The 108,800-nt window shown below is 34.0% G+C and overlaps 5 protein-coding genes and 1 long non-coding RNA gene across 15 annotated transcripts; 3 read left to right on the top strand and 3 right to left on the bottom strand.

Annotated features, from left to right (window-relative positions):
* Window positions 1-3,992: 3,992 nt before the first annotated feature.
* Fbp2 (Fat body protein 2) lies at window positions 3,993-7,289 on the bottom strand. The gene is made up of 4 exons (XM_073982839.1): window positions 7,137-7,289; window positions 6,843-7,070; window positions 4,434-4,607; window positions 3,993-4,361 (listed from the first exon to the last, which is right to left on the bottom strand). The coding sequence occupies exons 1-4, from the start codon at window positions 7,230-7,232 to the stop codon at window positions 4,080-4,082; spliced, it is 780 nt and encodes a 259-aa protein (XP_073838940.1). The 5' UTR covers window positions 7,233-7,289; the 3' UTR covers window positions 3,993-4,079.
* Window positions 7,290-38,125: 30,836 nt separating this feature from the next.
* tral (LSM14 family protein trailer hitch) lies at window positions 38,126-62,826 on the bottom strand. 6 transcript variants are annotated; one of them, XM_073987343.1, is made up of 8 exons: window positions 62,082-62,703; window positions 49,228-49,668; window positions 48,624-49,001; window positions 47,520-47,983; window positions 47,287-47,451; window positions 42,758-43,017; window positions 42,322-42,695; window positions 38,126-38,585 (listed from the first exon to the last, which is right to left on the bottom strand). In XM_073987343.1, the coding sequence occupies exons 1-8, from the start codon at window positions 62,200-62,202 to the stop codon at window positions 38,578-38,580; spliced, it is 2,211 nt and encodes a 736-aa protein (XP_073843444.1). In that variant the 5' UTR covers window positions 62,203-62,703; the 3' UTR covers window positions 38,126-38,577. The 6 variants fall into 6 exon arrangements, with proteins under 6 accessions (XP_073843444.1, XP_073843445.1, XP_073843450.1 ...); XM_073987344.1 differs by having other exon boundaries at window positions 42,758-42,987; XM_073987349.1 differs by lacking the exon at window positions 48,624-49,001 and having other exon boundaries at window positions 42,758-42,987; window positions 62,082-62,826.
* An 8,541-nt stretch (window positions 62,827-71,367) lies between these two features.
* Window positions 71,368-74,438, top strand: Art7 (arginine methyltransferase 7). 5 transcript variants are annotated; one of them, XM_073987354.1, is made up of 4 exons: window positions 71,368-71,382; window positions 71,854-73,578; window positions 73,752-73,903; window positions 73,962-74,438. In XM_073987354.1, exons 2-4 carry the CDS (start codon window positions 71,857-71,859, stop codon window positions 74,212-74,214), a joined length of 2,127 nt encoding a protein of 708 aa, XP_073843455.1. In that variant the 5' UTR covers window positions 71,368-71,382; window positions 71,854-71,856; the 3' UTR covers window positions 74,215-74,438. The 5 variants fall into 5 exon arrangements, with proteins under 5 accessions (XP_073843455.1, XP_073843451.1, XP_073843452.1 ...); XM_073987350.1 differs by lacking the exon at window positions 71,368-71,382 and adding an exon at window positions 71,549-71,673 and having other exon boundaries at window positions 71,781-73,578; XM_073987351.1 differs by lacking the exon at window positions 71,368-71,382 and adding an exon at window positions 71,550-71,673.
* Window positions 74,294-85,449, bottom strand: sti (citron rho-interacting kinase sticky). The gene is made up of 7 exons (XM_073987318.1): window positions 84,984-85,449; window positions 84,094-84,240; window positions 83,786-84,030; window positions 83,381-83,731; window positions 81,934-83,319; window positions 77,269-77,931; window positions 74,294-77,210 (listed from the first exon to the last, which is right to left on the bottom strand). The coding sequence occupies exons 1-7, from the start codon at window positions 85,042-85,044 to the stop codon at window positions 74,454-74,456; spliced, it is 5,610 nt and encodes a 1,869-aa protein (XP_073843419.1). The 5' UTR covers window positions 85,045-85,449; the 3' UTR covers window positions 74,294-74,453.
* LOC141404087 (uncharacterized) lies at window positions 77,910-78,657 on the top strand. The gene is made up of 2 exons (XR_012412944.1): window positions 77,910-77,954; window positions 78,020-78,657. It is a non-coding gene; the product is annotated as an uncharacterized lncRNA (long non-coding RNA).
* Window positions 85,450-101,650: 16,201 nt separating the features above from the next.
* Cyt-c1 (Cytochrome c1) lies at window positions 101,651-103,714 on the top strand. The gene is made up of 6 exons (XM_073987359.1): window positions 101,651-101,863; window positions 102,258-102,305; window positions 102,479-102,627; window positions 102,715-102,847; window positions 102,908-103,201; window positions 103,262-103,714. Exons 1-6 carry the CDS (start codon window positions 101,792-101,794, stop codon window positions 103,487-103,489), a joined length of 924 nt encoding a protein of 307 aa, XP_073843460.1. The 5' UTR covers window positions 101,651-101,791; the 3' UTR covers window positions 103,490-103,714.
* The last annotated feature ends 5,086 nt before the right edge of the window (window positions 103,715-108,800 follow it).

Raw genomic sequence — 108,800 nt, 5'->3', positions numbered from 1 at the left:
GGCTAATACTATGTTTACATTTACGAAATCCACTCGATTTCATCTGTCAATTCCTTTGCGTATACGTCAAATGAAAACTCATCTGAAATCGATTGGATTTCATTTGACGTTTGAGCAATGAAATTGACAGATGAAATCGAGTGGATTTCGTAAATGTAAACATATTGTAAGCCGTTGAAACTTTGTTGCTTATCCTGCAAACATTTGGAAGATTGTTGGACGATTCTTTAATCAGATTATTCTTTTTCGTTTCTTTCCGACGATCTTTTAGCGAATTTTTATATAAAATTCACCCACGCGAATTATTTGCCATTCGTAGACGATTCTCAAAAATTATTGTTTATAATCAATCGCTACGACGAATCTTCTGCTATGCTTCTGGGCGATCTTTCCGCGAATTTGTATTATGTTCCGCTATTCTTCCGAAACCCGATCACGCGATTGTTACTAAAATTTTTGATTTGGTTGCTTATAATTCTCATATACTCATTCTACATACACGCAGAGAAAAAATATTTTTTAACTGGTGGTGGGCAAAATTTTATTTTGTCTGGCACCAAATAATTTTTGTGGCGCACATATTATTTTATAGGCGATAATGTATATTGCCAATTTTGATTCTGTTCACCATATAAAACAACAACAAATCACAAAATCTCGATATATGGTAATATTTTCATAATTATCTGATGTTCAATCCAACCACAATCTGCTTAACTTTCTCAGTTTTACATATGAAGTGTCAAAAACAACAGCTGTTCATTGCTAAAAGCTAATGTTCTCTCATTAGTTGTTCTGTCGCTGAGTAAGAAGGTTGTAATTTTTTTTTTCATTTTCTTTAAAATGAATGGTATAAAATTAGTAAAAACATCATTCCAAACAAGGATTGAAATAGTTCGAGTATTTGTTGGCGGTATTAATGACTACAATTTATTTGTGAATGAAGATATGAAAATGTGTAGAAAGAAAAATCAAAAAGTGACAAAAAGATATCAGTGCCTGAGTTGTGTTTTATTTTCTTTCACTTCTTAAATAAAAGAATCTCCGAATGTTTCGTGCAAATTTTGTGCATTACTTCATTTTGTCTATTAATAATTAATAGAAATCGAATGCAAGTGATCGAAATAACAAGAAAAAGAATGTATGTATAACATAAACATCTGTTGTTGTTGTTTCATAATGTTCTCCAACATGAACATGTCGTCGATATACATACATAAGTGTTGAACAAACGAAGAGACAACAGAGAGAACTGTATAGTGTTTTTTAATGTTATAAAGTATGAGTGTATTTTATATTATACTTATTTATTCCATTATATCCAAAGTGTTCTTAAATAAATAAAACTTTTAAAATATATAGAAAAATCTTTTAATGGGCAGTTAATCACAAAGGTACAGTATAATTCCAATAAAAATACTACTTATTACAGGCAAACACAACATGTTACGGCGGCTACCACATCATTTCAAAATATTTCAAAAATTGTATTATTAAAATATGATAGAGGTTACCATATATCTATAATATATATTTTTGTTTTAAAATATGGTGGCATGATTCATATTTTTTTTCTGAGTGTAACTTTGGTATAACCCTGCGTTTACACATGACAGGACAGTTGTATTGATTGTCAAAAACCCAAAACTTGCCTCTGTGACGTAGGCGTCCAGACAACTGAAAAACAGTTGTAAAAAAATGAATGAAAATCGTCAATTTCTTTTTGTTTTCCGTTCACATATTTTGCTCTTGTTCATGTTCTTTTGTTTTCAACACATTTCAATTATTATCTCACTTATTTTTACAAAAAGGCCAAAAATTTGTCTTCCCTACTGTCTGTGAAAAAATTATGGACAGCTGGGAGACAGCCGACAAATGTATGTATGTGTTAGTAAATCAGGGTTGTATTTGCAGACTGTCTGTCTTGTGTAAACGCCTAGTAAATGACACATTTAATATTAAGAGCATGGTACAATAATTCATAGGTAGGCCAGGTATGAGAATCGCCAAAAAAATACAACCCTGTCGCTATGGCTTAAAACGTCAAAATTGTTTTGATGAATGATAACGGATGAGTACACAAAGAAGAAGAAGAAGAACGAAATGTTGAAATGAAAACAAAACAGAGTTGAATTTTTTGATCAATAATAAATATCAACTCTGCATGTCAACACGGTTTTGACAGATTAAGCCATAACAAAAAAAATTGTAATCAGCTGTTAGCTGTGGCCTACCTAAGAATTATTGTACCATGATTAAGAGTATTGACAAACACAACACATGTCTGGGTTTTGCCAAGTGATATTAAGAAAGTGCCCCATAACCAGTATAAACCACTAAACAACATAAGGAATAATTAAAAATTATAACAAATCAGAAAAGATAACAAAAAGGCATGGTAGAACAAGAAAAGGTAGCAGCAATACCCAGCTGACTGAACTGGGTTGTAGTGTTAGTGTCAAATTTCATATGACATTTTATACATTCATTTCTATTTCGATGTACATTAGGGACATATTTTTTTGAGAAAAAAAAATATCATTCGGAAAAAACCATTTCCCAGAAAGACTTCTTCATATCAATGATATGTCACCTCCTCCAAGTTCAAACGATAAGCCGCGCAGTAAATCACCGCTTGTAGAGACGATACAACGTTTGTTAATATGTGAGGTATATTCAACCAAATGTGAAAAATTATTAGTTTTTTAAATTCCAATAATTTATAGACATTTCCTTGTTTTGTTTACAAATACAACTGGCAGTAACGTTACAAACAAAAACAAATTCCTTTGTGGTTGTTGTTCGAGTTGTATTTGTTGTAGTATTAACTTTACCTTGTATTTGTTCTACCATGACAAAAAGGGTAAAAACCAAAGACAACAAATGAAAGAAACAAAAAACAAAGAAGAATGAAAAATAAATTTCATTTAATTTTTTCTTTATGTTTTCTTCTTCTTAAGATCTTCCATATGATTGTCAGCGAATCTTGGTCGCGATTCACATTGCATAAACACTTACCTTAGGTTGGTGATACGCGGAAGATTTGTAGGCGATATCGCCTGCGACAAATTAATCGCCCACGAGAATCGCGAATTATTCTTAGGCGATAGAAAATGTTTGCAGGGTATTCTCTTTTCTGATATGTGTTGATCATGTGTGCTGCAAAATATGAGTATGCGTGTGCGATGCTTTTTTATTAGAGCAACAATATCAAATAGCATCAGCATCGCTAGCAATATTTTTGTGACATTTGTTGCTACGTGTTGCCGTTGTTCATTGTTGCTAAACATATTTCGGAGAAATTTTAGCAGGCAAAGCTGCAAATATTCGGTGTTTTTGCTAATATGGCGTTAGCATTTTAAACGCTGAATATAATGATCTAAAAATTTTCGCTAATAGGAAAACTATAAGCCAACATTTGGTTGCAACGGAATATCTTCACTATTGGGTAAAATTTTGACGAAAAAGACGAAGAACAAAAACATTTTTTTTCCAATAAAACCATAAAAAAAGAAAATTAGAATAATATGATTTACATATGTATATTTTTTTTTCTTCATATTTTTCTTCGTATTTTTGCAAATAACATGCATATTATAGCTCCAAGCTGCACGACTTAGGCATCATTTTATTTCTCACAGTGTATGGATGCTGTTGTAATTTTTTTCATATGTGTTATTTGTAAGTACAAGCGCTATTATTTTAAAAAATATGTTTGTATATACGTTAAGTTTTGTAAGAAATTCGATTTTTCGCGAATCCGTTGTGACTTTTCATAAGTATTTTTCTATCATCGCAAAGGGTAACAATTTTGCAAACAGTAATAGGATATAGCACCTTATTATATTAAGCAGCGATTTTTTAGAATTTTTTTCTAATTATTAAAATTATAATGCCTATATTTTTTGCGCGCAACGATCAACGACCAAAAATCATTGATGTAGTATCAAACATATTTTTTAATTTTTTGAAATGGAAAAGACAATTTGAGATGTTTTTCGTGATATACATATGTATGTATTTATTACCAACTATAAGGGAGCATTATAATCACATGATTAGAACGGCTCTACAATTATTCATATTCTCCAGTGAACTGCTGGTATTACCTCCTTTACACCGCCCACACTGCAAATGTACATACCACCATTTTTCCAATCATCCATTAAGTTTACAATATTCACAGCACAATCCTCCGGAGTTTGCATTTTAGCCTCCATAACTGTGTTCCAGATTTCGTCAGTATGCGGCACCCACTTCGTCCAATTCATGTCGCGTTTATTCATCATCAATTCCGTTGAAGTCATACCGGGGCAAATACACACAAAAGCGACACCAGTTCGGCTAAATAAATGTTCGTCCTGTATGTAAAAACGCATGTAAAATCATTGGAGCAAATTCTCACATTACTCAAACCGTCCATCATCACTTACCGCCATCGACCTGGTGAAGCCCACAACGCCATGTTTCGCTGCAGAATAAACACTGAAAGCTGGCCCGGGCTCCAAACCATAAACCGATGCAATGTTAACCACTATTCCACCATTACCATATTGAGATTTATCCATCCAAGGCATCATCGTGAGCGTGGTATTGATCAGGCCAGTCTTTAAATTAATTGGAATAAAATACATTTCGGAAGAAACGTTATTGCAAAGGATCATATCACAAAGCATATTTAGAATATCGTTACCTAACATTTTGTTACAGTATAATCTCGATAATCCGGACACCACATGTTTCGGCGGTTACCGAGTAATAACAAAAACATATAATTTTGTACTTTTAAATCATTAATAATGGACTTTTACAAGTAATAACCTGATATTTAAGGAAAACAAATCCATATTATGGGTTGCGACCATTTTAAGACCGGAAACAACTTCCCTGGCTACCAAGTTTACCTCTTATATTCCTCCAACATAATTTAGGTGAATTTTGATGATTACTTAAATCATCTAAAACTTCTCTACAACTGGTGTATATTTATGCATACTTTTTTTTAAATATGAACGTTGTAGCCCATGTACATGCATATATTGATTTTTCTGTTCCACGGGACATGAGCCTCTTAGGACTCGCGACAGAACTTCAGAATTCAAATACACTATTCTCAATATGGGGTATATTTCTATGAACATCACCCAATGACTTCATCTCGTCGACGAAATCAAACAGGAACATTGTTTTATATAAATTTTGTTTTTCAAAATAGTCACGCTTAATCCCATAGTCGTTGTTTTAATATTTTATTAAAACAACTTTAATTTATTAGTGGGAAAAAATTGGCGATGTTTACCAAGGGGTAAGGCAGGGAATACTATAGTTTCAGATCTCGCCACAGATCTTCATCAGTTCCCTTATTTTTTGTTTTTCAACAAGAAACTTTTTATACCCAAGTGTCAATTGCTAGCTCAAATAGATACGTGCGCAAAGAAACACTCTGATCGAGAATTTCTTTGGCACTACCTAAACTCTAGCAACTTCACTTGCAAACAAAACCAAATCTTTCCCACTGCTATGCGTTCGTTGATTCTCGACGAAAAAACACATAACTAATTTGTTGGTATTGCATACTACAGCAATAAACAACATTTTGACGGTGCCCGGTCTCACACTTAGGAGGATTTTTTCCCACTAATAAATTAAAGTTGTTTTTATAAAATATTAAAACAACGACTATGGGATTAAGCCTGACTATTTTGAAAAACAAAATAGAAGTCGTCATCCCAAACAAAAAACACCAACCCTCCTAGTTTTATATAAATGTTATAGCTTACGAATAAGATAAACTGTAATTTAAATCTATTGGTTGCATAATTATGAGAATGCAATACAACAATCCTTAGTTACCGGTGATTTTAAATGTCAAATAATGAAAATAAAAGGGGTCATACTAATTAGTTTTAAATTTATTGAAATTCCTATATAAGAACTCTACTCGCTTCTTCGTTTAGCTATAAATCCCAAAGAAAACTAACCTATTACTCCCAACGCTTTAAACGATTTAAACACTTCAAGGTAAAATATCCTTGGAATACATTACATGTCCCCAAGGTACTTTCTCACTAATAGGAGGGCTAATGAACAAATTCCTTTAGAAGAAAGGACCGCTCAACATCGATTTTTCAGGGAAACAGGCAGCTTGACAGTGGATATCAAGTAAGTCGAGATTTGGACTGAAAACTTTGAAACTTTACACACCAATTGCTATTGTTAAGAACGAAAACGTCGCCGAGTCTACAATGTAAACAATTCTAGTGTCCGGATTACCGCGTTATCCGGATTATCGAGACTATACGGTACATATAAATGTCATTGTGTATGTATTTAAGTCTTTCCTGTTATGTACTTGCCACAATTACCAATTGTGCCATTTATACTTTACTTACATTAGAGATGCACAAAACAGTACTCTAGCGTAAATTTCATTTCGTTTCATATATTGTCACATATATTGTTTTGTGCATCCCTAACTTACATATAATACATATTAGTTTTTGTGATCCAATAATACTTTTAAATATTTATTGATTTGACTTTTTACTATCCTATCACCTTTAAGCATAGTACACACGGTCCAACAAAACTGACAGTCAACGTACTTTTACGGCAATTTTCTGGCAAATAAAAACTTTTTGTTAGCTAAAAATGATTGAAATACAACATTTAAGGTATAATTTAGTGATTAGGAAAGTAATTATTCAGCTAGACTTTGATATTAAAGAAATAGACCTCGATGACTGTCAGTTCTGTTGGACCGTGTGTTCTATGCTTAACGTACAATGCACATCCCAGAAGGGAAAATTGATTTTTTTGGTATTACCATAAAATAAACTTACCAAATTTACAGCAATTGTGGTCTCAATATCCTTGTCGGCCAAAACACCAACTCCATTGACTAGAACATCAACATGTCCAACTATAGCGACAATATTCTTGACAGCGCGTTCAATACTTGCATGATCAACAATATTGATTTGAACGAAATAAACATTTATGTCTGAATTCAGAGCTTGCAATTTCTTGAGCATCTCCACATTTTCCATTCGACTACAAACAACCAAATTCTACAAAACGCATTATCACATCATAACCTCACCACTTTATTTAGAACTGCACATTTGATAACTTACTTTCAAGGGCTTCTTCATTAGTCTTTGGCACACCTGAAAGCCAATGCCACTGAAGGCACCAACGTAAACAACGCTTTTGTCAGACCAGTCGAACATTTGTGGGTATTTTGGTAAATGAATTTCAGTCAAGTAATGCTGTCTTTTATAGTCGTTTTTGAAATCTTATCATTCAAATTACAATACTTATTGTCAAGCAAAACTGTGTACATTCAATGTAGACACAGTACCAGATAAGGATGAAATGACTGACTTGACTGACCCTCAGCATCATATCCCATTTCAATTTGAAATGTGTGCATGCATATTAGATTGTGGTGTTAACGACATTTATTGATAAAATATCAACAATTTTAGCAATATTGAGAATACATTCATATACATACAGTTTTTTTCATATGAGAACAATAGCTTTCACTCATCACGATATTAAAGACCTTAGCGTAGAGGAATGGCGATAAGACCAAAGGTCTAATTATTATACGGAAAGGGATCTAAAGCGTTCGCCCATATTTATGAATAACATGTTGCTATATTTGATCCCTATGTATCTAGGATCACTCATTGAAGTCGCTGGACTTCAAATCCATTGAATACTTGCAGAAAAAAATTACAGAATGTTAAGCAGAGGCCTATTTTATGCCAAAATTACCCGAAATCGGGAAAATATCACCAGATTTCACCAAAACACTCGTTGATTTATTGTTTAGAGGCTCGAATGTGACGACAATAAGTTCAAAACCCATGGTACAGAGGCAAGTGTTGTTGTACAACAAACGTAACAACAACCACATAGAAATTTGTTGTACGTAATACTATTGTCACTGGTATTTGTAAACAAAACATGAAAATTGTCAATAAATTATTTTTATTTCAAAAATTAACATTTTTAGATTTGGTTACATAAATTTGAAAATCTTGATTGAAAATTCGATTTATCTTCAATTCTAATGTTTCTAACCCATTCCTCTAAATGGGTAATTGCATGCGGGAAAAGTTTTGTTTTTGAAATCAAGAAGCATATCGTCTGCTCCGTCGGAAAAGGTCGTAAGTCCCTCTCAATAAATTTTTCAGGAGGAAGAAAAAACATTCCAGCGCTTTCTGTATTAAAGATTTTATTATGGTGGTAAAGGCAGAATTCTTCGTTTATTTATTCCACTTCAATACCTGTACTTTGTTTGATAAAATTCCGTCGCGTTTGGGAGATAATTGGATGTCTTTGGACTTACGACCTTTTCCTTGTACAGTTTTGTTTTTTTGTAGGGACTTACGACCTTTTCCTACAATTTACGGACGTTTTTAAAATAAAATAATTATACTTCACAAAACAATGTGGAAAGGGTATTATACGTTTGTTTTGTCCAATATTCGTGTAACATCGCGAAGTATTCGTCGTAGACCTCCCCCCTTTCCATTTTTTCATATCTTGACGAGATAAAGCGATCTAGCTATGTGCGTCCGTCCATCCATTAACAATTGTAAAAAACTCCAGGCCTCAATTTTGGACCGATCGTCACGAAATTTTGTGGAGAGGTCGGGTTCCGACCAGAAGTGACCCCATTAGATGTTGGTTATGATCGAAAGGTGTGAAATGCACCAAATCCTCAATTTTTTCCCGACTTTGTAGCTGTCCTGTAGCTGTCGCAGTAATATTCCGATCGGAGCGACATTTTAAGAATGATTTGAGTTTAAGACAAAGATTAAGCTTGCAATTTAACATGGTGATGAGATAATTATTAGCGGGTTTAATGGACCAAAACTTTTGGGTGAAATCTTATATATAAAAGACAATGTGTGAATGTTTGTATGTTCCGCATAGACTCAAAAACGTCTGAACCCATTTTTTTTTTTTTTTTGAAAATTTCATTTAATAATATAAACATTGCACTTACCCATCCGTTAGAAGGAATTACTTTATTGAATTCAGAATACAAACTAATCTCGTTATGTGAATAAATGTCCCTAGAGAAACCACAAATTACCAGTTGATAAAGTTAAGTAAGATATACGACAGTAAAAACAGTAAAAATTTTGATTTTTTTTACAAATTTTTCAATATATGAGGTATTTGAACACATGCAGCATCCAAATTTGTATCAATGAAAGGCCAGAAGTCCATCTTTCATAATCAGTTCGCTTATAGGGGAAAATAGATTTCAAATGTAAATTTTCGTTGCAATATAGAATTTATCACATTTTTGTTCAAAAGTTTGGTCCACAGGCTCCGCCAAATATCATCCGATTATCATCCAAAGGTGTAGGCTAGTTCTTTACATTGTACCCCAACCATGGATGACGTTAAATATTATATCTGAACTACATTAGATGTAGTATTCTTTTAAAGTATACATTTTCCTGTGGACTTACGACCTTTTCGTACTCAAATTTGTTCGTTTTGTGGACTTACGACCTTTTCCGACAAGGGCAAAACATATACAAAAACGCGACATACTACCATTTTCTTTGTATCATACGACGTGTTTTGACTTGTACTATCATCCTGTAACAAAAACGCGATTTCCAAAAAAGTGGACTTACGACCTTTTCCGACGGAGCAGACGATATGTTTATTAGGGCTTTATTTTTTAATTTTACAAAATAACACAAACCACCTTCTCTCAATGGCGAAAAAAATTTCGCATCGAAACAATTTAAGTATTGTCTATTCTGAACGGAATCAAATATTGCAAACATTATCTTAAATTGACACTAGGCTGATAATGCATCATACATAAACATCGATGTAAACGTATTCGATAGCAAAGTCGGTCAATATATGCCATACATTTTTGGTGCAGAAGATTTCCAACTGCTGGGAACTCCAAATACCAAACCTGGACCTACATATGTATGTCCACAATTTTTGGGTGGGGAAGTTCCTCGATCATTGTAAACTCCAAGTGCTACATTACAGCCAATTCGGACCAAAAATGTAGATAAAAACATAAAAATACATGGAATTGGGTGGTACCACTATATGGGAGCTACAGGAAAAATGGACCCATAATGGTTTTGGTTTCACATTCATGTATTGGCATTCAAATCTGAAAAGTGTGCAAAGTTTTAGTTCAATTGGTTAACAATGAGTTACTAGATTTGAACTAAACAGACAACAATGAAGGTTAAATAAAACACTGTAATAGCTCATTTAGACTAGCCATAAATCTTCGACTGGATTTAATAAATCCAGCACAAATCTCTTTGCATTTAGACATACATTTTGGGGGACTTAAATGACAGTCAGCTGATTTTTGTTCATAGCACAATTACCAAGGTAGATGCATCAGCCCATCTCATCGAATTTGAAACGTCAAAAGAATTTTTTGTAAATTGAATTCGTCTCAAAAACATACGTCAAATTACAAATTTATTATTTAATACCGAAAATGTTAGCACATTATGCTACTAATGCTAACTAAAGAGCAAATAAAGAATTATTTTATCGCAGTTTGCCCATCTAAAATAAATAAACAAATTATTTTATCGTTTAGACATCGTAATTATTAGCCTTGGTTGATTAAAATCAACTTTGTACAGCAAAACAAATTTAATTTTTCCGCCTTGTTTACAAATTTTTACATTTTAAATTATTTTTAGTGTAAAAATTCGCCGATGCATCTACCGTGTTTCTTGTGCCAGCTTGCAACTTTTTGTATTTTCTAGCAACATGTTGCAAAAAACAGAGTTGTATACGGGGATTTAAGCCAGATTTAAAACAAATCCACTCAATAGGAGGATTTATTTTTGTATGGGAAATCTGGTAGATTTTGGCTGGATTTAGCAAATAAAACCTGATAATGTGCTAAATACGGCTAATGAAGTCATATCTAAATGGGCTAAAAAAAATTACACAAATATGTTGATAATATGCAAGATCGAAATGTGAAGATCGATACTTGGCGGTGCTAAAATCCCTCACGAAATTGTTCCGAAAAAACCTCTTTATATATGGTGGCATACTATGTGGGGCAGTTCGTTTGGACTCCAAGAATCTTCCATTCGCTCTCAAAAAATAGATATCCCTAATGTACATAGTGAATAGAAATAAGAATACAAAATGTCTTTTGGAATTCTATTTGTAAATTATTATACTATGTTCCAAGGCGAATTAACAACTATGTTCAAAACCTAAAATATGTCTTTATTTTAATGAGAAGGGTAAAGTTCACTGTATGTACATACGTACAGTGACTGTCACTGAAAATGATGCAAACTGAAATAAAAAATGTTAAATGTTAACGTTGATAACTTGGAAACGAGTTGAGATTGAAAATGATGCACCACAATAATCGAATAATAATTTCCAAAATTTTCGCATTTTATACAATTTTAGTAAACAGAATGGTCCCGTTGGGGTTTGCTAGATCCTCTATCGGGACCCTCCCATTGGCGAATTGGGGATGTTCGGTTTGATTCTACAACAAACAGGACACCGGGGAAATAAAATACCTGGGGGTGACCAAAATCTAGCCTGAGGGACGGGTAGAGGTTGAGTCAACTGGTATGGCCGTCTGTGGATAGCGGGTGGCGCGGCAAGAACTGCATAAGCGGCACACGAACAGCGAAATGCGGACGTCGGACTTGGAGCAAGCGGTTCGCCCTATAAACGTTTTTAACAAGAGGCGGGAAGTATCCTCCAAATTGGCAGCCCCAATACCATCCTAGGACTCAGTAGGCCAATCACCCACTAGTCCGAATCAAAACACGATTAACAAAACTTCTACAACAAATAATGAAAATAAACAAACCCCGAACTCGTTGACGACTATTGGCTCACGGAAAGGGATACGAGTAGGACAATGGAACGTCAGGACACTTAAAGAGACATCTAGACTCGCCCAGCTAGAGTCGCAACTAATTAAATATAACCTAACCATATTAGGTATAAGTGAAATGAGATGGCCAAAAAGCGGAACGATCACAACAATGAACGGAAACATTGTTTTGTATGGCGGAAGGGAGAATAAACATGAAAATGGGGTGGGATTTCTAATAGCAAAGCAGTATACTAAAGCACTTCAAGACTGGAAGCCAATCTCCGACCGCATAATAACGGCTCGGTTCCACACTAAATTAAAGAAATGCATTACCATTGTTCAATGCTATGCTCCAACAGAGGAATCTGAAGACTATAAAAGATGGATTTTACGACCAGGTCACAGCCACATTACACAACATCCCAAAAAGGGATATAACATTGTTAACGGGCGACCTGAACGCCAAAATTGGTAACGATAACGCCGGGCTAACACAAATTATGGGAACTCACGCCATTGGCTCAAAAAATTCTAACGGAGAACGGTTTGTTGAGCTCTGCCAAACATTCAACCTGGTAATTGGAGGGTCAATCTTTCCCCACAAAATCATCCATAAATATACATGGACCTCACCTAATGGAACAACAAGAAACCAGATCGATCATATATGCATCAGTGGAAAGTGGAAAAGGAGTTTAGAGGACGTGCGTTCCAAAAGAGGAGCAGATATCGACAGCGACCATGAGCTAGTGGTAGCTACAATAAAACTACAACTCGAAAATATCCACAGAAAAAGAAGGCAAGCGACAAAAAAAGGCTTGATGTAGCAGGGCTACGAAACGTAGAAACAAAACATGAGGTCGGACAAAGATTAAATACACAATTGCCCTTAAATAATAAAACATGGGACGAAACCTGCAGTCAACTATATGAACTAGGAGAAAACTCCATAGGATACACCCAAACAAAGAAGCGTAAACCGTGGATATCAAACGAAACATGGAAACTGATAGAAAAGAGAAACCTGCTCAAACCGCAACAAATAGACAACCCTGTCATAAAAGATCAATATAAAAATGTTGCAAAGAAGGTCAAAATATCAGCACGAAACGATAAGAGGGCATACTTCGACAACCTAACAAACGAAACAGAGGCAGCAGCAGGAGCCAACAATATGAAAGAGTTACATCAAATAATCAAACAATTATCAAACCAAAGGAAACCCCACAACCATTTAATCAAAGACAATAATGGTCAACTTCTTACCACATCCCAAGAGCAAACTGAAAGATGGAAACAACATTTCGAGAATATAATGGGTCGATTGCGTATTGCGAGGCGAGTCGTGTTCCGTTGCCAAATGGAATTTTTCGATTCCGTACGGCAATATTCGCCTGACGCCGTCAAATTTTGTCGCCGTAATGTTCATTTTCCGGCGACAACAAATTAGCTGTCGCCGTACATTTTTGCTAACGAATAAAAACGAAAAATTGAAACGTTAAGGCCCCCACTCATTTATCAGTCTGTGCCGTCAGTCCGATGAACCCTTTCTGTATGTGTGACTGACAAGTGTGTAGCACGAACCATCAGTCAAGTCTAAAAATCTTGAATTTCTCCTCCAAAAATGAATGAATTCTACATCTTTTGTGTTCCAACACCAATATTATTTTCTTTTTTCAAATTTATTTATTGACAATTTGAAAATAAACACAATTCACCCAGACTGATGGGGGTTCATTTTGAAATCAAAACTATTTTGATTTTCATCAGTCTTGGAAAACTCACACATACATTCTCAAAATTTCAAAAATTTACACATACTCAATGAACGGAAACAAACAAAACGATTCCCGTACCAATCACACAAAGCCACAAACTTTTCAGCTTCTCTGAATCGTTTCATTCTCACAACCAAAACAAAAACACAAACTTTTCAATGTAAAAAGATGGAAACCGTACGATTGCGGAAATGTAACTTCGGTAATGCTTTGCCGAGTTGTTTCATTCACCACCGAAACAAGAAGTATTTTTGGGAAACGTTTGCCATGCGTATTGTCAATGACACACTCAGCCACACACACATGTCATTGCTTAACAACCCTATAAGATCATCAGCATACCACAGTGAATTTTATCAACCACCAATCAGCATACCACAGTGAATTTTATCAACCACCAAACGTTTTTGATTTATTCACATGTGTTTAGTACTATTCCGTTTTCTATTTGCTCTTGTGGAGTTGAGTACTTTTCGCTTTTCGTTTTGTTCGCACTCACGAATATAAACAAAACAAAACTAAACAGCGAGCTCGGCCAACGAGGGTTATGTTTCGTTTTGTATTGTTCCTATGGAAAATACTAAACGAAACGATTGGAAATGTTATTTAAAGTATTTTTACGTACTCTGCACATACTACCATAAATGCTGGCAGTCAGACTGACTAATGAGTGGGGGCCTTAAGTTACATTTTCATTTATTTTAAGTGAATTTATTTAATACAGGGTGTTTTTTTAAGCTAGATAGAACTTTAAATTGTAAAAAGTAACACAAAAAATTAAATTTTGATGAAACTTTTTTTTTTATTTGTTTCAGTATACTCTGACAAATCATCATGAATAGACTCACGCTTGAACAACGCTACGAAATTATCCAAATTTACTTTGAAAATCAGTCGTCGATTCGCGCAACTTATAGACGACTTCGTCATTTGTATGGCGTACATAATCGTTTGGCTTAACTGGTACATTTTTGGTTTAACGGGTTTGTTAATAAGCAAAATTGCCGCATATGGAGTGAGACCAATCCTCAAGAGACCCTACAGACTCCATTACATCCAGAAAAATGCACCGTATGGTGCGGTTTTCACGCTGGTGGCATCATCGGACCTTATTTCTTCAAAAATGAGGCCGGATCTCGCGTTTCGGTCAATGGAGATCGTTACCGCACCATGATCAATGATTTTTTGTTTGAAAATATGGATGACATTGATGCGGAGGAGATGTGGTTTCAACAGGATGGCGCTACGTGCCATACGGCGAACGCAACCATCGACTTATTGAAATCAAAATTTGGCGATAAGTTGATTTCGAGAAGTAGACCTGTCAATTGGCCTCCAAGGTCGTGCGATTTGACACCTCTCGATTATTTCCTGTGGGGCTACGTGAAGTCACTGGTTTATGCTGATAAACCAGCAACAATTGATGCCTTGGAAGCCAGCATTGTTCGTGTTATTTGTGACATACGGCCAGCAGTGCTCGAAAAAGTGGCCAAAAATTGGACGTCCAGAATGCACTTCGTCAAGAACAGCCTCGGTGCCCATATGCCCGAAATCATTTTCAAATGTTAATGTCACGTATTGATCTTTCGAATAAAAAAAAATGTTGATTACAATTTAATTTTTTGTGTTATTTTTTTACAATATCAAGTTCTATCGAGCTTAAAAAACACCCGTTATTATATACGTTTTTGGTGTTTTAGTACTTATAATGGTGAAAATTACTACAAGACAGCAATTTGAAATGCTGGTTGAAAAATGGAAGCCCACCCAAACGTAGCTCGTGGAGTCAGACTTTTTGGCGAAACTAAAGTCACTTTTGATGAGGTGTGGAAGGATGTTGCGAAGCAATTAAATAGTTGTGGTCCACCAACGCGTACACCAGATGAAACCTAACAAACAATTAACACTTTACAATATTTTTCAGAATTGGTAAAATATTACTTGCCAACAAAACTTTTATACTAAAATATCCTTTTCTATTCAGATATAAATGGCGAACATTTATATCTGAATAGCCATCCCGAGGTTAAAGTCATTGCCGTGGGATTTTTGAAAGCTTCCTACTGCAAAAAACCTTAAAGCAGCACACACTTTAAGGAGTGGTTGTATTGCTGTTGATCTGTAGGTTTTTTAAAGTAATTTTTTAATGCCTCTACAATATAAATAACAGCGTCTTTTGGAAGCTGAAAATAGGCTTTAAAGCTAAAAAATTAACAATTATTTTGATGAATGTTGGAAACCAAACAAACTCACGATACTGAGGACAATTCTAAAGGATTAGATTTATCTCTTAAGTGTCGTCTGATAGATGCTACGTTAACTATATCTTCTTCACTATCTTAAAAAAATATTACCACTGAGCTTATCATATTAGAAAACTATAACTTTTGTGTACAACTTGTTCTGATATTTTTTCTAATTTATTGAAATCAATACAAAAATCGCTCCGCTACATCACCGATAACTTGTTATCGACGATTATTTTCTATCGCTTTACGTAGTGCATTTTTTAAATTTTGTCACAGAGACGATAGACGACGAGACATGACTCGCCTCGCAATACGGAATCGACCCATAAGTAACGATACTGAGGATTCAACACATCAAGCCATATTCGAAAGATCCGCGGTCGACCAAAGAATTAATGTTTTCGTTCCAGACGCAGAGGAAACAAAAGCTGCAATTCTAAAACTAAAGAGAAATAAGTCCCCTGGAGAGGGCGGCATACCCGCAGAGCTTCTTCAGACCAACTCGACAGCAGCTGCAGAAATACTGCTACCATACATTCAACAAGCATGGATAGACGAGGAATTGCCTGAATCTTGGACAAAAGGAACAATCATAAAACTTCCAAAGAAAAACGATCTGACAGATTGCAATAATTGGCGGGGCATAACCCTCCTCAATACCATATACAAAATTCTTGCAACAATAATAAATGACAGGCTAAAGATCGTGGAAAGGGGACTAAGAGATGAGAAAGCTGGATTTAGACCCCACAGGAGATGTCTGGATCAGACGAACACCATCCGGATAATCATTGAGCAATCGATAGAGTGGAGAACCCCGCTATACTTAGTCTTTATCGACTTTAAAAAAGCCTTCGATTCCATAAAAAGAACAGCGATATGGGATGCACTTCGGGCGAAAGGTGTTCCATTAAAAATAATACATATAATAAAAGCTATGTACCACAATGCTCCAAGTCCGACACAATGGGATGGCGAGCGTACCTTTCTACTCCATGACCGGCGTGAAACAAGGCTGCCCATTGTCACCACTGTTGTTTGCGGTGGTACTAGACGAGATCATGCTAATTCTAAGCAAGAAAAAAAGAGGAATAACTTGGAACTTTCAACAACATCTAGAGGACCTCGACTATGCAGACGGCATATGTATGTCTATTATCCCACAAATTCAATGATATGCAAAGCAAATTAAATGACCTGGTGAAACTTGCGAAAATGGTTGAACTGGAAATCAATGAAGAAAAAACATATACAATGCGCCTAAATCATATAACCGACAACAACCTCACTGTCAATAATCACCCGATTTCCTATACTAACAAGTTGTTACCTGGGAAGCGTAATGTCAGTAGACAATGGCGTGGAAGAAGACGTTACAAATAAAAAAGCACGATCAGCATTCGGTCGCCTCAATAAAACATGGAGAGCAACGAGTATATCAACAAAAACAAAAATGAGACTATTCAATGCATGCGTAAAAAGCACACTCCTCTATGGAAGCGAAAGACTGCAAACGTTTATTAACAATTGTCTACGAATAATACACAGAATATGTTGGCCAAGAAAAATCAAAAACGAAGAACTACTCCTATTAGCCAATGAGGAGTAAGCAAATAAAAAGACGGAAATGGAAGTGGATAGGACACACACTTCGTAAATCACAAGAAAGTATTGCAAGAGCAGCATTCGAATGGAACCCACAAGGCACAAGAAGACCGGGAAGACCAAAGAACACATGGCGACGAACAGTGCTTGCCGAATTGAATAAGATCAACAAATCATATAATAAAAGTAATATGTAATGATAGAATAAGTTGGAAAAACATTGTAGAAGTCCTATGTTCCCATGAGGAGTAAATAAAGGGAAAAAAATCAGATTGGTGGAATAATAGGTTCCCTGTCGTTTTCAGTAGTTTTGTCATTGATTCCGATAGAAAAAAATATGTTCCTGACGTAATTTTGGCGTGATTGTTTAAAGTCCCTTTGTAGGCAATTTAGGTAGAAATGTCTAGTTTTTGAAGTTATTTTCCATAAAATGACTATGAAATATCATTAAGTGTTATGTTCAGAGTACGTACAAGGAATCTAATGTTATATAGAAATTCCTGTATTAGCCAGCCTTCCCTATAATAAACTAGTCCTTAACGGCGTTGCCCTGATAATGGTAAAAGTCAGGACATCGAATAAAATTGTTTGCACCAAGGCAAATCTATATAAGGTATATGCATGAATTACAACAACTAACAAATTTACAAAAACAACATTGTTGTTATTGAAAATTAATTGTCAAAAAAAAATAGGTGTGTTCGTTTACTCAACAATTTGTACAAATTTGTACAAGTTCAGTAACTTCTTGCAATCGACTAAGGTATTTTGCATTGTACTGTAGAGTAAACGAACAACATTCAGTAACAATTTGTACAAATTTTGAGTAAACGAACACACATAATATTTAATAATAGGGCCGTTCCAAAAATTTTTCTCAGGAAAAACATAAATACATTTTGAAAATCCTCTAAAATGGAACAAATTTTAATGACATTTTAAATATAAAGCATTCAGAACTGTCGTAGGTCATTTTTATTACAAGTTTAGGATGAAAAACAGTATTTTATGGTAGCAAATTTCGATGTTTCAAATTTCATGAGTAGACCCTATTACATTTTGAAAACTAAATTTACAAAAAAAGGAAAAATACAGCTGATTGTCACTACTAACTTATATAAATATGCCTTGGTTTGAACTTTTCATTCGAAATAGTTTTTAGAAACATTGTTAACAATGTCCCAATCAAGGCTTACAGAAGGTCGGCCATTCAGAGTTCTGTTAACAACTTTTGACAACAAGCATAATAGATTTTACATTATTGTGATTTGAGTTTCTTTGTATTTTAAATCACAATAATGTTTTGGACAACAAACATAACAATCAGCTGGGCTTATTGTCTGACTGTATAGACTGTGGTCCCAATCATGTCTGCTTTTATAAAAACAAAAATTTCCACACCCTTTGTTGCTTTTCAAGCCCAAACAATGCTACTCCCTTCGACGAATTTCATAGAACCACTTCAATTTTTTTGGTGCGGGTTATTGCAAGGACTATCGTATTTTTGCGGATGAAAATCAGTGTATTTTGCTTAAAATCGATATTTTACTTGTGGAAGAAGCCGACGTACACCTGCGTCTAAATCAATGGTAGGCACCCAGCAATCGAAAATCGGAGAAAACATCCGAGTTCGGACTGAATTCGGTACGAAAGTCGGAAGAAACACCAGAGTTGGGATGCGTTCTCTGACCGAAAATCGGAAGTTTTTGCAGACTTTCGGAGCCAATTTGGTCCGAATTCTGATGAACAATCGTATGAATTTCTGATTTATTAACCGACGTTCGGACAGATATCGGTCCTAATTCGGAAGTAAAATCTTGTGAAATTCGGAAGTTTTGGACGACTTTCGGACCGAATTCGTTCCGAAGTCTGATGAACTATCGTATGAATTTCTGATTTATTTCCCAGCATTCGAATAGAATTGCTTTTTTATTTTTTTAGAAATGCTAAAATAACACGGTTAAATCATGAGAAATTAAAATCGTTGCATTTAAATGTTTATTCATCTACTATAAACATTAACGATTTTAATATCATCTTAGGCTGTTAAATGTTCGTGCGTATTAATTTGTACAAATTGTTAAGCCCATAGACAAATAAAAGAATAGACAGAGAAATTCTAGTGTGCTTGTTTTTTGTAGGGGTCGCTCTTACAACCAATATGCTGTGTGTTCACTCAATTGCATTTTGTTTTTGGGTAAATTGCAAGATTTTTTTTATTTTTTTATATGAGGGTGTAGATCCGGCCAAATACTACCCACATTTGTCTTTTACCATCAAAAATAGTTTAAAAATGTATAGTTCTTGCCATTTTAAAAATTGAGTATCTCGTAAACTGACTCAATTCTCATTCAGCCCAATCATAAACATCATCTCACCGTGAGTTTTCTCACTCTCGCCTCCTCCCTTATTATAAACATCATAAGGGAGAACAAAACTCACGTTCGTGAGAAAATTAGCTATCATAGACAAATTAATGTAGAGACAAAGAATGACTCTCACCATTTATCTGCGGCGAATTTTAAACAAGAGATGTCGTTTACGCATGTTTGTGGTTTGGGTGAAAGCTACTTGTTTCACTCAAACGAAAACTCCTAAAAATATTAACATTTACGAAATATATGCCTATCAAAAAGAGTGGCATAGTTAATTTCATATGTAAAGTACATTTTAAAGTGGCGAAGTTTTCAAACAGAGACCCTAATTGGTAGAAAAACAAATAAATTGTTTTCAAAGTTGAGTCATTTGACTAGCCCCAGTCTGGCTTGAGTCAGATGACTAGCCCCAAATCGTTTCGTGCGACATCTGGTAGGAAATGAAAAATGAGAGCGTTCGATGTCTCTACATTAATTTGTCTATGGTCGTATCCAAAATTGCAAACTGATGTGTCGTAACGTCTAATTGGTATTATGTATGTATGGGTGCAAAAAAGCAAACATTTTAATTTTTAAAGAATTCTTTTGGTAAAAAAATTAATAGAGCTGTTAGTAGATCATTTTTAAACTATTAATTCTGAAGAACAACTAACCCTACAGTTTTTACATTAAAAATAAGTATTCGGCGTAGACGTTTTTGTTGTTGTTGGCGTAGTCATTGTCGTAGGGATATTTTTTGGTACCACGTAACATTTACGACAACGAGAATTTTTTTTTCATACAAAATTAAAAAATATATTTTTTTATTTACTATTTGTTGTAAGTCAAGCTTAATCTCATATTTGTTGTTTTCAAATGTAAAAACAACAACTTTAAAGTGGGATGTAGTTAAAATTGATTACTTTCGGGGATGGCAGAGAAGACTAGTTTCGTCCAACGCCACTTGGACTCATCAGTTCTCATAGTTCTTTGTATTGAAACAAAGAACCCTTCTCCAATTTTATGACGGCTCGAGCTCAAGAATAAGTGTGACTGATGAATTCGTTTAAATGCGAATTCAACCGAAACACCTAAAAACTCTCGTAGCCGCATATGTAAACCAAATTAACTACTCCCACTGTCATGTGTCTCCACATTGCAGAGAATGCACATAACTATTTTGATAGTTGTCGAAAAATAACAACAACCAATCGTCCACCGTGCTTTGTGTCTATTTTTAGATTCACTTTGGCAGTTTTTTTGAGATGTGTGTTTTGACTTGACTTACAACAAATAGTAAGTAAAACACACATCTCAAAAAAACTGCCAAAGTGAATCTATATTTTTTTAATTGTAAAACAATTCGTTTGAAATCATCTCTTGAACAAAAACTAAGAAATTTGCATTGCATGAATCGTTATATGAGGACTCTAACAGATTTTGAATAGAAAGTTTGTCATCTGATAAAAACACGAAATTTATCTTATGCAAATGAATAAAAGTAGTAAAGTTTGTATTTATTATAGTTATTTTCCAATATATTTTAATAATCATTGCCAAAAAAATCTTTTAAAATTGATTTGTTTCTATTTTTATATGCTGTCGTTTACAAAATCGGTCACGACTCTTTCCTCGTATTTCAACGCCATACGTAATACCCATTTGTCGTATTACGCCATACGTAATACCGATTTGTCGTATCAAAAAATAAATGTTATCAGGTATGTGATGAATTTCGAATCGAGTTGCAATGAAAACGATTTGCCCAAAACGAGTGAATTGTTTTTAGATGTGATGGCATCCGCATCGAATTTCAATTCCACGTTGGTTCAATTTCATTAAATTCCCACAAACAAAAAACGGACTGGTAATCCCTAAGCAGTTGAAAGAAGAAAAATAGAAATAAAAAACACTTTTTTTAGTCTTGGCGGTGCCAAAAGCCCAAAAAATTTAATAACAAACAAAATAAATTTGTGTTCTTGTTTAAATTGGCCTATATGGAAGTTTAGTGTCGAAATTCTTGTCCAATTACATGAGGAGAACTTTACAAACAGTGCAAACAACATATTAAGCGGATGTCTTCACTAACCTAGAGGATGGATAGAAACATGTTCAAAGTAGATTTTTTGATCCGTATTTTTTTATCGAAATATCAAATATTTTCTTAACAAAATATACTATATAAGGCAAATAAATGTAAATTTATCTATTCTATATCCGTGTTTAAATTTCAAGCTTCTTTTTCTAAAAAAATATCAAAATTCATTACATCGTTTATAAATCGACAACAAAAATATGACCCATGGTTTAATAAGAAAGGTTAGCCAAAGCTTTATGTCAATTTAAATTTTTTTCATTCGAGTATTCCTAAAACTTCAAAACAATATACACAAACTGTGTATGTGTGTTTGGTGTTTGAATAATATGTCAAACAATTTTAAAAACAATCGAATTCAATGATTTTTAAAATTATTTTTGGAACATTTGTATGGAAATAATTCGTCAGGTTATCATTGAAACAAACATTTTATCATATCCACAACTTGATTATGCGGAGAAACATTGGTCCTTCATTCATTTTTCTCGATTTTTATAAAATGCTCAAAATTAGTGTTGTAAACAAACCCACTTGTTGCTTAATTTTGAAGTTTTAGGAATTCATGAAAAACAAGGGTTCTATAGATTTTTTTCATTTAAATCTACCTCTTTACTTACACCATGATATGACCGTTTTCAAAACGAGAAAAATAAACGATTATCGAATTGCATCACACGTCTTTTTGATAAATTTTTCCATAGAACAAAATGGAATATGAAACCGATATCGAAAACAAGTGAGAAAATGCTATAGTCGGTACGGGGCCGACTATGTGATACCCTACACCACTACCTCTGTGCATTATCTTTTCACTCGAAAACATTTCTTTTAGGGAGATACGAAAGTTTTCACCTATCTGGCTTTTAAACCAAATGACTTAAGACGAACTGAACCAAAATAATTAATATTTAATTTTATATTTGACTACTATCGACATCACCAACATCAATATGCCTCTATCTCTGTGAGAAAATTTCGTGATGATCCGATCAAAATTCCGACCTGTAGTGTGATTGCAGAAAAAGTGGAAAAAAGGGATGTATTACAGACTATTGCGATAACTCTATTATTTTACCACCTACGCCAACCTACTTTGCATAATTTAAAAGATGGGATTTTCTACTTTCTCAGTCAGGCTTTGCTTTTAGAAGGTCCACAACCAAAGGTGTGACATCCGTCATTATTATTAAAATCGCAAAAATTTAAAGTTGGGTTTTATTTGCGACTATTGTGATATCTTGTTTGTTTGATCACCTACGGGAACCAACTTTACATCATTAGGAAGGTGATATATTCTATTTTCATTGTCAGGTTTTGCTTTTGGTATACCCCATACAGAAGCTGAGATATTCGCTTTGGAAAAAACGTTGTCTTTTTATCCAAATAAGTTTTTTGCCCATTACGGCCCCTATATATTATGCGACCATCACCAAAATCAATAGGCGTTTTCATCTCTGAGAACCCCCATTAACCCTCAAAATTTCGTGACGATCCGATCAAAATTGCGACCTGTAGCGTGATTTCCAAAAAAAATTGAAAAATGGGATGTATTACCCACTATTGCGATATCTCCGTTATTTGGTAACCTACGCCGACCTACTTTGCATCATTGTAAAGATAGGATCTTCTACTTTTATTGTCAGGCTTTGCCTTTGGAAAGTCCCCAACCAAAACTGTGATATTCGTCATTATAATTAAAATCGCAAAAATGAAAAGTTGGGTTTTATTTACGACTATTGTGATATCTTCGTTGTTTGATCAGCTAAGAGAACCTACTTTACATCATTAGAAAGGTGATATTTTCTACTTTCATTGTCAGGTTCTGCTTTTGGTATATCCCTTATAGAAGCTGAGATATTCGCTTTGGAAAAAAACGTTGTCTTTTTATCCATATAAGTTTTTTGCCCATTCCGGCCCTAAATATTATCCGACCATCACCAAAATCAATAGGCTTCTTCCTCTGTGAGACCCCCATTAACCCTCACAATTTCGTGACTATCCGATCAAAATTGCGACCTGTAACGTGATTTTCAAATAAATGGATAAATGGGATGTATTACCGACTTTTGCGATATATCCATTATTTGGTCACCTACGCCGACCTAGTTTGCATCATTGTAAAGATGGAATCTTCTACTTTCATGGACAGGCTTTGCTTTTGGAAAGTCCCCAACCAAAGCTGTGATATTCGTCATTATAATTAAAATCGCAAAACTGAAAATTTGGGTTTTATTTGCGACTATTGTCATATCTTCGTTGTTTGATCAGCTACGAGAACCTACTTTACATCATTAGAAAGGTGATATTTTCTTCTTTCATTGTAAGATCGTACTTTTGGTATACCCCATACAAAAGCTGAGATATTCGCTTTGGAAGAAAACGTTGTCTTTTTATCCACATAAGTTTTTTGCCCATTCCGACCCCTAAATATTATTCGACCATCACCAAAATCAATAGGCTTCTTCCCCTCCGGGACCCCCATCAATATCCAAAATTTCGTGACGATCCGATCAAAATTGCGACCTGTAGCGTGATTACAAGGTTTAGATGGACAGACGGACAGACGGACGGACTGACGGACGGACACACATAGCCAGATCGACTCAGCTCGTCGAGACATTCATTTTGGTATATATAAGTATGGGTCTACGACCATTATTTCGATGCGTTACAAACATTTTGGCCAAAACCAACTTATAATACCCTCCCCACATAGTGGTGTAGGGTATAACAATTCGAGATCGAAAAATGTACATGCATCACAACTACAATCGTTTTCGACTCGTTTTGAAATCGAAGTCGATTTTCATCACATACCTGTATATTTAAAACAAGAAATACGTTCTGGAAATTACGAATGTATTTCTTTCGATTTTTTAAGGATATAACATGCTATTAAGCCTTTACCTAATTAACTGCGTGTTGCGTGTGCGTTCAAAAATACAAAAACAAAATACATGTATTTGTTTTTGTTTTCAATTTGAAATACATGTATTTTGTTTTTGTATTTTTGAACGCACACGCAACACGCAGTTAATTAGGTAAAGGCTTAAAAGTCAAAAATTGTCGTTGTATATCATTTTTCATCACATACAGGGGCCTAATTACGTGATTCGATATCGAATTGTTTCGACCCGAGTACTCAAAGTTGGGATGACAACATTCGTTATCGAGTAAAATTATCGAGAAATTGAGCACAAATTTGCGAGTAATTTCTCGTAGCCAAATGGCCTATCGTAAACAAACGAAATGAAAGATTTCTTATTGTATTTTTGTTTAAAATGTAAAAAATTGTTGTTTATTGACGGTTTATAGAGGAAAAATGATATTAGTAAATAATTGTGAGCATTCTTTACACAAAATAACAAGAGAAATTGGGAAAAGTCCTTTTCAGTCGTTTTGAGAAATTGTGATAAAATTAGAATTAAAATAAATACATATGCATGCTATCATTAACCAAAAATTAGTGTTTGCAGTCGTTAAAATACAAGTTGAAAAAATATGAATTTCTACAAAACAAAAAATTATTTAATATTAATAGCCTTCACTTTATAGGTGAAGAACTTTTAATAAAGTGCTTTTAAACAGTTCATCCCCCGTTGTTTACCAAAGGAAATACTCTCTCAGAGAGCCTTAGTCAAAACACCCACCAAATTCTCTCATTTATTTTGAGAGAGAATAATTAAGGTAGATGTATTAGCAAACTGTAACAAGAATGTCAAAACAATTTTGCAAACATTACTAATTTTCATATTTTCTTAGCACAACTTCATTCCGAAATTATTATTCTATGTATAGTTCAAAAAATTCCACAAATATTTACATTTTTCATCCATAATTTTGTTTTTTAGTTTTTGCTTTGAAATAAACACATTTTTTTGACATCTACCTTCATAACATTCCTGAAGAACACATATGCTCTGTTCCAGAACTAAAAAGTTTTTACAATTTTTACCACTTTTACACATTTTGCGTTCCCGTACACAAAATTTATATGAAAATCGTTTACGACTTTTACAACTTTTACGACTTTTACCACTTTATAAAGTACGGGAACAGGCCAATAGTTCGATTACCGGTTACTCTCGAAACATTCGATCAACGATTTCGATCGAGTCTTATCATGCCGTTTTTTTCTCGTGTCGAAAACTTATTCACGAGTAAATTCACGATCGAATCGAATCACATAATTAGGCCCCAGGTATGTGATGAAAATCGATTTCGAGCTCAAAACGAGTCAAAATCGACTGTAGGTGTGATGCATGTACATTTTCCGACATCGAATTGTTTTCGATATCGGTTTCATATTCCATTGTGTTCTATGGAAAAATTGATCAAAAAGACGTGTGATGCAATTCGATAATCGTTTATTTTTCTCGGTTTGAAAACGGTCATATTTTTGTGGTCGATTTATAAACGATGTAATGAATTTTGATATTTTTTTAGGAAAAAAAAGCTTGAAATTTAAACACGGATATAGAATAGATAAATTTACATTTATTTGCTTATATTTAGTATATTTTGTTAAGAAAATATTTGAAATTTCGATAAAAAAAACACGGATCAAAAAATCTACTTTGAAAATGTTTCTTTCCTCTAGATTTGTGAAGACATCCGCTTAATATGTTGTTTGCAATGTTTGTAAAGTTCTCCTCATAAACTTCCATATAGGTAGGCCAATTTAAACAAGAACACAAATTTATGTTATTTGCTATTACATTTTTTCGGCTTTTGCCATCGCCAAGACTAAAAAAGTGTTTTTTTCTTTCTATTTTTCTTCTTTTAACTCCAGAATAGGGATCAACAGTCCGTTTTTTGTTGGTGGGAATTTAATGGAATTGAAACAACGTGGAATTGAAATTCGATTCGGATCACATCACATCCAAAACCAATTCACTCGTTTTGGGCAAATCGTTTTCATTGCAAATCGATTCGAAATTCATCACATACCTGATAAAAAATGTAACTTACGATTACGACAACGTCTACGTCACTTGAACGTCTACGACTACGCCAACCGTAATAAGGGTGAATAAATGTTATATTTAAAACGAAAAATCCGTTCTGGGAATTACGAATGTATTTCTTTCGATTTTTTAGGGATATAACATCAAAAAAAGTCAAAAATTGTCGTTGTGTATCATTTTGCACCACATAAAAAATGAAACTTACGATTACGCCAACCGTAATAAGGGTGAATGTTATAAAAGCGATAGCTGATAGCCTTAGTTGCCAATGCTACCTTCTTATTAACTTTGTATTTACTACTAGTTTATGTAAATAAAATAAATAAAAAACGATAAGTTAAGTTCAGTGGAATTATTTTTTGATGATTAAGAAAATGTACAGGACATGACATCTATTAGAAGAAATTTGAAGGACAAGTCGATTCTATCACATTTGCCATCTGTACTGTAAGTTGAAGCTCATGTTGGAAAGATCTATGTATATAATCAGTAAATTATTTTAGGTTTAAGGCGTATTTTCGATTACCAAAGGATGCCGTAGTTTACATTGTGGAAACGTCAAAGGATGACTTCAAAGTAAGTTACAGATCAACAGCAATTAAAAGTGCCCGCTGCGTTGAGATTTTTTGCGGATGGAAGTTTCCTAAAGTCCCATGGCAATGATTACAAACATTGCATGGCTCAATCTACATTGTCGAACGTATTGAAGGAAGTTGTTCACTTGATAGAAGACAAATTGAATCGTTTCGAAGTTGACGGGGGAGGAAAAAAGACAAAACAAAAATCAGTTTTATTCAAAAACCAAATTCTCTGGTGTAGTCGGCGGTATAGATGGAACCCATGTGCACATTGGATTTGCACTCAATTTATATTTAAAACTGTTGTTTTGTTGTTACTTTCACCATATTTTTGATACACAAAATTAATTAATCATGCAAATAATCAATTATTAAGACCATGTTTTTTCCTTTCAATTTTACTTCTCGTTTCTTCGAAAATATTCACTGCAACGGAAAATAACTGGTTGCTGAAAAATAGACTGTTCGTCAACTGAGATTCGCAACTTCAGTTGAAGGTTGCCATACATAAACAGCCCAATCATAAACATCATCTCACCGTGAGTTTTCTCACTCTCGCCTCCTCCCTTATTATAAACATCATAAGGGAGAACAAAACTCACGTTCGTGAGAAAAGTAGCTTCATAAATGCCAAAAAAGTGAGAATGTGAAGCAATTTTCTCTCACTACAGAAATCAAGGTGAGTTGAACAAAAAAAAATGTAAATATGGTAATTTTTTATAGAAAAAAAAAATCGACGAAAACGAATATTTTGCATTTGTAATGATAATTAACTGCATTTATTTGTGTTTTACGTTGATAATAACTAATAAAAAACAATTAGAAATTCTTTGTTCATGTTCATCCGTGTTTTAATGAATCAAGGAAGGCTTCATTTATGGGCCGATTCCGTACAAAATGAACGGCGACAGCTAATTTGTTGTCGCCGGAAAATGAACATTACGGCGACAAAATTTGACGGCGTCAGGCGAATATTGCCGTACGGAATCTAAAAATTGCATTTGGCAACGCGACACGACTCGCTGTACGGAATCGGCCCATTAAGTTTGGCGTAATTTGGAGGCGGAGTTGAAGTTGGCCAATATTTTTCAGATATGGGACGCGGTTTGGAATCATTGGATCGAAAACTAAAGTTCTGGCGTGTTTCATTCGCACACATTCTTCTTTCGACATACAGAAGCTGGCTGTTAATGTACATACAGTATCGGCCAAAACTAAAGCACCCCCTCAGTAAATTTTTTTGAAATGATAATTTTTTTATGAAAACTAAATTATAAATTTATTTTTTATTTTTCTTTTTATTTATTTATCGGGCATGTTCTGCCATTCACCTCTGCACCTCACGTGTATCGAATACACCTAAAGCTGTTCTGCAACACACTTTACACCTAATTGGGGTGTATTCCTCACACTGTAATTTTGATGGCGAGAGCTGAGTGAATCCTTATTTTTTAAAGAAACTAATTGCAAATTCCTACAAAAAACTGCCTAGGACTAAAATTTAATGTGTTTTCTATGAATATTTAAAAAAAATATATAATTTTCTTAACACAATATGATTTAAAAATATATTTTTCTTAAAGTACCAAATTCAACATGTACGCGCTCTTGTAGAAGTTCGTTTCTTTGTTTACCCTGTTTCGTAAACAATCAAACGAACAAAGCGTACATACCCACACACGCATGTGTATTCATTGATGCGCCAACGCAGACTGATATGTTTTTCATTGTAAATGATAAAGTTTGAAAGCTGTAATAAAGCTTTCCAAAGTTCTTTCGTGAAATATGAACAGCCCAATTATGAACGGCATCTCACCGTGAGTTTTCTCTTTCTCGCCTCCTCCCCTATTATAAACATCATATCGCCGTGAGTGCTGTTCAGCCCAATTATGAACGGCATCTCACCGTGAGTTTTCTCTTTCTCGCCTCCTCCCCTATTATAAACATCATATCGCCGTGAGTGCTGTTATGTTCTCACTCTTCCCTTATTATAAACAACAAGAGGGTAAGCAAAACTCACGTTCGTGAAAAAATTAGCTATTACAAATGTAAAAAAAGTGAGAAAAAGAGGCAAATTTGTGCTGAAATTTCTCACTACCGAAATCAAAGTGAGTTGAACAAAAAAATTTAAGTGTGGTCATTTATTTTAAAAAATACGAATATTTTGTATCTGTAATGATAATTAATTGTATTTTAGGTTGAAAGCAACAAAAAATAATTAGAAATTTTTTATGTTTTGAGGTTATTGTTGACCTTTGGACGCTTTTTTCTTTGGTTTTAATTTTGGCTTGAGGTCAACTTAAGAATTAAAATTTTTTTGTTTTTATTCTTATAAAAAGAAAGAAGTATCATTGTTATTATAAATTTCTACCATATTGTTTATAGTTGCATAAAACAAATGTTCTTGTTTTTGAAAGCCAATCCCTGAGGATGACCATCAAAGATGGTTGAAATATTGGAAATGGAATAGATTCTACCTTATTGTGATAAGAGTTTCTTTATATTTTTAATCGCAATATGTTTTCGACAAAAACAAATATTAGGACATTTACCGCTAACATTTTTTCAGAGTTCTTTACGAATTCGGTCTGAATCTCTGAATTCTTTCAGAATTTGGTACAAAATTGGGTCTAACTTTAGTTCCAAGAATGGGATGTAACTATCCACTGAAGTTAAATGACTAGGTTTGGCATCGCACCTTTAAAAGACGAAGAGTGCTATGCATGGTGCTATCAACATTTGCCCTATAAGAATTTAGACGACTGCAATATCCCGAGTATAGTTGAGCAAAAACTACTCTGGTTTGTGGTGGACTTTATTCACACTATATTTGTTTACATTAGAAACTGCGACTATGTGAAAGCTATACAAACCTACTTGAAATGCTTGTTGAGCAAGGGGATCTCTCCTGTATCGTTGGGCTTTCCTCTCTAGAAAGTGAAGATCATTCTTGATGGACCTAGTGTGTCGGGCGAACCTACTAGATGGTGATTGGGATGGCTCTCACGGTAACGCCCAAGCAAGTACTGTAACTAAAGCGTTCCCAGTTTTCAGGTATGGACAGATCAAAAAGGTGCATACTTTATAAAGCGGTTCACAAATATACAAGGACCCAATCTGGAGCAACCCATGTCTGCGATTGTTGTTCCTAGAGAGAGTAATGTACACGATTTGGAACTTTTGGGGTCGCAGTCTTGGAAAAAATGGGTGCTGGTGCTAAAAAGATGACATGTCCAATCACTTGCCCTCAAGCTTGAATAGAATCAAATATTTTGATGGAATATAAGTCCAGACCGTTGCCCCAAAAAGATCCAAACCATTTTGAGATCTTAATCACGTCATCGTCGATAACCCAGTGGAATGGTATCTACACCAAGCAATTTCCTGGAATAGTATTTTAAGTACCGGTTGTTATATGCCATGAACAAAAAAAAAAATTGGAATTACAATTGAAATTGTATTTAAAATTCATTAAATTGGTTTAAGTGTTGAAGAAAGCATTAGGAATTATACTTAGCATTCATAGAATTGGTTCTTATACTGGAGAAAATATCGGATGTTTCACGAATTGTATTTACAATTCTTGGAATTGGCTAAATGCTGAACCTCATTTGAACCAATCATTGATCTCCTGTGATGTCCTAACATCGCTGGTACAGCTTCCACTCCATTTCCTTGGTATTCCTCAGAACTTGCCATTTCTGTTATCACCCAAAATGCAACATTAAACATTTACTTATTGTAGCCATTTAATGACGTTTTTAAACGACATTTTTTCACTTTTTACGATTTTCCAATAAATTTCACGAATTCTTCAGTGTAAATAAACAATTTTCACATATCTGTCAAAACAAAAGAACAGCTGTTACAGATGTTGCCATGTTGTTTCAATGTTGTATTTTCTTTTACCAATATTCATGTTCTTTTACAGTGGATTTTTAATAACCGACATTTTTCTTGCTAGAAATGTTTATTAATTTGAAAATTTATGTACTATTTATGCAAAAAATAAGAATTTAATAATCCCAAAGTTATTTGTGCAAAAAATGACGGTATGGTAACACAAATTATTATTTCAAGGGTTCACAAGTCGCGCCATTATTTTCCATTTTCCGACTTGTCAACCCTTGTTCACTTTTTGTGCTCCTCCCTGCCCAATCGTAATAGCTCGAGCAGGTGAAAGTGAACTGCAACTCACTTGTGAGTAGCTCCCTACGTGAAGATTCATAATCGCTATGGTTATGTTCTCACTCTTCCCTTATTATAAACAACAAGAGGGTAAGCAAAACTCACGTTCGTGAAAAAATTAGCTATTACAAATGTAACAAGTAAGAAAAGCGTTAAGTTCGGTCGGGCCGAACTTTTTATACCCTCCACCACAAATTTCAGCCATTTCGGTGGATTAATGTGGCCACAACCTTCAAAGTACCGAAATTCGGAAGGTACCGTTCTATGGGGGCTATATGATGGCGTGGACCTATACCTACAAATTTCTGGGGGAAAGTTGTATACGCCTAAAGAAGACTAAATACCAAATTTCAGCCATATCGGTGTGATAATGAGGCTAAAACGTTCAAGATATGGAAAATCGGGAGATATTGTATTATGGGGGCTACATCAACACGTGGACCTATATAAACATTTTATGGTAGAAATATTTCTTAGCCTCTGGAAACACAAAATACAAAGTTACAACCGATTCTTTGGTCAAATGGGTCTAATACATTCAAAATATATTAAAATGACGCGTACTTTATAAGGGGTCTTATGTGGGGACTATACCAAAACGTGGACCTATATAACCCAACTTTGGTAGGAATATTTTCTGGCCTCTGAAGACACAAAATACCAAATTACAACCAATTCTGTGGTCAAATGGGTCTAATACATTCAAAATATATTAAAATGACGCGTACTTTATATGGGGCCCTATATGGGGGCTATACCAAAACGTGGACCTATATAACCCAACTTTGGTAGGAACATTTTTTGGCCTCTGGAGACACAAAGTACCAAATTACAACCAATTCGGTGGTAAAATGGGCCAAATATCTTAAAAATTCCTTAAAACGACGACGCGTCACGCGTCATTTTGTATGGGGGCTATACGAAAGCGTGGACCTACATAGCCCGCTTTCAATACCAAAAGTCCTACGTAAATATAACATATTTTCCCAAAATTTCATCAACCTACGTCAATCCGTTCGGACGCTAGAGTGATTTCCACAGACGGACAGACGGACAGACGGACGGACATGGCTATATCGATGTAGAATTGCACGCTGATCAAGAATATATATACTTTGTGGGGTCTACAATGATTATTTCGAGTAGTTACAAACGTAGTGACAAACTTAATATACCCCCATCCTATGGTGGAGGGTATAAAAAAAGTGAGAAAAAGAGGCAAATTTGTACTGAAATTTCTCACTACCGAAATCAAAGTGAGTTGAACAAAAAAATTTAAGTGTGGTCATTTATTTTAAAAAATACGAATATTTTGTATCTGTAATGATAATTAATTGTATTTTAGGTTGAAAGCAACAAAAAATAATTAGAAATTTTTTATGTTTTGAGGTTATTGTTGACCTTTGGACGCTTTTTTCTTTGGTTTTAATTTTGGCTTGAGGTCAACTTAAGAATTAAATTTTTTTGTTTTTATTCTTATAAAAAGAAAGAAATATCATTGTTATTATAAATTTCTACCATATTGTTTATAGTTGCATAAAACAAATGTTCTTGTTTTTGAAAGCCAATCCCTGAGGATGACCATCAAAGATGGTTGAAATATTGGAAATGGAATAGATTCTACCTTATTGTGATAAGAGTTTCTTTATATTTTTAATCGCAATATGTTTTCGACAAAAACAAATATTAGGACATTTACCGCTAACATTTTTTCGGAGTTCTTTACGAATTCGGTCTGAATCTCTGAATTCTTTCAGAATTTGGTACAAAATTGGGTCTAACTTCAGTTCCAAGAATGGGATGTAACTATCCACTGAAGTTAAATGACTAGGTTTGGCATCGCACCTTTAAAAGACGAAGAGTGCTATGCATGGTGCTATCAACATTTGCCCTATAAGAATTTAGACGACTGCAATATCCCGAGTATAGTTGAGCAAAAACTACTCTGGTTTGTGGTGGACTTTATTCACACTATATTTGTTTACATTAGAAACTGCGACTATGTGAAAGCTATACAAACCTACTTGAAATGCTTGTTGAGCAAGGGGTTCTCTCCTGTATCGTTGGGCTTTCCTCTCTAGAAAGTGAAGATCATTCTTGATGGACCTAGTGTGTCGGGCCAACCTGCTAGATGGTGACTGGGATGGCTCTCACGGTAACGCCCAAGCAAGTACTGTAACTAAAGCGTTCCCCGTTTTCAGGTATGGACAGATCAAAAAGGTGCATACTGTATAAAGCGGTTCACAAATATACAAGGACCCAATCTGGAGCAACCCATGTCTGCGATTGTTGTTCCTAGAGAGATTTGGAACTTTTGGGGTCGCAGTCTTGGAAAAAATGGGTGCTGGTGCTAAAAAGATGACATGTCCAATCACTTGCCCTCAAGCTTGAATAGAATCAAATATTTTGATGGAATATAAGTCCAGACCGTTGCCCCAAAAAGATCCAAACCATTTTGAGATCTTAATCACGTCATCGTCGATAACCCAGTGGAATGGTATCTACACCAAGCAATTTCCTGGAATAGTATTTTAAGTACCGGTTGTTATATGCCATGAACAAAAAAAATTGGAATTACAATTGAAATTTATTGAAATTGTATTTAAAATTCATTAAATTGGTTTAAGTGTTGAAGAAAGCATTAGGAATTATACTTAGCATTCATAGAATTGGTTCTTATACTGGAGAAAATATCGGATGTTTCACGAATTGTATTTACAATTCTTGGAATTGGCTAAATGCTGAACCTCATTTGAACCAATCATTGATCTCCTGTGATGTCCTAACATCGCTGGTTCCTCAGAACTTGCCATTTCTGTTATCACCCAAAATGCAACATTAAACATTTACTTATTGTAGCCATTTAATGACGTTTTTAAACGACATTTGTTCACTTTTTTACGATTTTCCAATAAATTTCACGAATTCTTCAGTGTAAATAAACAATTTTCACATATCTGTCAAAACAAAAGAACAGCTGTTACAGATGTTGCCATGTTGTTTCAATGTTGTATTTTCTTTTACCAATATTCATGTTCTTTTACAGTGGATTTTTAATAACCGACATATTTCTTGCTAGAAATGTTTATTAATTTGAAAATTTATTTACTTTTTATGCAAAAAATAAGAATTTAATAATCCCAAAGTTATTTGTGCAAAAAATGACGGTATGGTAACACAAATTATTATTTCAAGGGTTCACAAGTCGCGCCATTATTTTCCATTTTCCGACTTGTCAACCCTTGTTCACTTTTTGTGCTCCTCCCTGCCCAATCGTAATAGCTCGAGCAGGTGAAAGTGAACTGCAACTCACTTGTGAGTAGCTCCCTACGTGAAGATTCATAATCGCTATGGAAAGCTCTTTTCACGTGAAACACAGAACATCAATTGCTTTCACAGGTGAAGTGCATGTGTGATGTGAAATGGATACACCGTGAACATGCCCGTATATCTTTATAATTGAAAAATACAAAAATAAGGAGATCAGAATTTAATAAACAAAAGTTAAAATTCAAAAAAACATTTTAGGTCGCAAATATAAGCGGACAAAACTAAAGCACCCCCCCATTTGAGGTACAGCAAAAACTATTGAAATCAATATTTCGTTGCTTATCCTCTATTCTGGATGACACAATCACATCTTTTAGGCATTTAGGAGTCAAAATATGAAGGATTAAATTCATAAAGTAAAATATAAAAATATTATAAATAAAAACATGACAAAAAGAAAGATAACATTATGAAATTGGTTTAAATGTTTAAGAAAGGAATTTAATAAAATTGGTCCTAATGCTGGAGAAAAGATCGGATGTTTCACGTATTGTCTTTATTTACAATTATTGAAATTCCTTCAAATGCTGAAGATGGGATCTTTCACAACTTGATTTGAACCAATGCAAAAGTTCCAGTGAAATATTGGCATCGGATTGGACTAAGTCCCAATTTACATTAGGCGAGTTTACTTGCGGCAATTGTCAGTTTGTAGGTGAGAGAGGGTGCTGAGAGGCAAAGGGTTACCATATGCCTCACCTCTCTTTCCTACAAAATGACAATTGCCGCAAGTAAACTCGCCCAATGTAAATTGGGACTAATTCCACAAAATTTTACTTTTTCTTTGTATTCCTCAGCGTTTGTCGAGCGTAAATAAAAAAATTTTACATACATATCTGTCAAAACAAAAAAACAGCTGTTATAGATGTTGTCACATATCAAACATTTAATATTTTGATCAATTACCAAGTATTTTTAAAGTGGATTGTTGATAAAAAGTATTTTTCGTTTTATAAATATTTATTTAATTTAAAATAAAGTAGTGTTTTATAAAAAAAAATTGCGAATTTAGTTATTGCAAAATTATTTGTAAATAAAATAACGATATGGCAACACAAAATATATTTTAAAGGGTTCACAAAATGCGGCACGATTTTAAATTTTCCAACTTGTGAACCCTTCTTCACTTTTTTCGCTCCTCCCTTGTCATTTGTGATAGGTCGAGAAGTGAGATGTGAGCTGCAACTTACTCGTGAGAAGCTCCCTACGTGAGTATTCATTATCGCTATGAAAGTAATTTTGACAATTGGCAACTCCACTCAACGATAATTGCTATCGATAATCGACCCCTACAATTCCACTTGAGAAACGAAAAGTGGTTTCATTCCGAAAAAAATTCATTTTTCCGTTTCTGAAGAAGCTAAATACGGAATAAATGCCACTTTCGATCGGAATTGGTTTCTGTGACATGCCTGATAGTTTGCTTCCGGCTTCGGATCTCGCAGACAAAAAAAATACAAAAAAACAACGGAATATTTATATTTTGAAATGTGCATTTACAATTTAATTATTATTTATTAACTCATATTTAAATTTAATATACAGAATTTTTTGTAATATGTAAAAAAGATCATCATTATTAAACATTTAATGTTGTTTTTTTTTTCTTGTTTGCTTAGTTTTTGGTAACGTACATTATTTTTTAACACTGTTTTTAGTACATATCCTTTATGAGTTCCATTTTATAATGTTATGCAAATCGGATTAGGGAAATTTCTAACACACATCTTCTACCCACTTAATTTATTCTTTTACATTTTTGGAGTTTTACGTTGTAGTTTCGAAATTAATATATCCGATTTAATTTGATTTCTGTCTCTTTCCTCGGCTATTAGAAACTTATTTAGTAAATGAATCGATTTTTATTGCCAGACATTTTATGATTGAGTCGAGAGTGAGCTTCTTATATATTAATTCTAAGACCATGAAATAATAATGAATATATAATTTAGGAATTTGATTATGAAATATAAATATACACGTCTATTGACAACATTGTAGATATATGTGTGTAGTATCCAATTACACGTTTTGTGATTTGACATTGTTGCAGGTCCACATCAGATGGATCTGATGTATGTTGTGGTATATTATCGATCCTTTTATGCTCATTGTAGATTTGTATGTGCACCAGATTACCTTGCAATAAAATTGAGACCATGGTCAGACCCGTCCAATCAATCCTCCATTTAAATACACACAACGTATGTACATATGCATGTAGGTAGGAAATGTAACTTTGCAGTTATACAAAACATTGATTTTAAGGAATCCTTAGAATTCTCATTATGTTGGGAGTTTTCGCTGGGATTGACATTTAAATAAATTTGTTATTCAGTACATTTGATTCCTTGTGGTTGTTGTTTTAAATGAGGTCCGAAGGGGTGTTAGGAAAGCAATATTTCGCCGTTGCGGCATGCAAACTTATAAACTAAATTATATTTAAACAAAATAAACATAACAAAAAAAGAAAAGATTTCAAATGATATGAAATCAGTGCTCACTCCCATTCCTTCTTTAATAGATGATTAGGTTCGAAATCAAAAATACAACACATGCTAGATCTATTTTAAATAATAATTCGTGAGGCTTTTATAAACTTTTTTATTTGATCTTTACCTTAAATAAATATCGTTTTTTCTTTTTTGCTAACAAATTACATTGGGGGTTTCTTCTATAATAAATATAAGTATGTATACTCAAGGTTGTTGAATTTATTAACTGTTTGCTCCAATAAATGCTATTCCACCTTGCCGAAACAAAAGTCACGATTTTTATCTCTAAAAATCATTGCAGAAACTATCAACTCTTAGTGCTCCCCTACTTTTTTTCTTAGTTTACAAAAATATGTGTTGTTGACGTGTGTTTTATTGTTTTTATATCATTCTTTTCTTGTTTACTTTTCTCGGGTTTTTAATGTATGTATGTATAGTATGTAAGCGCCTTTTATTTATTATAATTATTTTCGTAATATTTTCTCATTTAGTAGTTCTACAATATATTTATATTCTCAGTTACATTATATATCTCTTCTTTGTTTCTTTTAAAAAAATTCTTGGAAAATTTCATTCATTTTTATGATGCTCTCTTTTTGTTGTTATTGTTTCTTGTATTTCTAAAACTAGACTTTTAACATATTTAAAAGGTTTTTGTATTGTATGTAACCGTATGTATGATTCAAATGTGTGCCGCCTTGCTAAACCCATATATTCCAATGATTGTTTAAAAATTTATATTCAAGTTATAACATATTACTTGGTAGGCTTAATTTCCTTTACATATATAAAGTAGCAATGTTAAAAAGTTAGTTTATCCTTACTTTTTTTCTTGTTTTTCTTTACTTCTTTTAATTTACATATAAATTCTTATGTTATTTTGTTTTTGTTTCGTAGATGGGAGAAGGACGTCAGCAGTTTAAAAATACCTTTGATACATTTAAAGTATTTTTCTCTTTCGTGTATATGGGCTTATTATAAAAACGAATTCCTTATGATGTGTTCTTTATTTAGCGTGGGATCTCATCAAATTGTCCACAAAACATTATTGACCTGAAAGTTGAGAATGGACGAAACTCTAATTAAGTAAAAAGAATGTATTCAAAAAAACAGTTTGTCAACTAGTCTATTGAATATGGAGGAAAAAATATCGGTTAAAATTATCGGTGGACACCGATTAGGGGAAAATGGTGGTGAAATTTCAAAAATAAAAAATTAGAGATGTAATGTCAATCACCATTTACTTGTATGGAAATGTAACGTAAGCTCCTGTTGTTTAATAAATTTTTACATGAAGTGCCGAAACAGTAGTGGCCAAACTAATTACAGAAATATGTCGTCACCCGAAATGGCCAAGACGTAACTCAAAAAATCAAAATGTGGGTTTTCATGCTTGCCGAAAAATGATGATCATACTTCAGAAATGTCATTTCGAATACTGAGATAACATTGAAGATGATTCGTACACGGCTGATAATGTCCAAAATGTTCACTGCTGTCACAAGATCGATATCTTATAAAACAGTTTTCATCTTTGTGTTTATTTCAGCTTTAGTCCATATTTTGTTGTATTCAAGTATTTGAATAACAACAAAATGTTTTACAGTGGATATGAAATTGATTAGTTGCGGGCGAAGGGTAGGGAATACTATAGTTTCAGTTGTCACCAAACAACTTCATCAGTTCCCTTTTCCGCCGACTCTGTATCGATAAACAGGTCAATAAGCCCATCCAGCAAATTAAACAAAATGAGAAATTTGCTATATGGCCCTAAAACTGATTACCCTACAATTTGAGTCGAACTAAAGAATTTTATATCCACCACTGTTTTTATGTCGTCTTTGCTTTGCAAAGAATACGAACATAGGAGTGTTGCTTCAATAAGTGGGGGTAAAACAACGAGAAAGTTTTTGTTTTTGCATTACGCATTGATCAACAAGGCCGTGCTGATGCCTATTATTGTTGTTGGCGTTTTTTATTGTTGGACTGCAGAATTTTACATCTTTGTGTTTATTTCAGCTTTAGTCCATATTTTGTTGTATTCCAGTATTTGAATAACAACAAAATGTTTTACAGTGGATATGAAATTGATTAGTTGCGGGCGGAGGGTAGGGAATACTATAGTTTCAGTTGTCACCAAACAACTTCATCAGTTCCCTTTTCCGCCGACTCTGTATCGATAAACAGGTCAATAAGCCATCCCGCAAATTAAACAAAATGAGAAATTTGCTATATGGCCCTAAAACGCCAACAACAATAATAGGCATCAGCACGGCCTTGTTGATCAATGCGTAATGCAAAAACAACAACTTTCTCGTTGTTTTACCCCCGCTTATTGAAGCAACACTCCTATGTTCGTATTCTTTGCAAAGCAAAGACGACATAAAAACAGTGGTGGATATAAAATTCTTTAGTTCGACTCAAATTGTAGGGTAATCAGTTTTAGGGCCATATAGCAAATTTCTCATTTTGTTTAATTTGCTGGATGGGCTTATTGACCTGTTTATCGATACAGAGTCGGCGGAAAAGGGAACTGATGAAGTTGTTTGGTGACAACTGAAACTATAGTATTCCCTACCCTCCGCCCGCAACTAATCAATTTCATATCCACTGTAAAACATTTTGTTGTTATTCAAATACTTGAATACAACAAAATATGGACTAAAGCTGAAATAAACACAAAGATGTAAAATTCTGCAGTCCAACAATAAAAAACGCCAACAACAGTTTTCATTTTATAACGGTTTTTGTTTCTCCTTTAAACTTATGATTTTTTGAGTAACGTCTTTGGGCATTTCAGGTGGCAATGTAGTTTTTATATTTACCCCCTGTTTTTTGTAAAAAAAAATGTTGTTCTCACACGAATTGTCAAATTTTGTAGATCAATTTTCTCGCCTTAGCGCAAATGTGGAACGCTGATTTTTGAATGAGGAATTCTTAACTGTATATAGAACGTCTCAACGAAGAATTAGGTCTGTATGTCATCTAGGGGCTGAGCTATGGATAGCCAAATTATTACGAATATAGACGAACGAACAAAAAATAGTTACAAAAACAGGGGGTTAGCACTGTTTAATGAAATAAATTTGTTATACTGGGAAGTCGCACCTGCTCATGAAAAGGGTAGTAACCAATATTTTATATTTTTCAGTAGAGGCAAAAACAATGCTAATGTTAAAGGTACAGTATAATCTCGATAATCCGGACACAACATGTTTCGGCGGTGTCCGGATTATCGAATTGTCCGGATTACCGAGTAATAAAAAAAACATATAATTTTGTACGTTTAAATCATTAATAATGGACTATTATTATATAATAACCTGACATATAAGGTAAACAAATTCATATTAAGCAAATATTATGGGTTTCCACCATTTTAAGACCGGAAGCAGCTTCCAAATTTACGTCTTATATTTCTCCAGAGTAATTTAGGTGACATTTGCTTATTACGTTTTTCATCTAAAACTTCCCTATAACTGGTGTATATTTATGCATTTATACATACGTTGATTGAATTCCCTTGTCCATGGGTCATGATCCTCTTATGGCTCGCGATAGAAGTTCAGAATTCAAATGCACTCATCTCGTTATGGGGAATATTTATTGATTTTTATGAACATGTCAAATAACTTCATCTCGTCAACAAAATCAAACAGAAACATTGTTTTATATAAATGTTATAGCTTACGAATATGAGAAAATATAATTTTAATATATTGGTTGCATAATTACGAGAATGCAATACAACAATCTTTAGTTACCGGTGGTTTTCAATGTCAAAGAAAGAAAATAAAAGGGGCCATACTACTTTGTTTTAAATTTATTGAAATTTCTATATAAGGACTCTACTCGTTTCCTCCTTTAGCTCTAAATCCCAATGAAAACTAACCTATTAACCACAACGCTTTAAATTATTTAAACATTTCTAGGTAAAATACCCTAGGAATATATAACATGCCCCAAGGGTCTTCCTCACTAATAGGAAGGCTAATGAAATATTTCCTTTAGAGGAACGGATCACTCAACATCGATTTTTCAGGGAACCAGGCTACCCAACTTTAGGTTTTAAATGCTATTGCTTATCATAGCCAGTAACCAATGGTTGAAAAATAGGAAAATTATTTGACAGATTCAGATAGTTAATTCCATATTGACTGTATAACTGAGTTGTCAGTGGATATCTATAGTAAGTCGAGATTTTGACTGAAAACTTTAAAAAAAAATTAAATGTTCTAATTTATACACCAATTGCTATTATCAAGAACGAAAACATCAATGAAATAAAAACGAATCTAATGCTCAAGATAGGAAAAAATATGAGATGTCCGGATTATCGAGATAAGAAAAATATGTGATGTCCGGATTACCGAGTCTACAGTGTAAAAAATTCTAGTGTCCGGATTAACGCGTGTCCGGATTATCGAGACTATACTGTATTTATATTATACAAAAAACTATGCCATAAATATATCATGTTCGATAAACTACAGCACGCACTTGATTTCTTTTATTTAGTTAAGTATTTGGTTATAGTTTTTCTAACCAATTTTCGAGTTACCATCATTTTTTAAAAAAATTATGCCCGTTTAAGTGAAAAAATGGGCGGCGATTGATAACATAAAGAGGGAACAATTGGAAATACTACTCTTTTGTTGAAAAATTACAATATAATGCCTGAAACACCAGGACTCAACCAGAAATATGTACATACATTTTGTTGATACATAGTAGTTACTCTGAAGACATGAACAGATGCGATATGTTTAATGTCTAAAACTCTATTTACCTGCGCCAACTGCAGCCATTTGTGGTTGGTTTTTAGCATCTGCTAATCCTGAGGACACAGTTTTTGATGTTGACGCAGTATTAGTATTGGCAACGGATGATGAGCTTGGTGTCGATGGTTGTTGTGCTTGGTTTTTCAGGTTAGCTGCTGTATCATTATTAGCTGCAGGGTTATTTGTGTTGCTATTGGGAGCATTCATATTGCCATTGGCATTTGCGTTATTGGCATCTCGGTTATGCATCTTGTTGCGATTATTGCTGCGATTGCGGTAATTGTTGTTACCACGATAGCCGCGGTTATAACCACCGCCGCCGCCACCGCCATTATAGTTTCCAGCGTTACGGCTGTAATAACTATTACCTCGTCCACGATATCTGCAATAAAACAAAAACACAATATGTAATTATATATGATCTAACGCAGTGAGTTTACGTACCCCCCACGTCTTGTAGAAGAAACTCCAAATGTCTCGCTGTTCAATTTGCGTTCCTGACGCCAATCATAGTTTTTATTCTTAGCACGATCTTGGGCTGTTTCACAAGAAATATTATCGAAAAATGACTTAGTCTTGTCATAACCCACAGTAATCTCTTCCTCTTCGGGCTCATGTTCACCTGCACCCGTCTCATTGCCAGAATCATCTTTCTTGTCAGTTTCACCATTCATCTGCGAAGTAGTAGGAGTAGGCGAAGAACACTTTTAGAATTTTTTAGTGTCATAATTTTTATATTTGTTGTTGCAGTTATTATTATCATCGCCACAAAGTACATTTTAAAGTTTCGATTATGTGAGTGGAGTGGATTGGATTAGGTAGTGCAGGTGTAGTGATACAGAAACATTTTCAATTGAAGGCAAGAAAGGTTTGTTTTTGTTGGTGTTTCAGTGTTCATTTTACACAGGTTGGTGTTACATAAGGATTGTGGTGTATTCATATTGGTATTTATGGGATCATCCGAGCACAATAATGATTAGATCATAAATTTCGTTAGGGGGATAATGTAATTGCCAATTCATGTATGTAGAGGGACAGTTTTATCAGGATTACATTGGAAAAGGATTTGAAATATGAAAAAAATAAATAAATAAAAATATTACATATTAAAGAAAAATACATTAAAAAAATCACTTGATATCTTAAAAAAAAACTTATAACTTTATTACGGAGAGAAAAAAGAAACAATTTTCGTTAAATTTTTGAAGGTAGCATTTTGTAACTTCATTTACTACGAGATTATAGGGTAAGTGTACAGTAGTCGAATTTCCATAACTTCAATTTTTTCCCGTCTGAGTCAAAATTTCCAATCACTATGAATATAACTCTTATGTTACACGTTGAAACTTTCCTACGAAATTTTCTTGAATTTATGGGTATGAAGGGAGAATGTGAGCTTCTTCACCTCCGTTTTCTCACAAAAGTTGTTAAAGTTTCATAGTGTAGTAAAAGGGTTAGTTATAATGATTTGAAATATACACATATACACAAACTTTTTTTGTCCAATTCGTAAAATTACAAATATTGTAAAATGCGGCACCATAAATAAGTTATGTAGTTCGTTTGAAAGTGCCGATAGTCGCCAGCTATTCAAAAAATGCCTAATATAACCTAAATACTCATTTATATTAAATTTATATAAAGCCACCGTGCTGCAATGGTATGCACACCCGCCTTGCACGCAGAAGGTCGTGGGTTCGATTCCCCGACTAGGCAACATCAAATTTTCAACGGTGGCAAAATACCCCTCAGTAATGTTGGCGACATTTCCTGAGTATTTCAGCCATGTAAAACTTCTCTACAAGTGCTGTCGTAGGACACGCCGTTCGGAATCGGCGATAAACTGTAGGTCCCATATCATTGAGCTAAATATGAATCGGGGTGCACTCATTGATATGAGAGAAGTGTCCCTTGTCCCGTATGGGATGTTGTGGAACAATGTTTGTTGTAATTAAATTTATATTTCTATTAAAATTATTTATATTATTACATTTATATTAAAATTATATTTCATTGGCTAGGCCATAAAGTATTTAAAAATTTTATAGCGGTATTCACCAATATATACTAGGGTTTTTTACAAAAATAAAACTTTTTCCTCAATTAAAATTGGAATAAGTTATGTAAAACAGTTAAAACGATATTTTGTCAGGGTTTTCCAACACGCTAAATTTTGTTGTGCTTTATAACCTGTAGCGAGGTTATGAAGTCGAGGGGGTCTGTTAAGAGAGACGATGATTTGAGAATTGTCTGAGCCAAGGGAAATAACTGGTTGTCAGTTGTGCGATTCTCTAACTCATTTTTTGAGTTACTGACAATTGTCGGTAAAATTAAAATGCTTATAATTTCGATAGTTATCGATATTTTTCGGTAAGTTAGCGACGAATAGAAAGCAGTCGCAAAGTTCTACCGATAGCAAGAGTCTTGTCAACTTTAATTTAAACCTTTCATTCACATTTGGCACTTTCATTTTAAAGATTTTTGTCGGTAACTCAATAAATGAGTTAGATAATCGCAATACAGGTCACGTCATTTGTCAGACCGGGTGGCGGAAGTCAGCCTCTAACAACGATCACAACCCACAGTATCTGATTGAGGAATTGAGAGGCATGGGCCTTGTAATCCTAAGATATGATGCGAATGTTCTTACTTCCTCTAGGAAATCAGCGATGCTAATGTCGGAAGTCAATATTCATTGTTATTATGCTTTATTGCCTTTTTCTGGCATGGCATGGTACAAAATCATGTCGGCCATGGCATGGCATAAAAAAAACAAGCCACACAGGATTTTCCACAACAACAACAACATATTTATTAAGACAAAAAACAAAAGTGAGAAAATAATATTAAAAGGAAATATTGTATGTTGACAAACAATGAATTAATGATTATTAAAATTCTAAGATTCTAATTCTATTTGTGTAGGTAAGTAATACGAATATTGACACAATGGTAAGTTATGACAATTGAAATGGTAAGTTATGACAATTGGAATGGCCCACTGACAAGTTTCTGAGGAAAAAAAATCTATTATTCAAAGTCATATATTTAAATAAAATAGTAACGGAATTAGATTCTTGACACTTAACACTTAACAACAAAAACCAATAATCACATTTTCCGGACATGATTGTAAATGGTCATTGGGCCTATAGTCCCCGGTCCGTATATTCATTTCATTTTATTTACTTAATAATGCAAAAGCTGAAGGCATTATAAATGTTAGTCGATCAAAAAACAGCAGGGTTTCTAATGCACCAATTCGTTTTTGTTGGAGTCTATGGAGTCCACGAAAATATTTTATAAAGGTAGCTATAGAGAAAAATGACTATTGGATTTTTAACTTTAAACGGGCACAACTAACGAGCCATATATTTTATGTGTAAGAAATGGCGGTTGAAGTGTAAAGAAACGCATGCAAGCAGGAAATGCTTTTCATCGTGCTCTAGGCTGCTTAGAAGATCTGTTTAGTACAATTATGTATTTATTTTTACCAAAAAGAAAATTAATTCATAAAATTTTGCAGTATGTGTCGGGATAGAAATCAAAACAATTGTAATTTTGGAAATTAAACCCTTTCAATCCGATGAATTTGGTTTATTTTCGAAGTAATCAAGAAACAGTTTTTGAAAATAACAAGTATTATGCATGTCCGCGTACTCTATAATTTATAAAAATTATTACAAATGTTTCGAATTTTGACGGTTGCATAATGAAAAAGTTGCTAAAAACATTATCGAGTACAAGGACAAACCTATTGTTTGTGACAAAATAAAAAGAATTGAAAACTTTAACTAAAAATCTTGTTTTGAAGGAAAGTTTATCATTTTTGGAATATGGATTGCGGGAATGCCACACACGCACACGAGTGTTTTATCGGCAGCAGCAGTTTGATAGTAAGTGTGTGTGCCGCATTAGCTTTCGAAAAAGGGAAAAACCATGAAAATGAATGAGTTAAGGCCTGAGGTACATAAGGTAACTCGCCTGGTTACCTTGCTTCTCTGCTTCATTTCTGACCACGATACAATAAGAAGGTAGCAGCAACTGCCGTTTTTAGTAACATAAGATGTCAAAATTAAACATAAATTCAATGCTATTGACACATTATGTTACCATCAGCTGGGCTGATAATGCTACCTTCTTATTGTATCATGTTTCTGACATAATAAAAATAAGAGAATAAAGAAGGCCGAGAAAATTTCGAACTGGGTTGCCCTTTTCTTCTTTATTCATTTATTTTTATTATGTCAGAAATGAAGCAAGAGAAGCAAGGCAAGCAGGCGAGGTAGCTTATGTACTCAGACCTTTATACATTTTTTGTGCATTAACTTCTTGGTTTTTTATTCGTATCACTCTCTCCGTCCGTCGGTGGTAATCACTTAGTGTCGACAAAAATTGAATTTTTGGAAAAATGCGTCTGCGAAGATGAACTATATCGGTCCACGTTTTGGAATACCCCCAATGATCAACATACTTCTCCACCAAAAATTAAGGATAAGGCCTATAAAATGCAAACTATTTGGCAACATAGCAAAATATTTTTAATAATAAAGCTGTACCACATACATGGAATGTTAATTATAACACAAATCCTGCAGCTACACAACAACGTACATCGTCTGAAACCACAATAAAAAGTGAGGTTATGGAGAAGGAATCTCATAGAAAGTTACTAAACATAACAAGAGAATTTTCCGAAATGAAAGAAAGTTCCTCTAGTTGTACTTCCAAACCCCCCACAAAAGCAATCTATGGGTACCCATTCGACCCTTTCAATGAAAGAAAAAATAATAAAAATCTGTGCTGAAATGTGGAAGTTATACCCATTTGCATATACCCTTTGCACAATTGTTTTAGAAATCTTTATATGCGTTGCAACGTCTTTGGCTCTATTTTTTCCAAAGATTAAGTGTATTTTGCAAAATTACAATTCCTTACTTTTATAAAAAGGACAAAAATAAAAACAAAAATACCTGCTCAGATTTGGGTTCGTCGCCCACCTTAAGTTTTGCTAATTGAGAGCGCAATTCTTCAAATTTGTTATTTGCTTGTTCGAAATCAAAGTCCTGTTCAAACTTAATGGGATTACGAGGAGGTTTTTGCATGCCGCCAGGACCGTTTGACGACCTGAAGCCGACCTGGAACAGAACGTAAAATATACATTTATATTTAAAAAGATAGGAATGCAGTGACAACATGAACATACCATTTGAGAACGCATACCGCGATTATTACGCATATTATTGGGCATATTTCCACGATGCATGTTCCAATTGTTGCGATTTTGATTGCCCTGGTTGTTGCCACGTTGATTGTATGAGTTGCGTCCACCACCATCATGATTGTTATGATAATTGTCCATCATACGACCCGAATCACGGCGATCACGAGGATTGTTACGTTGGTTGTTACCACCGACGCCTCCGTTACGTTGATTCTGATAATTTGGTCGCTTGTGTCCAGCATCACGCGACTGACCACCATGACCGGCATTGTTTTGATGTTGATTCGGATGATGATGGCCTTGTTGTTGATTTTGATTATTATGGTTATGTTGTTGATGGGTCTGCTGTTGTTGTTGATTAACCTGCACGCCAATATCTGCCGAAGGACTCTTCCGCGATATCAAGCTTATGGGCGTTGTTGACCGTGATGCTCCAGCTAGCATGTCTATGACGGAAACTTTATTCAATTAAATTTGAAAATGGAGAAAAGAGGTATGCATTTTAAAAATCCATAAAAGTGTGTGTGTATGTGTAGATTTGTTGTGTGTTTGCAAAAATATAGTTCCAAATCAAAATATAATATACCAATAAATGAAAAGAATAAACAAAGCTCAAACCAGAATCTAGTCTCTGCTACGGCACATAACAAACTTAAAAAGGAAAACCTTGACTTAACCAAGGAAGACTAAACAATCCTAAGTCTTTTTAAAGAAAACTTCTTAGTGACAACCACCACAAGGACCAAGGATCCTAATCAATGATGAATGCATCAGGATGATTTGAAACATCCCAGACAAATCCAACATGGAATATTTTTTAAATCATGTATAATGATCAAAGTTTGTATTTAAAAACCCAAAATTGCTTCAAAACAAAAAAAAACGTGAGGTTAAATAAAAACAACTCCTACAAAATCGCCATTCTTGTAGGAATCTCATAAATTCAAGATACAAACTACAATTACTAAAATCAACAAACAAAAAAAGGCAATTTTTGAAAAAAATGTAGTTTTCAGTGTATACATATTTGAAAAAGTATATATAATGGGAGAGTATTAAAAATGGGTTTACCCCTCGTCATCACACCTTGGTCTTTGTGTTCATTTAGGGCCGATGTATTATTTGGTATTTTCTTGGTTGTGGAAATAGAAGTAGCTGCAAGGGACGCTATAGCAGGAGTGGAAGTTGAGTTATTGCCAATAATTCCGTTGCCACCTCCGCCACTACCTCCACCTAAGCCTATGTTACTGAGAAGACTGCCACCTGAACTTAGACCAATGCCCAAAAGACCAACGTTGTTATTGTCGATGGCACAATTGATGCCTATTTTGTTGTGTATATTAGAGTCGTTATTAGCATTATTCACATTACTGTTGTTCATATTAGAAGTTGATTGCGAGCCAACATTATCAACTGTTGTTAACAAGGAAGTGCTCAAAGGATTGGCATCCGCTGTATTTATGCCTGTAGAAACGATAAGCAAACATTATGGATTATAGACTGTGGAAAAATTCTAAGCCGAATCTGTTGAGTACGGTGAGACCTGTGTTTTCATTTGGGGGAAACACCATCTAACGCATGGGAGATTTTTCCTTCTACTTGTTTGGCTTTTTCATTGTCTGTAGATGCGTTTAGACATAGTGTGTCACAACAAGTGCAGAACATAAGTACCTTTATTTCATTGACTTACTTGGTTGCTTTTGCTGCTGTTGTCCTTGCGATTGTTGTCCTTGTGGTAACTTTTGCTGAGGTGGCACTGGCTGATTACCCATCATGAATGGCCCGGGAGCACCAGCTCCAGGTGCTAAAGATGGCGGGACAGCACCACTTCCGCTAGCTCCTCCAATCGCCCCCAAACCACCCATAGAACCGAAGGGATTTCCATAGGCTCCGACCGCACCCATCGGTGGCACTTGTGGATTCATACTTGGCATCGATAAATGTGGCATCACGTGTTGTCCATTTGGTAATTGTACTTGCATAATAGCCGGGTCATTTGGATGAGGCAAGCTATTGTTTATCACACGTATATCCTTGATGTCAGTACCGCGAAACAGAATGTAGTCGTAAATTTGACTTTGTGGTGCGATTTGAAATTGAGTTTCTCGATCTTCGGTACCAAAGGAGCGTACTGCAAAAATACAGAAAAAATATATAAATAAAAATTGGTATTAATATTATTATTATTTGATAAATATATATTAAACTAATAAAATATAGCTGCTAAATATAGGAATCCAAAAAATTAATAAAAATCCCGTTAATTTTGTGATAAATAGACGTCGGATTTTTGCATGTTTGTTATTTCCCATCCGATTGGACTCAAATTTCGGATCTAAACGTTTTACAAAATATGAAGTGTTGAAGATTTTTTTTTTATAACAAAACGGGTTAGTTTTCCGTTATACAACTGTAAAAATTGGAAACATTTTCGACATTTCGAAGATCTATTCCAGAAGAATTCCATACCATACAATTGGCGTTAAATTCGGTTAAATACGTACAAAACGTATAAAAATAACGTTATTTAGCCATATCGTAAAATTACATTCGACAAAGATCTATAAACTCTATAAAATTAAAATTGTTATAATTTCGGTAATTAACGAAATTTTTCAGTATGTGTTTACAACCTAAATAAAGCTGTCGCTAAGTCCTATACCTATAGCGTTTTCATTTTACCGACATTTCTCGGTAACTCAAAAAATGTGTTACAGAATTCCACTACAGGTATGTGATGGAAAACGATTCGATTAGTTTTGCCACAAATCGAAATCATATCTTTCTAATTTTGGGAATATTTTAGTGAAATTGAAAATGGATTTTAAAAATATTATTCAAACAATAATTCATCAAAGGCACCCCGATTATATACCATTTCGATTCTGCAAATCGAGTCGATGCCGTTTTCATCACATACCTGATTATGTTAAATTCAAAAACCATTCACTGATGAATATTAACAATGAAATGTCCTATCTTGTTATATTTTTCGCCTGGAAAAACAAAACTATTCAGAAAACATGCAATAAATGTAAATAAAAAGATATCAAAATTTTTCCATATAATTTTTCCAAATAACCCATGAGTTTTCAAATCGGTGGAATTCCACCTAATTGATGTCAAGTTCTCAGATACCCTCAAAATTCTTGCTAAAGAACCAATTTTTAAATGCAACGATAATCAATTCAGAGAACTAAAGCAAAAGGTGCGATTGAGATGCAAAATAGATTGCATCTTCGCTCTTGTAAAAATAATTACTTCTTTCACGTAAAAATATGTAAGTAGTCCAAATTCACTTGCACTCATGATTTATATACTCCTCCTTTGACTTCAAACATTTTTTCTGGATTCTTAATCACATACAGTGGAGGCCAATACATTTGCAACAGAATTGCACGTTTTAGGAAATTTTATTTAAAATACTTTTTTGAGAGTAAAATTAAGTATTTTTTGCAATTACTTATAGTTCATTACTTCAAATATAAGAAAATAAAAAATGTTGACACGTTATACAACAAATATTTTAGAAAAATATAAAAATACATAACACGCCTTAAAATTTAATGGTCAAAACATGGTGCACGGAAATAACTCCCACGGGCATAACTCCCAAAATTCGTTGGGAGTTATGTCCGTGAAGGAAATCGGACATAACACCCAAAAAAATCGCGGACATTACTCCCAACGATTTTTTCTTAATTTATAAGTTATTTCTTTGCTTAATTTTGAAATTTATAGTTATACACTTTTTTACATTTTAGAGTAGCAGTTAGAATGTAAGCGGAAATTATACATTTGAGAAGGCCTAAGCGCCAACCAATACCGAAGTGTCCACAAAATCCTCCTGATTTCTTAAAATTATTTAAAAACGAAATTATGCCCGAAATTATGTAAGTAGCAGTTAGAAGTTTTAAATTGTAAAAATATTTGTTAAGAAAATCGCGTTTTTTTTAAATATTTTTGTTTTTCAGAAAGTATTTGAATATTTGTACAAACACTTTTTATATTCTTAAATTGTGAACATATTTTTGTAAAAAATCGCGCGATTTTTTTTTTAATATTTTCCACATTTTATCTAATTAAATTGTGAAAATATTTTTGAATACTTTTACAAAAACTTCTTATTTTCTAAAATTGTGAAAATGTTTTTTTAAAAAATCTCGAATATAAATTTCGAAAATATTTTTGTAAAAAATCGCGCGATTTTTTTCAATAATATTTTCGCCTGCGGCGCTTTTCGTTTTTCAGAAAGTATTTGATTATTTTTTACAAAACTTTTTATCTTCCTAACTTGTGAAAATATTTTTGTAAAAAATCGCGCGATTTTTTTTAAGAAATTATTTGCAAATTTTAACAGAAACTTTTTATTTTCCTGTAGGCAGCATTTTTCGTTTAAAATAGGTTTGAAGGCAAATTTTAAATATAGTTCGACTTGAGATAGCTACAACTTATTTTGTACTTAATTTTCTTAAAAATTTTAAATCAATTATAAATTATTTTATGAAATTAAAAATGCATATGAACTTAAAGTAAATTTTTATTTTTTCTTATGCATTTGAAATAAAAATCGTATTTAAATAAAAATCAATTAAATTCTAAAAACGGACAAAATCGTTTTGGGAGTTATGTCCGTTGGGAGTTATGTCACGGCACCTCAAAACATATGCAACTGCAATCTTCAATATATTGTAAAAGATCATTTTTAGCATGATTCAAACCATTTGTTTTGGGAAGTTTAACTGATATCAGTCATACGTACTTCTTAGGGGGAGTGGCGTGTCGCACGGGAGAAGAATGTGGGTCCAACTTGAAAAGTAATGGAAATTTCTTCTTTCAGTTATCAGTTTAATAAAATTCAATGTTTAGAGTGCATTTGCATCATTTATCAAAAGTCTGAGTCTCGAAAAACATATGAAAAACAAAACATAGGATCCATATCAGAATGATGGATACTGATGTATTGAAGTTATAACGGGCGGTTCATTGGAACTTTTGGATTCTATAAACTTAAAAAGTGTTAGAAAGCTCCTCAAATGATAACAAAACACATTGTGTATATAGACACTTCCAGAAAATGGAAACGCCAGTACCAAAAGATAAATCTCTGCAAACATTTAGAACTCGCCAGATCCCATTAACATAACATTACAACTACAGTGTTTTATAATCTTCTGAGTGAATTTTTTATTGTATTATTTTTCTCGAATAATAAATAACCGTTTTGTCCTCCGTTCTTGGCCCTATGGGCTAGGTTCTCATTTGTGAAAATAAATAAATAAAATTAAATTATTCCATTATAAACACATTTTTTTAAAAATTTTTTGGACTTTCCTCATGCTTACTAGCAAAGCCTAATTGTTTTAAAATATTTTCTTTTGTTAACGCCGTTTTCTTTTTTGGAAGTGTCTATAGACTCAATGTTTGTGTTTAGTTATCATTTGATGAGCCTTCTAAAACTGTTTAGGTTTATAGAATCCAAAAATTAAATTGACAAATAAAATGTGAAGAAATATCCATTAATTTTGAAAATTATCTGCCGTTGGACCCTTGTCCATGCTTTCCTGATATCAGTTTCAAAATTTTGTTCACTTCCAATCTTCCAAAAACAAACGCGAATGATTTGAATCATATAAAAAATATTTTACAAAATATTGAAAATTTTTGCATCGGATTTGGCTCAGTTGCATATGTTTTGACCATTAAATTTTAAAGCGTGTTATGTATTTTCATATTTTTTTAAATTTTTGTTGTATAACGTGTAAACTTTTTTTTTTGTTTTCTTATATTTGAAGCAAAAACTATAAATAATTGAAAAAATAGTTAATGTCAGTTTAAAAAAAAAAATTTTAAAAAATTCTAAAACGTGCAATTTTGTTGCAAATGTATTGGCCACAACTGTACATACATATCGCTCGTTTACTCCTCAGAGAGTGGCATAATTCAAAAAATGCGTCTAAATTTTCTACGACTTCTACTTTATCATATTATACTTTCAGCTTATTTTCTAGGAGTACAAAACAAAATACAGATTCAAACAAGTAACTTAACTTCGGCCGTACCGAACTTGTTATACCCCCTCCACCACGAATTATATTTATTTTTGTTAATTTATATATCTGATTTTACTCTTATGTATAATTCCATTTACGATAAACTAAGAAATATTGTTAGATATAAGCAAACTGAGAGTAGTTATTGCATAGCTGTTTTTAGGTCCGCTCGGTTAGGTTACTGTATACACTCCACGTCAGTAGAATAGAACACCTAAATTTCTGTTAATGTTAGTTTATTTATCCCAAAACGAATGAATCTGCGTTTTTAATCTTGTGGGGATTTAAAGTCTATGATGTTCCGTATCAAACACAGAAAAAATAAGCTTCTAGCTCTTCGCGAAATGATTTTCTGATCAATTTGCCGATAGTACTATGAAAAATAGGCATTTACTTTTGGTCATCAGGATAGAACAGTCACTTTATTTTCGCGAATTTTTGAGATATTAATGCCGAATTTTCTTTCAGTCGATAAAGCAAAGCTTTTTAATGATTTTTCACCAAAGAAAACTTATAAATTATTCCGCGGACACCGAAATAACAGCGTTAAAGGGTTTAAATTGACAGATATTTGAAACATCTCGGAATATCAATAGGAGTCGCACAGTTCTGTCATATTTCTTCACAATAAGATAGAATATGACACAGACAACCTCGACGGATGCAATCGAGTGCTTCGGATGCTGATAAGATGGACCATTTTCAAAATAATTATGAAAAACGTCAAAATTTCTAATAAAACCATGATGTTTTGTTCAAAAACATGGTTTTTCCGCGAACAAGTCTGCCGTTCAAAGGTTTGGAAATATGCTCCGGATTTCCAAGGAAGATAATCTGATACGAAAACAACCGTTATTTTAATACACTGAGGCAAATTTTAGTACTTTTAAAAACAACATACGAAACCTAAAACCTCAATTTCTATGACTGTGTGTTCCCGCGAAAACGGGGTTTTACATTTGCGAGTTCAGTTACAAAAACTACTAATTCGTAAAATCCGGTATGGAGAGCATAACCTGGTCCATTTATATTGGACCATAACACTGCTGAGAACAGTCGCGGACACCGAAATAAGAATACATATAAAATTCAATGTCCAAAGGGTGTGTTCAATTTGAAAAATTTGCTAAAATTTCTCTCAGTGTATTAAAATAGCGGTTGTTTTCATATCAGATTATTTTCTTCTAACTCTGGAGCATATTTCCAAATCTTCAAACGACAGACTTGTTCGCGGAAAAACCATTTTATTGAACAAAACATCATGGTTTTCATAGAAATGTTGACGTTTTTCATAATTATTTCGAAAATGTTCCATGTTATCAGCATCCGAAGCACTCGATTGTATCCGTCGAAGTTGTCTGTGTCATATTCTATCTTATTGTGAAGAAATATGATAAAATTGCGCGGCCCCAATTGATATTCCGAGACGTTTCAATTATCTGTCAATTTAAACCCTTTTACGCTGTTATTTCGGTGTCCGCGGAATTATTTATATGTTTTCTTCGGTGAAAAACGATAAGAAAGTCCTGCTTTATCGACGAAAGAAAATTCGGCGTTAATATCTTAAAAATTCGCGAAAATAAAATGACTGTTCTATCCTGATGACCTAAAATAAATGTCTATTTTTCATAGTACTATCGGAAAAATTGTCAGAAAATCATTTCGAGAAGAGCTAGAAACATATTTTTTTCTGTGTTTGATATGGAACATTATCGACTTTCAATCCCTACAAGATTAAAAACGTAGATTCATTCGCTTCGGGATAAATAAGCTAACATTACCTAAAATTTAGGTGTTCTATTCTACCGACGTGGAGTGTATGTCTAATAAATTAAATTAAAATTAACCCCCAGTTTTTATACCCTCAGCCTTTAGGCTAAAGAGGGTATTTACACTTTGATACGGTCAAAAATGTGCCTCATCGAAATAATGGTTTTAGACCCCAAGTATGTTTGTGCGATATCCGTTTCAGACAATTTTAAGTCGATCTAGCAATGTCCGTCCGTCTGTCTGTCTGTCTGTCTGTCTGTCTGTCCGTCTGTCTGTCCGTCTGTCTGGCTGGCTGGTGCGCACGATAACTCTCGAACGGATCAATCGATTCGGTTCAAATTTTGGGTATCGAAATATTTTGTCAAGATTTGATTTAAGTTCGAAGGTGGACCATATCGGTCTACTCCTTTAGGTACCTCCCCCACAAAAGTTCAAAAATGTTCGGAAAAATTGTCCGCACGATAACTCTTGAAGGGAGTAACCGAATTAGTCCATACTTTGCACATCGTGACATTTCTACCAGACATAGATGAGGTTCCAATATGGACCCTATTGGTTCACTCTTACGGGTACCTCCCACACAAAATTTTGCTTAAGTGCAGTTTAAGGCCTGCTCTCGAATCGCTTTGATTTTTGTTGCAGCCACTTGTATTCACTACCCCCATTACGACGATATAACTTTTTTCAGGAGCGAGTCCATATATCCTCAGAAATCAGCACGAAACTGCAAACAACCCATATAATACCATGTGTCGTAGTTGGAGTGCACGATAACTCTCGAACGGATCAACATATTTGGTTAAAATTTTGGGTCTTTCAATATTTTGTCCAAACTTAGTTTAAATTCGAAGATAGACCATATCGGTCCACTCCTTCCGGTACCTCCCCCACAAAGGTTCAACATGTTTCGCCAAGATTGTGGGCATGATAACTCTAGGAGGGAATAACCGAATTGAGCCAAACTTTGCTATTGGTAATATTACTTTCAGGCATAGATCGAGTTCTAATATGGACTATATCGGTCCACTCATTTGAGTACCTCCCACACAAAATTTGGAAAAAGTATAGTTTAACAACTCCTCTCTGATCTTATTAATTTGTGACGCAGCAGGTTGCACTTGCGGCCCTTGTTACGACGTTGTATATTTTTTTTTCGTGGGATAGTCCATACTTCCTGAGATAATGACCCAAAAAGGTCCAGAAAATCCTACCGGCAACACCTAAACTGGCTAATGTGTAAAATAACCCTTTAAGAGAGAAATCGATTTAGCTCAAACTTTGTAAATTGAAAAGTAAAATTGTAATATATTTAAATTCAGAAAATTAAGTACAACATATTTAATTATATAGTCTGTAAGGAAAATATCCATAGACTAATAAAGAAAAAAAATATTTCCTACAGATTTGTATTAGGTCCGAATATGTACTACATCGGATCACTCCTATGGGTACACCCTACCCAAAGTTTGGAAAAAATGAACTCGTCTTGGATCATTCTGAATTGCAACATGTAGTTTTTTGCGGCCCTTTCCATCCTGGAAAATTTTCCCAACAGCTAAAAAACCTACAGAAGTATTGTGTTATATTTTTTTCGGGTACGTTGCTGAGGGTATATCTCTGTCGGCTCAGCTGACTGATACTTTCTTACTTGTTGTAACTTATTTTTGTTCGTTCGTCTATATTCGTAATAATTTAGGCATTCATAGCTCAGCCCCCAGATGACATACACATCTAATTTTTCGTATACCCGTTCCATATATCATTAAGGATTCCTCATTTAAAAATCAGCGCTCTACATTTGCGCTAAAGCGAGTAAATCGATCTACAAAATTTGACAATTCGTGTGAGAAGAATAAAAATTTTTACAAAAACTGGGGGTAAAAAAATGTTTCTTTTCCTTTTTATTTTACTTTTTGTTTCTTCGAAAATGTTCACTGCTTCGTCAACTGAGTTTCGCAACTTCAGCTGAATGTTGCCATACATAAAGTAATGTTTGCAACTGGCAACACCACTCAACGATAATTGCTATCAACAATCGACCCCTATAATAAAGCAATGGTAGCTCATTACAATTATTTTAAAATATTCATATCCCTGATATAGGAACTTTGTTGGACACCTATATTGCTTGTAACATGAGTCTGGCCAGACCCATATAAATATTTATATTTCTTAGCAAAACTTATTTAACATTTGCATACAAAAAGTTGTAGAATATGTTTAAACGATCCTAATCTTCTTAAATAATCCTTATTTGAAAAAAAACGAGCAGTGTTACGAATGTGATATGTCAAAAAATCCTTATTGCTCCTTTTTTCGTTGGAAAGGTAAGAACATTTCATGAAGCTACTAGGAGTCATAGATCCATAGCCTTATCGTAAACGCAATGTAGATGGTTACCATAAATGCCGAAGACGTAACCCACATGAAAATCTAACGTCGTTTTTTGATGGAATCTGATACATAGAGCTAAAAACATGTTCTGGTAATATTTCAAGCTTCTACGTTAAAAATAACGATCCTATTCAAGAAATGGCGTTTCGGAAAATGGTATAACATTGCAGATGTTATACATACATCGATCTTTCTTCTTTGCTGTTTATTCGCTGTAATTTATTTATTTTTTTTTTTTTTGTAAATTCATACACATTTGGAACGAAGGAAACAAAAAGAACAGTGAAAGAGAGAAATTCGGTGAACTATTAAGGTCTCGGAATGAAAAGACCTATGAACGAGAAAGATTCGTTGATCTATATCGGTCTCGGAACTATTTGGAACTATGGAACTATATTAAGGAACTAGTTCCTTTTGGAAAAAGGAACTAGAAAGATCGATCCGCTCCGGGAACTAGATTGCCCAACTCTAGTGCTAATGTATGGTCCCAAAGCGTGGGTAGGGAGGCACAGTGCTTAAAAAAATATTCGAAAGATCTACGGACCAATATGCGTTGACGGTGAAACAAAACGTGGTATTCCAAATTGGAGAAGTAAGGCGAAAATAGAGAGGAATGGAAATCGTTCCTTAGTTTGGCTTAGAGGAAAAATTTTCTGCATAGGGTTAAGTAAGTAAAAAAATAAATTCAACAAAAGTATATTCCATATTACAAATAACGCTAAATTCTATAAAAACTTAAAAGTAATATGCTGTAAAAATATCATATTGAAAATACCTATCCAATAATACGTACAAAGCCCCAGCTTCTATTATTTAATAAAGGAATCATTTGCATTATAATTTTCAAAAATATGCAAAAATTCGATGTCTACTTACAACAGTACTAAACAATTTTTAACCACGTTCAATCTTCCGAACTGGTTGTATACGTGTATGTACTGAAAATGATACTAGAAGACCAACTGCCAAGCATAACATCATAACATTTTTTCAGAGTTTTTGCTTCACATGTTCCCGATTTTAATGTAGAATTCTTTCCAAAATCAGTGCAAAAGTTGTATAGACGTGTATACCGAATTCGGAAAATTTTGTTGAAGAAAATTCGAAACAAAACATTCGAGTTTCTACACGAATTCATACAAATTTTAAGAAATTCGGAGATAGATTTAAATTTATTTAGGATAGAACTGTGAAAAACGTACATAAACCCGTTGAAAATAGAATTCTTTTCGGAGAAATTTTTCAGATACGCTTAAAAAGGAATCGGCAAATTTTTGGATGTTTTATTCGAAATTTTCGGCCAAAATTCCGACACTTTATCTGAAAATTTACAGGAATAGTAACAACACACACTACACATTACCTTTAAAAGACAAATGAATTATTCTGCATTTTGTTTGCTTTTTGTAACAATTTTTACCGTTTGCATTTATTTTATGGGTTTTAATGGGGTAAGTGGTTATAGCCATTTATTGACCACCAAAAAAACATTTTTTTATGAGAAATGATTCTAGACAAGACACTATGGGGACTTGATAGAAACAACGCTTCAAAATTCTTCATATCTTCTAACCATTCACATCTATACATATGCCTTATGAGCTGAATTAAACCACCAGCGAAACGATCGTAGCATGTTGGTTAGGTATGTGGGTGGGACTTCTCTAGAATTCAGTTTTTAATACACACTCAGCTCATTCTACCTCAGTTAATTAAAAAATATTCATGAATTTTTACAAGATATTTTTGGAGTAATTTATTATCCCTACCACTCACTAATTCCTTGAATAGTTATAATTCATTCATTTTAAATTAAAAAGAGATTTCTGTGAGGAGTTGTACAATTTAAAAGACCTTTTACCCCCAGTTTTTGTAAAAAATTTTATTCTTCTCACACGAATTGTCAAATTTTGTAGATCGATTTACTCGCTTTAGCGCAAATGTAGATCGCTGATTTTTAAATGAGGAATCCTTAATGATATATGGAACGGGTATACGAAAAATTAGATGTGTATGTCATCTGGGGGCTGAGCTATGAATGCCTAAATTATTACGAATATAGACGAACGAACAAAAATAAGTTACAAAAACTGGGGGGGTAACACTTAATTATGCACAGTATTTGGTTTGCTTTGGTGTAGTTTAGCTTCCGTCCTTAATATTTTTAAGCTACTATATTTAAATCATAGGAGTTCTAAAAAAGGCTTTCAAATAGTGAGAAACGTTTTCGAATATCCGGAGTGAAAATTTCATCACGACTGGAATGTCATATTCTCTGGTGTAAATATTATCTAAAATGTATGGAAGGGCATGGAAGTAAAATCTGCGACTCTGAGTAAGTTCATACTAAACACATGAAACAAAATATAAAAAAAAAAATAAAAATTAATTTTTTGTATAAATTCTAGAGTTGGGAAATCTAGTTTCCGGAATGGATCGATCTTTCTAGTTCTTTTTCCTTAAAGGAACTAGTTCCTTAATATAGTTCCGAGACCGATGTAGTTCCTCTAATTTTTCTATTTCATTGTTCGTTTTGTTTTCATCTTTTGATAGACTAATTTACATATGGTCTTTTCTTTAATTTGGTAAATTGCAGCGATGTATTGTGCATGTTATTTATTTTTATTTAACAATGTGACATCATCTGAATAATAAACGAAACGAACGAGAAAGATTGAAGTCAGTGTGGAATTAAAGGAATGATAATGAAAGGAACTATATGAACCAAAGGAACTATATGAACTAAAGGAACTATATGAATGCAAGAACTTGATATAGTTCCAATAGTTTCTTGTCCAGAATAGTTCCTTGGAACTAGTTCGTTCCGAAACTACACAACTCTAATAAATTCCGAAACAAATGTAGGTTGAACAATATTTGGTAGGGGGTTCTATTCAAGTAAACAGTAGTGTATGTACCTACATGATAAAGGTATGTCTTATTGTAATATTTATACACTCAGCCTTTAGGCTAAAGAGGGTTTTATACACTTTGAGGGTTCACATGTAATTTGATAATTTCATTTGAAATTTAAAACATTTCACTTGTAATTTGAGAATTCCAATTGAATTTCGAATTATTTCATTGAGAAATTCAATTGAAGTTCGTTTTTTTTTCTTTGTAATTCGAATTATTTCATTTGTAATTCGAACATTTCCATTTGTAATTTGATTTTTTCCATTTGTATTTCAAAGTTGTTCCTATTGCATTTTATTTTTTTATTTATTTATGCTAATACAATAACCTAGCAGCCCGTAGGGCCATGATCGGTTATTTAGAGAGAACGAAGACAATGCTTAATCGTACCTTTGTTGAAATCTAGTAATAACTTGCGAAAAACATCAACGACATATTCCGATATAATCATAAAGGACAAATTTTTACCGTATTAGAAATTAATAGGTTCTTGAAGGTTATGGAACAGACATTTACAAGCTTATATTACAGCTTTTTGCCAGGTTAACCTCCTTTATGAGTATTTGTTTGATATACACAATGGAATTGACGTTTGAAACCCGATGGGTTTGTTAAATCCGTTTATATGTAAACCGTACTATTAGTTATTTTGATTTGGTCTGATGTTATCATGAACGCAGCCTTGATTTTTTTCGTCAAGTTGTGCATGCATCAGTGCTATAATATCCTCGGCATGACAATTTCCAGCTTAGGATTCATTGTGCAAATACAAGAACATTTGTAAACATATCACCGTAATAATAACCGTTAAATGACAATGATATTCTCAATTTGTCTCTCTCTCTCTCTCTCAAACACACTCAAAATGCAGAAAAGGAATCAGATTTCCAATAAGAAGAATGACAATATGAAAGCAAATACAACACTGGAAAATTCATCATGTCTGCTTCCGATGGACAATACTTTTGGTCTCATTTCGAACAACACAATAATTTGGCAACAAACATATGGAACTTATTTTTGTACATAGTGCAGCGAAATCATATAAAATAATCAAATGTAATGAACAAATTACATGCGTGTAATGTATGCCTGCATGTGTCCAACATAATCACACAGTATGGCGGTAAATAAAAAATGATGCCAACTTGACAAACAAAATTTAAAGGTAAGGCAGGCGGCGAAAGAAAGGAATGGGAAAGAAATAAAAACACGACAAAAAGAAAACAGAAGAGAAACACATACATACACGCATTTTTAAGGAATTAAGAAAATGCGAAGAAAACGAATCCCCAAAATGAAAATGCGAAAGTGACAAGACTAAAATCACGAAATACCGTTTGATAACAGTACATGGTCGTTTTGTTGTTATATTTGGAAAGGGACATGGGATGGATGATTTAAAACTTACCACTTGACAAGGCGATTGTACATTCCTGAGGATCTACAGTATATAGACGTCCCTCGTAACGAATATCAGCCTTCGATATTAGGCTGATTTTCGAGCCCAGCTCCGGCATGCCGCCACTCATTTTGTCGTAGTGGCGATATACAGCTCAAATGGAACAATTACAAAAGCAGCGAAGACTTGTCTTTGTGCAATGACTTTGATTTTCTAGAGCACTTCTTCAACACGTCGTTTTTGAGACGTCAAAATAGGAAAGCCTTCAAGACTTTTTTCAACTAATTGCGAACACTTCAGATTTCTCTTTATAATGAATATTTATTTCTCTCTTCTTCACTTTTAAACGGCAGACACTGTTTTTTTTCGCGAAAAAATGAAATGCACGACACTTTTTCTAGTCGCAATTCTTTCTCTCGGAAAAATAGTTGACACCGCTTTCGGGTACAACGTTATTATTTCGATGATTTTATTTTTCGGGATTTAGTTCTTTTCCTTTCCCTTTGTGGAAAATACATCCACAGATTTCACTGCTTTTGACAATAAATTTTCAATGCCCTGCTTCTCAATAACTTACTGCCAAATGGAAGAAACAATAATGTTCTCCTCAATCAGTGCTACCAACATTTAAATATCAAATAAAAAAGAAGAAGCAAAAAGGAATTTGAGATAAATTTAATAAAAGAGAATACGTTTCGCTCTAAAAAGGAACCTGAAGACCAGCTTCTTCTCTTTAAGAACGTTTTCACACGATAAGGTTTGCCTGCTCAAAAATGCGTTGTCCGTTTTGATTGTCATTCGTAAATTGTGTCAGTGCTGAAACAAAATGTGGAAGTAAGTGAACGAAAACGTACATAAAGTACCATACATACAACACTAGCATATAAGATATTATCTACCTGTTTCATCATATTTTTTTACAAATAAAGGTGTTCTATAAAACATGACTTATATGTACCTGTTAATAACAAAGGTATTTCCCTATTTCATAAAAATCTTTCATGAAAAATTTACGCTGGTAACGCAGGTATCACCTTACCTTCAGGTGGTAAGAATTATTACATTATTTTTACATGGCATACGCGCATGAGGCAACAATTTTAACAACGCATACATTTTACCCAATTTTATGGGATTCACAAGAATTACTTTTTTAATTTTCAAATACAATACACACATAAACCTTTTTGGTACAATGTAAAACCGTACTTCTTTTTGTTCAAAAAGTACGCTTGTATACAATGACTTCAAAAACGCAACACTAGATGTGAAAATTACGAATGAGAGTCAAAACGGAAACCACGTTTTTGAGCAGTCAAACCTTATCGTCTGAAAACGTTCTAAGAACGTTTTCAGACGATAAGGTTTGACTGCTCAAAAACGTGGTTTCCGTTTTGACTCTCATTCGTAATTTTCACATCTAGTGTTGCGTTTTTGAAGTCATTTTATACAAGCGTACTTTTTGAACAAAAAGAAGTACGGTTTTACATAAATGTACCAAAAAGGTTTATGTGTGTATTGTCACTTCTTACAGCATTTAACACAAAAATGAGAATTGTTTACATTTTTTTTCCTAAAAATTTCGCACACACACATTCTTTCTTATGGTCTGTTCCAGTACTGCAAGAATCTACTATTTTTTACTATTTTTTCCGATAACATAAAGGAAAAAATGTTATCGTAGTAAAAAATAGTAGCTTCTTGCAGGTTCTGAAACAGAGCATTAATTTTATAAAAATATGTGAGGAAACAGTTATTACTTATACCATGATCAGATTTACATTAGGCAATTTTTCTTGATGGATTTTTTCGTCCCCTTTTATACAAACAATTCTGTTCGAACATTTTTCTTTCAAAACATTTAAAATAATCTCAATTACGAAAACTATAAAAGAAATTAATTAAAAAATCATAGCATGTTCTTGAAGTAATGTTTGTATAAAACAAATTAAATAAAAAATATTTCTTGAACGAATTTATCAAAAAAGTACTTTATGTACGTTTTCGTTCACTTACTTCCACATTTTGTTTCAACACTGACACAATTTACGAATGAGAACCAAAACGGACAACGCATTTTTGAGCAGGCAAACCTTATCGTGTGAAAACGTTCTAACTCAGTAGTCACACGCGCAAAATTTGCGACGAAACTTTCCCATTATTTTGGCGTTCATAGATCGAGTTCCCCAATACAGCATTTTCATAAAATTACTTTAGTATGGAACTCGATCTGTGAACGCCAAAATAATGGAAAAGTTTCACCGCAAATTTTGCGCGTGTGACTACTGAGCATGGTACAATTAGAAAGGTAGATGCCTCAGCCCAGCTGATCGAATCTAAAAAGTCAAAAAACTATGAATTCGCCATGAAAAATCAAAACAAAAAACCATGGTACAATTACTTAATTATTGTAATTGTACCATGCAAAAAACCATATGATTCGGTAATGTCCAATTTACATTACAAACTTTTTCGTCATTTAGAGCTGTTTCGCATGATGAAATTATAAGGTGGCGTAAAACGGCCAGCTGATTGGATTCAATCTGTCAATTTTTTTGTTATTGTGAATCATTTGTATGAAAACGTAAACAAAAATTTTGACATATTGAAGAATTTTCGGCCAAAATAGAGTTGTTGTTGTGCTACTTACGTGACCTGATAAATAGATCTTGCTGTTTCGTCATTTATTTGCTAAAACAGGCAACATTTTGCATCATTTACCATACAAAAATAAATGACGATTGCTGCGTCATTTATTCTAAACAACGCACGAAAACACCATACTATTATAAGCAACCCAGTTTTTCATGGTTTAATAAGAAAGGTTAGCCAAAGCTTTATGTCAATTTAAATTTTTTCATTCCAGTATTCCTAAAACTTCAAAACAAAATACACAAAATGTGTATGTGTGTGTGTGGTGTTTGAATAATATGCCAAACAATTTTAAAAACAATCGAATTTAATGATTTTCAAAATAGTTTTTAGGCCATTTGTATGGAAAAATTTCGTCAGATTTGCATTGAAACAATCATTTTATCATATTCACAACTCGATTATGTGGATAAAACTTAACACTTCATTCATTTTTATCGTTTTTTATAAAATGCTCAAAAAATGCATTGTAAACAAACCCACTTGTTGCTTTTATTTTGAAGTTTTAGGAATTCAGGAAAAACAAGGGTTCTATAGATTTTTTTCATTTAAATCTACCTCTTTACTTATACCATGCAGTTTTTTTGTCATAAACTACCAAAAAGTGCAACTGTTTTATGATGTCTTTGTTTGTGTGTGTTGTAGAAAAACAAAAATACTCATACGATGACAAAAGTGAAAATAAATGTTTAAAAAACTTGCAAAAATTATGTTTTTTTGTTTTTAGAATTAATTTAAGTTATTTGATACACATTTGTGTTGTGAAATTCCTATTTCTCTGAATAAATTGTATATTGTGTGCGTGTGTTTGTGTTATTGTATAAGTGTGTATGTGCGATTGTGTGCGTAAGCAAATGACGCAAAAAAACAGATGTAAATACACTTCATTTGATTCTAGGATTTCGTAAAACGAAATCATTTAATGTGCATATGTAAATTGGACTTAAGTAAGAGATAGCATGTCTACACTTTATAGACAAACACAAGCGATAAAAAGAGACAACAAGAGACCATTTGGCGAAAATTTTCACAGTTTACATTACAAAAAAATTGCTTTGTTGTAGCAATTCGCCGATGCATCTAACTTTCTTATTGTACCATGCTACTGAGTAACAAACATGGTACAAATACACAGGTAGCCTCATCGGCGATTGTTGGTAACATACGATGTCAAAATTTGACACCCATTCAATGCAATTGACACATCATGTTACCATCAGCTGGCATGATAATGCTACCTGTATTATTGTACCATGGTAACAAAGGCGGTTCAAAATTTACCATACGATTACACACGACAATACAGTTCATGAAAATTTGAAATTGAATTTGAATTTGTTCTATGAAAATTTGAAATGAACAATTTTTCCTTTATATATATATTTTTTCTTTTCATTTGACAGTTTTCTCCTTTATAAAAGTTTTCATTTCACATTTTCATAGAAACAGTAAATGCATGAATTACAACAACTAACAAATTTACAAAAACAACATTGTTGTTATTGAAAATTTAATGTCAAACAAAATATTGAATAATGGGGTCGTTCTAAAAATTTTCGCAGGAAAAACATAAATACATTTTGAAAATCCTCTAAAATAGAACAAATATGAATCAAAATGTAAATATAAGGCATACAGAACTGTCGTAGGTCATTGTTATTACACTTTTACGATGAAACGAAGTATTTTATGGAAGCAAATTTCGAAGTTTCAAATTTCATGAGTAGACCCTATTACATTTTGAAAACCAAATTTCCAAAAAAAAGGTAAAATTACAGCTGATTGTCACTTCCACCTTATATAAATGTGCCTTGCTTTGTCCCAATTTACATTGGGCGAGTTTACTTGCGGCAATTGTCAGTTTGTAGGTGAGAGAGGGTGCTGAGATGCAAAGGGTTACCATATGCCTCACCTCTCTCTCCTACAAAATGACAATTGCCGCAAGTAAACTCGCCCAATGTAAATTGGGACTTTATAATTTTTTCATTTGACATTAGATCTGTTCCAGAACTAAAAAGTTTTTACAATTTTTACCACTTTTACACATTTTGCGTTCCCGTACACAAAATTTATATGAAAATCGTTTACGACTTTTACTACTTTATAAAGTACGGAACAGGCCAATTTGTTTCCTTTATAAAATTTTTCATTTCCAATTTTCATAGAAACAGAATTGAGCCCTTGGGGCTCAGGTATGTGATATATTTCGAATCGATTTGCCCAAAACGAGTGAATTGGTTTTAGATGTGAAGGGAACGGCATCGAATTTCAATTCCACGTTGTTTCAGTTTCATTAAATTCCCACAAACAAAAACAGACAAGTGATCCCTTATCTGCAGTTGAAAGAAAAAGAAATAGAAAACAATGGCAAAAGCAAAAAAATGTAATAAGAAATAAAATAAATATGTGTTCTTATTTAATACCCCGGTTACACTTAACCGGATTAACCCAGTGGGTTTGGGTTTCAAATGTCAATTCCACAGCGCAAACGTCAAATAAATCCTTATGAAGTCGGTTAACCTGGCAAATAACACTAATGTTAAACGCCTGTTATGCTTGGTTTACATTTACGAAATCCACTCGATTTCAACTGTCAAATCCATAGGTTAAACGTAAAATGAAATCCAATGGATTTCAGATGAGATTTCATTTGACGTTTGGGCTATGGAATTGACATTTGAAATCGAGTGGATTTCGTAAATGTAAACTTAGCATTAGACTATGAACTTATACTATGATTTAGACTGTCAAACCCATACAAACAAACAGTGGATTTAGAACTACGATTTATTTGATGTATATACTATGGAATTGACATTTGAAATCGAGTGGATTTATAAGTCTAAACTTGCTATAACCGTACTATAAATTGGCCTATATTGAAGTTTAGTGTCGAAAGATATACCAAAAATAAGGAAAGTAAATGTAAATTTATCTATTCTATATCCGTGTTTAAATTTCAAGCTTTTTTCCTAAAAAAAATCTCAAAATTCATTACATCGTTTATAAATCGACCACCAAAATATGATCTTTTTCAAAACGAGAAAAATATACGACACATTGTTTTGATCAAAATTTCCAAAATTTTCGATATCGAAAACAATTCGAAATCGGAAAATGTACATGCATCTCACTTACACACGATCAGTTTTGATAGTCAGTTTTGCTCAAATAATCGGTTGCTTGCCAGTGTGGCTTTTAATTTTTGTCAGTCATCACGCAACCACAAAATATTTTGTGGTTGCTGGACAGTTTGACATTTATCGATAATTCAGAAAAATCGACAGTAAAAACTGATCGTGTGTATCCCACTTTACAATCGTTTTTGTCTCGTTTTGCGCTCGAAATCGATCTCCATCACATACCTGTATTTCAAAAAAATAAATTTTCTTGTGACTAACTAGGCGTTTACACCAGACAGTTTGTCTTCAAATACAAGTCTGATTTACTAACACATGCAACACATTTGTCGGCTGTCTTCCACCTGTCCATCATTTTTTCAAAGACAGTCGGGTTAACAAATTTTTGACATTTCTTGTAAAAGTGTGTGAGATAATAATTGAAATGTGTTGAAAACAAAAGAACATAAACAAAAACAAAATATGTGAATGGAAAACAAAAAGAAATCGATGATTATCATTCATAATTTTACAACTGTTTTTGCAGTTGTCTGGACGTCTACGTCACACATGGATGTTTTGGGTTTTTGACAATCAATACATGTACTCAACTGTCCTGTCATGTGTAACCGCAGGGTAAAGGTGAGAACACAAAGAGAAATTAATGCTTATCGAAGCCGGAATTTGTGTAAAGGAATAAAGAAATCCAAAATCGCATTTGAAATAAGGTAGTACCTGGTTTTTATTCATTTACATGAAATTGAGCGTGAAGCAAGCAACAAAAGACATTGTGCTTCTACCTTAAAGGCCTGGCCCAGGATAAAAAAGAAAAGTGCAGCCCAGTTCGAAATGTCCTCGGCCTTCTTTATTCTTTTATTTTTATTATGTCAAAAATGAAGCAGGAAAGCAAGGCAATCAAGGCCTGCGTACATAAGCTGCTCTGCCTGATTGCCTTGCTTTCCTGCTTCATTTTTGACATAATAAAAATAAAAGAATAAAGAAGGCCGAGGAAATTTCGAACTGGGTTGCCCTTTTCTCTTTTATTCTTTTATCAGAAGTAAGCAAGGTAAGCAGGCAAGGCAGCTTATATACGCAGGCCTTCAGGCAGAGCAGCTTATGTACGCAGGCCTTAAAGGCCTGCATGGTTTGATGCAAAACGTCAAATTTGCTCACAATAGCTTTATTCCTTTACTTTTTTAATGGTAAGAGTGGTAAAAGATAAAAGTGTCAAAATTGTTAAAAATTGCTCTCTCATGAACATTTTTACCAGAAAAGTAAAGGAACGGAAAAAATGGTAGATACGGCAGCAATGTCAGAAAAAAACATAAAAAATCAAATTTCGTCTTTTATTTCACAGTTTTTAATTTAGTGTTGTCAGTGTTCGACTTTTTCTTCGGTTTTTCGTCCATTTTGTGAAATAATCGTCAACAAAAGTCAAAAAATCAGTTCTGCCATTTTCTACCTGCAGAAATTTTGATGGTAGCCTGTGGTAGAAGAGAAAGGCATTTTCGCTCTCTCTCCCCTCTCACTCTCTTAAAAATTGCTTCCAGTTTTGCCACTTTTCGGGGTTAAGGAACGCTTTGCAGGTTAAAAATTGGTCTGTTCCTTTACTTTTAAAAATGGTAACAGTGGCAGAAAATGGTAAAAGTGGTGAATTGCTCTCATATAAATTGTATGCTTTTTAAAGTAAAGGAACACTTTGCAGGTTAAAAATGGTAAGAAATGGTAACCTCAGGCAAGTAAAGGAACAGAGCAAATGATAACAAATGGTTAAAATGTGCTCTGTTCCTTTACTTACCTGAGGTTACCATTTCTTACCATTTTTAACCTGCAAAGCGTTCCTTTACTTTAAAAAGCATGCAATTTATATGAGAGCAATTCAACACTTTTACCATTTTTTGCCACTGTTACCATTTTTAAAAGTAAAGGAACAGACCAATGGTAACCTCAGGTAAGTAAAGGAACACAGTTAATACTGTGAATTGCTTGTTTACATTTTGCATGTGATTTTATTCACAATAATGCATTTTGAAACTGGTATGAAGATCAGCTGTTTTTGCTATGTACCTTTATTATTGTGCCATGGTCAAGTTTAATTTTTGTTTATTCTCCTACCAAAAATGACACAAAACTTTACTCATCGTTGGATGTGTTTTCAGCTTAAAGCTGAAAGCACATAAGGTAGAAACACAATGAAATACGCCGCTTTTTCACGCTCAGTTTCATGTAAAAGACTAAAGGCCAAGTACTACCTAATTCAAATGAATTAAGCTGAAAACAGATACAACGTTTGATTAAAGTTTTGTGTCGTTTTGGCCGTTTTTACACTGTTGGGTATGATGCCGAAAAATTCAAGCTTCGTTCCCGTACTTTTTAATAGTAAAACTCGTAAAAGAGAAAAATAGAGAAAATTTGTTGTCAAACAAAATATTTTTCAAAAAGTTCGGGAACGCAAAAATGGAAAAAACGTCAAAAAAGCTGGAACAAATGTCAAAGTCGGCGTACCAGCCAATCAGACGCCGGCATCCATGTTACTATTTTTTACACGCTCAAATTTGTCGAGTAAAAAGTTTTTAAAGAGAGCGTCATTCAGCGCCATTTTTGTTTAAAGAGAAGTGAACATTTTACAACTTTTTTGTGTACAGGAACGCTTTTTCGAGTAAAATGTGTAAAAGTCGTAAAAATTGTAAAAACTTTTTAGTTCTGGAACACAGCTTCAAATTCATTTGAAATATATGCCGACAAACAGATAAACGCTGGACTTTGGTATCGTCGTCGCCCTGTTGTTGTTGTTTTTTTTCTCGACGCCCAACGCAAAACTTTAATCAAACGTTGTATCTGTATTCAGCTTTAGGCAGCATTTGAGTTAGGTAGTACTTGGCCTTTAATCTTTTACATAAAACTGAGCTTGTGTTTCTACCTATACAACGTTTGAGTAAAGTTTTGCGTTGGGCGTTGACAAAAAACAACAACAACAACAGGGCGACGCCGACATCAAAGTCCGGCGTTGATGTGTTTGCCGGTATATATTACAAATCATGGTTTAATAAGAAAGGTTAGCCAAAGCTATCTGTCAGTTTAAATTTTTTCTTTCGAGTGTTCCTAAAACTTCAAAATTATATACACAATCTGTGTATGTGTATGTGGTGTTTGAAAAATATGCCAAACAATTTTAAAAACAGTCGAATTCAGTGATTTTTAAAATTGTTTTTAGACCATTTGTATGGAAGAAATTGGCGAGATTTGCATTGAAACAATCAGTTTATCATATTCACAACTCGATTATGTGGAGAAAAATTAACTCTTCATTCATTTTTCGCGTTTTTTATTAAATGCTGGAAAAATTCATTGTAAACAAACCCACTTGTTGCTTTTATTTTGAAGTTTGAGGAATTCAAGAAAAACAAGGGTTCTATAGATTTTTTTCATTTAAACCTACCTCTTTACTTATACCATGTTACAAATGAATTTGAATTTTTCGGCATCATGCCCAACAGTGTAAAAACGGCCAAAACGACACAAAACTTTACTCAAACGTTGTATGTGTTTTCAGCTTAATGCTAAGTTTACATTTACGAAATCCACTCGATTTCATCTGTCAATTCCATAGCTCAAACGTCAAATGAAATCTCATCTGAAATCCATTGGATTTCATTTGACGTTTAACATATGGATTTGACAGATGAAATCGAGTGGATTTCGTAAATGTAAACATAGCATAAGTCCGCGGCAACGTTTGAGTAAAGTTTTGTGTCATTTTTGGAAATAGCGGCTGGATGGATTTGTAGATCGAAAAATAGATTTATCCCAAGATCTATTTACCAGGTCACGTAAGTAGCACAACAACAACACAATTTTCGACAAAAATTCTTCAATATGTCAAAATCTTTGTTTACGTTTTCATGCAACTTATTCACAATAACAACAAATTTGACAGATTGAATCCAATCAGCTGGCCGTTTTACGCCACCTTATAATTTCATCATGATTTATGCACATTTTTCGTGTAGGAGATGAAATTGTTTAGCTGCTTCAAAACAGGCTTACTTAGGAGGCGTTCAAGATCTATGGCTGTATTTACTCAAGTTTTGAATCCTATTTTGAATCAAAATGAATGGGCTGCGAAAGATGACACATACGATTACCATCAAGAAGTCGCGAATGCAGGATTTGGAGACATGCTTCATGACTGGGAGAGAAACAAAAAATATTTTCAAGCCTTAAGAAAAACTATAGCTCGTTTGCATAGCATGGGAAGAGAAGCTCACGTACTGGATATTGGAACTGGAACGGGAATATTGTCGATGATGGCAGTGGCGTCAGGAGCTGATTCCGTTACGGCATGCGAAGCATTCCTACCCATGGCCAACTGCGCCGAAAAGATTTTGGAGTCGAACGGAATGAAAGATAAAATAAGGTTAATCAAAAAAAGATCGACCGATATACAAATTGGTGAAGATATGCAGAGAAAAGCCAACTTATTAGTCAGTGAAGTTTTGGACACTGAACTAATTGGAGAGGGCGCTATTGGAATTTATAACCATGCTCATGCACATTTGTTGACGGATGATGTTATATGCATACCATCCAAGGCGATATGTTATGTTCAAGTAGTAAGTTCTCCATTAGCTGCTCAGTGGAATTCGCTGAAAATATTGGCCAATTTAGATGGAGATGTACTATTAAAGCCACCGTCTGAAATTGCCGAATGTAAGGGAGAAGCTAACCTTCATGATGTTCAACTTTCTCAATTGCCTTTGGAAACGTTTAGGCCGGTAACGCAACCCATAGAAATATTCCAGTTCGATTTCAATGCTAAAGAACGCCGTGAATCTGAACGACAACGAAATATAGAAACAAAAACTTGTTCCGCGGGAAGTACCGATTTGGTATTTTATTGGTGGGAGATTTCAATGGATTTAGAAGGAGATATTCGATTATCTTGTGCTCCCTTCTGGGCACATCCTGATCTAAAGATGGCTGCATCAAAATACCCTGCGAAACCTTTGCCCAATGTTATTCCATGGAGAGATCATTGGATGCAAGCAATATACTATGTACCCAAACCATTAAATTTACAAAACAACGACACGTTTACACTTCAATGTTGTCATGATGAATACTCCTTATGGTTCGATGTCACTGCCGGTAGCAACGGTTTGAACAAAAAAATGCCTAGACATGAGTGTTCCTGCAGAATGCATCTGACTTATTCAAGATCAAGAATTGGCCAATTAAACGAAAGTGTTCGCAATAAGCGCTACATGAAACTACTGGAAGAACAGATAAATGGGAGTTCAAATGTCTTGGTGCTAGGCGATAGTTGTCTATTGGGATTGTCTTGCATTAAGTTGGGAGCCAAGTCAGTGATATGTTATGAACCTCAACAATACTCAAGGGAATTTCTTAAAAGTGTAATAAATTGCAATCAATTGGAAAATGTAAAAGTAGCTGAAAAACTGGACAGTATATCGGATACCGAGTTTGATGGCATTAACTATATATTTGGAGAACCCTATTTTCTTACGTCAATATTGCCGTGGGACAACTTCTACTTCGGTACATTACTAATGAAAATAAAAGAAAAGCTTCGGAAATTTGATGAGATCCCCGTATCACCACATGGAGCAAAAATATACTGTGTTCCATTAGAGTTCCTTGACTTGCATAAAATTAGAAGTCCTGTTAAAGAGTGTGAGGGGTTCGATTTAAGACTTTTTGATGATATGGTACAGGCAAGTTAATTTTTGATGCCAATTTTCTTATTTCCAATATTGTTTTCAAATACTTCTCATCTAGCAAACCATAATTCGACCCTATTACTTCGAAACACAGCTATTTTGTCAAGCTATGGTTGATTTACAAAAGTTTTTCAAAATAATCAAATTATTACAATAATTATTTACAGAAATCCACATCAGTAGCCCAAGCAAAAGTTGAGGCACAACCTCTTTGGGAATATCCAGGCAAAGCATTAGCAAAGGAGCAAGTTATTCTTCAAATTGATTTCAAAAACTTTAACAAATTACAATCATTGAAAGGAACATTTCCAATAGAGCTGTAAGTTGTAACTTTAACAGCCTTAGTTTGAATTAATATCCAATAACTTATTTTTCAGTACTTCGGGATGTAATGGGATTGCACTGTGGGTCGATTGGCTGCTGGACATTAATCCCAAATCTATTGTCAGCTCGGGACCAATTCAACCCATTGAAGTAGGAAGCTATGTCAAATGGAATATGTTTGTACGCCAAGGTGTGCAGTTGATGAGTGAAACATTACAAGTTGAAAGTGGAAAGAGTGCAGTGCACTGGGAAGTTAATTTCAACCCAAATCAAGGACTTTTAGATTTCAATTTTATGGTCAAATGAGTATATGATATGTATGGACTATTGTCGCCAAGCAGCCAGTTGTTAATCCTATGGATATTTGAAGCGTGTGCACAATATGTTATATATAAAATTTTTATTTGTTAAAAGTTGTTTTACAATTTTTGTACAGTGAAAAAAGAAATCCATCAAAAATTATTTAAACAAAAGTTAAAATAGACGAGTATAATAAACATGTAAACAAAAATACATGGTAATAATTTAAATGCAAAGCTTATTAATTAATTGATAGTCGACAGTGTTACGGAGGTGCCCACAGACGATATTGTCTCCACAGAGTCACTGTGTTGCTGTCGAAACGTCTGCAAAGCGTCCAATATGTGTATTTCCTGCAAACCGCTAGATTTCTGTAAAGCCAGAACAAAGGCGTCTAATTTGCCACTGCCTGTTAAAAGCGTAGGCATATAGAATGGCAAATAAGATCGTTTAAAGATAGGACTTATAGAATCATCAACATCAGCATCGGAATCTTTTTGAGTAGCTGAGTGACCAATTTCTTGACTGTACGACCGGTGAATCCGTATTATTTGCAGAGATTGGAAATGGGCGACATACAAAAATGGTGCTCTGTAAAGGAATCCACACGGTGTATACTCCCAATGAATATCGTAGGGACGGGAGCGACAACCATATTCATCAACAAAAATACCATTTTCCATGAAACACAGTAAAAATTCATGTTTCGATATCCGCAGTGCATTGACCGGTGTGTAGTTGTGTACGTGCGAAAGAGATTTGTCAGAAACATCTACAAATTCCTCGGCGCCGTAGGTGGACAAGTCAATTTCAAAAAATTTATCCGACGTTACAATGGCGGAATGTCGAGTGTACAATATAGATGTTACTGCGGTTGCGGTATCAAGAGCTCGTACTGGTTTAAATTTTTGATTTTTAACGTCATATTTCAGTATCACGATTCGGTTGGATGTTGCTGCAATGGCTACAGTATCCAGGGGTTGATCGCTTTCCTGTGATATTTCCACCAGCTGCCATTTCTCGGCAGATGTTCGGTTTGCAAACGGTAACTCTAGTACGGATGCTTCTAAGGCTGGCTTCAGACAAGCACTTGATTGACATCGGGATTGCAAATGACGAAAATCACATTGATAAAGGGATTCTCCATGAGAGCCAACCATTATAGCTTTTGCCAGTGGCTGGGAAATGGCAATGTAACTCACAGCATCTACGCCAGCAAGATGAACTAAATTCTGCGACTGAATATGCAAGGCATAAAGGCCGATATTGCAACCGAGCAACAGTATTTTTTTCTCTTCAATTTCATAGGCGCATGCTACTTCTAGCGGAGTGCCATTTTGTACAGACGGTATGGCATAAACGAGTGTCTTCTGAATTGAGTTTACAGGCATCGATTGATCAGAATTACCTGCATCAGGCTCATCAATTTTGGCTTCGTAGGAATATTTGCCAATAGACTCTGTATCCAAATCTGCTTCCTTGGGAGCAGATGGTTCCTGAGTCAATACTTCACTAATGTCAACGGAATTTTCCTTATTTGTACTGCCCGATATCACTAGAGCTATACCACCGCAGTTTTGTTTGGCAGCACCACGACATTTCCTATGAACTGAATCTTTACATTCCCTACATTTCCAAAATGGTGAGCCGGCAACTATTGGATTTTGACAAACTGCACAATTGTCGGCTCCAGAGGCCGCTTCCTGCAAAGACAGCTCAAAGCGATGATGCGATGCAATATAATTTAAAGATTCACCAGGAAGTTTTGCTTCATTGGTATTTTTGTTGGGACTTGGCGCTGAAGACGATTGTTTGTTTTTACTTTCATCCTCTCCCACTTGTCTGTGACTTTGTTTGGTAGGAGTTTTCTTAAGATGTTCTTTTTCAGAATATACGTCGACTTTATTCTCTTTAGCTTTTAATGGTGACCGCCGCAAGGTATTAATGTTATTCCCTTGTATTTTATCTAATTGCTCCTGTAATGTTTTACAGCGCATTTTCTCTCGCTTCAGCTCTTCTTGTAGAGTACGGTACAGTATTGAGTTTTCAATGGTTGATTGTAACTCCTTTTTATTCGTCATAGTAGTGGAATGGTGTCCAAATATTTTATCAGCAAGTGTTTTCTTCTTCTTTTGTGTCAAATCCTCAACCTTCAGCTGGAGATAATCGATCAGTTTTTTGTGTTGGGCCAAGGTAGAATCGGATTTAATGTCTCTCTGCAGGAAGAAATTCTCTTTTTCTTCCAAAATTCTTTTCATGTCCTGCACTTCACTTTGTAATTCAGAGTTGGAGGCTGAAGTATCGGCAAGATTTTGTTGCAGTCTCTGGGCTTCTTCTTTGGCATGGAAAAGATCGGAAAGTATGCGTGCATTTTCCTCCTTCAATAATATCAATTCGCGTTCTAGATTTTCATTGACCACCTGTAAGTTTTGGTTTTCATTCTGCAGCACCTCGACCTTTTCTTGCGTTGCAAAGAGGGCCGTTGTTTGCTCAATCAAGTGATTTTGTTGATCTGCCATTTTGTTTTTCATTTCGGACAGAGCGTTGAGGTGGTCTTGAATCTCTTGGGACATGCACACTGTCTTCGACTCTAATGTTCGATTTAGACTTTGTTCGTCCCTTAATTTAATTTTCAGTTCCGATTCCAACTGCTCCTTTTCTCGTAACTGTGCATATAAGTTGTCCAGTTTTTCTTGATGAGCCTTGTTACATTTCTGTTCTTTTTCGAGCATTGCTTCTACCTCTGTAAGTTGGTTGTCTGTTACTGTGCACGCATATTTCAATCTTTCGTAATTATCCTTGAGATTCTTCAATTCAATTTGTGTGCCTGATAGCTGATCTTGTGTGCAGCTGTGACACTCCCTTTCGTCACTTATTTCTCTAAATAGGCGGGTGTTTTCTATGCCAAGTTTATCGCATTTCTGCTGACATTGATGAAGTTTTTGTTGTACGTCATATAGCCGATCCTCGAGTTGTTTAGACTTTGATATGTGTTCCATTACCTAAAAAAAGAGGAAAGACTATATTTGTGAATTAAATGTAGTATATTCATAGCTTTACCTCTGCTTTGCTCTCTATGCGTTCTTTTTCTGCCTTTTCCCACATACGATGCTCTTTTAGTATATCGGCCTTTAAATTCGTTATTTCCTGCTTAAGTTCATCAATTCTTTCTTCGCGTTGTTTTAGAGATTCTTCTGACAATTTAAGAGTACGTTTGACATCTTCTCGCTCTCCTTGAACTTTCTTAATGCGTTCTTCGGTCAGTTCCATACGTCTTTGGATCATTTTCTTATCAGCTAATGCCTCCTCCAGCTGCTTTTCAATCTTCCACAATGCTAAATTAGCCGATCGTGCTGATTGCCTCTCAACGATCATCTGTTCGCGTACTGCGGCCAGTTTGTCTTCCAATCTTTCGTTTTGCTTCTCTAAAATGTCTCCAGCGGCAACATGGAGATTTCCATTCCTGGGTGCCGGCATTGGCTTTGTAGGAGATAATGACTGTTCATTAAATCTCTCAAGCATTTCCTCTAATTTTTCTACGATTTCCTGTAACTTATCTGCCCGGGCTTTCTGAGAAGTCTCATTTTCTTTTGCCACTTCCAAATCAGCTCTTAACTGTTCTTCGATCATTCGAATGTCGGACATAGATCCTGGAGCAGTTTCATAGGGCGAGGACTCGGCTGCTATTTCGCTACTTGCTAGATTTTTTCCACACTCGGCAACCTTTAAATATATAATATATGTATGTATGTGTATTCATGTGTTGTATTATACTCTTGTGCCAAACATTGAAATTATCACATAAATATAGTATTTAGTTTTTAGGAGAGACCGGAGGTGAAGTGTCTCCCTGTTTTCCCTTCTAATTCATAAACTCAAGACATTTTCATGAACATGAGACAAACATACACTTCAAAGGCCTCAAATCTATCTTAGTCGCTTGCATTTTATTACGTTTTCGTATTTATATATGTACTACTATGTGCGCTTCTCAAGTCCGATTAACATATCGTCGCATCTTAAAGATATCATGGACACAATTCATATCAAATAATGAGGTTCTAAGAAGATTTAATAAAGAAAAAGAACTGCTGAACAACATAAAGAGACGGAAAACTGCATACTTGGGCCATATTATGAGAAATCCGAAATACAAACTGCTGCAAAGTATTATCCGTGTAAACATTGAAGGAAGGCCTACTAGAGGGAGGAAACAACTAATATGGATCAACAACATTCAAGAATGGACCGGCATACGTGATGTCATAAATCTGCTAAGCGAAGCCAGAAACAGAGAGACTTTTGCCGATATTATAAACAATATCTAATAATTTAAGTGTAATAATATAAAACTATTGTAATAATATTCTTAAATTTGCATTTTGGTCGCCAACATTCGAAAATCGAATAGGCAAATAAAGAAGAAGATTAACTTCAATTATATTCATATTTAGAGTCACCAGTTATTTTGGATTTTAATGCATAAAAATATGAGAGATATGGTTTTCCATCCGTTCTTTATTTCTGGTGTAGATTAGGATATAGTATCTTTGTATGTTTCAGGAGGCGGTCTACCATTAAAGAACTAAATAGGTCACATTTTTCAAGTTCTAAGACTCTTGCACTATTTCGACAGATTGGAGGTACGTGTCCTCAGAGCCTACTTTGCCCTACAAGTAGGAAAGAATTAAAAATTAAGGATAATAATTATTTTTCTTAATTTTTATCATATGGGAGTAATGTTTTCCAAGTGCCTATTCTGGTAGCGTAAATTGCTCTTAAAATGAATTGCCCTTCTGAGTGCAGGGGTGGGTGTGCATACCATTGCACCACGGTGACACCCATTTTTAGGTATAAATAGTCAAGTAAAAATTTGGACATGCAATATTTAATGATTTTATAAAAAAAAACCTCTGAATGTCAAATGAATTAAATTTTTTCGAATACTAAGATGTTGATATGTATAATAAATTTAGAAACCAGTAAGAAAATATCAGTCAGCTGTGCTGACAGAGATATACCTTCAGCCATTGACAAAAATAAACTAATAATAATTATGCAAGCCGATAGCCTGTGTTGCTGGTGCTTTATTACTATAATTTTATTATAATTTGTTATTATAATAAATATTTTAAATAAATAATAATTATGCCGTATACGTGGAATCTGTAGGTACCGTAATGTCGGGCTATACCAAATCATTGACATATAGGTACCAAACTTCTTCATAAAGGACTCGAAATATTAGATTACGTTAAGGGATTAGGGCACTTATTGCGCACGAAAAATGTCATTTTTCATGCATTTTTTACAAGAAACCTAACAAATTTTTTCAGAAGATTTAGTTTTCATCTGATAGATCACATTTTGAGCTACTTTCGAATTTTTTTTTTTTTGTTCAAAAATATTTTGCAGTGTTCTGACAAAATGGCCGCCTACGAAACACTGTTTTTGGTAAAGTAGTTTGCGGTGCCCGCTGTAGGAGTGCCCATACACAAAATGGAATGGTCCAGGTTTGAAGTTAGTTTGAAAACAAAAGTCCTTTCGTAGTATCCAAAAACAGGCTATTGTCCTTGAGGCGAGGCTTTTCCCATATACTAAGCACTTATTGGGCAATTTAGTGGATTTTATAAACAAAACCTTTATTGATTAGAGTTGTTTAACACTCTGAGTGTTACCTCAAACAAAACATAATGATTGTTATCCTTTAGTGTATTTTGATCCATGAGCTAAGTTTCAGCCAGTTTCCATTAATCATTTATGAAAGGATCGACCAAAAAAGCGCATCTTTAAGCCATTTATTCCTTGACCAAATAATATTATGAGGTCCTCAGGATGTTTACTTTGTGTATGCAATCAATTTCACTTCTATTCAAAAATTTTTTAAAGCGTGAACACTTGAAACGTAGTTGTACACCATTTTGTGATAATCCGAATTTGATTACACTATGGTTGGTATACACCGTACTAAATTTTTCTACATAAACTCACGTTTTTCATTAAAAATACTTAATTTAGATTAATGCAAAACCTAATAAACATATTCGTAGGGCAACTTCAAAAGAATTTATGTAACAAAGCGTGTCCAAAAATGGCTCATATCTGCCAATCATCCAATTTTTCAAATATAAACAAAATAATTTTTCTGCGCGAACATGAGATTTTTCTGCGCGAACATGAGATGCATAGATACGCTTTTTTAGCCGATCCTTACATAAGTGGCTAATAGAAATTGGCTTAACATGGGCCAATACACATGTTGTTCGATGTAACAGTGAGAGTGTTAAACAACTCTAATCACTAAAAGTTTTGTCTATAAAATCCATTTAATTCCTCAATTTATGGGAAAAATCACCACAAGGACAATAACCCTGTTTTTGGATACCATCAAAGGATTGGATTTACTACTATCAACTAAAATATTTAGAATAGCATTGGTCGACAGATGCTACTTTGGGCTAAGTAAGCAGTTTTTGTAAGAATTGCGCGTGTGTTTAATGTCCTACCGCCTGAGCTTAAAACGTTTAGTTTTTCTTCCTGTACTTTTAAGAGGAAGTTTGTTGCTTATGTTCGAGCTAATGAAATTTAAGTTTAACTGTGTTTTTATTTTTTTCTTTACGTTGCAAAACTGGGATTTTAAAGTTAACATTTTTATTGCGTTGTAATGTTAGGGAAATCGTATAAGTCAGAATTGTTTCAATTTTCATTAATGAATATTGTGAGTAGTTTAAGTGAAATACTGGGATTATATCCCCTTTTTATTTTTGCTAATATTTAATAATTTTCAATGCAATTTACTCTTATTATATTTTTAAATTTTATTATTTATTTTATTATTAAGTTTCATTATTTTCAATTCAATTTATTAGTAGCATATTTCTAAATTTTATTTTTTATTATATTATTAAGTTTTTTGATCTCAGAGTAGTATAATTTCTGTTGTTTTGTGTAACTAGATGGCAAAATGTGCTTTGTTACTATAACGTTAAATAAATAAATAAAAAAAAAAAGAATAAGAATGCCACATCTCGTCAATAAAAGGTAACACTTTACAAGACACTGCTACTACCCGTGCTAATGTATGGTTCCGAAGCACGGGTACTTGCGCAAGCATATAAGGCAGTGCTTGTTATGTTCGAGAGAAAAATTCTTCGAAAGATCTAGGAACCAATCTGCGTTTATGGCGAATATCGACTTCGTATAAACAACGAGCTGTATCAACAATACAACGACACCAGTATAGTTAAACAAATCGAGACACAACGACTGCAATGGCTAGACCTGCTAAAAAGGCGTATAAATACCGGCCGCATGGCTGAACACCCAGATCTGAAAGACCAATGCTTCGTTGGAGTGAACAAGTGAAACGCGAAATAAAAAAAAAACTCTATATCCTATTGCTTATTAACCACGCCCATAAATATCATTTTTTTACCTATTTAATTATATATTGAAAATTCAATTATTTTTTAATGTATGTTTGCTTAGAAAAAATCTTAGAACTTTCCGTTTGAACACTCCGTGAACTTCTAAATGTAATTTTGTTTTCAATCATTTGTCCCTGTTTTAAATGAATCTCCTGTTTCACTAAGACGATTCTAATACAAATTCACAGCTAGTAACCTGCGTTCCTGTCTGTATACAATGGATTTTGAAACAATATTGGGTATATGTTATTTTGATAATATTTAGCATTAGCAGTGTTATATAAGTCTATGTTATTACCTGTAACTCTCTTTCCAAACGATTATTTTCCTGCTGCAATGTCTCTATTGTTTTCAATATTTCCGAATACTTATGATGTAATTCTGAATTTTGTTTATGCAATTCATTGTTGGCTTCGATTTCTTTGTTGAGCCGTTTAAGAATGTCGTCGTTGCTTTTGGCCGATGCTATTTTTGCTTCTTCGGAGGTTCTTGTACTTATCAGGGTGTCATCCAATTCGGTGCGGACATCGCGCAATTCCATCGTAAGTCGTGATTTGTGATCCTTTTCGTGCCGTAACTTTGCTCTCAACTCTGTCAATTTCTGCTCATATATTTCAGACAAGCTCGTTTTATTCTTCTCAAATTCCTCACGATCTCTTTGTGATTGCTCTTTATGTTGCCTCAACATTTCTTTGTAGTTTTCCATTGCATCCTGTAAACGAGAGCACTCTTCAATTTTGAGTGACAACTCTGATTCACGTTCATCAAGTTTGGCATTAATTGCGGCAATTTCCATCTTCTTTTCTAATATACGTTTTTCGTAGGCAGCGTCCGATGCGTTCTTGGCTTCATCATATTTTTGTCGATTCATGCGTAACAATTCGGTTATTGTTGCCTCCTTCTTTGCCCACATTTCTTGTTCAATTTTTAATGAGCTTTGTAAAGTTTTAATCTTTGTACGCCACGTCGCCAATTCATTATTCTTTTCTTTAATTATGTTCTTCATTTTAATTATTTCTTCTTTGGCATCATCCAATGCTCGCGACTGGGTATTGGATTGCTTTGCTTTTAGTTCTGCCCTGAGAAGCTCTTGTTTCAGCTTTGTGATTTCGCCTAATCGTTCCTTATGTTTAGCTTGCTCTTCTTTAAGCTTGTTATTAAGTTTGGCATAGCGTGCATCCTCCAAGGCCCCATGTTCAATTTTTTGCAGTTCCATGTGAACAAAACTGTAGCCAATAAATGGTAAATCTTTACCAGAGAATTCGTTAGAATTAACTGCAGAAGTGACCGTCGACTTATTTGATTCGGTATCAAGTATTTTAGTTTTCTTCCGATTAAAATCTTCGAAATTTGATATGTCATCTTCACCTTGGAGAGTAGGTATTATGGGTGGTACTTCAGAACGCTGGTTTTCCCATTTTACGCTTTCAAAAAAGGGATGTTTTCGTATTTCTTCATAATTTAATCGTTTCGATGGATTGGTTACCAAGGACTCAATGAGACTCTTGAAATGGTCCGATAGCTTTAAATCGGTGGGGAAAGATATAAGTTCCTTTAGTTTACTTTCCTCGCAATAAGTCAATATTTTGGAATAGGTTTCATGCACATTGTCTTCATGGAATGGAGTCACCTCACAAACTAGTTCGTAACCAATGATGCCCATGGACCAAAAATCACAACTCACCTGGAAAAATGTTAAATTAAGGGTTATGCGTTTAGCATTAAGTTTTTCCAAACAAACTTACGTCGTGCATATTCTTTGTTAGCTTGAATGTTGAAATTGTTTGCAGTAACTCTGGAGCTATGTAGTCAGGTGTGCCCACCGGAGATAAACTAAACACATGACCATCCCTATCCAAAGCTGCAGCATTACCAAAATCTCCTAACTTTATGTGTCCAAAACGGTCAATAAGGATGTTTTCCGGTTTAATATCTCGATGGACATAGCCCATGCTATGTAAGGTGTTAATGGCCAATGTTAGCTCCGCCAAATAAAATCTTGCCATATGTTCGTCAAATGGGCCATGCCGAGACATCAAACCTAATAAGTCTCCTCCAGGTAGATATTCCATTATCAAATACAAGTGATCGTTATCCTAAAGACACAAACATTAAAGCTATAGATTGGCGTTTTATATTGTATGTATTACCTGAAAGGCATATTGTAAATTTGTTATCCATTCTGAACATCTTTTGGACATAATGTCACGTTCTTCCCGAACTTGCGACGTAGTAACAACCGACTTCCTTATTTTTTTCATAGCATATATGTCACATGTTTGCTTTTCCACAACCAAATACACATTTCCAAAATAACCTTTACCTATCAAACTGCGTATACTAAAGTCCTTGACATTCACTCGAAGGCGTTGTGTTTCTTCAATAATGCTTCTGTCTACAAAGATCGAAATTGTTTGGATTAGCACAATAAATTCATACACATATACTGCTGACATACATTTGTTGACAAACTCTGCAATATGTTTGTCACGTTTACGCAGTGATTCCTTGTCACATTCATTGTAAAGCAGACAAAATGCATCTAAAAGACTTTCTCGATTCAGGAACTCTGTCAATAACGTGCTGACACCATAGCCGCGGCCACCTACATCAAATGGTAAAGAATACGTAAACCAATTAGTGAGAAAAAGCATTGCTACAATTTAATTAAGTCGGAAGTGATTCAAATATTGGAACAAATTTCCTTTACCGACCCTTCGCAGAAAAAATCAAAAAATTTTGTTTTAAATCGCAAGTATTCTTAAGTAGCCGGCCTTCGGCCGGGGATTTAAGACTTTCTCCTATGGACAGGAGCGAATTTCGGCTACGCGAACAAACTTTTTTTTAAATCGTAAATTTTTTCCCAAGTAAACAAGCGAATTTTCGGAACTTCGGAGGCCTATATCTCGGTAAGTATACATTTCCCCAACAAATGAAATACATTGTTGGAATCGGCATGAAAAGCACTATCTGTGGTAATTTTTTCATAATTTTCTGCGGTGGGTCGGTAAAGGAAAGATATGCCCAAATATTTATTTCGTTTTTACTTTGTCTTAAACGCTAGAACTAAGATAAAGATGGCATAGGATGAATGTATAATTTTTGTCCATTTTGTCCACAGATGGTCTTGGAATGCTGATTACGCCAATGTGGAAGTCCATAAAATTCCGAAAAACCAAAAACAGTTTCAAATTCAGCCACTACAATCAACATGCTCCATTAATTTTTATATTCTTCGAGCTTGAAACAATTTAACAAATTTTTTTTTTGGTCACTATAAACATAAATTCTTTTGCGCTGGCTACATAGAATATAGAAAGTGGCAAGAATTTTCTTTGAGGCACTTACCCAACAGAACATTATTTAAGCGAACACTACGTACACTTATAGCATCAGAACTTATATCCATTTTCGTACACTATTTTATTATTTTGTAATTTTTAAAAACACATCATTTATCTGCTCAAAGTTTCTCCGGTCTTGAAATTTCTATGGCGGGCGTCGTTGAAATTTAAAATAAACAAGCGAAATTGAAATTGGCTGTCTGGTTACTTGGTTAGTTGGTTACTTGGTTACTCGTAAAAAATTCTGTCCTCCGTGGCTAGTGGACGATTTCACTTACGATTTTTTGTCTCCTCTTTGTGGTGGTTATTCTTGTTAGGCAGAGTTGCAAAACATAGTAAGAGAAATTGAAACAAAATTCAGTTTTGCAATGAATTTTGTGCATAAAAAATAATTTAAAGCATAAAATGATTATTTTTTATAAGCATTTTAAAAATTTTATAACATATTTTTATAAAATACCTTTTACATTAAGAATTTGTAACAAAATGTACACTTGGTACCATGTTACAAAAAAATTCAACCCTGTGTGTGAAATTTACGAAGATGAGCAAAAAGGAGACAAAAAATCGTAAGACAAATCGTTTAAATGTAAAGCAGCACTATCATTTAAACGATTGCTCGTACGAGATTTTGTCTCCTCTTTGATCATATTCGTAAATTTCACACACAGGGTTGAATTTTTTTGTAACATGGTACCAACCGTACATTTTGTTAAAAATACTTAATGTAAAAAGAAGGTATTTTATAAAAAAAAATTCATAAAAATTTTAAAATGTTCATAAAAAATAATCATTTTATGCGTTAAATAAATTTTTATGCACAAATTCATTGCAAAACCAATCTCTGTTCCAGAACTAAAAAGTTTTTACCATTTTTACACATTTTGCGTTCCCGTACACAAAATTTATATGAAAATCGTTTACGACTTTTACCACTTTAGCTCCGTTCCAGAACTTTTTTATTGGTAAAATGTGCAAAAGAGAGAACCCTCAAAAAATGAGTTCAACGCACACATTTTTTCAAAATGTACGGGAACGGAAAAATTGCAGAAACGTCAAAAAAGTGGAACAAATGTCAAAGTCGCCGTGTCAGCCAATCGGAAGCCGGCAAACATGTTGCACATTTTTGCTCGCTCAAATTTGTCGTGTAAAAAGTTTCTAAAGATAGAGCCATTCAGCGCCATTTTTGTTCAAAGAGAAGTGAACATTTTGCAACTTTTTTGGTGTACGGGAACGTATTTTGGGGAAAAATGTGCAAAATGTGTTAAATGTGTAAAAACTTTTGAGTTCTGGAACGAAGCTTTTATAAAGTACGGGAACAGGCCATAAATTTTGTTTCAATTTCTCTTACTATTTTTTTTACTATTTTCTTACTATTTCGACATGGGGCTGGATTCTTGTTCTATGAAAATTTGAAATGAAAAGTATTTCCTTTATAATTTTTTTTCATTTGACAGTTTTTTCCTTTATTGAGCCCATGGACTCCAACTAGAGCTGGCAAACCATCGATATTCCCAACATTAGATATTTTCGATATAATGTTTTAAAATATCGATTGCCATCGATATTATCGTTAAGTTGTCGTCACCATTAATTTGGAAATGAAAATGGAGGAAATGTCAATGATTTTCTTGACATTATGCAAAAGTAGTTCACAGAAATGTAAAGGAGAATAAACAACTGCTTTTATTTTATAAAAACGTAAAAAATACATTTTATTATACCGAAAAATGTGTACGTGGGACTACGGACTTACTTTCTTACTCTTATGTTACACGCTGAAACTTTCATACGAAACTTTCCCATTATTTTGGCGTTCTTATATGCCATTTAGATATGACACCATTAGCCGGATTTAGCGCATTATCAGGATTTATTTGCTAAATCCAGCCAAAATCTACCAGATTTCCCATACAAAAATAAATCCTCCTATTAAGTGGATTTGTTTTAAATCTGGCATAAATCCTCGTATACAACTCTGTTTTTAGCAACATGTTGCTAGAAAATACTAACTCTTATGTTACACGCTAAAAATTTCATACGAAACTTTCCCATTATTTTGGCGTTCTTAGGTCGAGTTCCCCATTACAGTAATTTTATAAAATTACTTTTGTATGGAACTCGATCTATGAACGCCAAAATAATGGGAAAGTTTCGTATGAAAGTTTTAGCGTGTAACATAAGAGTAAAAGTTGCAAGCTGGCACAAGAAACAAGGTAGATGCATCGGTGAATTGCTACACTAAAAATAATTTAAAATGTAAAAATTTGTAAACAAAGCGGAAAAATTAAATTTGTTTTGATGTACAAAGTTGATTTTAATCAACCAAGACTAATATTTATGATGTCCAAACGATAAAATAATTCGTTTATTTATTTTAGATGGGCAAACTGCGATAAACTAATAATTTATTTGCTCTTTAGTTAGCATTAGTAGCATAATGTGCTAACATGTACAGTATTAAACAATACATTTGTAATTTGACGTATGTTTTTTGAGACGAATTCTATTTACAAAAAATTCTTTTGACGTTTCACATTCGTTCAGATGGGCTGATGCATCTACCTTGGTAATTGTGCTATGAACAAAAATCAGCTGACTGCCATTTAAATCCTCGAAAATGTATATCTAAATGCAATGAGATTTGTACTGGATTTATTAAATCCAGTCGAGGATTTATGGCTAGTCTAAATGAGCTATTAGGTCGAGTTCCCCATTACAGTAATTTCATAAAATTAATTTTGTATGGAACTCGATCTATGAACGCCAAAATAATGGGAAAGTTTCGTATGAAAGTTTTAGCGTGTAACATAAGAGTTACACACACATAACCGAAAAGCAGCGAAATTTCTATTTATTTCATTTATTTCGATAATATCGATAGGCAAAACTATCTATCGATATTGAATTTTTAAATAACAATCGATATTATCGATAGTGCCATCGATTTTTTGCCAGCTCTAAGTTGGAGTCTCCAACTCCACTCCATTAAAAGTGTCCGTCTCGTGAATTACCGCAAAATGTTCGCAACTTAAGTTGTTATTTCTTTATTTTATAACAAATTCTTCGAAATGTATAGACTCTTGTTTATCTTTTGAAGAAATGTGTAGGGATCAACCAACTGTTTTTTTCTGTAGGGATCTCTACAGCAACTGCTTATAATAGCTTTGTTCCTTTACTTTTTTAATGGTAAGGGTGGTAAAAGAGAAAAGTGTCAAAGTTGCTCAAAATTGCTCTCTCATGAACATTTTTACCAGAAAAGTAAAGGAACGGAAAAATGGTATATCTGGCAGCAATGTCAAAAAGAAACATAAAAAATCAATTTTCGTCTTTTATTTCACAGTTTTTGATTTAGTTTTGTCAGCTTTCGACTTTTTCTTCTGTTTATCGTCTATTTGTGAAATAATCGTCATACAAAAGTCGAAAAATTAGTTCTGCCATTTTTTACCTGCAGAAATTTTGGTGGTAGCCTGTGGTAGAAGAGAAAGCCATTTTCGCTCTCTCTCCACTCTCACTCTCTTAAAAATTGCTTCCAGTTTTGCCACTTTTCGGGGTTAAGGAACGCTTTGCAGGTTAAAAATGGTAACAAATGGGAAAAATGGTAACCTCAGGTAAGTAAAGGAACACAGCTAATACTGTGAATTGCTTGTTTACATTTTGCATGTGATTTTATTCACAATAATGCATTTTGACAACTGGTATGAAGATCATACTGGTCATTGGAGTGACCAGGGTACCTCCCCCACAAAATTTTATAAGAAAACGTGAAAATAAGGATATTTTTGAACGTATTGTTAAAAAATACTTGCAATACTATGGTCAATACTGTCTCGATCCTGAATGGTCATCTCGGAAGTGGAATATCGCGGTCAGCCCAATTTTTCAAAAATGTGTAGATGATATCCTTAATCTTAGTAAGCGTGACTATACAAACGCTATAAACACTGGCTTCTGACTGGAAAAGTGATACACTTGCGTGCGTGTGTGTGTGTATGTACGTTTGTCTTTTGACAACAAAACAATACTTTAAGAAAAAATACACTTTTAAATCCTATGTTGTTAAGAAAATTTAATATCTTTTTTATACCCTCAGCCTTTAGGGTACCTCCCACACAAATGTTCAAAAATTGTCGCAAAACTTGTGCGCACGACAACTCGGTCCATACTTTGCACATCGTGTAATTTATACCAAACTTAGATGAGGTTTCAATATGGACTCAATCGGTCCACTCCTTCGGGTACCTCCCACACAAAATTTCGGAAAAGTTCAGTTTAGGACCTGCTCTCGAATCGCTTTGATTTTTGTTTACGCAAGTTGTATTCACTGTCCCCTATACGAAGGTACAAGTTTCCTCAGGGGCAAGTCCATACTACATAAAAAAACAGCCTGAAAGTTGAAAAACAAACCCTATGACACCACGTTTATGGGTCTTCGTATTATTTTTTCCAAACATAGTTTAAGTTCGTAGATAAGCCATATCGGTCCACTCCTTCAGGTACCTACGCCACAAAAGTTCAAAAAAATTCGGAAAAATTGTGGGCACGATAACTCTTGATGGGAGTGACCGATTTGGTCCATACTTTACACATTCTCATAATATCTACCAGAAATAGATCAGTTTCGAATATGGACTATATTTGTCCACTCCATCCCGTACCTCCCACACAAAATTTTGGATAAGTTCACTTTAAGACCTGCTATTGAATCACTTTGATTTTTGTTGAAGTAACTTACATTCGCTGCCTCAATTACGATGGTAAAAGTTATTTCAGGGGCAAGTCCATACTTCTTGAGAAAACAGCCCGAAGGGTGTAAAAACCCCCTATGGCACCCCCATGGTCTATGTCGGTCCATTCCTTTAGGTACCTTTTCCGCAAACATTTTGAACTTTAATCCTAATCAACATTTTTGTCGGTTCAGAAACCCCCTAAATACATACGTTTTTTGTGAAAAAAGTGTTTCAATTTGCCCAGGCTGAGGGTATATCTCTGTCGGCAAAGTCGACTGATACTTTTTTACTTGTTTAAATCCTAATAAAAATAATTCAACTCTCGCCATCAAAATTACAGTGTGAGGAGTAAAGTGTGCTTTACTTTTTATTTAATTAATTCATTTAATTTATAAGATACATAAGAGAATTGTAAAGATATTTAATGCAAGTAACAAAAATATTCGTAATTCGTAGGACCCGTAGGATTTCAGGACGCACTTTAGACTGCAAAAAAAAATTAATAATACATAAATGATGACACATTATTCAAATTAATAAATAATGAACACACATACCGTTCCATCCTAAACTTCATTCATTGAGGAGTCGTTCCTCCTCCTCTTCCGACATCTGTATTTCGAGGGCAGCCATTTGCTCACCCATTTGTGCGTCTAATGGCCTCTCGACTTGCATCAACAGTTGTTGTTGTTGGTCTTGTTGTTGTTGTTGTTGTTAGTGCTGCTGTTGTTGTTGTAGCACCTGCAGCTGGCGGGACACCTCACGTAGGTGTTGTTGCCGCTCGGCTTGCAGAAGCAACAGTTGCTGCCGGAGCAACTCGTTAGCCTGCAGCAATTGATTGACCAATTGTTGTTGTTGGCCTTGTTGTTGTTGTTGGTCTTGTTTTTGTTGTTGTTGGTGCTGCTGTTGTTGTTGCAGCACCTGCAGCTGGCGGGACACCTCACGTAGGTGTTGTTGCTGTTGTTGCTGCTGTTGCAGTGCAGCTGCTCCGCTAAAACAGGGCTTCTCATCATCATCATCCGCATCATCCGACGAGTCCACAATTAATATAACCTCCTCGGACTTCTTCGGTTCCTCCTCCTTTGGCTGGCGGCGCCGTCCCTCCATCTTTACTTCTTGGCGTAGGATTTGGTTGTTGTTGAGTTTTTCTTCTCGTTCCCTCTCTTACATGTTTTAATTGTTGTCACAATTTGAACAATTAATCCCTGCAAGAAAAGAAAAGTTATTGTTTATATTATTGTCACTATCATAAAAACTTACGGTTCTACGAGACATATTTTAAAACAATAAATAAGAAAGAATACTAGTATAAAGAAAAGAAAGAAAACAATTTGAAAAAACGACCGGTATGAACAATTTTGCTTTTTGAATTGAAAATGCGGCGTTGTTTTGTTCAATAAAGACCACTAGATCGATAAATGAAAATCAGGGCCTACTTTTGACGGCGATGTGTTATTATTGAAGGTTAATGTCATGTTCACACGAGCGTTTCAATTACGTTGTTCGCCTGTCGAACGAAAATTTAAACCGAAAACACATAAATTAATAGGAAAAGCAATAGACTTTCCTTCAAATGTATCTTCTATATTTAACTACACACATTTCATTCATTTTTTTCATAAATTCTGAATAATTTTGTATTTTCAATATATTTTTATATGTTTCTATTTTCAAAATTAAAGAGAGAGAGAGAGAGAGAGACATGTCAAAACAATGTTTGTGTATACAGACTTTCAGTTATTTGTTTCCTTTTTGTTTCTGATTTTTTACGCGATTTTGAACTAATGGACAAGAAATATGTGTGGAATTAAGAAGGAAACACAACCATCTTCCTTCTGCATCTATATAAAATGTTTAGTTCATTAATTTTCATTCATCTTTCGGCTTTTTTCTAAAAAATTTTGTGTTTTCAAAAAATTTTCAATTTTGAATTTAGACATGTCATAATTAATTTTTTCGATAAATTCTCTCATTTGTTAGGGATGGGACATACTTATTCGTCGTTCAGAGAGTATTTCTAATCGAACAACGTAGAAAAATCGTCGTTCGTTCATAGAATTTTGTGTGGGGAAATAAGTAATTTATTCGTAGTTAAGGGTCGAACAACGAACAACGAACGAACGACGTACCGTGGAAACGGGCTATAACCCATTGGGTTTAATAGGTTAATCTTTGCTGGTTACACTTAGCATTTCGAGGATATAAACTGTCAGCAAATTTTAATTTTGGCTGAAATAATTTTTAATTTTTATTTTCATTATGCATTTTCTTGGTTGAAAGATTTTGTTTCTCAATTATTTTTTTGTGACTGCATGACATGCGTATTTCATACTAACTAGGACCACAGGCACTAAAGTCTTAAATATTTTACATCACATTTTTGTTGTTGTAGCAATTCGCCGTTGTTTCTACCTTTTTAATTGTACCATGCCATGACATTGAATGATTTTATTGTTTTAAATGACAAACAATTTTAATTTCTTTTTTTAAACTTTATTAGATTTGTTGAAAACGCAATCTTCTACATACATATTATGCCTATGTAAAAAATGAAATAAATTCGCCGCGGCGAATAAAGAAATGAAATAAATTCGACGCGGCGAATAAAAAATGAAATAAATTCGCCGCGGCTAATAAAAAAATGAAATAAATTCGCCGCGGCGAATAAAAAATGAAATAAATTTTGATCAACATGGGCTCAAGGATCAAAATACACATATTGTTCGATGTAACAGTGAGAGTGTTAAACAACTCTAATCACTAAAAGTTTTGTCTATAAAATCAATTTAATTGTTCAATTTATGGGAAAAATCACCACAAGGACAATAACCTGTTTTTGATCGACAGATGCTACTTTGGGAAGTAAGCAGTTTAAGAATACGAATGCCACATCTCGTCAATTAAAGGTAACACTTTACAAGACACTGCTACTACCCGTGCTAATGTATGGTTCCGAAGCACGGGTACTTGCGCAAGCATATAAGGCAGTGCTTGTTATGTTCGAGAGAAAAATTCTTCGAAAGATCTAGGAACCAATCTGCGTTTATGGCGAATATCGACTTCGTATAAACAACGAGGTGTATCAACTATACAACGACATCAGTATAGTTAAACAAATCGAGACACAACGACTGCATTGGCTAGACCTGCTAAAAAGGCGTATACCTAAATACCGGCCGCATGGCTGAACACGCAGATCTGAAAGGCCAATGCTTCGTTGGAGTGAACAAGTGAAACGCAAAATCAAAAAACTCTATATCCTATTGCTTATTGACCACGCCCATAAATATAGTTTTTTACCTATTTTAATTATATTTTTTCAAAATAGTCTGGCTTAATCCCATTGTTGTTGTTTTAATATTTTAAAACAACTATTTTATTAGTGGAAAAGATTTGGCATTGTTCGCCAAGGGGTAAGGCAGGGAATACTATAGTTTCGATCCACGCCACTGGATCTCATCAGTTCCCTTGTTTCTTGTTTGTGGATATTCTCCACCGAAGTTATTTTTCAGTAACTTCTTCAACAAGAAACTTTTTATACCCAAACATCAATCGTCAGCTCGAAGTATAAAGGTAAGCAAAGAAAAAAGTTCAATGAGAAGTTCTTTCTTTGCTTACCTTTATACTTCGAGCTGACGATTGATGTTTGGGTATAAAAAGTTTCTTGTTGAAGAAGTTACTGAAAAATAACTTCGGTGGAGAATATCCACAAACAAGAAACAAGGGAACTGATGAGATCCAGTGGCGTGGATCGAAACTATAGTATTCCCTGCCTAACCCCTTGGCGAACAATGCCAAATCTTTTCCACTAATAAAACAGTTGTTTTAAAATATTAAAACAACAACAATGGGAACAATGGGATTAAGCCAGACTATTTTGAAAAAACAAAATTGCAAACGCTATCCCATAAAAAAACGCCACAATGCTTCAAAATATTTTAATTATATATTGAAAATTCAATTATTTTTTAATGTATGTTTGCTTAGAAAAAATCTTAGAACTTTCCGTTTGAACACTCCGTGAACTTCTAAATGTAATTTTGTTTTCAATCATTTGTCCCTGTTTTAAATGAATCTCCTGTTTCACTAAGACGATTCTAATACAAATTCACAGCTAGTAACCTGCGTTCCTGTCTGTTTACAATGGATTTTGAAACAATATTGTGTATATGTTATTTTGATAATAATTAGCATTAGCAGTGTTATATAAGTCTATATTATTACCTGTAACTCTCTTTCCAAACGATTATTTTCCAGCTGCAATGTCTCTATTGTTTTCAATATTTCCGAATACTTATGGTGTAATTCTGAATTTTGTTTATGCAATTCATTGTTGGCTTCGATTTCCTTGTTGAGCCGCTTAAGAATGTCGTCATTGCTTTTGGCCGATGCTATTTTTGCTTCTTCGGAGGTTCTTGTACTTATCAGGGCATGGAAGATTTCTCTCATATCACCTCGATTTATATTAAACCCAATAATATGGAACTACAGTTTATCGCCGAGTCCGAAGTTTTATAGCTGGTTTACATTCGACATCGTTTCCTGATTTCAAGCGAAATCAGGCAAATTTTACCATGATTTCGCATACAAAAATGAAATCATCTTATTTCGTTATTCGAAATCAACATCCAAATCACAGAACTCATGATATGCAACATTTTGTGTGTTCGTTTACTTACAATTCATGGTTTAATAAGAAAGTCAATTTAAATTTTTTCATTCGAGTATGCCTAAAACTTCAAAACAATATAAACAAAATGTGTGTGTGGTGTTTGAATAATATGCTAAACAATTTTAAAAACAATCGAATTCAATGATTTTTAAAATTGTTTTTAGGAATTGTTTATGGAAAAATTTCGTCAGATTTGCATTGAAACAATCATTTTATCATATTCACAACTCGATTATGTAGAGAAAACTTAACACTTCATTCATTTTTATCGTTTTTTGTAAAATGCTCAAAAAATGTATTGTAAACAAACCCACTTGTTGCTTTTATTTTGTAGTTTTAGGAATTCAGGAAAAACAAGGGTTCTATAGATTTTTTCATTTAAATCTACCTCTTTACTTATACCATGTTACAATTTGTACAAATTGTTACTGGATGTTGTTCGTTTACTCTACAGTACCATTCGATGTACATTAGGGACATATATTTTTTTGAGAAAAAAATATATCGTTCGGAAAAAACCATTTCCCAGAAAGACCTCTTCATATCAATGATATGTAACCTCCTCCAAGTTCGAACGATAAGCCGCGCAGTAACCGCTTGTAGAGGCGATACAACGTTTGTTAATATGAATTTCCAGCGACCCCAAACTTTTCTGCAAGAATTCTACTTTCTGCGAGAATTTATGCATTTAGTGGAATGATGTGGAAACATAAAAATTGAAAATTTAACGAATTTTCATTCATGTTTTCCAAAATATTCAACCAAATGTAAAAAATTATTAGTTTTTTAAATTCCAATAATTTATAGACATTTCGTTGTTTTGTTTACAAATACAACTGGCAGTAACGTTACAAACAAAAACGAATTCCTTTGTGGTTGTTGTTCGAGTTGTATTTGTTGTAGTATTTACTTTACCTTATATTTGTTCGAGTCCATTACAAGAAATCACTGGACTTGTACAAATTATTAAGTACCAAATATTGCCACACTTTTCACGTAATGGTTGGTTTACAAATCCATAGGTTAAACTGTCAAATCCATAGGTTAACATTCAAATGAAATCCAATGGATTTCAGATGAGATTTCATTTGACGTTTGAGCTATGGAATTGACAGTTGAAATCGAGTGGATTTCGTAAATGTAAACTTAGCATAACACAATAAACAAGGTAGATGATGAATTGCTGAAACCAAAATTTTTACAATTTGTACCACTTTTAACCCAAAAACCGTTCCCGTACTCAAAAAAGTTATAGAATGTTCACGTCTCTTAAAAAACATTAACATGGTTTCCGGCTTCTGATTGGCTGATACGCAAACTTTGACATTTGTTCCAGTTTCTTTGTTTGACGTTTTTTCCATTTTCCTTTTCCCGAACTATTTCAAAAACATTGTTTCTATTTAATTTTTTATTGTGTTCCATTTTTTTAATGGTAACAGTACGGTTACATTAGTTTTTCAAGGTCCATATCTGTTATCACATCAAACGTTTGAGTAAAGTTTTGTGTCATTTTTGGTAGATGAATAAAAGACAAAGAGCTGCCAAGTTTTCAACTTTTCTGTATTCTTCTACCAGAAATGACACAAAACTGTATTCATGATTACTCTCGAACAAATCAAATCCAAACTGTGGATATCGTAATATATTGTCCAAAATTAGTTTAAGTTGGATTTATCGATCCAATTCTCCCATAAAAAGTTCAAAATTACTGTAAAAATGAAACAAACGCTTTTAAAAATCTTTGCCGGCATTAAATAAAATGATTAATACTATGTTTACATTTACGAAATCCACTCGATTCCATCTGTCAATTCCTTTGTGTATACGTCACATGAAAACTCATTTGAAATCGATTGGATTTCATTTTAAGTTTAGCAATGGAATTGACAGTTGAAATCGAGTGGATTTCGTAAATGTAAACATAGTATAAGAGACCTTACGAGAAAAGTTTACAACGATATAAATTTTTGAATGGCAAGTCCAGGCTTCCTGACATAATTGTCCAAAATCTCCGGTGGGCACAATAACTATCGAAGGAGTAACTGACGTGGGTCCAACCTTTGCATATCGTATATTAGCAAATTATATTTGCCAATATTATGCTTGGTTTACATTTACGAAATCCACTCGATTTCAACTGTCAAATCCATAGGTTAAACGTCAAATGAAATCCAGATAAGATTTCATTTGACGTTTGAGCTATGGAATTGACAGTTGAAATCGAGTGGATTTCGCAAATGTAAACTTAGCATTAAACACGTTTTGAAAATTAAATGTTGTCAATTTAGAAAAATTGTAATCATGGTTTAATAAAAACCTTGAAAAACCTTGACACTTCATTCGTTTTTCGCGTTTTTTTTTTTATAAAATGCTCGAAAATGTTATTGTACATGGTTTAATAAGAAAGGTTAGCTAAAGCTTTCTGTCAATTTAAATTTTTTCTTTCGACTTTCGAATTCAATGATTTTTAAAACGGTTTTTAGAACAATTGTTTGGATGAAATTCGTCAGCTTTGCTGTGAAAGAAACATTTTATCATATCCACATCTCGATTATGTAGAAAAACCTTGACACTTCATTCATTTTTCGCGTTTTTTATAAAATGCTCAAAAATGGTATTGTAAACAAACCATGGTGGAATAAAAAGGTGTAGGGCCAAAAACATCTGATCTTCATACCAGTTGTCAAAATGCGTTATTGTGTATAAAAACACATACAAAATGTAAACAAACTATTCAGTGTAATGCATTATTGTGCTTGGTTTACATTACGAAATCCACTCGATTTCAACTGTCAATTCCTTTGCGTAAACGTCAAATGAAAACTCATCTGAAATCCATTAGATTTCGTTTGACGTTTAGTCAATGGAATTGACAGTTGAAATCGAGTGGATTTCGTAATGTAAACCAAGAATTTGTGTCATGGTATAAGTAAAGAGGTAGATTTAAATGAAAAAAATCTATAGAACCCTTGTTTTTCTTGAATTCCTAAAACTTCAAAATAAAAGCAACAAGTGGGTTTGTTTACAATGCATTTTTTGAGTATTTTATAAAAAACGCGAAAAATGAATGAAGAGTTAAGTTTTCTCTACATAATCGAGTTGTGAATATGATAAACTGATTGTTTCCATGCAACTCTCACCAATATTTTCCATACAAATGATCTAAAAACAATTTTAAAAATCATTGAATTCGATTGTTTTTAAAATTGTTTAGCATATTATTCAAACACCACACACACATACACATTTTGTTTATATTGTTTTGAAGTTTTAGGCATACTCGAATGAAAAAATTTAAATTGACATAAAGCTTTGGATAACCTTTCTTATTAAACCATGATTTGTGTTTACTAATTTTGACGTTTTATAGCTCATTTAGACTAGCCATTAATACTCGACTGCATTTAATAAATCCAGTACAAATCTCATTGCATTTAGATATATGCTCTGTTCCAGAACCTGCAAGATGCTACTATTTTTTACTACGATAACATTTTTTCCTTTATGTTATCGGAAAAAATAGTAAAAATTAGTAGATTCTTGCAGTACTGGAACAGACCAATACATTTTGAAGGATTTAAATGGCAGTCAGCTGATTTTCGTTCATAGCACAATTACCAAGGTAGAAGCATCAGCCCATGGTGGAATAATAGGGTGTAACGCCCAAAACAACTGATCTACATACCAGTAGTGCGATTCTTTAACTTATTTTTTGAGTTACCGACAATTGTCGGTAAAATTAAAAAGCAAAATTATGAAAGAAAAGTTCAAATAAAAGTTGACAACACTCGTGCAATCGGTAGAACTTTACGACTGCTTTTTATTCGTCGCTAACTTACCGAAAAACATCGTTAATTACCGAAATTGTAAGCATTTTAATTTTATCGATTTTTGTCGGTAATTCAAAAAATGTGTTAGAGAATCGCACTACAGTTGTCAAAATGCGTTATTGTGAATAAAATCACATACAAAATGTAAACAAGCAATTCACAGTAATGCATTATTGTGAGAAAATTTGACGTTTGACATGATTTGATGTAACACCTTCTTATTCCACCATGCATCAGCCCATCTGATCGAATTTAAAACGTCAAAAGAATTTTTTGTAAATTTAATTCGCCTCAAAAAACATACGTCATATTTAAATGGGTACTTTACACTATATGTATTTTACATATGGGTTGTCACTTTTTATATACAAAATGTATACGCAAAGTGACAACCCATATGTAAAATACATATCGTGTAAAGTACCCATAAAGAATTATTTTATCGTTTAGACCCCGTAAATATTAACCTTGGCTGATTAAAATCAACTTTGTACATCAAAACAAATTTAATTTTTCCGCCCTGCTTACAAATTTTTTACATTTTAAATTATTTTGTTTCTTGTGGCAGCTTACAACTTTTTGTATTTTCTAGCAACATGTTGCAGAAAACAGAGTTGTATACGAGGATTTATGCCAGATTTAAAACAAATACACCCAATACGAGGATTTATTTTTGTATGGGAAATCTGGTAGATTTTGGCTGGATTTAGCAAATAAAACTGTAGTGCGATTCTCTTACACATTTTTTGAGTAACCGACAAAAATCGGTAACATTAAAACGCAAAATTATGAATGAAAAGTTCAAATAAAAGTTGACAACACTGTTGCTATCGGTAGAACTTTACGACTACTTTTTATTGGTCGCTAACTTACCGAAAAATATCGATAACTACCGAAATTATAAGCATTTTAATTTTACCGACAATTATCGATAACAGCAAAAATGAGTTACAGAATCCCACTACTGATAATGTGCTAAATCCGGCTAATGCCCGTAATTTCTATGCATAGTTATCTATGAGTTCATAGATATCCACCGTGTAAGCAGAATGTCATAATTTCAATCCGTAGGTAACGTTACCGGGTCAAAAACGGCCGTGTTACTTACACCAAGGATTTTGCCTGGTTGATCGTTGCCAATGTGTTAAAAATTGTAAAACAGTTATATGTGGCAATGTTTTTACGAAATCATGAATGAAAATCACCAATGTTACCACATGTTTTCAAAATTTACCCGCCGCTTTAAATGGCACGTAGAAATTACCAAACGCGTAGGTATCTACCTACCTTGGGCTAGAAATTACGGGCATAATGATGTCATATCTAAATGGGAAAACAATGGGTCTATAGATTGTTTTCATTTAAATGTACCTCTTTAAGCGCTCGGCACATACGGTGCGTTCTGCGTTGCGTTACAACAACCACATGAAAAATGTGTAAGTGAAGCCAAGTTTTTTGAAAAACAACAACATGGCTGACGCATTAAAGTTAAACATAATTTAACTGTTTTGGGACAACGCGTGTCGCAACGTGTCACTAAACGGACCGTATGTGCCGAGGGCTTTACTTTTACCAAGATTGTAATCATATAAGATTGCATAAGGTTATAGTACGTTTATATATATCCGGGTTTAACAAACCTACTGGGTTTTAATTGTCAATTCCATTGCTTATATTTCAAATAAATCCTCAAAAAGAACCTTAACCTTAACCTTCTTTATGAGGATTTGTTTGACGTATATGTAATGGAATTGATATTTAAAACCCAGTGGGTTTGTTAAATCCTGTTATATATAAACGTACTATTACCTTAGCTCTGTTCCTTTACGTGCAAGAATCTTCAAGTTTTACCACTTTTTACTCGAAAAGCGTTCCTTTACTTCAGACACCATACAATTCATATGAGTGCAGGTTACAACTTATACTACATTTGCCGGTTTTACCACTTTCAAAAGTAAAGGAACAGACCAGAAGTTTTGACTGCCAGTTTTGCTCAAATAATCGGTTGCTTGTCAGTGTGGCAGTTCACTTTTTTCAGTCATCAGGCAGTAAAGCGCTCGGCACATACGATGCGTTGAGCGTTGCGTTACAACAACCACATGAAAAAAGTGTAAGTGAAGCCAAGTTTTTTGAAAAACAACAATATGGCTGACGCATTAAAGTTAAACATAATTTAACTGTTTTGGGACAACGCGTGTCCCAACGTGTCACTAAACGCACCGTATGTGCCGAGGGCCGTTGGGACACGCGCTGTCCCAAAACAGTTAAATTATGTTTAACTTTAATGCGTCAGCCATATTGTTGTTTTTCAAAAAACTTGGCTTCACTTACACTTTTTTCATGTGGTTGTTGTACCGCAACGCTCAACGCACCGTATGTGCCGAGCGCTTTAAGCGATAATTCCGAAAAATCATTTCTTTATAAAATCTGGTCTGTTCCAGAACTCAAAGTATCTACAACTTTTTGCTATTTTTTCGATAATATAAAGGAAAAATTGTTATCGTAGTTAAAATGTGTAGATTCTTGCAGTTTCTGAAACAAGCATTTGGTTTATAAAATATGTAAAGCACCGCTGATTGTCACGTACACCTTATATATAACACTATGTAATGCAATACAAAAAATGTTGAAAATAACATAGAATGATCGAAAAGTAGACCTCTCCGTTTTGAGTAAAGATCGAAAGGTCAATTTTTGAGTTCTAGGTAAAAATCAAAAGATCGATTTTTTAGTTCTAAGTAAAAGATCGAAAAATCGATTTTTAAGTTTTAACCAAAAATCAAAAGATCGAAAAGTCGACATTTGCTTGGTAATGCCATGTTCATACCAGCATTTGAATCACTTCAGCGCTCGGCACATACGGTGCGTTGTGCGTTGCGTTACAACAACCACATGAAAAAAGTGTAAGTGATGCCAAGTTTTTTGAAAAACAACAATATGGCTGACGCATTAAAGTTAAACATATGCTCTGTTCCAGAACTGCAAGCATCTACTAATTTTTACTATTTTTTCCGATAATATAAAGGAAAAATTGTTATCGTAGTAAAAAATAGTAGCTCCTTGCAGGTTCTGGAACAGAGCAATAATTTAACTATTTTGGGACAACGTATTATGTCTTGTTCATACTAAGGCTAAAGCCCTCGGCACATACGGTCCGTTTAGTGACACGTTGGGACACGCGTTGTCCCAAAACAGTTTTTTTGAGTAAAGTTTTGTGCCATTTCTGGTAGATGAATAAAAGACAAAGTGCAGCCAAGTTTAAATTTTCTTTTTTCTTCTACCAGAAATGACACAAAACTTTACTCAAACGTTGGATGTGTTTTCAGCTTTACACCCATGGCCAAATTATTATACCTAGGCGTTGAAATTACGGACATTAATAAAGTACTGAAACAGAACAAATTTGTTTGCTTGGCATTGTTGTCCATGCGATGATTCCGATATATAAAAAATTCGTCTTATCGATAACATCATCGATTTTTTACCACTGTCAGCTCTAGTTTTTCGTAATCTTTTCGTGATTCGAATTGAATTTTTCTTTCATTCCTCCAAAAAAGTTGTACTTCTGGCCAAGACGACGATGGCGGCTACGTTAGGAAGAATTTGTGGTTCCAAATTGCTTAAATCCGTGCCTGCACTGAATCTGCAGCAGGTAGACTAAATTTTTTAACAAATCAACAATTGTGTTAAATAATCCGATATCAATTGTCTTCGGAAATGTATTCGAGTTGAATTATGAAATGTGTTCAAAGTGTTCGATTGTGGCAATGAAATTGAATTAAAATCAATAAAATATAGGAATAAAGCCTTTCCAAAGACAATGTTTCACAAACAGATCGATATACCCCAAGAGTTGTTTATGCGTCAATTGCAACATAAAGTTTTTCTACGGGGTTTTCTTACCATTGACATTATGTAACCTGCCATTGAGGTTTTGTTTTTATTTAAGATCTAGCGAAAAAATACACGTTCGGATAAAAACATCGTTGGACAAGACAATAGAATAGTTTTTAATAAATTTATATCTATATTTTTTTACATTTCAGGCTAATGGTTTGTCCACCGCTAAAACTTGGACTAATGGCCAGAAGAAGGTAAGTCTTTTCACATGAATTAAAAGTGTTGGGGGGACAGATGTCGACTCCGGTAATTATTTTGCTTCGACATAACCTCAACAACAAATAATGCCCAAAAGTTGTTGAGATGGGATGTCATTTACAAACATGTTGATAATGTTTGGACGAAAAATTTTTGTACTTATCTTCAGCTTGTGGCCACTATCGGAGCTCTGACCGGTGGAGTTGGCGCCCTCATCTATGCTCTGGAGCAATCTGTTGAAGCTTCCGGCACTGAAGTTCATCCACCCAAGATGCCATGGAGCCACAGTGGTCTAATCTCAGCCTTGGATCATAGCAGGTATGTATAGAGGTGAAACGGTGGCGTAAAACATCTCAGTTAATATTTAATTTCTTGGACAGTATTAAAAATTTTGATTTATTGTAGTGTTCGTCGTGGCTACGAAGTGTACAAGCAAGTTTGCTCCGCCTGCCACTCTATGAAATACATTGCCTACCGCAATTTAATTGGTGTAACACACACTGAGGCCGAAGCCAAGGCCGAAGCTGAAGGAATTATGGTAAGCGAGGAGTTGTGGAACGTTGTGACAATTTTTTAAATCTATGTTAATGCTCAATAGGTCCGTGATGGCCCCGATGAGGCTGGTAACTACTATGACCGCCCTGGTAAATTGTCGGACTACTTCCCATCACCTTACCCCAACGAAGAAGCTGCTCGTGCTGCCAATAACGGTGCTTATCCACCCGATTTAAGCTACATTGTATCTGCCCGTCACGGTGGCGAAGATTACATTTTCTCGCTTCTTACCGGATATTTCGATGCCCCAGCTGGTGTAGTATTACGTGAGGGTCAGTATTTCAACCCTTACTTCCCAGGAGGTGCTATTTCCATGGCACAAGTATTGTACAATGAGGTAAAGTCTAAAGTTGATGACTTTAATTTACCATACTAATTGAGTTATTTGTGATTCCAGGTGATTGAATACGAAGATGGTACTCCAGCCACCCAAAGTCAGTTGGCCAAGGATGTGGCTACCTTCCTTAAGTGGACTTCTGAGCCCGAACATGATGTACGCAAACAAATGATCATTAAGGTTGTTGGTATTATGACCTTCTTGGCTGCCATCACTTACTACATTAAGAGACACAAGTGGTCCGCCATGAAATCACGAAAGATTTTCTACGTTCCCAAAAAAGATTAAGCCATTTTAGTTAAACGCCACATCTTAACTGTATCCGATTAGGCTACCATCAAAAACAACAACAACAATAGCCTTTGATAATGAGAAAAAGAAACTACAAAGAAAATAATCTTATAAAACGTTATTAGAAAATTATAAAAAATAATAAAAGATAATTAAAAACCAAAACTAAATTAAATTACTTTCTGAAGGTAATATAAAACCAAATAAACCAATTCAAATAAATATCCAATAGTATTCTTAATGAGTATGGTTTCTCACACAGATGTATGTATGTATTTATTTATTAAGAGTGCTCACTGAAATTTAAAAAAGTGTTTGCATTTGCAACATAATTTCTCTTGTTATCCGATGTAGCCTGCTACAATCCAGGAGGACATTTAAATACAACTGAATTAATCAGTATAGACAACATTTTATGGTTGATTAAGTTTGGAGATTTGTTAAAAATTAAGAACATAGTGCCTCTATAATGACATTGTGTGTGAGCTGATCTATATATATAAAAGAGCTTAGTGAGTGAGTGACTGAGTTACTGAGTGACTGACATATCATCGCCCAGACGAAACCGCTGAAGCTAGAAAGCTGAAATTTTGACTGTGGGTTGCTGTCGGTGTGTAGGGGTGAGATAAGGCTGGGTTTTTGGAAATTCGACCTAGAAGGGTACGAAAAGTACTAAAAGGTACTAAATATGGTACCCTTTGTATTATGCAAACGGGAAGAGCTAGAATTCTGAAATTTGGAATGAGGGTAACTGATGGAGATTTAGAAAGATGTACCAAAGGGTTTTTGGAAATTCGACTTATAAGTGTACGAAAAGTTACTAAATTTGGTACCAATTGTATATTTTGAGCTGATATAGCTACAATGTTCATATTTGGTATGGAAATCAAGGTTGGGAAGTGGTGTTGATATAAGGAAATTATTTTTGAAGTTCGTACTTATGTGAACGAGTAGTACTAAATGGTACTAAATTTGGTACAATTTGGATTTGGGTGAACGGATAGAGCTGAAAACCTGAAATTTGGAATTTAGATTACCGTTGAAGCGTACGATTGAGATATGGGTGTACTTTTGGAAATTCATACTTATGTGTACGAAAGGTACTAAATGGTACCAAATTTGGTACAATTTGGATTTAGATAGACATGGAAACCTGAAATTTGGAATTAAGATTACAGATGGAGTGAAGGATTGAGGTAGTTTTGGAAATTCTTACTTATGGGTACGAAATGTAGTAAACGGTACTAAATTTGGTACAAATTGGATTGGATGAACGGATAGAGCTGGAATCCTGAAATTTGGAATTTAATTACTTTTGGAGTGTAGGATTGAGTAAGTCTTGGAAATTTATACTTATGGGTACGGAAAGTACTAAATGGTACTAAATTTGGTACAATTTAAATTTAGTTGAACGGATAGAGTTGGAATCCTGAAATTTCGAATTACGGTTACTGATGGAGTGTAGGATTGAGGTAGTTTTGGAAATTCATACTTATGGGAACGGAAAGTACTAAATGTACTAAATTTGGTACAATTTATATTTGGGTGAACGGATAGAGCTGGAATCCAGAAATTTGGAATTAAATTACTTATGGAATGTAGGATTGAGGTAGTTTTGGAAATTCATACTTATGTGTACAAAAAGTACTAAATGGTACCAAATTTGGTACAATTTGGATTTAGATAGACATGGAAACCTGAAATTTCGAATTAAGGTTACTGATGGAGAGTAGGATTGAGGTAGTTTTGGAAATTCATACTTATGGGAACGAAAAGTACTAAATGTACTTAATTTGGTACAATTTATATTTGGGTGAACGGATAGAGTTGGAATCCTGAAATTTGGAGTTATGTTTACTGTTGTAGTATAGGAATGAGGTAGTTTTGGAAATTCGTACTTATGTGTACGAAAAGTACCAAATTTGGTAAAATTTGGATTTGGTTACAGAGATAGTGATACTATGATAAAATTTGGAATTAAGATTTCTGTTGCAGTATAGGATTGAGGTAGTTTAGTCAATTCGTACTTATTTCTACGAAAAGTACTAAATGGTACTAAATTTGATACAATTTGGATTTGTGAGAACTGATAGAACAGGAAACCTGAAATTTGGAACAATGATTACTTTTGGAGTATAAGAATGAGGTTCAGGAAAATCGTACCTATGTGTATTAAAGCTACTAAATGGGACTAAATGTGGTACAATTTGGATTTGGGTGAACGAACAGAGTTGGAGTTCTAAAATTTGGAATTAAGATCACTGTTGGAGTGTCATATTGAAATATGGAGGAAGTTTTGGAAATTCATATTGGGATGTAGGAAATGGTACTAAATTTGGTACAATTTGGATTTGGGTAAACGGATAGAGCTTACTTACTTACTTAGCTGGCCTTTTACAGAACATTTGTTCCACGGATCGGATAGAGCTAGAATGCTGAAATTGGAAATTAAGATTACTGTTGGAGCGAAGGATTGAAATATGCAAAAGTTTTGGAATCGTACCTTTCTGAACTAGATGGTACATGGTACTAAATTTGGTACATTTTGGAGTTGGGTGAACGAATAGCGCTGGAATCATGAAATTAAGACCTAAAATTACACTTGAAGTGTAGAATAGAGATATGGATGTAGTTTTGGAAACTTATCTTTTGTGTACGAAAAGTAATAATTGGTAGTAAATGGGGGTACAATTTCAATTTGGATGAAAGAATAGAGCTCGGATCCCGAACTTTGGAATTAAGATTACTTTTGCGGTGTAGGATAGAGATATGGAGGAGGTTTTGGAAATTCGTACTTATGTTTACTAAATTTTGTACATTTTGGATGTGTGTGATCGCATAGAGCTGGAATCCTGAAATTTGGAATTAAGTGTGGGAATCATATATGGAGGTAATTTCGGAAATTCGTACTTATGTGTATGAAAAGTTATAAGTGGAACTAAATTTGGAACCGTTTGGTATTTGCTAAACTAAGGAACTGGAATTTTGAATTTAAGTATTAGTGTTGGTGTGTAGAATGGAGATAAGAAAGAAATTTCGGAAATTAGTGCTTATGTTGCTAACTTTGATGTTGTGTTAAGGAACATAATTGGGATTCGAAAATTTGGTATTAAAGTCGCTGTTGGTGCGTAGGGATGTGGTTGTGGAAATAAGTTCCATAAGTATACGAAAAGTACTAAATCGTAGTCAATTTGTTATTGGATGTACGGATAGACCTGGAGTGTAGCGTTGGTATATGGAGGTGATTTGGGAAATATGTATGTACCATAAGTATACGAACACTACTAAATCGTTCTAAATGTGGGATTTGGTGTACGGATAGCGCTGGAATTTTAAAATTTGGTATTAGAGTCCCTTTTCGTATGTGGGGTTTTAATATCGAGAAGGTAGAGGTGTATGGTTGAGGTTTTGGAAATACAATAAGTACTAAAGGAGTTGAGCTGGAACTTTGGGATAGCAGTTGGTGTATAGAGTGGAGATAAGGAGGAGGTTTTGTAAATTCGTACTTATGAGTACTAAATGGTACCAAATTTGGTACAGTTTGGATTTGTGAAAACGAGCTGGAATCCTGAAATTTGGACTTAAGGAAATTAATGAATGGTACAGAATTTGGTATAGTTTGTTATTGTGTAATGAGGATGAGATAGAATTTGGAAATCTTAGGAGGAGATTTTGGAAATTCGTACGTATGTATATGAAAATTGTATCTGGGGAAACAGATAGAGCTGGAAATGAGAATCCCGGTTGGTATATAGCGTAATTTGGAATTATAATATTAGTGTACTAAAAGTTCCAAAGGGTAATAAAAATTAAGTGTACTAGAAGTACTAAATATTACTAAAATTTTTAGTATTAATATTGAGTGAACGGCTAAATTCAGTGCTTTGAGATTTGGGATTTCATTAAAATCGTTATGAAAATTCGATCTTAAAACGTATGACATGTTTCTACATGTAATGCCATAGGCATTAGGTGAACAAGGAGTGCAAAAACTGTTAAATTTTAGATAAGGTCCAGGATTTGAAAAGTTGTATTATATATTGTACCATTGGTTTTATGTGAACGCGAAGTAACTTACTGAAATTAAGTAATTAAATTAGAGATATGTGACAATTTTTTTACAAGAAGGTTTTTATCCCTTAATTGAAATACCTTAAATGAATTGACAGCTGTTGATGTTTTGTGGTGAGGTATACCGTTTTTTTTTTTTTTTTTTTTTTTTTTTTTGGAAATTCAGACTAAAGGGGTACGAATAGTACTTAAATGAAATCAAGTATGAATTAACAACAAAATTTTCATACCTCACCATTTCTCTATGAAATATTGTTTATTCATTTCCGCATACGAAGTAGCGGGCATTTTGCTAGTCTAAAATAAACAATCAAAATAGGACTGACTTCATAAATGCAGTATTTACATTGAAAAAAATTGCAATATTATAGAAAGATGAAGTAAATATGTGTGGCAACACTCATATTGTAAAAAAGAGACGTGTCATTTTGCTGCATTCATGAACGCACACATTGCTTTACTGTTTGTAAAATTCCGTTTTTTGAAAATAAATTTATTATATTGAATAATTACCACAACTCCGCCATTTCTAATAGATTCTTATGTATTTTTCCTGTTTTCTTTGCAAATTGGCATAACAGTACTAAAGAAATGTCAATTGGTGTGCAGTCCACTTGGAAACACTGCACAAATTCGGCAATTGCTGCGCAGTGTGATGTGTCGCGTGACATTTATGAAGTCGCGACGATATCAATAAAAAGACAAGCTGCATTTATGAAGTCGCGACGATGTCAATAAAAAAGACATGCTGCATTTATGAAGTCGCGACGATGTCATTTGACGCATCATACTGCATTTATGAAGTCAGCCTAGAATTGGGCTAGTTCACCCTTATTACGGTTGGCGTAGTCGTATGCGTAGTGGTAGTTTACTACTAACATTTTTTATTTTATAGTATCATAGATCCATAAAATATCGAATGAAACACACTCATTCCCTGGACGGATTTCTTGGGTTATAAATAACATTTATTTTTGTAATACGACAAATAGGTATCACGTATGACGTTGAAATACGAGGAGAGTCGTGACCGATTTTGTTGACGACTGCATATAGAAATAAAAACAAATCAATTTCAAAAGAAATTTTTGGCAATGATTAATGAAATACATATGTATATTAGGAAATATACTAAAATATATAAAAAAATTACTTCTTTTATTAATTTTTGTATGACAAATTTCATGTTTTTATCAGATGACAAACTTTCTATTGAAAATCTGTTAGAGTCCTCGTA

Source organism: Musca autumnalis, unplaced genomic scaffold (genome assembly GCF_047663935.1).
Source record: "Musca autumnalis isolate F117 unplaced genomic scaffold, ASM4766393v1 scaffold_4, whole genome shotgun sequence".
NCBI lineage: Eukaryota > Metazoa > Arthropoda > Insecta > Diptera > Muscidae > Musca > Musca autumnalis.
The sequence above is the reverse complement of the archived record's forward strand: the minus strand, read 5'-3'. Positions and strand labels throughout refer to the sequence as shown.

What these genes read in the sequence shown, in the direction of transcription:
- Fbp2 (XM_073982839.1), bottom strand. Translation starts at nt 7,232, where the DNA reads ATGTTCGACTGGTCTGACAAAAGCGTTGTTTACGTTGGTGCCTTCAGT. An exon ending in TAATGAAGAAGCCCTTGAAA is followed by an intron (nt 7,071 to 7,136) that starts GTAAGTTATCAA and finishes TGCGTTTTGTAG; the next exon opens with AATTTGGTTGTTTGTAGTCG. An exon ending in CCACAATTGCTGTAAATTTG is followed by an intron (nt 4,608 to 6,842) that starts GTAAGTTTATTT and finishes ATTAATTTAAAG; the next exon opens with ACTGGCCTGATCAATACCAC.
- tral (XM_073987343.1), bottom strand. Translation starts at nt 62,202, where the DNA reads ATGAGTGGCGGCATGCCGGAGCTGGGCTCGAAAATCAGCCTAATATCG. An exon ending in ACGAACCCAAATCTGAGCAG is followed by an intron (nt 43,018 to 47,286) that starts GTATTTTTGTTT and finishes AAATTCTAAAAG; the next exon opens with TGTTCTTCGCCTACTCCTAC. An exon ending in TCTTCTACAAGACGTGGGGG is followed by an intron (nt 42,696 to 42,757) that starts GTACGTAAACTC and finishes GTTTTATTGCAG; the next exon opens with ATATCGTGGACGAGGTAATA.
- Art7 (XM_073987354.1), top strand. Translation starts at nt 71,857, where the DNA reads ATGAAATTGTTTAGCTGCTTCAAAACAGGCTTACTTAGGAGGCGTTCA. An exon ending in TTTTTGATGATATGGTACAG is followed by an intron (nt 73,579 to 73,751) that starts GCAAGTTAATTT and finishes AATTATTTACAG; the next exon opens with AAATCCACATCAGTAGCCCA. An exon ending in GGAACATTTCCAATAGAGCT is followed by an intron (nt 73,904 to 73,961) that starts GTAAGTTGTAAC and finishes CTTATTTTTCAG; the next exon opens with TACTTCGGGATGTAATGGGA.
- sti (XM_073987318.1), bottom strand. Translation starts at nt 85,044, where the DNA reads ATGGATATAAGTTCTGATGCTATAAGTGTACGTAGTGTTCGCTTAAAT. An exon ending in ATTTACAATATGCCTTTCAG is followed by an intron (nt 83,732 to 83,785) that starts GTAATACATACA and finishes TTGTGTCTTTAG; the next exon opens with GATAACGATCACTTGTATTT. An exon ending in TAACAAAGAATATGCACGAC is followed by an intron (nt 83,320 to 83,380) that starts GTAAGTTTGTTT and finishes ACATTTTTCCAG; the next exon opens with GTGAGTTGTGATTTTTGGTC.
- Cyt-c1 (XM_073987359.1), top strand. Translation starts at nt 101,792, where the DNA reads ATGGCGGCTACGTTAGGAAGAATTTGTGGTTCCAAATTGCTTAAATCC. An exon ending in CTGCACTGAATCTGCAGCAG is followed by an intron (nt 101,864 to 102,257) that starts GTAGACTAAATT and finishes TTTACATTTCAG; the next exon opens with GCTAATGGTTTGTCCACCGC. An exon ending in CACAAGTATTGTACAATGAG is followed by an intron (nt 103,202 to 103,261) that starts GTAAAGTCTAAA and finishes TTGTGATTCCAG; the next exon opens with GTGATTGAATACGAAGATGG.